The 111,458-nt window shown below is 35.0% G+C and overlaps 7 protein-coding genes and 1 non-coding gene across 8 annotated transcripts; 4 read left to right on the top strand and 4 right to left on the bottom strand.

Annotated features, from left to right (window-relative positions):
* Positions 1-3,057: 3,057 nt before the first annotated feature.
* LOC132560603 (chitin synthase chs-2-like) lies at positions 3,058-18,800 on the bottom strand. Its single transcript, XM_060225266.1, has 17 exons — positions 18,768-18,800; positions 17,616-17,704; positions 16,768-16,942; positions 16,110-16,292; positions 15,067-15,923; positions 13,000-13,098; positions 12,488-12,637; positions 11,927-11,994; positions 11,573-11,675; positions 9,922-10,075; positions 9,499-9,600; positions 9,033-9,168; positions 7,966-8,166; positions 7,514-7,741; positions 6,535-7,432; positions 5,324-5,498; positions 3,058-3,597 (listed from the first exon to the last, which is right to left on the bottom strand). The coding sequence occupies exons 1-17, from the start codon at positions 18,798-18,800 to the stop codon at positions 3,058-3,060; spliced, it is 4,191 nt and encodes a 1,396-aa protein (XP_060081249.1).
* A 12,450-nt stretch (positions 18,801-31,250) lies between these two features.
* On the top strand, positions 31,251-49,615 carry LOC132560602 (zinc transporter ZIP10-like). Its single transcript, XM_060225265.1, has 14 exons — positions 31,251-31,487; positions 39,340-39,897; positions 40,317-40,428; positions 40,736-40,843; positions 42,236-42,363; positions 42,604-42,793; positions 43,237-43,409; positions 43,954-44,053; positions 44,970-45,031; positions 46,956-47,006; positions 47,430-47,526; positions 48,766-48,918; positions 49,157-49,344; positions 49,481-49,615. Exons 1-14 carry the CDS (start codon positions 31,251-31,253, stop codon positions 49,613-49,615), a joined length of 2,292 nt encoding a protein of 763 aa, XP_060081248.1.
* Positions 49,616-56,484: 6,869 nt separating this feature from the next.
* On the top strand, positions 56,485-63,528 carry LOC132560601 (myeloid differentiation primary response protein MyD88-like). The gene is made up of 6 exons (XM_060225264.1): positions 56,485-56,833; positions 58,986-59,048; positions 59,998-60,051; positions 60,356-60,545; positions 62,642-62,733; positions 63,239-63,528. Exons 1-6 carry the CDS (start codon positions 56,485-56,487, stop codon positions 63,526-63,528), a joined length of 1,038 nt encoding a protein of 345 aa, XP_060081247.1.
* A 3,955-nt stretch (positions 63,529-67,483) lies between these two features.
* Positions 67,484-72,412, bottom strand: LOC132560611 (NADH dehydrogenase [ubiquinone] 1 alpha subcomplex subunit 8-like). The gene is made up of 3 exons (XM_060225275.1): positions 72,259-72,412; positions 70,060-70,238; positions 67,484-67,854 (listed from the first exon to the last, which is right to left on the bottom strand). Exons 1-3 carry the CDS (start codon positions 72,391-72,393, stop codon positions 67,641-67,643), a joined length of 528 nt encoding a protein of 175 aa, XP_060081258.1. The 5' UTR covers positions 72,394-72,412; the 3' UTR covers positions 67,484-67,640.
* Positions 72,413-74,506: 2,094 nt separating this feature from the next.
* On the bottom strand, positions 74,507-88,920 carry LOC132560606 (uncharacterized). Its single transcript, XM_060225270.1, has 7 exons — positions 88,877-88,920; positions 84,710-86,013; positions 82,814-82,908; positions 80,471-80,615; positions 79,356-79,452; positions 78,013-78,127; positions 74,507-76,801 (listed from the first exon to the last, which is right to left on the bottom strand). Exons 2-7 carry the CDS (start codon positions 86,001-86,003, stop codon positions 76,676-76,678), a joined length of 1,872 nt encoding a protein of 623 aa, XP_060081253.1. The 5' UTR covers positions 86,004-86,013; positions 88,877-88,920; the 3' UTR covers positions 74,507-76,675.
* A 421-nt stretch (positions 88,921-89,341) lies between these two features.
* Trnar-ccg (transfer RNA arginine (anticodon CCG)) lies at positions 89,342-89,414 on the top strand. The gene has a single exon. It is a non-coding gene; the product is annotated as a tRNA-Arg (tRNA).
* A 3,316-nt stretch (positions 89,415-92,730) lies between these two features.
* LOC132560597 (myosin-2 essential light chain-like) lies at positions 92,731-98,377 on the bottom strand. The gene is made up of 6 exons (XM_060225259.1): positions 98,356-98,377; positions 98,206-98,233; positions 97,142-97,282; positions 95,877-96,041; positions 95,274-95,351; positions 92,731-93,851 (listed from the first exon to the last, which is right to left on the bottom strand). Exons 1-6 carry the CDS (start codon positions 98,356-98,358, stop codon positions 93,823-93,825), a joined length of 444 nt encoding a protein of 147 aa, XP_060081242.1. The 5' UTR covers positions 98,359-98,377; the 3' UTR covers positions 92,731-93,822.
* Positions 98,378-100,975: 2,598 nt separating this feature from the next.
* On the top strand, positions 100,976-111,164 carry LOC132560614 (uncharacterized). The gene is made up of 8 exons (XM_060225277.1): positions 100,976-101,090; positions 101,921-102,195; positions 102,962-103,105; positions 104,027-104,227; positions 105,650-105,807; positions 107,342-107,619; positions 109,110-109,175; positions 109,683-111,164. Exons 1-8 carry the CDS (start codon positions 100,976-100,978, stop codon positions 110,021-110,023), a joined length of 1,578 nt encoding a protein of 525 aa, XP_060081260.1. The 3' UTR covers positions 110,024-111,164.
* Positions 111,165-111,458: the final 294 nt, after the last annotated feature.

Genomic DNA, 111,458 nt, shown 5'->3' with positions numbered 1-111,458 from the left:
TAATATTAACAACAAGGTTATATATGAGATGTATCTATCTATGTGCTATAACACTAAGCATTCATTTAGATATTTGTTAAATATACTTTGGGCAGTTCGTATTATTGTTGTAGACACTATTTAGCAATAAAGTTGTGTTACACATATGTCTTCACAGTCTTTCACACCTTCTTTGTATAAGTTAAAAGACCTACTAAAGAAGAATATCTTTTAAAAGAAATTTGGAACTACATTGAAACTAAACGATATGTTAAACTACATCGTACAGTAGTTTCATCCTTCTAGGGTTCGTCTGTGATGAAAAGGGTCATTTTTTAAGCCTTGTAAGAAATGGAGAAACTCAATTTTTGCAAAAAAAGCCAAAATTTGGCATATGTGACATTTTGTGATTGAATTCCTATGGTAAATACAATACAATACGTCTACGCAGCTGTATACGTAAGTGTGCTTATTTAGTGATTTTATTGTCAATTGCACGTTTTAGTGAGAACTTCGTCCTGGCACTTAAAGGGTTGTTTTATGAATTTCTTGAATATTTTTAAAGGATTTTATAAAAGACTCATATTACTATTAACATCTAACGATAAATAAAAAGATAATTAAAACAAATAACTTAAAGAATTTAAACTGATTGCATACACATGTACAAGCAGTATAATTATCCTAATAAGAACACGCCACAGCTTTTTTTTTTTTATCTATGATGTGACATATAAGAAAATATCAAAATGTCAGCCCAATCAAATCCAAACTAAAACATAAGACCAGGTGTTCCAAAAAAATATGCTTCTTATGCTACATCAGCGACACCCGCCATGTAAATCTTGACCAATCCAGGTAAGTAGTTCACGTTCTCAGAAGAGAATACGTTAAAACAACACCAGAACCAACAGGTATACTAACGAGCATCAAACACATCCTTTATGATACAATATATTCCTATGAGGTCCTTATGACGACCGCAGATTTTCTCCCATGATATTAAACCAGAAGCTTTCGAATTCCCGTGATTTGAGTTTGTAATTCGTCGATATCTTTTCAGAAAATTTTGACACTGAGTCAAACCTTTGAATATAGAATCAACTGAGGTATGTTAACATCATATGTAACCAGCAGAAAAAAACACAACAGAGTTGGTCGACGCAGTTATTTTTATTCCGTGAATAAACTTTAAATATTTTATCTAAAGTATGTACTCGTTGGTAATATATTCTGAGCCTATCAGTAGGATATGATACGATTATACCAAATAATAAATAATTAATATCATTGATATACATGTAGTGTTAACATACATTGTACATTTGGATCACGTGGCAGCCATGTGAAATAGACAATATCGATATCGCATTATATTAATAAAACCTTAGGGAACAAATATTAACAATGAATTACAAATGATGTGCAATGCACCATGTTACACATAGTTTTGGGATGCAGGGATATTGCACGATTAACGATTATGTAGAATATATACCGGCTATCTGGAAACATGCATACATTGTGTGTTTTCATGTTCACACACTTGAAATGACAGCGAGGTACACTTTGGACAGTAATTGCATTGTCTTTACAACAAGACCATGTCACTGAGATAATCTGAGGTATCTTTTGATTCACCGCAGCAAATTTAGTTTTGGTGGAGTCGCGTAGCAGATATTTGCGACAGTACAATCACGATATACAACCACAAATGTTAAAGCTCATGGTGGTCATTTTGCAGACATAAGAAACGAAATTATATGGGGTAACAGACACATACAATTCAAACGGAAAGCGCTGATCAGTAAGGATTTTTAAAAAAAAAACCAATGCACTATGATGAAATAGAAAGTAAGATAAGCTAATATGGAAAATGTGGCATAGAACATCAGAAAGTACAATACAATGTATATAACAAAAATCATGAACAATAACAATAAATAATCTTAGCCAACATTAAATACATTCCCAAAGCCATTGCATGAAGTTTGCTTCTACGATGTGAATGTTCGTCTTTTGAATGAAAGAGCGTGTTTGTCAAATTTGAATATGAAAGTTGAATACCTGTGAAGTATGATTGAAAAGGGTGGTCGGGTGGCGCAGTGGTAAAGCACTCGCCTTTCACCTAGCCGACCGGGGTTCGATTCCCGGAACGGACGTGAAAAGGTTTGGGGTCACCTGCCCGACCCCGTGGGTTTTCCCCGGGTACTCCGGTTTCTTCCCACAATAAGACCGTTGATAAGTTGCAATAATTCCTTGTCTATCTTTTGACAATAAACATGTTTTGTTATAAAGCAAAATGTTTGATTAAGTCACATTGTAAATGTTATAGACTTATAACTATCAGTTATAAAAACCTATAACGTTTGACGATATAAGCGTCAGAATATCATGCGAGTACATTAAAGTAATAATGATCATGTTTGTATTTACCGCCTTATTATAGCAAACACATTTGTTTACAAATGTTGTCTTTTATAGTGATAGAGAAATGTCAATACACAAATTAGCTGCTCATTGATCACACTAGTTAACTTAGATTTAAATCACTAAATCAACCAGCCAGTTTATATGTCCGTTTATCTTGGCTTTTTCTAACTCTTAACTTAGTGAAAATGCTTGTTACAGTTATGTCAATCTATCATTCTTATGTAAATCGACATTCAATAAAGTATAACATTTGTGTTCACAAAATATCAATAAGGTTTCATCCCACATCGTTTATTGTTCTTTTATGCTTACGAGCTCCTTAATATTCCTAAGGAAAACTATGGTAGTACATTAACAGCGTCGTTAGTCTCAATATTCTCAAGGATTATGAACGAAAATATGTATTAGCCGAAATAATAGTAAGTAAGATATGAAGCCTAGCGTCTATAAATTTGTTTTCTGTATAATCAAGGATACTTGATTATTTTCTAACAACGTGAAAACATGTCCGTGTATTCGGAACTCTTATCTAGTATATATGTTGATGATTCTAAGCTATGGGACAAAAATGCTTTTCATATATGATTTCCTTTGTTTATTTCACATGAGCCAAACCAGGATAATGCTGAATGTATAAAAACAGACTTAATCGTAATCTGGAATGGGATCATATGGGTCATTTTGGAGTCCTGACTTACCTAATCGTTTTCGGACTTGACTGATGGTCATCCGTAAGTTATAATCAGCTGTTCCTACTTCTGGCTGATTGAATGTGTTTTTTCTAGCACGTAGTGTTTGGTTAAGGATCTTGGTCCTTTCAGCTATACTTTTGTTTGGTGTTGTTTCTACGGGCTTTGTACCGTTATTCTGAATATGCTTAATAATCTCTTTTAATTTTTCTCGTTTCTCGGATTTACTAAGGTCTCGAATGGATTCATACTGGTGCTGTAGCTTATTCCCTTCACTTAATTCGGTTAAAAACTGTTCTCTTTTCTCTTCCAATGCTGGTTTTGACCATGGCCAAATCAGTTCGGTAAATGCTAACAAATGTAGCATGGTGCCCCATCTGTGCATCACCATCCCGCAGAACTGTATAAGCATCAGTATCATGAAGAATAAGACGAATGAAATTCCTATTACGTCCACTTGGAGGTATTCTTGTCTCTGATCCTCTCCGCCCCACAGCTGCAATTGCAAATTAGAGTGATACTAGAATTGTTGATGTCATGTTGTTCTTTTATGTACACCTCAAAATGAGGGACAGAAATGACACTTTAATTCGTAATTATATGAAGCTCGCTGTTTTGTAGCTTACCATATTTTAGAAATGTTTGTCACAAAAAAAAAAAAAAAAAAAAAATGAACCAGCATTAAAACATTAGGATATGTGTATGAATTGAATGCTTTTAGACAGCGTTATCCCATTCCATCATTACAACGTTGATTTCGGTGTTTTTTTCAGAATTTTCAATGAAGATAAAACATTAAATCTTGGTATTTGTGATAGGTTATGGGAACGATTATTGCGTTATCTACTGGGTCTGATTCATCCAGTTCAATCACATTAGAAGTAAGGTACCGCAAACATATATTTAAAAATTAAGATGCACCCCTTAATCCATTTGGTATGTATGTATATATTAATATATATCACAGACACGAATGCATGTGTAAATCATATATGCACCGCGGAAAAAGAAACCAATTCAAATTAACGATTTAATCAAATAATACTGATGAGTAATATGCCTTAAATGTGAAATGGAATCGTTAACTTCGAATATTGTACCGTCTTTAAATATTTTTGACTTTTTAAAAACTTTTTAAAATGTTTTGGTCACCATGAGTGAGGGTACCTTAATGTACAAAGTATTGAAATAACGGCAATTGTTGTATCTATTCCTAATATCATATGTGACCTCCCCCAAACATATATAGGAGAGTTCATAATGACATTGACTCTCGATCATTGGCCAGTTGGAGGTTACTTGAGATTTCGCTCTATTCCGAACTCTTTTGTCTAATTCATCCCATAAGTGTTTGATTGGAGACAAATCGAGGCTATATGGAGGCCAATCAATTGAGTCGATGTTCTGGGTTGCAAGAAAGTCGTTAAAAGTTCTTGCAACTTGTGGCCTAGCGTTATCAAACTGAAAAGTCATATGGCACTTTTTGATGAAAACACAACATGAGGACTCTGAATCTCGATAGCGTACAGCCGTTGAATTCCCGTTAATGATCACTAAAGGTATCATTAAACCATGGGAACTTCCTCCCAAAATCACAACCGATCCTCCCCAGAATCTGCCGTGCTCCATAACACATAGGTCTGCAAGACGCTCTCCTCGTCGCCGGTACACATGTTGACGATGATCTGATCGAAATAGTGCGAATCGCGATTCCTCCGTTAAGACATGGACCTCCAACGTCTCATAGGAAAACGTCCTGGCATATGTGCCGTCAACCATCGCATACGACGTGCTCGACGTTGAGGTGACAGTGGCAAACCAACGCATTGGCGACGTGGGCGTAACTTTGTGTCTCGCAGTCTTTTTGTTTGATTCGGCGGTTTTTATGTCGTGCTTTAAACTTGACTTTAACATCTACACAAATTTCCCGAATGTGAGGAACAACGCCATTACAGATAATGTGAAGTGACTATTTCTTCGATCCTTCATTGGAATTTGTAATATTTCACATTCCACTTTTTTCGTGAATGATACGAAGTATGTTTCCTGATAATCTCTGACGTTACCATGTCAAAAGTATAATTTCTACTAAAAGGATAACAGAATGACTGAGATGAAAATTAAATGAAATTAACGACAAATATATAATGATGGACCATTCTTACAGGTTTTAACAACTGTGTATAAGTGAATCCTTTGTGAGGTTCTATATTTATACTCACAGACGGGATTGGAATAGAAACAAGTCCTGGTCCACGGAGTTGAAACATGAAGTTTACTGCAATCCAAATAACATTGATAACGGAAATCCCACCACAGACTCCATTACGCAAGTCAAGCAATTTGTCCTGGTTTTCTTTCTGTATCTTCGAGTTGGCATCTAAAGGCGCAAGATACCTAAGGATTATAAGTGGATAAAAAAGTACTGCAGAATATTGATACAAATATTTCATTATATTATATTACACTAAATGTAACTTATATACACCAATCACATAAAAAATAAGAATACTTCAAGTTTTCAAATAAAACAATACGGAACTAGAGGTAGCCATTTACAAGTAACCTTGTCGTATGTACATACATATGCAAGCACACACACACACACACACACACACACACACACACTCCCTCACACACACACACACACACACACACACACACACACACACACACACACACCAATCGTTTTTAATCTTTGTTAAATTTGGGGATTTTTTTTCTTATTCTTAATCGTTAATTTAATGGCATTGTTGACGTCATGAAATATTAACGTTTTGGTCTGACTTATAAACGACATTTTGCAAACTGTTTGTATTTTCAATTCTAAATATATTTTTCCCTAACACTACAATCCTTGTTATCTGCAAATTTAACGAAATTTTGCAAACTGTTTGTTTTTTTTCAATTCCAAAATGCAGAATTTCTTCCTAACACTACAATCCTTTTGATCAAGAACACATATTTTTGGTGTTTTAATACTGCCAGAAGGATCATGGGTGGGGTGATATTTAGTACTAGGTGTGAAATTTAAGCTAATGTCCTATATAACTTCTTTACGCTTTGGCATTTAATCAATATATCGATGGCTGTTGAAATCCAAAATTTGTCCACCGTGGACAAAAGCATTTTGTATTATTCAACACCCGAAAAAAATTTGCGTGAGTATATGATAATTTTTTTAATCGCGTATATACGTTTTAGCTCTATGCATTAAGATACCTTAAACTTCCTAGACGAATGACATCAGCCATTATTTGATGTTTTAACACTCACACGAAATCTATGTAACAATAATGTGAGTCCTTCCTCACCACACACCGTAGTTAATTACAGATAAAAGTTCCTAACCAGAATATAAGTAAATCCTTTATTCTTATGTATATCATGTATCATGTATTTACTTATATTTGGAAAAAGATTACATCCTTACTTTTCGATGAACTCCTCCCAAAACTTTTTTTCTGGTGCCTGTAACTCCATACCCTGATCACTACCTAACCATTTAAGTGTTGTCCAATGCGGGGTATTCCTTGGATGTCGGGCAGCATGGTTGATTGTTCTGGTATTGTTCTTAAAATCTGATTCCTCGGTGTTTGTGGAATTCTGCGAATTGTTGGTGCTCGGTGACATCACTCCAGTATGACTTTTCTTAGTCCCCAACGCATTTACCAAATTATCAATTTTCAAGCTCAACTCCTTGATAATGGTTGCTGTTTCGTCATCTTTTTTCTTTTTCTGGCGCCATTCTTCAAGTAATGTTAAGACTTGAACATCCGGAAAGAACCTCGCGAAAAACCCACGGCTCCTGTTTAGCTCATTTTGTCTTGCCTGCTCCGCTTCTTCCTCCAATTCCTTTTTAGACTTGTTAACACTGCTGACCTCCCTTGTTCCCCAGGATACCACATGTAGATTGCACAGTGAGTATATGACCAAAAGCAGGAAACCCATTGGTAATCCGATAAAATACAGTGTTCCCAACATAAGACAGCCTAGATCCATTGGATGAAGGATACCAGCGAAAATGAAAATCAACATCAATCCTGCGAGGAATATGACACTTGGATGGAAAGGGTTTTCCTCCACTGCCGTTACTATACATCCCACCAGTACTACAGTCATAATAAGCATATAAAATGCACTGAGAAGCTTTGCAAGAAATAACTGTAATTTCTGTGGGACCCAGAAGCAAAGAAAGAAAAATGCTGCCGCTGGTAGACACGATATCAGATAAGATTGCATCAACTCAACTTGGAACACAGTAAGTATAGCGCCAGCAATCATCATCAGCACAGTTGCGGGTCCGATCATTGTTGAAAGCATAAGTGTTCCTGTGAAATAAAGAAAAAAAACCTTAACAGATAAACACATTGTGGTAAGGTATCATCGATATTATTACTGACAATACTTACCCTGGTATAAGATATAAAGCCTACTAATGTTGTCATTCCGTTTCACAGTGTCGTTTGAATCCTGTAACAGATCTATGATGTTGGCCATGGTAGATGGCATCCATCTTCTTCTCTGATTGAAGAACTCGTCAAAACCTTCAGGAGCAAACGTGTAGGCATCTGCGGCTGCCGCATAATCCACTCGGTAGCCCCCTTTCAGCAGTAACGTGCATAACCAGCGGTCTTCCCCTGTATAATGAAGATTATCTAGTTACATTTCTGTATTCCAAATAAAAAATATATCAATTAAATTGTAGTATATGTTATCATGTTTTTGTCCATACCATTTTCAATGTGCATTACTGACATGAAGTGTGTTTATCCTCACGATATAGAGGAGATGAAACTTTACCACTTAAGTCTAGCTTCATTCAGAATTTATTTCACCGCGTCTCTTTAGAGTGTGTACCTACCTTGATCGTACATGAGATGATGTACAGCCTCTGAGGGAAGAATGGTATATTTCCGCATGATATTCTTGTCCGTGAGAGCAGATCCTCTGAACAAGCTGAAACAACCTGGACTACACAGAACACATCCCAAGACGTGTTCAGTAGATTTTTGAAGCCAGTGAGCCACAGCATACTCAAATTTTTGATACCAAACCATAGGTCCTTCAAGTAAAAGAAGTAGTGGATATTGTGATACAATCAACTGGTACATTACGTAATTACCTACAATTCTCCATATTTGCTGAATTCAAAACAGATGTTATAATACTTTTTCCCTTAATGAACAAAGATTATTTTGTTATAATGATGGTGATGTATTGCATTTTTGGTTGGACAATTCGCATAATCATTTTCAATCTACTCGATCAACAACAATTTGTAGATTGTTTTATGTGATACTAAATAAAGTCAATTGTCGCATGGTATTGTTTCCAACCTTTGCTGAAAGCTTCTATAAAGATTGAGAAATGAATCAGAATTTTCTATTTGAAACAATCGTGCTTCCTTCTTAAACGATCTTCCTGTTGATTATATCACACACAATGTCCGCTGTTTATCTGTACCACCGTAGAAAGACGGTATAAGTTAATCTATATAACCAGGTTCGACAATCATTAATTATTGAAAGGAAGAAAAGGATTGACTACGAATTTAGGAACGATTTCGAACGAAAATTTTTCAGAAAGAATTTATTTTGTAATTCCCACATTTGCATTACTTTTAAATATAAATTTCTGTTAGAATGGGAATTATATGCTTGCTTTGTCCATATAATAGAGACTAGATAATGTCCTCTGTCGTTTTGATATTCGATATATGATATTAAAATGAAAATTCGTTCCAGTGTTTGGATAATAGAAGCATGGCATTCTCTATTTAATATATATTACATATGTTTCTTCAGCACGAGTCATGTACTATTTCGTATATATTTGTATCACGTAGCATACATTTTTTCAACAATTACATATTTCATGATATAGACCGACTATTCAAAGGGTTATCAGAATCTTTAAACTGCTTGCTACCATTTCCTATGGGGTAAATTCTTCCACACGAGGCGCCCACTTGGTGATTTTTCCTCATCTTGTCCAGTAGCATGCGAACGGCGTCGGGAGTAAAATCTACATCACCATCCAAGGCCAAGATAAATGTGTTGAAGGTCTGTCAATAACAGGGAACTCAATGTGATTAGAATGAAGGAAAAACAAGCCACCAGTGACTTAAGTCCCAAGGTGAAATTTACGCTTATTTCGCGAACGTCGTTAGATCGCGAAATTTCCCCAGTGCGTAATTTTTTGTAACGTTCTTAAATCTTATAGAAGAAATAAAATAAAAATTGATCGCGAAAATAACCCCCACGTGTATATTTTACCCATAAAAATCGCAAAATTAATCCCCGCGAAAATTTCCACGTTTACAGTACAACGAATCAAAATTAATCTGTTCATCAGCATTTCAAATAAAGTAGTGTATAAAGATGACAACATATACCTTTTGGAATACAAGTCTAGATATGTCTGTGATAGACTTATCTTTTTTGGAGTCAATGTTCTGTCCTATACGAAAACCAAGCAGGTAGTACATGTACATCACCTATATAAACAATCAATACATCACATATATGACAGCTTAATGTGTACATCTATATACAATCTTTATCTGCGGAAACTGACGATTTTTTCTACCTGAATTTCAGCTTTTCACTGATGTGGAATAAGATCAAAATGCATGGGATCATTGAGCATTCTGTTTTCTGGTTTTAGATCGAACTGTGATGATCTTGGTTCCCTGAGCTATTTGTTATCAAAGCATTCGCCTCTGTCAATATTGATTTTCGCCGTTTCATTAACCTTCATATAGATCGATACTAAGGGTCATAACTGTACGATACGTTTAACTGTTTGCACAGCTTACCTGTGACCATCTCTTCCTGTGACGAATTAAATTCTTGTCCTTGAGATGGACGTACAGGAGACTACCACCGGGCAGACCATATACCAGCTGGCCGCCGTATGGAGTCTCAATCTTAACGGGGTCGTCAATTTCAATTTTAGTTCCATGAGCGGCACTGCAGTTTTAAGCGGAAAAATAGAAGAAATTATATTACACTCCTGGTCTTGGCAACTACACCATTTGCTTGCTCTGTTGTCATTACTCCGCCGGGTAATATAAAATAATTTCGTTTCAAAGATACAAGTTTTCAAATAATTCAACATATGTAAGTAAAGGTACGAAAGTAATAATCTACGTATTTAGTAAAGATACAGTTAACCTTGGATAAGTCGAAGTCGATGGGACCAAGTAAAATATTCGACTTATCCGATGGTTCGACTCAAACGTGTTTTTGTCTATCGCCTGTAATCGAGACATCGTATATTTAAACTGACCCTATTTTCGCCGATCGTTAGAATAACGACCAAACAGTAATGTTTCCACCTATCTGTAGGGCTTTTTTCATAATCTCTACCTTTACGGGTACCGAAATACACTGTCGAGGAAATATTTTCAATACTACCACACTGATATGGTCAAAAGTTATCTTATTTTTCCCTCGATATTTTCACTTGTATTTCTTCGCAAAAAATGTTATAAATGCTTGGTAGTAGGAACGGTAAATACCAAAAGATTCAATAGAAAAGTGAGTTTCAACAAATAGTCATTTGATTGAGTAGTTTCATACTGGTTTTTTATTTTCATTATCAAATGCGTCGTCGACACCGTAAAGAAATCTTCATTAACCAACAATTTGTGCACAACGTATTTTCTAACTATCATTCTAGGTCTTTTAATGTTATCAAAGTACTAAAGAAACAAAACAAAAACAAACCAAAATGAAAGTCTGGTGTAAATTAGTCTCGGGCAAAGAAGAACAACGATGATGAACAAGAGTAAAGTGTTATGCAAACATATTAAATACTGGATGCAGAAACGCCGCATTTGCCAACTGGTTTATTTAATTCTTGCAATTTTCCACCCTATTTTGGCCACAGTCGTAAAGTCACTTAAGATATGATAATAATTCGGAGGTGTTTATATCATCACCACACAAATGTAACATTTAAAAATTTAGTTTTACAAAAAGATAGAAAAAAACTCATAAAGACTTCACAACAAAATCAAAACATCCTTTTTGAAATTACAATTATTATTATTATGCATACAACCGAATTTGTGAGGTATGTGTCTTTTATTAACTGTTACGATGTGATAAAAAACAATTCGAGAAGATAGATTTATACTAGGTCGACAGGCCTCTTGTCAAATTTCATAAATTCTCTGGTATCAAATACAGCCTAAAAGCAAGCACAAATGAAATGAACATTATATAATTCATTTTTAACTGTTGTAATGCTCCAATCAAGAAGTTTTACATGTTTTTGTTAAAGAAACGTTTGAACATTTTAATAACCATTCAATTGTAATTCAATGCAAAAGATCTTATTTCATTAAGTTTTATATGTATATAAGGGGAAAGTATTAAAGGGAAAGAAATATTGAATGAATATGTTTAAATTTGAGTTGAGAGAAGTGAAGTTGAATAAAGTGTTACTTAGCGGGGATTCACCTAGCTGCGTCTGTTAACAATCCTACAAACTGTTTAACGAACTTGTTTGGCACCCTCCTGTCTCCCTCATCGTATTCAAACGAGTCATCGAATAAAATATGACCTGACGCAAAATAAAGAATAAAAATGTTGCCTTCTTGAATCTTTTCTTTTGTAAAATGACCTTTACTTGTTCAATTAGTAAATTACACAACATCGAAACACACAATGTTCAGAGATGGTTTACTAAATAACACAGCATAGAAACATAGTTATACGATACAATCATGGTATTTAAGTTGTTTTTTCTGGTCGTTTTTTGTTTTATGTGTTACTCTTTTAAACAGAACATATGGGATATTTTATATAACTTACTTTCGAACTCATACGTTTCTACAGAGGAATCGTCTGCTGCTTGTCTAGTGGAAAAATCCAAGTCCATCCTAAAAATCGTCAAAACAATACCGCATTTTAATCAGGTCTGACTTAATTCAAGTGAAGGTGGTGGTCATTTTCATTAGTTTAAGACTTGATTTGGTCCAACAAAATGTAAATCTTTTACAACAGTGAAGCCAAACCTGCTCTTTATCGATCATGTCCATTGTGACCTTATCATGTTTTCTGCGAATGTGTGACGTTATTCCATTGTATAAGTATGGTTTTTGTCGTTAAAAATGCTCGGCAATTATGTGATAAAACTACGTAAATAGTAATACTTCTGTCTCCATTAGATTCTTCTGTCAGCATAGCAGAACACACCTATGTTTTCTACGTTTTTCTCATCAATGAGAGAATATTCTCTACTTTAGTCTTGCACAAGATACACGTCCCCTAATTAGTCGGCAGCATAAGAAGCAAACAATATAATTTACATTAATTTGCTATCAATTATCACACTTGTAGATACACGACTAAAGGGTATATAAACATATTTACACAAAGAGAGATTTCATAAGTTGTGTCATTTCCCTTGGAGTTTCATGCCATAATGTCGCGCATGCGTAAATAACAGGTTTTGTTATACTCTGCTCTTTGGAAGATTTTTCAGTTTGGCCCTCCTCTAAATGTATATTATTCATGTATAAACTGCAAAACATAAACAAAATAGGGATATTTATATGATACAAGACATAAATTATCATATACTTCAAAGGTATCCAAGGTAGAGACATTTTGATTACTTAAAATCACCACCACAAGCCTTTATCTTTTTTTAAAATTTCAATAGCAAGACTATCGCGTTATAGATCTTTAAAACTACTGAACAAACATTGATTTATTTCATTGATTGTCCTATTGTCATGTGGACATATATGGTCCTTTAGCATCTGGATTTACTATTATTATTATTATTATTCTGCATTAGCAATCCATTGTAAACCAGAAATACCACGTGATCAAAACTCAACAGAAATAAGTATGAACAATGCCTGCGAGATTTCACATACCTTTCAGGACTTTTTCCCATTTTCTGATCGTGACGCCGTCTATTCAGTACTAAATGTTGCTCGAACAGCACACCGCAGTATGTTGGTGCCACGAACAATCTGCAATATATAGTATACTACAGTGGATTGGGAAACAAAATTGAGAATTACCATTACCATTAATAATTCTTTGATATGTTCTCTGAATACGAAACATTTTGTCATAGCACTTTAGAATGTTCTGTGCGATCACCAGTGAAATATCCCTTTTAAAAAAACGAAAACAAACGAATATTAAAAAAAGAAAGAAAAAAAAAATGAATTTTACAGCAGTTGTGGAACAAGTTATTCAACATATTGTATTTCATTCTTGTTAACCCGGATGGGCCTGCATGATGGGGCAAGCCCTTATGGTCGGGTCACACTTCGCCTTCTCCATTCGGGTAATCTACCTCGGACTTATAGGTGAAAGGTGAACGCGCCACCCGACAACCCATATCATGATTTAAAGACAGCTAGATACATCAATTACCATCATAGATGTCTAGTTGTGAGTCTAGGCATGTGGACAGTGTATCACCTGTCTCTGTCTCTCTGTCTCTCTGTCCCTCTCTGTCTCTCTCTCTCTCTCTGTCTCTCTCTCTCTCTCTGTCTCTCTCTCTCTCTCTCTCTCTCTCTCTCTCTCTCTCTCTCTCTCTCCCATCCCCCCTCTCTCTCTCCTCGTTAAAACTTGTTCCATTGTTATCAAATCCTATTGCCACCTTGTAAACATAAGGTGTATATGGTGTACTAATATGTTTGGAAAGTGCTTGATATAAGTCGTAAAACTTGCGCCCAATCCTGTTGCTACTTATGTGCAATAAAATATGTTTAAATCAAATCACCATAAAGATATATGCTATTCGCGGGCTAAAAGTTTCACCCCTGTAACCATTATATGACAAAATATGATGATAATATGTTTACAGAGTTTGTATCCGAAGTCGAAAAAAACAGGGAAAAAAACTAAATAAATACAAAGATAAGTTCCCCATATTCATGTACATGAGGGATATTAGCTGAGTTCTTTACTAATGAATATACATTTTTGAATCGGTATAAATATGAGTATGTTTAGTGACACATGAAGTGACAAGCACACAAGTAAAATCTGTCATTAACTCCATGTAATTGTGTGTTTAGATATACATGAAATGTGTGGTGAGCACACTATGATTTAACTTCCTACATTTATTTGTACATCCTCGTTATTTTGTATGTTTTGTTTTATTTCAGAATTGCCTTAACCAGTTTGTACAAACTTATTTTCCCCTTTAAACACTACACCGAAAGAACTATACAGGTATTGTATGTCTTTTAACCTGCACTTCCTATTTCATCCTCTTAGTCATACATTTGGAAATGAAAAGATCCTAAATTGACAAAAAATATTTCAATGAAAAATGTTGTTTTACTTGTATATTGAAAAAGATCCATACCTCACCATGTACAAAATACAAGAAAGGCTTCTACTGGCAAAGTGGAATTGTTACGTTTGGAGTCTATTACATTGAAAACAAGTTTTATATTCAAATCAAACGCATTCGATGATTGGATATGAAATACATTACCAGACAGCTCTCACACACATATTTATATTATTTTGAGTACATAATAGAATTCATATGAAGCTAGAGATGTATATTTATTTATCATGAATTCCGTTAAATCTTGTTTCTCAGAGTTAATATTGCTCATGAAATATTTGGATTTACCATCATGTTTGTGACAATAACTTAAGAAGTCACTAAAATCGGTAGAATCGATGGATGATCTCTGAATAAACGCTTATTCCAAAAGGGCTAGTTTTTACAAAATTTATCAATGAAAAATAACAAAGGGCAATAACTCCTAAGTTATGGAAAACAGAGTTATGGAACTTGTACACTACACTTCTCGTTATCGAGGTCTATCCACCTATGTAGTTTCATGTTGACATCTTTTATAGTTTTGTTTTTTTTTTTTTTGTGATATGTTCTGAACAAAATTAAGACAGACTGACGGACAGACATGAAGGAAAGGCATAAAGATCACTAAGAGGAAACTTACGCTTCAATCTTTGCCATTCGTTCCATGTGTGGAGTCCAAACATGTCTCCCAATCCAGTAAAGTGACAGGATCAAAAGATACGGCATATAGTCTTGCCAGTGCGTTGAAAACTCGCAAACGGTGTTTAGGCGTTGTAGGTCAAATACTGGGATTTTAGTTTCGGCGTTTAAGTAGTGAAAGAGTAGCGAGGTAGGGGTTGTTATCAATAATGGTATCGAGAAAGAAAATATCTGCATATTTAATTTGCATGCAGTATAGGCTACATGGTATCCGATAAATGACGAAAATATAAAACCAAGGAAATATGAATCGAAAAACATGCGTTCCGCCCAAAGGTTCCTGAATGCATTTGGCAGTATATCCTTGTAGTTTCCTAAATCCTTAGACGTCGCTGTAACACTGATCACAAACGTTACACTGATTTTGATCACTGAAGATACCATCATTAAAAATGGTCTGTTTTTATCCGTAATTTTTATTCTTTTATTTAAACATTCGAAATCTTCAAAAAAATTCTCCCAGCACATGAAGGAACATGCCGCAATAGTTAGCATTAAACCTATCATGTCTGCAGCATGATCGGACAGATACACGTCGGTTAGATACATATATGGTATAAACCCAAGTTGTAAGAGTAATGCTACTCCGTCAAGTAATCGTGGCATCCACGTCCGTAACGATGTGACCTGCATCGGTTCTGTATTTATACAATTGAACCGAGATACCATATTCAATACTCCGGGTAACAGACAGCACGCGTTAAGTACAGCCGTTCCAGTAATCATATTAAAGTTAGGTAGCATTATGTAGACGAAAAACGCTATCCCGGCTGTGGGTATTGTCTCCAAAACCAAAACCTGAAACGAAAACCATTTGATAAAAATGTCATCCCAACTGACAGTTAAAACGACTAGCATAAACTGTAAACTGATTGTTAACGACGAGACAGTTTCCTAAATTTTAAATTACATTACATTAAATTAAATTATTTAAAAATAAAAAACAGCACTAATTATGATAGCATGGGTGGTATTGCTTTTTACCTTTAAGGTGAGAAGAACAGAAGGTTGTTCCGTTTTCCCAAACAGGTATTTCCAGAGTCCAGTTAAGAATACCAACATATATGGTAAACATATTCCGAGACATAGCAGCAGATTGTTGCTTAATCGCTCAGTCAAACTTGCAGAGAAAGTCCCGTTTAGATGGCACTGGTATTTGTCAAGACTCTTTTAAGGAGAAAACATATATGTATATATATATATCATAACGTTCTCCTGCTGGGCTTGGATTCAGTGTTAATTCTTACATTTATAATTTTACTAGTGTTGGCTCTAGTCTCAAGCTGGCCTTCTCATACAACAAAATACTTGTCAACAGTTTTCAAGAACTCTGAACTTACCTGAAGCACGCATTTGCCTTAAATAACATTTATGGTTCTCTTTACAAATATTCGAACTAAGTACTGTTCGGAAGACCTCAGTTTTCTTTCCTGATCATAAGGTAATTTGTATGATCATAGGCTCAACACATATCGTGAACGAAAGAACTGGGTACTGATTGAAAGCATATATGCATTAAAAAGGAGCATTATTCCTAGTAAGAAAACATTTTTCTAAAATGGAAAATTAATTTCGCATGTTAAAACTGCATCATCTTTATGGGTTTTTTTATAAAGACGAAAGAAGACGGTAATAAGCCTACCTTTCCCTGCGGTATCAGCGTTAAGAGCGTAAGTCTCTGACCAACCGTACACAGTACTAAGGAGAGGTTCAACAAAATGTAAACCACTACCTTCAGAACACGGATACACCATATGTATGTTCTCATTCCTCTTCGTACATCTGAAGGTCCGTCCATCTCAAACACATCCCAAAATCTGAGGATTTGCATAGATGTTATCAACTTTGAAATCCAAGTTTTGACGAGTGCGGAAACGAGACATTGCGCTGTTATTCCAATGACATTCCTAATCTTGTAATGTTCTAGTTTTAGTATGATAATTTTCAAACGGTAAGCATTGTCTTATTTTATCATCATTACTTTAAATTAGTATGAACAATGACGATTGATTTGCTTACGGATTGTCCATTACAGAAACTATTATCACCCAACATACAGGTAAGCAAAAAAGGTAAATATACAGTTGAGAATTATGTTTCAAAGCAGTATGTTATAAATAGTATTTCTTTCCTGCAAAAATGAAATAGTATTAATCACGAGGTCAGTCAACAAACAATCTGTAGTTATAACTCATTGACGAATTTCACCTCTGTTTAAGCTGGTGATAAAACAATTGTCTTCTACAGTGAGGTCAAACACTGGACATGATTCTCTAGCTTGTAACTCCAATTTAAGGTAGAGTCATGCCGGTACAGATTTTATGCTGGCTGACCAAATAGGCAATTTGTTGCCAAAATACCAGTGTAAAATCCGAATAATTTTCAATGAGTAAGTGATGGTCTGTTACATATTTCAATCATTTCAAACTGTTCAAATATCGATATTTGTGTTTAGGACGTTATTACCTGAAAAAAACATAGTTTCATTACCTGTCATCCTTTGCAGGTACATCTGACTGTGAATTAATATTGATTGGCACAGAGTGGTATCCGCTAGAAGCTACACTGCTCCTGTAACCCTACAATATACAAGAACAATAGTTGGCTGGGATACTAATCATATATTTTACCATCCATCTTGATATAATTACGGAGGTCTTTTTAAATAAAAAAGAACTCATATTTATGAAATGCAGTATTTCATCATCGTTGATAGAAAATTCATAATTCATACAATTGAAATTAGAACAGTATAGTGTGTTTGTCTTTAAGGAATATATTTTTGATATTTGATAATCACCAACTTTCATACAACAAGCTAAGATGGTTTTTTTGCCCCTTATAAAGGGCCTTCGGCGTCCATCGACCAAAGGGATTATCGATGTTAGTTTATAACTTTGTATTTGTTTTGTGTTCTATGTATGTTATATAATTTATGTAGTATTTGTATCTTGCAGATCGCCTTGGAAAATTTGACAATTCGTTTGTTCGTACTCTCCTTATTACTTCATTGATAAATATGAAACTTCTTTTTTATTACCGTGCTAAAGGAGTTCATGTACTAAATTAGTTATCTTCAGTGAATGTAGATTTATACATATTCAAAGCCTGATATAGCAACTCTTGTATCTGACAGTGATTATAAATATGTTGAATCACGTGGAACCTGTATGAGGGTAATATAATTTATTTTGATTTATATTGTTTTACGACTGCCTGCGTAAATTGAAAATTGAAATTCGTAGGTCTCGAACATGCGATCCAGAGGTGCAGGGCTAGTGATAAGGACGGTCAAACGCCTAAGGCACACGACCACTGTGAGTCCCGTGTGAATTTAAACCGCTCTCGGTATTAGAAATTTTATTTAATGTGTATTTTAAAACATGTGCCTACTCTCGAGATTTTAACTCATTGCAATCGCTCAATTTCTGACAACGATTCATTCCACGATGCTTACATATGACATATTTAACGACTGTTTTCTGAACAATGAACCATATTAGCAATATATCTGTTCTATAAGAATAAAACCACAAAACCAAACTAAAAGTTCCCTTTCTATTCATGAATGAGCGTAAAGATATATCAAAGGGTATTTACAGTGTTATTGAGATACAGTACAAGTGTGCTTGTTAAACATACAACTGCCCTAGCAGATCTGTGCATTCCGGTCATATTTTTCTTCTATATACGTTTAGGTAAATTGATAGGTAAACCAGGAAGTTGCATATTTTTGTTTAAGGTAGTCTGTGATTGGTTAAATCGTCTAATATCTTTTAGCAGGCACACATATGTGTTTCCATGAAATTCCAGTAACGTGTAGTCTATCTTTAGACAAGACATGTCCACACACCTTGTAACTTCATTCAATACATAGCATGATAGTTAATATCTATCCAAATTTTATCATCATTAAGTGGTAAACCTACCTTTATATCCTATACTTACATTTATATCCTATACATACCCCTATATCCTATACCTACCCTTATATCCTATACCTACCTTTATATCGTACACCTACCCTTATATCCTATACCTACCCCTATATCCTATACCTACCTTTATATCTTATACCTACCTTTATATCCTTTACCTACATTTATATCATATACCTACCTTTATATCCTATACCTACCTTTACAGCCTATCCTTATATCCTCAACCTAACCTTATATCCTATACCTACCTTTATATCCTATACCTACCTTTATATCGTACACCTACCCTTACATCCTATACCTACCTTTATATCCTATACCTACCTCTTTTCATCCTATACCAACCTTTTTTTTATCCTATACCTACCTTTATATCCTATACCTAACCTTATATCCTATACCTACCCTTATATCCTATACCTACCTTTATATCGTACACCTACCCTTATATCCTATACCTACCCCTATATCCTATACCTACCTTTATATCTTATACCTACCTTTATATCCTTTACCTACATTTATATCATATACCTACCTTTATATCCTATACCTACCTTTACAGCCTATCCTTATATCCTCAACCTAACCTTATATCCTATACCTACCTTTATATCCTATACCTACCTTTATATCGTACACCTACCCTTACATCCTATACCTACCTTTATATCCTATACCTACCTCTTTTCATCCTATACCAACCTTTTTTTTATCCTATACCTACCTTTATATCCTATACCTAACCTTATATCCTATACCTAACCTTATATCCTATACCAACCTTTTTTTTATCCTATACCTACCTTTATATCCTATACCTAACCTTATATCCTATACCTACCCCTATATCCTATACCTACCCTTATATACTATACCTATCCTTATATCCTATACCTACCTATATATCATATACCTACTCTTATATCCTTTACCTACCCTTAGATCCTATACCTACCCCTATATCCTATACCTACCTTTATATCCTATATCTACCTTTATATCCTATACCTACCCTTATATCCTATACATACCTTTATATCCTATACCTACCTTGATATCCTATACCTACCTTTATATCATATACCTACCTTGATATCCTATACCTACCTTTATAGCCTACCCTTATATCCTATACCTACCTTATATCCTATACCTACCTTAATATCCTTTACCTACCTTTATATCATATACCTACCATTATATCCTATACCTACCTTGATATCCTATACCTACCTCTTTTCATCCTATACCTACCTTTATATCCTATACCTAACCTTATATCCTATACCTACCTTTATATCCTATACCTACCTTTATATCCTATACCTACCCCTATATCCTATACCTACCCTTATATCCTTTACCTACATTTATATCATATACCTACCTTTATATCCTATACCTACCTTTATAGCCTACCCTTATATCCTCAACCTAACCTTATATCCTATACCTACCTTTATATCCTATACCTACCTTTATATCGTACACCTACCCTTACATCCTATACCTACCTTTATATCCTATACCTACCTCTTTTCATCCTATACCAACCTTTTTTTTATCCTATACCAACCTTTATATCCTATACTTAACCTTATATCCTATACCTACCCCTATATCCTATACCTACCCCTATATCCTATACCTACCTTTATATCCTATATCTACCTTTATATCCTATACCTACCCTTATATCCTATACCTACCTTTATATCCTATACCTACCTTGATATCCTATACCTACCTTTATATCATATACCTACCTTGATATCCTATACCTACCTTTATAGCCTACCCTTATATCCTATACCTACCTTATATCCTATACCTACCTTTATATCCTTTACCTACCTTTATATCATATACCTACCTTTATATCCTATACTTTCCTTTATAGCCTACCTTTATATCCTATACCTACCCTTATATCCTATAACTAACCTTATATCCTATACCTACCCTTATATCCTATACCTACCCTTATATCCTATAACTAACCTTATATCCTATACCTACCCTTATATCCTATACCTACCCTTATATCCTATACCTACCCTTATATCCTATACCTACCCTTATATCCTATAACTAACCTTATATCCTATACCTACTCTTATATCCTATACCTACCCTTATATCCTATACCTACTCTTATATCCTATACCTACCCTTATATCCAATGCCTACCCTTATATCCTCAACCTAACCTTATATCCTATACCTACCTTTATATCCTATACCTACCCCTATATCCTATACCTACCCTTATATCCTATACCTACCCTTACATCCTATACCTACCTTTATATCCTATACCTACCTTTTTTCATCCTATACCTACCTTTTTTTATCCTATACCTACCTTTATATCCTATACCTAACCTTATATCCTATACCTACCTTTATACCCTACACCTACCCTTATATCCTACACCTACCCTTATATCCTTTACCTACCCCTATATCCTATATCTACCCTTATATCCTATTATGTAAAGATTATCTATACACAACCAGGACTTTTAATATGTGACGTTTCGGTGACCAGTACGATCCGTACGCTGTCACCTTCTTCAGACAAATGACCAGTAAAGCCCTTCCTAGACACACTTATAGCCAGAAGAGAAGACGGAACAGTGAAGTTATTGGTCTACAGGAAAAAGACCCACACAGACCAATACCTCAACTTTAAATCCACCACCCTTTACATCAGAAGTTAGGGGTCGTACGCACGTTGCTCAATCGATGTGAGACCATAGTCACAGAACAACAGGACAAAATTCAAGAGCAGAGCCACATCATGAAAGCAATGAAAAATTGTGAATATCCGGAATGGGCCCTTAAACGGGTACAAAAACAGTGTCAAAATAAAGGAAAAAACAGAAAAAGACCTATGAAAGATCAAAACAAAACAAAAATCCAGGTGGTCATCCCATATATAAAGGGTATATCTGAAACCATCCAAAGGATATACCGCAACCATGGCATAGCAACAGCCATGAAGCCCCACAAGACGCTTCGAAATATCCTAGTCCACCCTAAGGATAAGATAACCAAAGAGAATGTCGCAGAATGCATATACAAGATCGGGTGCAAAAACTGTGACGCGTCATATATTGGAGAGACTGGAAGGCGATTCGGGGTTCGCCTTGGGGAGCACCGGAAAGACACCGAAAGACAAGAGGAAAAGAAGTTCACCCGATCAGAGAGGAAGCAGTCGGAGTCCCAGATAAACAAATCGGCAATCACTGACCATGCCATGCAGGAAAACCATGTGATTGACTGGGAAAACTCAAAGGTGCTCGATAGGGAGAACCATCCTCTGAAGCGACAGATCAAAGAAGCCATCTGGATACGCCGCAGCGGGGCAGTTCTGATCCGAGATGAGGGGGATCATAGACTCTCGCACATCTATGACCAAGTAATAAAATAAGCGTAGCCGAATGGTTTTACTATTCGCTAACAGTCATTTCGGCACTTGTCAGCATATCACACCTTTGTGTACATGCTTTACTGGTCATTTGTCTGAAGAAGGTGACAGCGTACGGATCGTACTGGTCACCGAAACGTCATATATTAAAAGTCCTGGTTGTGTATAGAGAATCTTTACATAATCCTTACTTCCCAACCTGACGAAAATGTTCAGCCTTATATCCTATACCTACCTTTATATCCTATACCTACCTTTATATCCATACCTACCTTTATATCCTATACCTACTCTTATATCCTATACATACCCTTTTATCCTACACCTACCCCTATATCATATACCTATCTATTCATACAATACCTTACTACCGTCCATTTTGGGTTATTTTCTCCGTCGTAAGCAGCCTACAGGGCAACCAGGATGTCTTTCTTAAACAGGACTGATTCCATTTACACATTTTCCATATGTGCAATAACACAGTTCTCAAAACAGTGCAAATAACCCGTGTCATTTTCATGCCAGTGCCTATCTACCGATAATTACGTCTTCATATTGGCGAATAGATATGTTTCAATTAACGGAACAAAGCACTGCAATGCGTGAGTGGGATTTAAAGCATTTTTTGAATAAAAAAAAACCCCGATTACACACAAAAAAACGGTATTTGCATTCCGACACAATCGACACTGAATATATTTCTTAGTAAAGAGCTTAGGAGTTTTAAAATTTTTTTCCCAACCATTGAGTTAAATAGCAGGTTACACGTTAACAGATATGCACTATCCTACAATACCCAGACCAGAAGTCATGAATACAATCTAACGACGTTTTTTACTTTCCCTTAATAGATCATATGTTTGAACTGTGATCCTATTACAGGGCATTTCTACCATACTGGAGAGGAAATTCGATGACTTACTCACTTTTTCATATTTCATGGGTTTTTTTTTTAATATTTGTTTGATGATTTTTCTGATGCATTGTTGAAACTCTTTGCTGTATATAAACTTCCGTTATTGATACGAGAAAGTTTTGTACCTTTGTAGTATCTGAATTGGTAGCTGTCAAGACTTGTCTATTAACTTTATTTTCATTTCAACGAATTTTATTGACAGAAGGTATGGCCAAATGGATTGAATAACAGGCAAATCCGATAGAAAAAAGAAAATTATATATATATATATATATATACAAAACATGATCAAGGGAGATAACTCATAACTTACAACGTATAACAGATAAACACGCACCCTCATTCACACAGACACAGGTATGGAATTCATCTACACTATCATTAATGATAAGATTTATGATATAGTGTATATAGAATGGGAAGAGTTAATGGTAGACTGACTGTTCCTACTCTGTGCTCTATATTCTATTTATTAAATTCCTATCGGGTTAAATATTCCCAGCTCAAAACGAAGCATTTTTCATTCATTATTAGATGTTGTAAGTGACATATTTTTAAATGCATTTAGGACCTGTCTGTCAGAAAAGTTGCACATCAAATGATAAACAAGGGAATCTATTGCATGTCTATAAGATTCACATCACTGGTACAGAAGAGTCATACTCATAATTTACATTCTCAATGTAATATTAGAACTCAACAATTAGAAGGCCCGGAAGAAATAGGACACTTACCCAAAAAAATAACAAAAGCCGTGGTGTGATAGTTATCTAGGCCGTGTATGACAACATCCCATAACAGTGTGAATTATAAAAAGGACACGCAGATGTATTGTAGATTCATATATGTTTAATACAAAAGAAAAAAAATACAAAAGACACACAAGTTATACAAAATACACATAAATTAAACACAAGACACACAAATTATTCAAAAGACACAAATTATTCAAAAGACACATGAATTATACAAAAGACACACAAATGAATTGTACCAACCAGTATATTTATTATTCAAAACGGACACATTTTTTTTCCAAAAGACCCGGAAAGACACTTAATTATACAAAAGACATTCATATCCACAGAAATTATACAAGACACATAAATGAGTTATTCCTTATAATACACGCTGCTTTGTCACTCTATGACTTATTATAATGCAGTGTAATACTTGAAGTCTGATTTTTAAACCCGGAAGAAAATCTCCGATACGCTCCGACATGTTAACAGATTTGTAATTCTTCATCGAGTTCAATTCAAATAGAAAAGTATATGAAGAAAAGAAAGATTTACAAGAAGATGCCTGAAAAAGTACAACAATACATCTTCATCGACGAAAACGTCAAGTAAATATTTGTCAATGCCATGTTCTCTTATGAGAACAAGGTATACAACAACTGAACCAACAGGTTGTTGTCACAAGGAGAGTGTGGAATATCGACAAAAATAGGACAGGTCACAGGAAGAGAGTGGGATATTGACAAAAATAGGACAGGTCACAAGGAGAGAGTGCGAAATATTGACGGAAATAGGACAGGTCACAGGGAGAGAGTGGAATATCGACAAAAATAGGACAGGTCACAGGGAGAGAGTGGGATATCGACAAAAATAGGACAGGTCACAGGGAGAGAGTGGAATATCGACAAAAATAGGACAGGTCACAAGGAGAGAGTATTGACAAAAATAGGACAGGCCACAGGTATTGACAAAAATAGGAGAGAGAGAGTGGAATTTTGACAAAAATAGAAATATTGACGGAAAAAATAGGACAGGTCACAAGGAGAGAGTGGAATATTGACAAAAATAGGACAGGTCACAAGGAGAGAGTGCGAAATATTGACAAAAATAGGACAGGTTCAAAAATAGGACATTCCATAAGGAGAGTGGGATATTGACAAAAATAGGACAGGTCACAAGGAGAGAGTGGAATATTGACAAAAATAGGACATTCCATAAGGAGAGTGGAATATTGACAAAAATAGGACAGGTCACAAGGAGAGTGGAATATTGACAAAAATAGAATTCCATATGGAATATTGACAAAAATAGGACAGGTCACAAGGAGAGGGAGACAAAAATAGGACAGGTCACAAGGAGATAGTGGAATATTGACAAAAATAGGACAGGTCACAAGGGGAGAGTGGAATATTTACAAAAATAGGACAGGTCACAAGGAGAGAGTAGAATATTGACAAAAATAGGACAGGCCATAAGGAGAGTGGAATTATGACAAAAATAGGACAGGTCACAAGGAGAGAGTAGAATATTGACAAAAATAGTGAGAATATTGACAGGTCAAATAGGACAGGTCACAAGGAGAGAGTGGAATATTGACAAAAATAGGACATTCCATAAGGAGAGTGGAATATTGACAAAAATAGGACAGGTCACAAGGAGAGTGGAATATTGACAAAAATAGGACAGGTCACAAGGAGAGAGTGGAATATTGACAAAAATAGGACAGGTCACAAGGAGAGAGTGGAATATTGACAAAAATAGGACATTCCATAAGGAGAGAGTGGAATTTTGACAAAAATAGGACAGGCCATAAGGAGAGAGTAGAATATTGACAAAAATAGGACAGGCCACAAGGAGAGAGTGGAATATTGACAAAAATAGGACATTCCATAAGGAGAGAGTGGAATTTTGACAAAAATAGGACAGGCCATAAGGAGAGAGTAGAATATTGACAAAAATAGGACAGGCCACAAGGAGAGAGTGGAATATTGACAAAAATAGGACAGGTCACAGGGAGAGAGTGCGAAATATTGACAAAAATAGGACAGGCCATAAGGAGAGAGTAGAATATTGACAAAAATAGGACAGGCCACAAGGAGAGAGTGGAGAGAGAGTGGAATATTGACAAAAATAGGACAGGCCATAAGGAGAGAGTAGAATATTGACAAAAATAGGACAGGCCACAAGGAGAGAGTGGAATATTGACAAAAATAGGACAGGTCACAGGGAGAGAGTGCGAAATATTGACAAAAATAGGACAGGTCACAAGGAGAGTGGAATATTGACAAAAATAGGACAGGTCACAAGGAGAGTGGAATATTGACAAAAATAGGACATTCCATAAGGAGAGTGGAATATTGACAAAAATAGGACAGGTCACAAGGAGAGAGTGGAATATTGACAAAAATAGTGGGATATTGACAAAAATAGGACAGGTCACAAGGAGAGAGTGGAATATTGACAAAAATAGGACAGGTCATAAGGAGAGTGGAATATTGACAAAAATAGGACAGGTCACAAGGAGAGTGGAATATTGACAAAAATAGGACAGGTCACAAGGAGAGTAGAATATTGACAAAAATAGGACAGGTCACAGGGAATATTGACAAAAATAGGACAGGCCATAAGGAGAGTGGAATTATGACAAAAATAGGACAGGTCACAAGGAGAGAGTAGAATATTGACAAAAATAGGACAGGTCACAGGGAGAGAGTAGAATATTGACAAAAATAGGACAGGCCATAAGGAGAGTGGAATATTGACAAAAATAGGACAGGTCACAAGGAGAGTGGAATATTGACAAAAATAGGACAGGTCACAAGGAGAGAGTGGAATATTGACAAAAATAGGACATTCCATAAGGAGAGTGGAATATTGACAAAAATAGGACAGGTCACAAGGAGAGTGGAATATTGACAAAAATAGGACAGGTCACAAGGAGATTGGAATATTGACAAAAATAGGACAGGTCACAAGGAGAGAGTGGAATATTGACAAAAATAGGAAATAAGGAGAGAGTCAAAAATAGGACAGGCCATAAGGAGAGAGTAGAATATTGACAAAAATAGGACAGGTCACAAGGAGAGAGTGGAATATTGACAAAAATAGGACAGGTCACAAGGAGAGAGTGGAATATTGACAAAAATAGGACAGGCCACAAGGAGAGAGTGGACTATTGACAAAAATAGGACAGGTCACAAGGAGAGAGTGGAATATTGACAAAAATAGGACAGGTCACAAGGAGAGAGTGGAATATTGACAAAAATAGGACAGGTCACAAGGAGAGAGTGGAGAGTGGAATATTGACAAAAATAGGACAGGTCACAAGGAGAGAGACAAAAATAGGACAGGTCACAAGGAGAGTGGAATATTGACAAAAATAGGACAGGTCACAAGGAGAGAGTGGAATATTGACAAAAATAGGACATTCCATAAGGAGAGTGGAATATTGACAAAAATAGGACAGGTCACAAGGAGAGTGGAATATTGACAAAAATAGGACAGGTCACAAGGAGAGAGTAGAATATTGACAAAAATAGGACAGGTCACAAGGAGAGTGGAATATTAACAAAAATAGGACAGGTCACAAGGAGAGAGTGGAATATTGACAAAAATAGGACAGGCCACAAGGAGAGAGAAGAATATTTACAAAAATAGGACAGGTCACAAGGAGAGAGTAGAATATTGACAAAAATAGGACAGGTCACAGGGAGAGAGTGCGAAATATTGACGGAAATAGGACAGGTCACAAGGAGAGAGTAGAATATTGACAAAAATAGGACAGGTCACAGGGAGAGAGTGGAATATTGACAAAAATAGGACAGGTCACAAGGAGAGTGGAATATTGACAAAAATAGGACAGGTCACAAGGAGAGAGTGGAATATTGACAAAAATAGGACAGGTCACAAGGAGAGTGGAATATTGACAAAAATAGGACAGGTCACAAGGAGAGAGTGGAATATTGACAAAAATAGGACATTCCATAAGGAGAGTGGAATATTGACAAAAATAGGACAGGTCACAAGGAGAGTGGAATATTGACAAAAATAGGACAGGTCACAAGGAGAGTGGAATATTGACAAAAATAGGACAGGTCACAAGGGGAGAGTGGAATATTTACAAAAATAGGACAGGTCACAAGGAGAGAGTGCGAAATATTGACGGAAATAGGACAGGTCACAAGGAGAGAGTAGAATATTGACAAAAATAGGACAGGCCACAAGGAGAGAGTGGAATATTGACAAAAATAGGACAGGCCACAAGGAGAGAGTGGAATATTGACAAAAATAGGACAGGCCATAAGGAGAGAGTGGAATTTTGACAAAAATAGGACAGGTCACAAGGAGAGAGTAGAATATTGACAAAAATAGGACAGGTCACAAGGAGAGAGTGCGAAATATTGACGGAAATAGGACAGGTCACAAGGAGAGAGTAGAATATTGACAAAAATAGGACAGGTCACAAGGAGAGAGTGCGAAATATTGACGGAAATAGGACAGGTCACAAGGAGAGAGTAGAATATTGACAAAAATAGGACAGGTCACAAGGAGAGAGTGCGAAATATTGACGGAAATAGAACAGGCCACAAGGAGAGTGCGGAATATTGACGGAAATAGGACCGGTCACAAGGAGAGTGGAATGTTGACAAAAATAGGACAGGTCACAAGGAGAGTGCGGAATATTGACGGAAATAGGACCGGTCACAAGGAGAGTGGAATATTGACAAAAATAGGACAGGCCATAAGGAGAGAGTAGAATATTGACAAAAATAGGACAGGCCACAAGGAGAGAGTGGAATATTGACAAAAATAGGACAGGCCATAAGGAGAGAGTAGAATATTGACAAAAATAGGACAGGCCACAAGAAGAGAGTGGAATATTGACTGAAACGGGACAGATCACCAGAAAAGTACTGAATATTGACGGAAAGGAGACAGATCACAGGAACAATATGAATTGAACGAACTATTTACGGGAACAAGAGAGATAACAAGGACAAGATCTTAACATTCCCATTCTTCTGTTCAAAACTATCAGAAATAAACACTTTGATATTAGTTCTTCTATCGTGATTCCATTATAACGATGAGAAACGAGAAAACAGCGTGACATCAAATGTCAGACTGTGTATCATGATTGCCCTTTCTCGCACCTGATACAGGGATATCCCACGTAATACCAAATCCTAGATTTTTCTGTTGGGGTATCTCGGTCTCGAGCTAAGATCCTGTAACATCCTAACCTCGGCTAACGCCTCGATTGGGATGATGTTACAGGATCTTAGCCCGAGACTTAGATACTCCGATCTCGCTCAGTTACAGGTAACAGATTTTATCATTGTCATTTAAAATATTTCTGTCGACATTGCCAAATTTCAATACCTTACACTAGTAGTCAACTAATTACTAACGTACTCGTGGTTTGGCCGGTCCGTGACTTATAGTAACGCAGTGTACTCCTTTGAATGTAATGGAAAAAGCGCGATCGAAATACATTAACATTTTGATAGGAAAGAAAATTAAAACTCTCAGATATGAAATTTAAGAAATATATAGATTGGAAAGATAGCGGAAATTTCTTTTTTAAATAGACAAGTTACTAATCGATACATAAACATATCTGACTTTAAAGACATTAGTGAACTTTTATGGGCTTTAAGTAAGTGGCATTTAAACATTAAGTGACAGTCGGTTCGTCCTGTTAAATTATGACTGTATACATTAATTTATATATACCACGTTTGTTTCTACTGCATTCGGCAGTGACGGAAAAACAGCTATGTTTCAGCGCGTGCATTAATTCTACAGAATTATTTTTTTCTGATTTATGGAGATATTTCATTTAAAATATGAATAACTGTATAAATAAGCGATTTTATTTGTTATAACAAACCAGTTTATTTTCGATATTCAGAAAAATATGTTTTATATCCAATGAAGCACAATTCAGCGTGACGTCGACGTCAGGTAAACAAACATTGAATAACCCTAACAAAATGTTGAAATTTTGGTAGTCTGAATTTTCTATAATTGTTGCAGAATAAATCAAATACCTGGTAAATGTCTTAGAATATAAGCTACATTTTGGCAACAGAGGCCCACTAAAGGCTCGCCACTTTTTACCCTTTTTTCACCATATATTCCCTATATATGCATTATGTGCCTCAAGAGTATCCTTGGGTCAGCCTTAGTTTTTATCAGTAGATGTCGGCAGTTTACCTTGCTATTTCATCACCAGACACAAAATTTAAAAGAGAAAAATCATAAAAGACGAAAAGAAATGGATGAATGGTGTTCAAGTGAAACGTTAAAGTTGATGATGTCCAGTCGCTTGTTTTTTATCATTTCTGTTATAATGCACTCTTGTACAATTGTGCTTTAATCATTAAATTTAACAAATATCATAATTTTGAAAACTGAATTATATCAACAGAACGTGAAGTTCCGGTGTATATTTCTATACGTGTCACTGTTCATTCAAACATGACGGAGCACGGGTACAACAATTTAGGTCAGTTGAAATAAATAAACATACGTTATTCAGGCAGGAAGTCTGATGATTAAAATCTGAAATCTTTACTACGTAAATCAGATGAAGTCGTCAATATAAACTTTATGTTAAGTATTTAAGATCATATCAAACACACCATATACAGAGCGTGCATACGTTTAACATGGCTATGTGTACAACTTCCTCTATAGCTAGTTTCAGGACCTGTATAATACGTCCGTGGCTACATACATATTGCTTTTCAGGATACGTAAATTTTATCGTCTTATAGTAAAGCATTACTGCAAGAGCGAATTATACAGCTATAATCTCATCGCGTCTCCGCCACCCCTTATTTAGCTAGACCAGGTTTAAACGGTTACCTTTAACCTAGCTATCCAAGCGCAGCGAACAACTATGATCACGTGGTCATAGCGAGTTTCACATTTTATTCAGACGGGCCTTTGCACACGGCCACACCTGTACGAGAATCACACGGCCTTACTTCGTGAGGCAAATGTGAATCACCTCTATAGACGTCATATAGAACGTCTGACATATTGTCAAACATAAGCAGTGTAGTGGACAGTGAAGGTAACAAAATGAAGGGCGTTCTTCTAGCATGTGTCGTTGTCTCCATATTCGGTTGTATTGTGTCTGACGAAGCTGATCATGGACTTGATCCATTTGAAAAAGTTTTGGGGATTTTACATGTACGAAACACGAGCTCTATTTCGCTGACCAGTCTTGATGCTTTGATAGTGCAACTTTTCGGGAGATTTAAATGTCCAACACCGACTGTAGCACCAACAGCCAGCGGTCAGTGTCTTCACCCATTGGTAAGTACCATTTACCGATAAAAATAGACTGAAAACTAGTTTATGCTTTTGTGCCCCTAGTATTTCACGGTAGATTTGTTTTCGTGTTGTTTACATGCTTGAAATCTCTTGTGTTTAGCTATTTATTCATACCAATCCGATGATTTCAATTGTAGATAATTCTCTTTTATTGGTATATAATATATGGACTCCGTGTTTCCTGTAAAGGTGAATTACATTCTTTTGTCCCCTCATATACATCTAATATTTGTACATTTCTAACAAACATATATATATGTATATATATATAACCGCCTATCACGTCTTTACTTGATTGATTGCATACATGTAGAGGTCGTGACGTATGTCTCACCTGGATTTATAATTACCGGCCTAATTTTCATCACGGTATGTGTGAAACTAGAGCAACAGTTTTCACTTCTAATGAAGTCGACCTTCAAATGAGACACAATAGCAGTAATTAAGACTCGAGAGCTTGTATAAGGTAAAAAACACACAAGCCATATAGCGCCATTTTACATAAGTGTAGGGTTAGATCTAGTACAGCCAAACCATTCATTAGATTGCATCATGCAGCTGTTTCGGCCTTACAAGACATGTCAGTAATGTAAAGGGCCTAATTTTTTAAGCCTAGGAGGCGCCTGAGAAAAATCCAAAGTAAACGAAAGGAATGTCAAAATATATACTGGAGAAGTTCACAATAATTTATAAAGTTCTATAATTTTCACAAGTCTGAAAATTTCAGGATAAACACGTTCGTTATGTTTCTATCAGTATCGCTACCTAAGTATTTACATGAATATATTAACTGTCCATGTACGGTTGTGGTGTGTCTGTGTGTGAGTCGGATTATTTATTTATTTTTTCAATTACCTTTTTACAATAGCTATTGCTTCAACTTTTAAAAAGAAATTTTGAAATAAATCTAAAATATATTTGCAATTTATTTGTTATCTTCTTTAATAATTGTTATTTTTCTGAAGTTCTTAAAGCCGTTTATCAGTGGAAAATTAAAACTTGTCAAGAAACAGGAATGACAGGTCTTAGGAAAATTAGATTACAAATGTTTAATGTATGACATCACTAGAAACAAACAACGTACTTATATATGTGGAGTATCAATGATATTAGAATAGATATTGACAAAATGATATTAGAATATATATTGACAAATGATATTAGAATAGATATTGATAAATGCTATTATAATAGATATTGAAAAATGATATTAGAATAGATATTGACAAATGATATTATAATAGATATTGACAAATGATATTAGAATAGATATTGACAAAATGATATTAGAATAGATATTGACAAATGATATTAGAATAGATATTGATAAATGCTATTAGAATAGATATTGACAAATGATATTAGAATAGATATTGACAAATGCTATTAGAATAGATATTGATAAATTATATGACAATAGATATTGACAAATGATATTGGAATAGATATTGACAAATGCTATTAGAATAGATATTGATAAATGATATTGGAATAGATATTGATAAATTATATGACAATAGATATTGACAAAATGATGAAGTTCGTGATTTAAAAACAAGTTATGCGAAGTAGATTTCATTGAATCGTCATTGATGTCTATCAGTTGTCCTGCACAAAAAATTCACAGATTTTGTCTAGGAATTGCAGGTGTTTAGAACCCTGTATTGTCTTGCGGGTGACGTGGGAGTCAGTTACTTCAGACAAATCGATGTCTGGGTTAAGTTATATAACTTCTGTCGTTCTCCTTGCACTTGTCACCCATAAACCCTTTGACAAATCGGCTACACCCTACAATCAATCAAGGATGTAAACTCGGTTTGTTGTAGGTAATTCTCAGAAAATTGATATTAAGTCTAACTAATATTAATTCTATCATAGAGTATAAAGTTTTACACAGCCCTGTGTGACATTCTTAGTTATAATATCAAGCTGTCCTGAACAACTTTGAACAGTGACATAAATTTGAGAACAAGTGGCTTTGTGTAGAGCAGTAGTCACACCAGCTTTCAGAATTCTTTCACCAAAGTTGATATTTTTTCGCCTAATGATAAATTCAAAAGCCAAATTTAATTGGGTCAAAATCATGTTTAAATAATAGAACTGTTTTAAATATAATTATAAATGTATATAATTTGCTTTAAAAGAAATTATCATCAATTTTGATATAATATTAAACGTACTAGGTAACTTTAGGAAAAAAATACCTAGTATTGTCAACTTTAGGAAAAAATACCTGGTATTGTCATGTACATTTAATTCAGTTTTTGTGAAACGAAAACAAAAACAAGATAGAAAATAACAAGAGATTGGGTAACGGATGAAAACAGATACAAGAGATTGGGTAACGGATGAAAACAGATACAAGAGATTGGGTAACGGATGAAAACAGATACAAGAGATTGGGTAACGGATGAAAACAGATACAAGAGATTGGGTAACAGATGAAATATATCTTGTTACCTGAGATAGGATTTTTCATGTGAAGAAATGGAATATTAACAACCATCTGTATGGTGCATTTTAATTCTTTATTTTGGCCTTTCAGTATCTTATTCCAAATTTTAAAATTAAATGGCCATATCCACTTGAGTGTCTTCTGTACAATCTGTACTGACTCTTCATGTGATCAGTTTTTCAAATTGTCGTGAAATGGACTTTCTCTATTTTTGAAGCAATATGGAGTCCATTGTTTATCATACATTCCTGGTGTTATTTTTTGTGACATTGTCAATGACCGATTACATGTCATGTCAACAGAGTGCTCCCTTTGTTACAGAAAATTAAGTTGCATGTCCTCCAGATACAAGTGACGGGGCGACATTGTTTGTTACGCGGTGACGTCAATCACGTGACTCATGCTGTTTGAACAAGTTTAGGGCCGTGGAAACAAATATTATTCAGTGTATATATTATGACGCCAAGTTTTTATACCAGAAATTAGAATAAGACGAAAACTGTTATATGACAGTGTGAATAAAACAGACCTAACGTTAACTTAAACATGGTTTATGTAAATATAAGATTGCTTTCGTTCTGTATTATAGGAATACAGCATTTGTAGTTAGAAAACGCCACAACAAACCTTGTACAGAAAACATAAAAAGAAAACAATGAAGTCAGGTATTATCGTTCTTTACAAAAATAGTATCCTGGACACGTGGGTTGTTAACATAAGTTTATGACATATTTGTCACGGTTTCCCAAACAGGATAATAAGTTATGTATGGACGTCCTTTCCAAATAAAATACAGTTTATATATATATTTTTTAAATATTCCCTGGAAGTGGAAATAGAAAGCTGGAGCATATAGACTAAGAATTTGAAGAACCTCTTCTAAAAAGCGTTTCTTCTGTAAGAACATGTGATTTTTGCACTCTGTCTTTTACCGCACCAGACTGATCGTATTCCTTCAATCTGTCTTTATAGGAATTTTGTTTTCAAAGAAAGGTGAAGTTTAACGGAGCGTACCTTGTGAAAAAAATACATCCAAATCAAAGATATGGAGGTTTATATCGTAAAAATGATCAACTTATTGGTTGGCAGCGTTTTTACGGAGTTAGGTGTTAAGATCTTCCAACAGACTGTTGACAGACCTAAGAGAACTAACTATGGCCCTCTATTCGCTGACTTGTTCCTGCTTGGTGTTAAGATCTTCCAACAGACTGGCTGACCTTTTGGTGGTAAGATCCTTTTATGACCGTTAGACGGTATTATGTCATCCATTATTACCGGTGTATAAATCTCCGAACACCTTATACATGTATAGCCTAGATATATTTAACCACAGGTACACATATACCCGGAAGCACATTACAGCTCTACATAGATCCACCCTGTCTTGTTTACAACAGTTGTAGACATATTGTTTTGGGGTAAGGTCAGTATTCGAAGAAATGACACCCCTCTATGGAGCATATTCAGTAAGAAGGGGATCATTTTTATTTTATTGAATATTGGCTCCAAAAGCATAAAACTAGCCAAAGTACTGGAGTGTGACGTTGGTTTTGTGACATAACATTATTGTTGTCTTAACTTCGTCCCCGGAGTGCTAAACGATATATTTAGGACAATTAAGTAAGATGGACATTTGTATTATTGGACATCAGCATTTGTTTCAAATTTACAAATCACAATAGGATGACAGTTTGGAGTGTGATGATAATAAAGGTCGTATATATTGGTATTCCGAAAAATGTATGAAATTTATAGATGGAAGTCCAACCCTGTAAAATTCAGAAGTCCAATGAAATGGCAGAGTTCTAATCACACTCGGTAATCCGTCGTGGTGTCCCTTTGCTGGTTGGTAATACACCTTCCAGATACGGGTCTCCAAAACGAAAATGTATAACGAAGCTGCCCATTGTCTATACTGACATGTAGACAGGTGTTACCTTAGGTAAAGAAAACTGGAAATATATATGTAAACTACTTACGGTCAAAAACAACACGCAGACTAAACCATTAACAGTAGATGACGTAATTGCCTCGAGCACAGTACATAATCAGATAACAAAACATTGACAAGAGAGAACTCGATTGTCACCCTGAAAACATGCTCGAGAACAATGATAATTGATTTGTTACACTTCAAAGCAATTCTACCAGATTTTGTCTCGTTTGTCTCGATATCGAAACCGATAAACGTAAATTAACGATTAAGTACAAAGATATGTAAACTATTGAGAAGTTTCTAACCTATCCTACATACTCGCCATCCGTACCAATTGCACTTCAAATAGTTCTTCATAGTATTGATATTGTACTTCTCATTACCATGTTTTAATTGGCGGTTAAAAGCAATCAGAAAAAAATCTCTTATATATACAACATCCATGTTCCATCCTTTTTAAAAGTTGCCTTGCAGGTATAATTGTACATCCTTTTGTATTATGTGTTTGTCATGTTTCTACAATCTGTCGTCAATCGATTGATGTAGATCTTCACCATGACTTCAACATCAAGTTCGCTGGTATGTGTTCATAGGTGGCAGATATTTCTATAAATAGCTGTCTTATTCCCGATTGTTTCAGCACTGAGAAACCTTACTGACACTTGGAGAAAAGATATTAAATCTGTTTGTCGATCAAGCTTAAGGCTATTGGCGTTCGTCCATGTATAGGTATTTGTTAACCAAAGGTCAATATATTCCGATATTTTGCCAGACCGGTTTGTGTTCTAAACATTAGCAATTGTAGCCAAGGTTATACTATAAGACATTTTGCTAATTTGCCTTAAATAAAGGTATATTTATTATTGTAAACAAGTCCATGTAGAACGACAAAATCCGTAAAATATTTCATTTAATGTGAATGAAAACAAACGAAAATTGATTCAGTCGTTATTCAAGAGTGGGCATCGTTATTTCCAAAACACTAGAAAGTCAATGTAGCCAGAATACGGAAAAATGTATAGAGACCAATCTGTAGACTTTGTGATAATTGTCTTTATTAAAGGAAATAAAAAAATGGGTAATATATGACACCGAACGTATTGCCAGCACATTTCCGTGTTTTCTACATGAACTGAACAGGAGTGTATTTAAAAAACGTAAGTGAAAGTTTGACAGTGAGTATAAGTGTTGTCGACAGTTCTATTCCAATTATTCTGAAAACGAACAACTGATGTGTACATGTATAAAATGCTCAATTTGACAAGTCAAATATGAATGCGATGTCGATCTATTCCCTAAAACGTCAATCTCATAATAAGTGGAGTTTGACGCATGTACATGTAAATTTACGTGGAGTGTGACGGAAACTCACCTTTAAGTAGAAAATTTCAGATTTAATGGTAGTTTAGGCGACAGTCAATTTACGTATGAATTTATGTAAAAGCATTTTTCAGAATTTGACAATCCATAATTTCTGCAGTGGGTAAAATTATTCTTTTACCTGTCATGAACACACGCCTCATCCTGGTCATCTCTTCTGTGGTCATCGCCATGGTGACATGTGCGTTGGTGTAAATAGTCTAAGGTCACGTTTATGGCCACACATAACATTTATCATAGAATCTTTCTGTCATATATAAACATGTTTTTAAGAAGTAAGTTACATCCGTTTAATGTCTCACAGAGTAAAATGTCACGACATCGAGGTGACTAATAATGATAAATTAAAGAACCAACACAGAATTCTGATGTTCTGTGTCGGAAAGCTTCTCCGTACACGGGTGACTTATCTTAAACAGGAAAATCCGGATCTCATTAATTTTCTTTTAAAATCCAAACATTAAATGGCGTGTTATGGTGTGTTATTATATAAGAATCAGGTAGTATTTACTTTTGACATGTAGGTGAGTGTTTTGTTGTAAGTGAGGAAATGCGAAGATTGCGGTTGGGGTTTACATTACAAACAAACCGGTCCATTCTACACTAAACATAATGGGTAAGGATACATCAAATGCGCTTTGAATCAAGTTTGCAGAGGTAACAAAAACATTGTCATAGGCTCGTTATACTTACATTTACAGTGTATATCATTAGACGTTCTATATAATAAAAATCTTGCAGAATTCTGATCAACAACAGAATATTGAAATATATCACCACAAGGAAAAAATTGGGACAAACGTTTCTATAAGATATACCAATATACTGGGACTTTTTTATCACCAGTATTTAGACTACACAGAGTCTACCGTTATATCGGTACTTTTGATAACCGATTCTTCCTCTACATTGTATCTACCAATATACCGGTTGTTTCATTCGACTATGATTGCCATGTCGTGTTGTCAGAAAGCACACCTGTTCCGGACTATTTGTCACAGCTGTTAGGTACGTGCGCTATAGTGTATTACATTAGTGTGGAAGCTGATGACGTATGTTGTAGTGTTTCCTACTGTTACCATAAATAACAATATGAATGGCTCATGATAAAATTAACAACAGCCTTCTGACCTCGCAGGAGAAAATGTCATGATCCACCGTTTACATATGTCACAGATTAACACGACATACATAGCTAACATAGACCCCACCATTTTGATAAATCGAGTGAATTTTCTCATGAAATGCGTTTTGCAAATGTCACTAGTGTCATATACATCAGAGAGTTTTTCATTGTCTGCAAGTCAGAAATCGATTTTGGTGTATGAATATGGGAAAAGACTTTCTGAGTTTAACTTTCAGAAAAATAGCAAAAAAAAACTGTATTAATTTGATTTTCTCCTCCCCAGATTTGCTTTAAAGCCTGCCAAAATGTATATTTTCTGATTTATTTGCAAAAAAAAAAAAAAAAAAGATATGTTGATTCTATTTTCATAACGTATTAGACTTGTTTCTAATAAGACGTCCATAGATTACGAAGGTGAGGAAGGATCGCCACAATGATGGGTAGTATTACTCTTCTATAATATCTTACAAATAGTGCAAACTCATTATAGATTATGACATCATAAAGTATACTCCCTCGTTACATCAAATGATAGGCTCTAACTATATAAACTAATACCGATCTTTACGTATTGTTGGCTAGACCCTCTGTCTGATCCACACTTCTCCTAAATAGTCACACTTTGTGCTTAGTTGTAATTGTACACAATATGCCAGAATTATTTTGAGAATTATGACGACATAGGACTACATAGACAATTTGACATTCATTATGTTCGCCTTGTTTTTATAAATATGATTCTTCTCTCTCTCTCTCTCCTCCCAATCCCTCCCTCTCCCCCTCTCTCCCCCCCTTTCTCTCGCTCTCTCTCACTCTCTATTCCCCATCCCTCCTTCCCCCCTCTCTCTCCCCCCACTGCCTCTCTTTTTCTCTCTCTGTTCTTAAGCAACCCTTTTAAGTTTTTACCGTTGTCTGTTATATCCTCTTTGTTTTGTAGTGTCTTAATAGCAGTGAGTTATTCCTGGCCCTTGGAATCGCTGATGGACAAGACCTACTAGAGGACGATTTCGGTAAACTGTCGACAATGCTACTGTTCCACGTGCTGACCTTACAGGATTACTGCTATCAGTCCGTTACAGTCGCTGATAATCATACACTCTACAAGACAAGGCTGCTGCAGATTCTAGACACGAATAAAGGCGACAACATTCAATTTGGTGAACTGTCTTTTGTACTGAATGATTTAAAAGAGGTATACGATGATGATGACCACGATGACGACCACAATGATGATCATGACGACGACCACGATGACGCCCACGATGATGATCACGATGACGCCCACGACGATGATCACGACGATGATCACGATCATGATCACGACGATGATCACGATGATGATCACGATGACGACCACGATGACGACCACGATGATGATCACGATCATGATCACGATGACGCCCACGATGACGACCACGATGACGACCACGATGATGATCATGATGACGATGACGACCACGAAAACGAAATTAAGTCAATGGCAACACAATCACAGGTAGGTGATAAAACTTATTGGCATTTCACGCAAAACATTCAAATTTCGTATGATCCAGACGACAAAATATCATACTTTAATACATGTTCTCAATATTCATCTTCTGTTTGCTCCAGAGGACTTAATATCATACTTTCATATATGTACTCAACATTCATTCTCTGTTTGCTCCAGAGGATATGATGTCATACTTTCATATATGTACTCAACATTCATCTTCTGTTTGCTCCAGAGGACTTAATATCATACTTTCATATATGTACTCAACGTTCATTCTCTGTTTGCTCCAGAAGATATAATACTTTCATACATGTTGTTATCTTTCCTTTGTGTGATAAATTACACACGAAGGCTGTTTATTTTCATCCAGATAGCATGCTTCATCCACTTACAAAAAGAGTTTTCTTGATTAATTTCAGTGTTTCAGTACCGGTCAGATATTTGATGAACTTCATTTAAACATTAAAGACGGTCTGGATTTGGATTTTGTTGACGATATGTCTGCTTTGCTGATATACCATTTCTTGGCCAGTAAGTATGACCACATCCTTACAAAAATGACAGAAGAAAATCAACAGGTTTATGATATTGCTACTTAAACTCAAATCTGATAAAAACAAAGCAAAATATATACAATACATTTACAAAATTCAGATCAGAAATACCAGGTGTTCCAGAAGGATAAGCGTCTTATCGAAGATATACATAGAAATCGTAGTCAAACGACATCATCAAGATCAGAAATGCAGCTTATCTATATATAAGTTCATGGCGTTCCTTTTTTTTCATTTGCTCCCGAAAACAAAGCATTTGGACACATTTTACGATTAATTTCCAGAGGACCAACTGAACCTAAGCGGATGTAGGTTATTACCTAGACCAGATTTCTTAAATCGTAAGGTTGAACAATTCATTGATGTTACAAACAAGACTTTCAAGCTTAAAGGTACGTATTGTGTTTTATATCTAATATCAAGTAACCTTACAACTTGAATAATAGCGATTAACTAACTTGCCTTATTTGAGTGTTCTGTTTACATTTAGAAGTGGAGCGTCAATATACGTCTAATGGTAAATGCATTTACCTATTTCAACAGCATAATCAGTGTAATTATGATATACGAGGGCTGATTGATAAGTTGTGAGCCTTGTATTGAAGAAGTTAAAAAAGGGATGTCCTTTTTCAGTTCTACTATTCCCTGACTATTGAAGGCTGTGTTCATGAAGACTGGTGTCATTTGATCAGTTTATGTCGAAGAGGTCACACTATGAGTGACTTTTGTGAAACGGAAAATATTGCTGAAAGAGCAGTGATTCAATATATGTATAATAAAGGTTTAGTGCATAAGGATATCCAAACAACAGTCTAAACAATGGAAACACTCTGGGTTTCCCCCGTCAAAGAAGGCAAAGACTGTTCCATCAGCAAGAAAGGTTATGGCCTCGGTTTTATTGGATGTTGATGGTATTTTGAAGGTAGATTATCTGTAAAAGGGACAAACAATCACTGGCACATGTTATGCATCACTTCTTAGGCAATTAGGAGAAAATATTCAACTCCAGCGACACGGAAAACTCAGTAAAGGTATGTTGTTCCACCAGGACAATCCCCCTGATTACAAGTCTGTCATTGCCTTATTTACTTGATCTCGCTCCATCATACTTTTTTCTGAACGGTCAAGAAAAGGACATCTTTAAAAGTGGCATTGAGGCCCTTAAACACCACTGGCAAAAGTGTATGGATACTGAAGAGGATTGTGTTGAAAACTTGTGCAATATGTCCGGTAAAAGTCAAACCCTTAGATATGAGGCTCACAGCTTATCAATCAGTCCTCGGATAATGTCATCCGTCAAACCAATTCCTCTCTTCCGTTGACATTATTCCATGCGAAGTCAGTGGATTACAGCACGATTATGTCTAATTTCCCAAACTATCATTGTGATAAAGCTTCCTCATAATCGTTATCAGCTTGCTTTTCTTCTATTAGAGAAGGAACGCTGTATACAATCTATTATTTTATGTTAGAATGAAGAGTTTGAAAAGTGTCCATTACGAGATACAAGATATACTTTAATTGAACAATTTTCTAGCACTTTTAAAAAAGATATATTTCAATCTTAATGAATCACCTCACGACTACATTGACATTGAAAGGTTACTCCTTTTCTGCAAGTATTGAAATGCATATGTTAAATGCGTCTATACTAAGATGCTAGTACTGGGTCGCAGGGTAGCTTTGGGTTGTGTTATTCTATTAACGAAGTAAATTTGCTTTTTTTAACTGGTTTGACTAGTTTCTGTTATTGTTATTAGTTTTTCTTTTCAATTTATTATCAGCGTTGAAGAAACTTATGTTAACGCTTGATCTGGAAGGAACTAGCAGTATGCCGACTGATGATGCTCATGATGGCCACGACCATCGACGCCGTAAGCGGGCTGCTACAACAGAAACAGACATGCAAGCTGTAAGTTTCACAAAATCTAGTTTTATACCACCAGAAGATGTAAAAGGTGTTGATTGTGTTTACATTTCTGCATGCTGATATAGTGACTCTCATTGTTATGCTAACGCGCTGTATATACCGAGTTAGGAATTAGATGTCCAGTATATAATACACTTGTTAAAACTAATGCATCGTAAAGGATATACTAACCTCTATTATATAGTTCATCGGGTTATGAAACCATGTTATTTTTTACAACAGTTCGAGTCCACCCGCTGCTATGGTGCTGGTGATGTACTAGCCATGCATGGAGTAACCGACGGCAGCGCCATCCCTGTCCAAACCCTGTATGACCTTTGTCCGTCCTTGCTCTATCTTAAGACGTACGACGCATGCGTGCCTCCAATTGCCAACAAATCATCAGAAGTATCCAGCTTGTCTGAAGCCGAAAGTAAGAAACTGATTTTCACATCACATACTGATTCATTTCAGTATTCTATGGACTTAACACAAGATGTAGCAATTAGCACGTTGTATATATGTATAAGGGGGTTTATAACTGTTTCTTGACATTGTTTCTGTCCAAGCCTAGGAATATAGACTTCGGATTTCATTCTTTTCAGTTTTTTGACAATAACATGTTTTCAAACATTTTGACGTTAACGGTTTTTCTTTTTCAAACTTTTTGGATGTTATTTTTTAAATAAACTTTCTTTACAATTAACTTGACAATAATAACTACTTTCAATTTGATGTTTAACAATTCATGTTTTATACATTTCCACAGTGACATGTTTTAAAACTGATTACGGATAATTGTCAAACATGTCTTTTGTCGTAAATGTAATCCCGACAGCACTTATGCAATAAATAATTCTGTCTGTCTCTTTCTAGAGTATGGCTACAGTACCTTAGCTGTTCTCATCATCTGCCTGTGCTCACTTGGTGGAATCGTCCTTATCGGATGCACAGAAAGGTCTTCGCTATACCACGGTGTCATGGCGTCCTTTATTGGCTTGGCTGTTGGTACCCTACTGAGTGACGCACTTCTTCATCTGCTGCCTGCGGTCAGTACAAATACACTAGATACATTCGTTATTACACGTTTAAAACTGTGACATCGCTTTCTCTTTTTATCAGACAATGACACCGTCCATAGAGGCTTTGTATCGATTCATTTCCATGTTAAATATTTTGAACCAATGTGCCTTAGCTCTAAATCTCACACGATAAACTGCCCATATATATATTATTTTTGTCGTTCATCAAAAACGTAGTGTAACAGTTTTAATTAAAAAATGAATTAGACCGATAGAACGTTGTCACATGAATCGGTCTACAGAAATATTGGTTGTATCTTGTTACTGATTGTTTTATTTGTTTGTTACATTACTACTTCTGTATCACCGAATTTACCAAACCGAATTGTGATACTGATGTCAAACTTCTGTCCATATTTTCACATCCTTATACTTTAACCCACAAATACTTTGTTCGTGAATGAGCGATTCCTTTTTAAATCTGTAGTTATAATTCTTGTAAGTGAAATGAAATGCTAAAAATGTGGATTTTTTGAAAATGAGATAATCTAGAACTTTGTTCCCTGTTCAGGCTTTTGGGATTCACATTGATAATCCCGGGGATGAACATGACCACGGAGAAGGGATCTTCGTAGAGCCGTATGTTTGGTATGCTTTGGCGACAATTGCAGGTCAGTAGCGAACAAAATAGTTTTATTTGTGTGTTGTTATATTCAATATATCATGAATCACAATGAATGCCCTCTGTGATCCTGATTCGTTGAGTTGGTTGTTCTTTGCGGTACATTTCCTTTCCAAGTTGGCAATACAATGTAATAAACTACACATAAATTTATTGACAGCATCTTGACTTCAGTTGTTGATCAAGACATTTCTAATCTTGTCTAAACTAGAGAAGAGGAGACGAGCTTCCCTTTGGGAATATTTTTGCGATATACTTGTATATAAAGTTATGTGTTGTATTGTTATATGATTTTTTTAATCTTCCCAAGTTTATAACCAACATTCTTAAAGTCTTTTTTATTATTAATGTATATAGTAGAGTATCATTACTTTTAAATTCTATATAGCGAATAAAATATCTTAAAAAAATTAATTTCCTGCGTAAAAATAGAAAATATGCTTAATCTAGCCTTAGCTTTATCTTGCATCTCAATTTGTCACATTCAATAAAATCGATAAATTACAACGAAAACATCAAGAAAGAATTGTGTCAAGGTTATTGTCATTATCAAAATATCTTCAGTGGGATTTTTTTCAGTTATTTAACATTTAATTTTACAAAGACGTAAGAAAACAAATGAAACATCTAATCATATATATATAAAGAGAGCAACTGTGTTTATTTACATCGAGAAATAAATCAGCGTCTACAGTATTTGTTATTTTCCATTTGTACCAGTATAAGGTCATACGTAGCAAGGCCTGCATGCTTCAATTATGTATATTAGTGAGATATGCATGCCAGCTTCCTTTGTGTCGACTATTCAAATAGTTTATAGAAATGTATTTCGAATTCGTCCTTTGAGTCATTACGACCTTGTTGAAAGGCCTTGCAATATTGAAATCCTGGTTAAATATTCACAGGTCTCTACGCCTTCTATTGGTTGGAGATGATAATGTCTCTCTTCAGAGGAGGGTCAAATTACGTAAGTATTCTCTCATGCGTGAGACCTGATCTCGTATCTATATGTCACATTCTGCACCACTCAAACGGTCTCCTGATCTTTTTTATTTGCATTCACACACTTGCTATTAACAATACAGCTGGTTCACAACTCGGATGTGTTTTCGCTATTAAGGTGTAGCCAGACTAACCTTTTAGACTGCACTCTGATTGACATCCAAATTATCTGACTTCGGCTGCCTGCCTTTTAACAAAATATATCTGTTGAAAACGAGTTGAAAAAAACATAATATAACAGTATGCTTTGACGCGGATCTTTTTACATTACAATGTACTTCAGTTTTCCATCTTACCCCACACGTTTCACAAGAGAAATACATTTGTATGCAAGATGTCTATGCTTTTTCAACTTATTAGACTGTAATTGTGAATTCGCATTAAACCATGTGGTTTTGCTACACTACCTCCAAATCCATGTTTTTCATATTACTGATGATGAATGATGAAAGGATATTATTTGGCAGCAACCCTATTTATATTAATTACGTAAGTGCTCTCTCATGCGTGAGAACTGATCGCGTATCTACATGTGACATACCTGTAATGTAAACATACACGTTACACTTACCTTTAACAGAAACAAATCTATTAGCATTCACAGCCTGATCTAAAATTGGGGTCTACTGGTTTAATAGAAGATATTAGGGTCGGACTATTTACAGATTGACGTAATAACCAAACCCTGATCAGGTGCATTACTTACCTGTTATTTTCCTTTCACTGAAATAAAAAAAATATTCCGAATAATACAGAGTTTTTGCATGAGACACACACTTGAATCGCGCTTTTCTATACAAATTTTGTTTAAAACACAAAAACCAAATAATGAACTAAACTGCGACATAGAGCTGTGTTAGTGATGAAACAGGCCTACTTTATTTTTCAAAGGAAAATCACAATAGATCGCATGGAATATGAACAATTAGAAGGAGGTGTGCTAGCCCAATAATTTTATTAGCTTTGAATATGTGAAATTATTTCTCTATTTGTTTGAATGTTTCATTGATTCATTTCGTTTTTCAATATCAAATGAGATCCCAAAAATTGTAGCAACTGTCTGTATCAGCTTGGTAACATTTACGCATGCATACTTTGGTTACAGAAATGAAATTGGTTGGATTGTTTCCGTTATTTCTAAACGATTAAATTAGTTGTTTTATGAAAACATAATACTGAAAAATTACTAGATCATTCTTTGATACAAGATAACAAGATCCCGGCAACAATCCATTACATCTTTATCCCGCAACTGGCACCGTCGTTGTCGGAATACACCCGTCACACATGTTTTTGCTGTATTCGGGAGTGACGGTAAATAGCTGTATTTTTAGCACGTACGGTAATTCGGCAGATTGAGTATTTGCATTGTTAAGAATATAAATAATTGTTTAAACAGGCTATTTCACATATAGTAATGACCATGTTGATGTATGAAAACTGAAAATCACTGTTATATCCTTTGAAGTTGGAACAATATTTCCGTGCGGAGCAATAACTTTGGCGTCCGTCATTAGACATAATTGAGCATAACGTCAACATCGGGTAAACACAGACTGAACAACAAAACTGTATAAGTTTCAATAGTCTGATTTTCAATCAATGGTTCAGGATATATATTGTCAATGTCTGAAGTGGTTCTTTCTTCACCATCGCCAAAATACGGCTTATATTATAACCCATTTACCATGTATTCTGTATGTTTTACTATTTATGCTAAAAGTGTTGATTATTGTGCATTAGTACAATATCAATATCGTAGGGCGGCGGGGTGGAAATTAGTTACATTAGGAATACTTAGTTTCTATGAGGAAAAAACAAGTGCTAGAAAATATGGCATACAAAATTGATCTATTGCTAGACATTTAATTTGATGCTTATATTCACAGGCCCACAATCATTCCCATATGACAGCTGATATGGAGATGGGACAGGGAAAGGTATGGTCTGATTTAGGAATGATGATTCAAAGACCAATATTGAATGATGAAATATTTGAATAGTGAACAGAAGAGGACATTGTACACTGAATACGATTATATTATAAATCAAAGGCAAACAGTATTGACTACTAATACCTATTTTAAGATATTACAAGAGAAGAAGAGTCCAAACGCTGCAACAAGTTACGTAAAGTTTGAATAGAACATTCAATAAAATCAATAGCATGAGAGAACAATTAAATAGGTAACAAGGTCAATAACCCAAACAAGTTATTGATCGGATATCGATTGGTTGATATTAGTTAAGATCAGTTGAGATTGGTTAATATCAGGGTCATGAGACTAATAGAATTATACACCTTGTATGTTTTGCTGACTCTGATAAAACTGGTGCGCTAAAACAAAAATAGTTTGTTACAGATAAATCATGGTTTTGATTCTTCGTCAAAATCCACTCTCTACTCTGTTAGTGAGAGCAACGGTACTTATCAACCAGAGGAAGTGACGGGGAAAAAAGGTGGGTGGTCAGCTTTAAGGTATATCGTTAATTTCGTTTCACCAGATAAACAGCATTTAAGATCATTTAGAAAACTCAATATAATATCAAAGGTAATGTTAAAGCGTTATACCACACTAGTCTTGTTTTTCTGTGTCAATATATCATGATTTATACTAATAATATATGACGATGTGAAGAATATTATTACTATTTCTATCATACTTTAACATTTATAAACGGAAAATATTTCTGTCACAAACTTCAAAGCATTTACCGAGTATTTAGAATTGTTTTCAAAAAAGAAAGATATTCAGTTATGATATACGATGTTTATTTGTATACAGGGAGATCTCTGTTGCTAATGGGTATAATTCCTCTTTCACCTGTGGTGATTGGTGGATTTATGTTAAACTCCATTAGGCAGTAAATTATTGACGGTCGATGAACGGGAGTTCCAATTTACAAAGTTTAACTTGATTGTATGCCTAAACGAACGGCAATTGCAGGTGTCTGCAGCTATCGACAGAATTATCTCCCTCTAGTTATCGGGCGTCTGTATGAATCATATTTAATACACCAAGTCATTGACATTTTCATGCCGGTTTCAAGTAAAAGGTCAGAGTTGATGAGCATTAATGTAAGTGCTACCATCTATGCTATAACATATCAGGCTGTGAAATGTATTAGAGAAATCAGTAATACATTTAGTGTTCGCTTCCGAGTACATATATTGTATATCACTGTGTTGGAATGCAGAGCAACGCCGAAGGAAAATGATAGAAAAATGATTAACTAAGATTATATGGAAGAATATTGTAGTAAAATAATTTATGAAATTGTGAAGTTGAAATCAGTTTGTTTGTAAATAGAAATCACTTTGTTTGTAAATAGAAATCACTTTGTAAATAGAACAAATCATCTCCCATTATCTGAACGTCACAATATCAGAGATCAATTTTGTAAGGACATCATCATTAGTGTAAACATGCAATAATTATAAGATAGATAAATATTACATTGGAAGAATTGGGTAAGAATACAGTTTTCCAGTGCTTTAGCCTACTTTGTAGTGGATGAATGTCGATTTCTTAAACAATACATTTAACATTAAACCCACAACACAGAAAAATGAAATGTTGCCTTGTATATTATTCCTGTCTAAGTATTTTTGTAAAGTCCTGTTATACATTAATATCATAAGTTTAACTTCTGAATGGACTGAGTTCTATCTCTCATGAATGTTCTGTATATATCTAGGGTGGTCAACAGTTGTCATCATGGTGTTATTCGGAGACTCAATCCACAACTTTGCCGATGGTCTTGCCATTGGTGCGGCCTTCACTCAGTCCGGCCCTGTGGGCTTGGCCACTTCCATTGCCGTCTTCTGTCACGAGCTACCTCATGAATTAGGCAAGTTGTTTTAGTTTGCACTGTTTTTTACTTTTTACAAATTATATAGTTGCACATAAACATTCCATTTATCATTTTAGAGTTTCTGATGTTGTAAATACGGTTCTTCTTTTAGTTTGTACAAGGCGAATTACCCTGCACACATTGGGTTTACATGTAGAGGTAATTTCAGATAAGTTTAAACCTACAAAAACCCGTGGTTTCTGGTGATGTGCTGATGGTTGTGCTTTATGTTTAGGAGACTTTGCCATCTTGATGAATGGAGGCGTGTCTAGGATGAAAGCGCTCTGCCTGAATTTCCTGTCTTCTCTCACAGCATTTATTGGCCTATATGTGGGCGTGTCAGTCGCCACAGACAACGTTGTCCGACAGTGGATATTCGCCGTCACCGCTGGACTCTTCCTCTACATTTCCTTGGTCGACATGGTAAGTGGGATTGCTTTCTACGTCATAGAAAGAATTATACGTTCCGTTGAATGTAATTTTTTACATGTATGTATCTAAACTGACAGCATTCATTTGGCAAAATATGAAATTAAAATTTCAATGTTACTTGTTTCAGATTCCAGAAATGATATCAGGAGTTGTCAATGCCAAGAGGAAACTAATGTTTCTGTTCCTTACAAACTGTGGCTTCTTGACCGGTGTTTTCATCCTGGTGCTTCTGTCGATCTTTGAACATCAGATAAAGATCTGATAAATTGCTTTTGAATCCATTTTTCCCTTTGTTTATATGGAAATATAGTATTTAGTCTAATTCAGTCGGATAACTGTTCGCTATAACGCTAACGACAATTGCCCAAAAGACATTTCATTTTCAAAAAATGTTTTAGCAATGACTACTGTTATTTTATGTTTTCGTATGATACTAATTTGAAAGATACGTAATATTTTCAAATGAATTGTATCCCTCGCGACACATAAACAGATGATTTTCAATCAAAACACACATATATATATATCATTTTTAAACATTACCCTACACATGTATATATTTGGATCAGTTAATCTTACTAATGCCAATAGAAAAGTGATGATAGTCTTTCAATATTTAGTTTATGTCGTCAGACTCGGAGAATGGTTGAATATTGATCAGTGCAATTTAATCTCAGTTTCATATTAAGCTTTATATATTTGAGACCGTGATACAATTAACAAGCATGTTCAAGAAAAGAACAAAACACCAAAGAGAAAATAACGAAGAATTTATAACAAAACTTGAATTCCATTTACTAATATATCCACCTATATATTCATTATCAGAAATGTATTTTAACTCATTTGAACACACTTTTAATGATATTAAGACATTGCGGCCACCGAAGTAGATTGTATGACACAACACAGCAATGAATGGAACAGTTTTCGTATATTTATCATAAAACATTACACTCTTAATCAAATGATCAGGAATGTTGAATTAACCACATGTAAAGGTGTCATGTCATCTCGGTAAGAATAGATTATTGTTTTTGAGATTATGACGATCAGAGCAGTATTTAGTTCAGAAGGTATTTTACTGTAAATAACGGTGATTTTTTTTAAAATTGTTCAACTAACTTCTTAAAAATATTTGTATACGAAGCCAAAAAATTGTTTGTTTTAATATGTTGTTGTGTGATTTATTGATGAGTGAATGTTTCGCTCTTGAGAATTTTAATGGTATCGTTTCAGTTGTATTAAAAAACTATTAAGAATTACTATTTTTCCACACAATACTGGTACTGCACATGTGATATAAGACTGCTAGCAGTTCTAACAAATCGTGCAGGGGAATTTTAGAATTGTTTAAGTGCAGAATTGTAAATCCACCCCATACGAAGAATATTCGCATATATTCCATATGCATGAACAGCATTAAATGTACATATTTTCCCATGGCATTCCCCTGTTTCACGAGAGGGTATAGAACATTCAACATCAGGAAATGATGACATGAGTAAAATTAATTTTTCGGTAGTTTTAAAACACGTAACTAAAGGTTGCTAAAGGGTCATATATACATTTTGTAGATCCTAGCGGAAACTACTTATATATAACCATGTAAAGGTCAAACCTTTAAGTTTAGTGTATAGAGTTTCAAATAGGGGCAGTGATGTGGCACTCCAATAAAAATCTATGCTTTTGCTAATCCAGTAGATGCTTACTCTCAATATCATCGTGGTTCGGTAAGATTGGGAGTTCACGTTTAGGAGTTGACATAAGTGTTTCTGTCTGTGCATTTTATCATTCTCAGTTGTGTTCAGTTATGCGTTACACCATGGTATCTGTGTTTATTTATCATTTTAGTTGTCAGTATTTTTTCTACAATAAGATTAATTGGGTTTATCCAAGATGGTTCAGGGAGCTGGTCTCCTGCAGGCAAAAGTATCACATCGTTTGAATCATAAAACCTTTTTAACGTTATACATTTTTTACTTGAAACGATTGATGCAATATATGATACACAATATAGCTCCATAATACCTTGAAAATTTATCGTGATAATTCTGGATATAAAAATTCAATCTAAATTTTTAACTTTTTTAAATTGTGTATTTTAGTGTTTGTGACATTTAAAACACAAATATTTGTAATTTATGATTAGTTTATATAACAGACCATTAAAATAAAAGCTGTACAATTTAAGCAGTATATGTGAGGCTTTGTTATTTGTAACTTGAACAAAAAAAATGATGGCAAGTGCTATTAAAGGGAACTGATGACTGCAGCTAAAGTCATAATAACTTGCAGCATAAGGTATCAATCAACTATTTGAAATAGATTAAAATGCATTTATCTACAGTGGTATTTTGTTTAAGGTTACAGACGTTTATAATAATGTCCTACCATGGTCATTGGATGAAGTCACAGAAACAACTTGTACAAAACTGTATTTGAAACTTTTGTGAAAAGAAAATATCAGAAAAATCAGAATGGTAATGGCGAAATTTTGACCAATTAGACCCCATTATTCTAGTTATTATGACATCAAATTTCCGTAAAGTATATTCCATAAAACCTTACTTAGTTATTTGGTTAATCAAACATTGTCGATGGATGTTATGGACCTCATTGTTAGCAGTGATTATAGAACCGATATTTGTCAGCATTTCCAAAATCATTTAAATGGAAAAAAGTACAATCGTTTGCATTGAAAATTAATCATGGAGGAGCTGCTGTTCTAAAAAAAATACGATTAATTAAATACAAATGTGACGGTAAGTTTTATAGCAATATATGATGACCAATATGATGGCAAGCATCAACATGGTGCACGATGAATTTTGATAGTGAAAATCAAGTAGTTGTGGAGATATAATCCGGGAAATTCGACCGCTTTGAGGTCTCAGTTTCGGTTATCATGGCAACAGGTTGTAACCACCATGTGTTTGGAAGTTTATTTAAACTAATCCGGAAGTTTCATTAAAGTTATCACGCCAATCTTTCGCAGACAGTTGACAGAGGCAATTGCAGAGGGACAGGGAAAAAAGGTCAAATTCAAGCATAATCCCTAATTTCTTGGAAAGGCGGCTTTTGAAAATAGAGAATACTGTAGTTAGTATATAATAAGATCTAAAAATACATTTGTTCATGCTTAGTCAAAGTGCCAGTCTACAGTTAATGGCAACATGGGAGTTTACTGCAAAACAACAATCCTGTCTAACATACTCAAATGATTATTTGCATCATATACCTAATGTGTTAGTCTGTTGCAGTTAATTCGATATTTAAGGGATCGTTCCCATTATCACGATTTGCATACAAGAAGTTGTCAACTGAGGAACAAACTAGTTAAACTTGGTTTCAAATGATGCAGGTGATGAGAATTATGGGCACGGTTGTCATAGTGATCTCATTAAGAAAAGCCTGTTCCTTTGTGCGATATGAAGCTTTTTCTGGAGTCTCCGTGTAATAATTTCCTTTGCTTTTATTTAGTCCTTGTTTTATTGAATTTGAGTTTCGATTATGATGACGTTTAAATGCTGATATTTTCTTGTTATTTGTTAATTGCTAAAATCTTATTCCACCGTCTCTACCAAGAATTGTCTTTCCTTACACAGATGTCTGATGATCTGAGAACTTGTAAATATGCGCATTTTCTTCTCAGTATAGAATTTTGTTAGAGAGGTATCCTTTATGATGTATAAAATCTAACACAGATGTTAAACACGATATATCTCTCATAGGGTAGAGCATTTCCTTAAATCATATTTTGCCCGAGATTTTTCATGATATCAACTTGCGTTAATTATCCCTTATCATAGCTTCTTAATATTGTACATTATAATTATGTTATATATAAAAGCGATTTAATTTATTTTCCAAAGACAATGAAAACTAAGGGAGCACGCACTGAAATTAAATGATTTCTTTAAACGTTTTCGTTGTTGCGAAAACAAATAAACTATTCTGTCATATTCTATCACTCAGATACTTTCATGCACATTGCCAGAGTTCACTTTGATCTCATGTGCAATTAACATAACACTGATACATACTATTCTTACTGGTAACTGGTATAATGATTACATATAATAAGTATTTAATTGTCTGGACAGAAGACATTTTGTCACATTTTCTCCTAACTATAAATTCCTCAAAATTTATACAAAACAAGTTTGATGAAGTTATACAGGATTTGTGATCTTTTGTTTCACTGGAGAAGAAGCAACAACTCAAATTGAAGCAAAATATGAACAAAAGAAAAGTTGACACATTTGAATAAGAACAAGATAAAATAGATCCAGATGTTCCGGAAGAGTAAGCGTCACCTGCTTCATGTACGACAACCTCCATGTAAATTTTCGTTAATAAAAGTAATTAATGTCCGGTTCTCAAATGAGAACAAAGTATAAAACAATGAAACCAACTAGCAAACCGACGAGCATCAAACACGTCTGGCTTCATATAGCACAAAGAAATAGACTAATTTTCCATGAGATCACTATGATGACCGTAACACTTCACCATAACTTTCATCAACCAACATCTTTTGAAAGCCTGTTACGTGTTCTTGCACGATAATCGTTAAAATAGGAATAAGCCCTTGATTATCGAATCAACTGCGACATCTAAACACCATAGCTTGAGGATGCAGAAATGTTGCCATCCAGAAATTGATAATTCACAATAGGGAACTCGAAATCATCACACTTATCATACAGTTTGGTGGAAAAATGCTCATGGCTGTTTCATTGTAGGAATAGATCGAGATAAGCGACGAATATCAGTCAAAAAGCTCTTTAAAATCAACATACTATGAATTTCACTTCTTGAGTGAACAGAATCTTAATAATACTGAAACCCAGAATTTATAATACTAAAGATAGTAGTGAATGGTTTTGACAAAGGTTTTATTGAACTGTTAGACGAGCCAGTCACAAAACGTTGTTTATATGGATTCTTGTGAAGTTCAGGAATTCATTATAAACCGGTCCTTATCATTTATAGACAATGATAATTAATTATTCATAATTAGCCAGTTTTTAAATCACCGATTCAGTTTAATAAGTGGCTTAGTTTTCCTCCCATGTGCTGACTTGTCTTTAATACTTGTTTAGGAAGATTTCGATTTTCTTTGTTCCCTGGTGGAATTCAGTAAATTGTACCCTCTACATCACCGTAGAGCGTGAGCAGAGTGCCAACAAGTGCGAGACGAAATTTCATTGATCATTAGGTATATCTAATAAATATTATTGAATCATCATTAAAGTTGTTACGTATATTCAATCATTATTTGCGTGTGGTAAAACTGAATCTGGAAAGAGAAGTATAAAATTAGTCAATCAGAGAAGACGAGATAAACTGAGAGTGTGAGGGGATATTTTGTCTATTTTAGGTGATTATCACAAACTATATACATGTAAAGGACATGTGTCAATACGTATATCAATTTATCCTTTCCGCACTACCAGACATGTTTTGTAATAAATCCTGTTACGTGTCTGTGTTTGTTCCTTATCGGTAACAGTATAAGTAAACTGAGTCGTAGATCTATAACTGAAGTAATGTGATCGGTTTAAATGTTTGAAAGATTAAGCTGTTCACATACGGAGACATACGGGACATCCCGGGTGTGTTTACAGGTCACGGGTAACCATTACACACAATACACTGAAGAGCTCGCTATAGGTTTTTAGCGTGTGCTGTTTTTAGAAACAGGAAGTAATGATTATTTCCAGTTAAACCGTGGTACCAGGAAGTGGGGAAGTATTCTTCTATGGTATTACTTAATGAAAGATTTGTTCTCCTGCTGCATCGGAAGGGTCTCCTCAGTTGATGGATGACACGGTAAGTATTCGTGTGGAATTCATACTCTACTAATATATATATGGAAACTCTTGATCTGTTTACTGAAACTTCGAAAAAATGTTGTTTTTTTTTTTAATCTATAGTTTAAATTTGAGGACAGAAGTTTTGTACTTAGTAGGATTATTGTTTACATAAGAGTTTTAATAGCAGGAGATGTGTATATAAAACATTGCCTGCCTTATGCATGTATTCGTATACCTGGTTTGTACTTGTTCAATATTTGATATTTTACGACTTCGTTATCGGCTACTTCTTGTAATGGTTAAAGGGGTACGTGTATGTGTGCCTAAACACGTTTGGACTGGTAGCGTAGAGACGACATGGATAATTCTTTAAACGGACCCCCTGTCATCAATTTACCCTTTATAAATTAAACTAGTTAAATTTACAAACAATGTATGATCCAGATTTCATTTGATTTGGTAATATAGAAATGTCTTTTAACACAAACTCTGAAGTTTTTCCTTCTGTTCAAAAATTCATATTGGCCACCAAAAGATTATAAAAAGATAGTCGATGTCCTTCATAGATCGGAATCCGATGTGTGACTGTATCCTTATCAAGTCGTTTAAATGAACAATTCTAAAGAAGAAATTCTACAGAAAAGAAGAGGATTTTTATGAATACCAATATGACCGATTTTTAGGATTCAGATGGACTAAGAGCAGAAGGCATCGATTGAGTGTATATACTAACTAGGTCACTATTTTTATATGCTTCATTCATGTTCATGTAGTACAATTTTACTTCTCTACATACGTAAAAATACACCTATCCTTTTGTTACATCTTGCAATAAAAAAAACTTTTACTTTAAACTTAAACATTAGTGAATACTAGTCGTATGTTCATTGATGACATCCAGCATTTGTACATATCTTACCTTAGTTTTTGAAAGTAGTATGAAATCTATTATTGTGATCCAACTATCAATAGCTGAAATAAACATCAGTCTTCTATGAAACCAGTATTTACAGTCTGCAAATGTATACCACATCAAGCCAATAAAGGCTTAAGAAATCAGAATTATAATTATGTTTCACAACATTCCAGGACGTTTTGAGACAAGACGGAGAGTAGAAAGTAACATCCGATCCATTGACAACAAGGAGCTGAATTTTGTTGGGCCGAATGTATTGATAAAAACAAGGCAAGCTTGCAAAGAATGATGTTTTAACATATGTTTTGGCACAGTAATTGAAGACACAGAAAAAGTTCGTCAAAATAAGTGCAGCCGTTGATTGTGCGAAATACTGACTTCGTCTGTGTGACAATGGCGACTCTACCTGATGTAGTTTCTGGCAAACTTGCGTTACGAAGTGATGGTTATAACCTGCCAATATCTATACTTAACATTGCATCTCGACGTAAACTTGCCGACATGTTAAATCAAGAACGAGAGCTTGATGATAACATAGAATTAATACCAAATTATACTGGTCTGGCAGAACTTTTAAACTTTACATTCCTGGAAATCATGGAATTTGAGAGGACAGACAACTGTACTAATGCACTTCTCAGCGAATGGGAGAAACGTAGCAATCCATGTATAGGAGAACTATGGAGACATTTAGAAAAACTACAACGCTTAGACGTCATGGAAGAGAGCAGAAAGTATATTAGTAAGTATCAATTCTAACCTCCAATTTTCCCTCTAACGGTTCCAATTGGTCATGCCCATTGGATCTATGAACTCATTCTACATTTATTTAAATAACAAGTCTATAAGTCTTCACTTGTGAAGGAAATACAGTCCATCTTGTCTGTTTCCCACAATGACATCTACGCTTAAGATTTTTGTCATAACCAGTCACTGATGCACATCACTAGTGCACTGGTATTTTAAAATATTTTTAAACATTATAGAAACATAAAGGTAAACATGATTCTATGGCATGAAAGAAACTGTTCTAGTAATCTTAAATGAATTCCAATTTATTTAATTATCACCTAGTCAATAGCAACGCTTGTAAGCGTCGTCATTCTGTAGAGAATTGTATTGGCTTTCTCCACTGTCCTCTGTTCACAAGTCATAGACAACTCTTCTTCAACTTCCTTCCTGCTCTAAATGATTCTATACCTCTAGATATTTCAGATTTCTTATACAATGAATACAGACAGGAATAAAACAGTTCTTGTGTGAATTCAGAGATTCATTACCGGTACAGGCATTCATACAGTCTACCAGCATTGTATTAGGTTGTAGTCTTGTTTGGACCCGGCACAGAATTGTGAGTGTGTATGGCCTGTCTGACTATTCCCTGCCTCCATTTAAAGTAGCATTTAAACTGGGCCCTGACACAAATATGAATAAATTAAAATTCTTTGTATTTCCTGTTTCTTCTTATTTATCTAGTTATTTAAATTCATATTAAGATGTTTAGGTCTCATGTTATTTAAGATCATTATCATCTAAAGACCATTTGATCGGTGTGTCTGTAAACATGTTTTTTTCGTAATGTATGGAGAGTGGTTTTTATAGGTTATGCCAGTTGCCTATTTCCTTTTGTCATCAAGATCTTGGCAATAGAAAATTCTGAAATGAAAACTTTTGATAGGACGAATGTGCTGCCGTTGTATAAGGCCCTTCAGAACTCTTAGTGGTAAATACTTGCGTGTTATTGCTCACCAGCTGCTTTGTGACAATGTAAAGAAGGCCCGCTTTGCCGTATCAAATTGTCAATAAGAACACTCATATAAAACAGTGACAATGCTACCTGTGTCAGCAGTAATTGAACCACGAACGTGAGTTTCATAAGTTACCCAATATACATACTGATATCGTATGGATGGCAAGTATTTTACCTACTAGGAATTGGGAGTGTTTCTTATGAGTTATATATCTTGTATCAATGATAAATATATCCTACAGCCACGTCATCAATAAATCCTTAAAACATTGACTTGTGTGATAACATCAACAGGGAATGTTATCAAAATAACTCCGATATACACAATGTCATGATAGTGAGGCTGACACTGATGTTATTTTGTGTATAAGATGACTTAGATATATACAAGGTTATACTGAGGAGGTTGAACATGTGTTATTAACGCATAACAAGGATTTATATACATATACAAGGTTATGATGATGTAGCTGACTTTGATGATATATAACCTACAATGTTCGATGTTTTTTATGCTAAGGGCTAATTTGTACCGCTTTCTTAGGACAGTTATAGCATTATATCAGAATTTTTAGGTTCGGTGCAGCATATAAAATGGGTTTAATCGGTGTCTTTATACGTTGTAATTGTGTTTCTTCCTATTTAGTTTTAAAGCCCACCATTATCAGATATGTGCTATTGAAATCGCCCTAGGTCGTTGATCTGACGTCCGTCCGTACGTAAGTGCGTAAACATTTATTATAGCTATTTCTTGAGAACTGCTCGTTGGATCTTTCTCGAATTTGCTATTTAAATTCCCCCGATGGTGTCCATCTTGGATTTATAGGTATTTCTCAGGATTCGTATTTCAATTTCAGTTGATCCCTAAATGTGCCCTTTTTGATTTTGGGACTGATTGAAAAAAAAAATAAAAATGTTTGACAGGCGGCCATCTTGGTTTTGACAATTAAAAATTATTACTGCTTATGTTATGAGGAATTAATTTTTTTATGATTAGAAGGAAATGGAATACAAAAGAAGAGAAAGCTTTTATAAAACAAATAAATGGTGAACTCTACGATTCCTTTGGGATCTCTTGATGTTTGTATATACGGTATGTATACTTAAACAGAAATTTATCAGATTTATCAATACCACTGTTTAGATGGAGACATTGAAAGCGAATTACGACGACGTGAAAAACCGCTACCCTCATGCGCCAATATAGGTAAGTGTATAAACAGGCATGTTACATGAGGTATGTATGGATGGCTCCTGGCATGTTATCGTTATGTGATATTTACACATCTATAGCCCTAACTTCCGGTGTTAGATCTTATCGCTGCATGCTGCATTATGGACGATAATTAAAAGTAGATAATAGACCTTTTCACTGATGTAAAATGCTAATGCTAATAGACTTAGGCAAGGAGTTTTCCTAGCCATTGACAGAAGAGACCAGTAACTAAACCTGACGGTAATCCTAACCCATGACAGAACGTTTCATTTATAATATCTTAGATAACCTTAGCCTATAACATGCAGGCCGTTTTTGTACATTACTATTTTGAAAATTATGAATTCTAGGATTATTACATAACAAAATCCCTGGCTGCAAATCTCGAGGAAATTATCTCTTACACAGCTCAGTTTTGCTTCTGTCACGTGAACTGAAAACTTAAGAGTTCATTCATACCACTACAGAACCGGTCGGCTAAACTGTTCAACTAACTCTGTCAATTTTGCTTCCCTTTACAAATACTTTTTCTTGAATATTCCACTATTTATTGTCAAAATTTTCACATTAAAAAATTCCATTCTAGTAACTTTTATACATTTCCTTAACCCTAGCAAGTAAATTAAGCACGTTTGGAGACATTGTAACACAAACTGCTAACTTGAATAGCATTATTGTATGAGCAAAAGAATACAAAAGGTGTTTAATCGAAAGCTTTTCATTTATTGTGCTAAAACGACATACCTTTACGTCAAAGTTTTTAAACAACGTTACGGATTCTTTTGTATTCTTATTAATTATTGTTTGGTTTATGTTACTGTTATGTAACTGGCAGTTGCATTCTAAATGCCATTGTATGCAATGCTTTCAGAAGAAGTAACCCTTCGGTTGATGGATACTTTTCTTCTTTCATCAGATATATATTTCTCTTTTATTTCAGTGGAGTCTGAAGGTGCCCTCCCGGACGACCAGCTGGTGTTGACAAGAGCGGACGGTAGGTCTCACGTATCTGTACTGTCGTCGTGCTAGTTGACAATTTGTGCATGAATAATGATTTAATTATCTTAATTACTTGAGAAAGCCAGGAGTCCAGATAAATATGTTTGAGCCATTCTATGAGCTACATGTAATTACAAAACTTTCATTTTAAAGAATATCAAACGCCACCAATTTTTCTCCTCAGTGAAATACCCGATGTTTGGTATTATCTGATTTTACACCAATGAAACTTTTTTCCCCTAATTTTGTAGATATGCGAATGTTTAGTAACCAAACTTTATCATTTATATTTTGTGTAGCGGAATATGGACGTCCTCAGTTCTATGACGCCTTTGTGTGTTGGAACTCAGAAAGTGTGGCTGATGCTGATTTCGTCAAAGATATGGCTAGGAAGCTAGAAGATGTCGGTTTTCGGCTGTGTATTCCGAAAAGGGACGATCTGCCAGGACAAGCTCAGTACCATGCTTACGCAAGTCTCATCAAAATACGGTAAAGAAATGTCATGCTCAAATCGTAGTTATTTAAAGCACTAGTTTCCAAATGTAGTATTTTGTATTGACCAATTTTATCAGCACAAAAAAACATAGATTAAACAGTGTAATTGACTTTTATAGTGTGAACACTTGGTCCTATTCTTCGGGAGTTTCCATGTAACTTTTTCTTCATTTTTTCTTATTTGTTCATATTTTGTCATAGTTTTATTGATTGTAACTTTATTTTGACATCATGCTTTTTTTTATTTGATTGCAAAGTATATTTCACAGAGTTGCAAAATTTAACCAAATTGTGTTAACTTATGATATAAGGCCGAAGATTTGGCTTCCGTTACAAATATACTTTATGGCCTGTAGCTGACCAGTCAGTAGTTACCCTGGACATAAGGTTTGGCATGTAGTACTGTGATTAGCATAAGAAACCATGATAAGTATGAATTGTTGACACTTACATCATCATTAATCCAAATTAAATACGAGGGTCACCTAATGAAAACTGAAACCATCCCCCCTCTCTCTCTCTTTCTCTCTCTCTCTCTCTCCCTCTCTCTCTCTCTCCCTCCCCCCTCTCACTCTCTCTCTCTGTCTCTCCCTCCCCCCCTCTCTCTCTCCTCCCCCCTCTCACTCTCTCTCTCTCTCTCTCCCTCCCCCCTCTCTCTCTCTCTCTTTTAATTCTATATTAATTATATTGAATTTATAATTGTCCAATTGTGGAAGATCTTCTAAGACCATTACCGTTATTTATATATGGTGCCGGCCAACGATTTGATTCTGATTCAAGAAGATTCCATGGTGTTTCAATGTGCAATATTTTTACATGATCCCGGCCAAAGAAAAGTCCTTAGAGTTTAAATGTTTATAGAAGGGTCCTTGATGTTTCAATTTGTATAGAGAAGTCCTTTGAGTTTCCGTGTATATAGAAACTTTTGTGGTGTTTCAATGTGTATACAGAACTCCTTTGTGTTTTCGGGTGTATAGAAAGGTCTGTGGTGCTTTAATGTGTATAGAAAGGTATGTGGTGTTTCAGTATGTATACAGAAGTCCTTTAGGTTTCCGGGTGTATAGAAGATCCGTGATGTTTCAATGTGTATACAGAAGTACTTTATGTTTCCGGGTGTATAGAAAGGTCTGTGATGTTTCAATGTGTATACAGAAGTCCTTTGTGTTTCCGGGTGTATAGAAAGGTCTGTGGTGTTTCAATGTGTATACAGAAGTCATTTGTGTTTCCGGGTGTATAGAAGATTCCTGATGTTTCAATGTGTATACAGAACTCATTTGTGTTTCCGGGTGTATAGAAGATCCGTGATGTTTCAATGTGTATAGAAAGGTATGTGGTGTTTCAGTATGTATACAGAAGTCCTTTAGATTTCCAGGTGTATAGAAAGGTCTGTGATGTTTCAATGTGTATACAGAAGTCCTTTGTGTTTCCGGGTGTATAGAAAGGTCTGTGGTGTTTCAATGTGTATACAGAAATCCTTTGTGTTTCCGGGTGTATAGAAAGGCCTGTGGTGTTTCAATGTGTATACAGAAATCCTTTAGGTTTCCGGGTGTATAGAAAGGTCTGTGGTGGTTTAATGTGTATACAGAAATCCTTTAGGTTTCCGGGTGTATAGAAGATTCGTGATGTTTCAATGTGTATACAGACGTCCTTTGTGTTTCCGGGTATATAGAAATGTCTATGATGTTTCAATGTGGAATATTTCTATATGATACCAGCGAAAGAAATGTCTTTCTAACTTGGTCACAATACTAATTCTCTACTTAAAGGATTGTTCGTAGTTCGGAGTTAGTCGTTAATTTATATAAAACATTGATATGAGTTTTACCAGTAGATGTATTATACCAATGTAATACTTTGAAGTATACACTGATATATCCTGCCCTTCTGTACTCAGTAATTGTGCGATGGTACCGATTTAATTAACCTCATATTGACTTCCGAAATTCGCTGTACTAGAACACCTCACGGCCAAATCATGATATCATTGTGTTCTATATTCTGCTACAACAAAAAAGATAGCAATCCTTGGTCGTTAATGAATAACTGCTATGTTTCACTTTTCAAAGTGTGATTTACTTGTCATTTTTCAGATGTCGACTTATGATCATCGTCCTATCAATAGAGTACCACCAAAGTGTCGCGTGCGACTTCATGACGAAGTTTGCGCATGCTCTTTGTCCAGGTACGTTCTTCCTGACCACGTTATAATGGGCTGCGAAATGTGTACAGTGGAGATGAGTTATGAGCACACAATCCCATGAAAAATCCATATAAAACCAATTATATTTTTTTTCTAATAATCGTTAACAGAGCAAGGATATGCATATATTCGTGGTAGGAAACACTGGGCAGCAGTGTGTTATTTACAAATATATGTCTAAGATTTGGACAGTACGTTATTATCTATATTGTACTAAGCAATATTAAATGCTATTATTTTTGAAAGGTGTACATAACAGCTCAATATTTTTCAATAAACCTAGCAGTGATGTTTGTCATGTTTAACATACTTGAGTCTTCAACGGTTGAATCAAAGCTTGAATTATGCTGAGTATGCTTATTGCGACTGAAAGACTGGCCCAAATTCTGTTATCACTTTCTGAGGTTTTGAACCAAAGAACTTGACGAGAGATAGAAGTTTCTAAATCTTTTAATTTCAAATGCTTCTCTCTGTTCTTCATTCACAGCAACAAAGGAAAAGAGGTTAGTCCCGATTCTTATCAGTAAAATGGATATTCCTGACCTACTTCGTCACGTGACACTCTGTGATTTCACTAAGGAAGACATGATAGACTGGAACTGGAAACGCCTTCTGAAAGCGGTCAAGGAAGCTAGTCCCGATTGGAACGAAAATGGGTTCGAGAGAACACCACGTTGTCTGAATACGCAAATTGAGGCCAATAATAAGAAGAAGAAAATGAATTTCTTAAAACTTTTCACTCGAAAACCCAAAAGAGACACGTCAGACGATCAATAATGTGAACACACCACTGTAAAACACGCAGGTTAATATATACATACATTTGCATAGTGACTTCATAATGAGTGATTCAGCGATTTTGTAATGACAAATAATGTAATTGTCACTTTCTGCTTATTTATTGAAAAACAATCATGATAACGGTCACATTAATCAATGCATACAGATAAAAAGGCCATAAATAAAATAGGTTATCGGAAAAATGAGTTTTACACAGTGAAACAGTTCTGAACGGATGATGAATTCGATGTAATGGAGTCTGTTTTTATCCCGATAGTCCTAAGTTAAGAGCTCTCGTTTTGTTTCCTTTAAATCTAACATATATACTCTTTCTGAAACAGAAACATTTCATTTGTTTTGTTTGAGTCTTCAGAGGAGCAAAACAGCTGTAACGATTTGAAGTTTATAACATATCTAATTAATATGTTATAAAGAAAAATACAATTGGTAAATTCATTGTAGTGAATTTGACATTACGTCAGTGTACATATAAGTATCATTATTTCTGACATAAACGTTTTTGAATTAGTAAATCTAATGACATCGCAGAGATCAATATACACAGGTCAAACTCAGACTGTATCAACGATTGCTCTTAACCACTTTTATCTAACAACTGCCTTTAGTAAACAAAAAAAGCAACATTTTTGATAACCAGTCATAGAATCTCCGCGTTGATTTTTTTCATGGGATGTAGTTTGTTTGCTGCGAATCGTCAGAAGTACCGGTACCCTGAGCAAATTCACTTAGACGCTTGACATGTAAATACAGACCGATGTCGAACCTTCCCTCGACAACTTTTGTAGTTCCAGTTAATTCCATAGTTAAACCTTAAACTAATTTCAACAGGATGTATGTTCGTTTTTTCATAAAGTGGTATATGCATTCTAACAAAAACAAAAACAAAAAACAAAACAAAAAAAAAAAAAACAAAAAAAAAAAAAAAAAAAAAAAAAAAAAAAAAAAAAAAAACAAGCAAAATTCCAAAATCTACATTTCTGAAAAACAAAAGTAATTTGCTTACCGGATCAAAGAAGTGCAATACCAATCTCTTGCGTAAAACTGCAAAAAGAGGAATTAGCTTTATCTATGTACTATACAGATTAGCCAATAGAGTCAATAAGAAGAAATATCGTAACATGATTATTGCCAAAAAGTATTTTAATGTCGAACATATTAGCTTTTGTTGAATTAGTAAGACGGAGTATTGAATTTATCAACCTCAATATCGATACTGGTCTTACGGAAATACATTGTACATTGAAATACGTGTATCAAATGTGTATTTAAGTGAAAATGAGACATTTTCCTTTAAACATAAAATAAATTGTTCTTTTTTTGCTAACATTAAAAAAAAATTCCATCGATAGTTAGATACAACATATAATGTACCTTACTTCCCAGGCTGAATAGAGTTTTACTGTAAATGAACAAGTGGTTCTACTGATCTGTTATATAATACGTTATATAGAAAATGCATTATTCAGCAGGACCTCACAGAATTATCAGTTCGGTATTTGACATTTATACATACTGATTAACTATACAGATTATTAGTCTAGATGTCTATTGCTAAATTGGATATAAATCTCAATTTTTGTTTGAGTGTTACAAGTTAACCATGACACGTAGATAGATATTTTTTCAGTATTATAGAATTTTTAATATACCTTTCTGTATATAGCATGTCACATTTCATTCGCTGGTTGCAAATGTAATGATTTACTGTTAACACAGGTTTTGCGCTCGATATTGTTTACTATGTTTACAAGAAAATCTTCTTTCGTAAAGTTAATAAACACAGCTGTTTTTGAAAATATCCAGTTCTAAAGTAAGTTCCATGACCTTTCAGCTTGTTTGCATTCATTGAAGATATTTATAATAGCTTCCACTGCTTGTTTACAAAATGTACACAGGTATTTATCGAAAATGTTGTTGTTTTAACTATTGGAGGCTAGTATACTATGTGTAATATTGAAATGAAGCCACTTTAGCTTAATATCTTTTGCAATGTAAAACACAACGATTTGTAACTTTTTCAAGTCTATGATGTATATATTTAACATGTTTTACATTTTTTTCAATATTTTTTGTTGTAAAACTAATATTTGAAAGAATATTATCATTAATATCACCACAGCCTTTTTTGTTTTTATTTCAATTCAGGTAAATATATATAAAAGGTTGAAAAAAAATTGTTCTGTAATATCGTGAATATAGGAATGTCATATAGGCATCACAGCAGTTCTCAAATCTTAATATAATGTACGTGGTGGTGAAAAACCCTGCAAAAATCTTCATGTGAGTAGAGAATCTTGATCCTTATCAACTGTATTACACAAGACTCCCGATCAACATCACTGCGGTCACATTTTGTGCACAGCCTGTTCATACTATCCGAGGAATGTCCCTTACAAGGTAAGGTGAAAAACAACCGCAGCAGCGTGAGAGAATCCCAAGAGCATTTTCACAGGGGCTGTTTCCAAGTCAGCAGAAGTTGAAATCAAAATGGCTGACAAAGGCAACACAGGACAAAGCACCCGTAATTCATCTAGAATGAGGAAAACTGGTAAAAATTATAGAAAAGAACTTGTTAGACAAGATAGCTACCGTTGAGAAAAAGGTTGACGAACTTTGCAAAGACATGCACAAACTGTCAAACAGAATTTTTAAAAAGTGGAAGAGAAATAAGAAACGTTTGGTGAAAATAGCAAAATGAAGACAAATTGCGACTACTGTTCTGATAAGGTTGATGAAATTTACGTCATGAAGAAAACCTAAAGAGGGCAGACGTTCGTGCTCGTGCACAGAATTCAGATTCTGGAAAGACAAGCAAAGTTACAGGAGGACAGAAGAAGAAATTTCATGTCTTAACTTAAGGTCTCAGTGACGATGGGCTGTCAACCGAACAACAAGTTCGTGATTTTACGTGCCAATGACGTAATATTTATTCGAAAGCAGATGATTTGATATGATCGTTCAGAACACTCAGAGATTACTCTGCTTAAGGATATTGATGGAAGGGAGATAACACACTACAGACCCGATCATCGTGAAATTGGCCTGCATCACACTTAGATACTTTGTCCTTAGACAAACCGTAGATACAGACAGGACTATGGATCTCAGCATTTGATCTGAGCTGATCTGACTCCAGACCCGAGGAAGAAAAGGGAGTTCTTCAAGACAGCCTTAAAAGTTCGCATTGGAAAAAGAAGACTTCAGTTTTTCATATTATAAATATTGAATCTGAAGACACAGACATATTTTTTCTGACTTCTCCAATATGGCCTACAGTTTTAATAGTCTCAGGGTAAAGCCTTCTTAATTCCATAAGATATGTAATATCATAAGTAATTTTGTTGTAATTGTTCCTGAAGACCTCAAAGATCGGTGATAAGAATTGTGTAGGAAGGGATGAGGGACAGACAAGGAACCACCGATGTAAGACAATTCCAACAGCCCTGTATCTGATGATATTGACTTTTTTCCAGATCCAATATGCTGCAATAATTCTTTTCATATGCTGGTATATATGTCCATTCATTGCCATAAATTGAAAACAGCTACAATTGAAGAAACTGTACCATGTACTCAGTATGTTTGCACCTGCAAGTATCAAACTGTTGAATCTTGATTTCATCTTTTGCAATAAAAATTTCCCCCCGGAAAATTTACCTCTTTATAACCTGTTATTGAACCCTTGTTTTATGTCCAAAGTGCAAGCTCTGTTATTTCGGGTATTAGTATTGTTTCAATACGTTAACTATGATTTATATCTGTCACTCTCACTGGCTTGGATTAAAACATGCCTGAAGTCTTATGCAGAAGGACACCTGGAGAAAACCTACGCAGTAGAAGGTCGGTGTTTGTCCCCTGTTCACCGATATCACTTCAGCTGTCGTACAAAGTGAGTACGAAGAAATTTATCATAAAAATAAGTAGAAGTAAATGAGTTTCATTTTTATTTACAAACAAGTTTACACATAACAAACTCCTCTGAAAAACATTCACTATAAGTCAATGAATATTTTCTTAAGAATCTGGTTCCCAAGAGTCTGGCTGTTCCAGCCCATCCAAATCTATATTGTATGGCATAGACGTCAAAGTTATTCCGTCATTCCAGGCAATCTTTGCTGATCTTTAGGCATGTTGGCTGGATCAGCTAAGTCTGGCAGTTTCTCATACTGCCTTCTCCTGTCTGGAGGTGGGGGGCGGGTGGAGGAGTGAAACCTACGTTCGATAAAGTAGCCCGGATCTGGACGTTCTAAGTTCATTGTCCTCATCAAGCAGTCATCTAAAGGCTGCTGACTGCTCCTACATCTGTGAAAAGAACAAACCCAATTAATGCAAGCGATGACGACATCATGTTTCAAGTGGATAATGTAACATAAGGTTATTTTCATAGGTCAAGTGGGTATGTGTTATCGCAACGTAATATGCATGTACATGTCTCTATGGGAAATCACATCACTCTGGTGTGTTTAATGTTATTATTTAACAAATGTATCTTCATGTATTACAAGAGACACAAAATCCACACCATCATGACCTGGTTGTCATTTTTCAGAGGGATACATTGTCGCAGACATTTCAAAAAACAAAACTCATGCCTGATGCATACAAAGTACACAATACATATTGGATTGGTTTATCAGCACATTGAATGGAAGTTACTAAATGCCAGTTATATAATTAGGAGCCACCAGTAGTGTTCACCAACCACCTTGTTTGATAGACTGATAGGCTGTTGTTAAGCTTAATTCTCTCCATTGGTGATCATTTGTTCTGATAAATTTGTTGTTTGCCAGCTAATTATACCCATCCCCAAGGATAACCTCTAGGGGTAAACTCTTGGTAGGTAGAATTGCCACCCCTACCCTCCTACCCTCCCTACTCACAAGTACTTGTACATGAAAAAGAGCTGACAGCAATCCATGGAGCCAAGGACAAAGAAGTATAGTTAGAAATAAATAATGTGTTTTTAGTATTAGCTAGCATCTATACAGTCACTTCCTCATTCACAGTTTTAATGATATATCCATTACACCCAAGATCTCTGTTTTATATAATTCACAATACACATGGAGATTCTGAGAATGGAAACCTGCCGTGAATTTCTATTAAAAATTTAGAGAAAACAATGTTGAAGTACCAACACATTATATATATACAGGGTTTTCCATAATTTTGTTAGTAGTAGGCTGTGTAGTGAAAGTAGAAGGCTGGCGAAGCAAGCCGACCCGAGCCGCAACACGGCGAGGTGGGGGTGGCCTGCCGTGTACGTGTAGTCATGTACGGAACATTATTACGGAATTGGATTGGTGTAGGCGGCCAAATGATCAAAGTAGCCGATCAAACTGTCCGGCGACTGGCTCTTATGGAAAACCCTGTGTATATGTATATATATATATATATATATACATATATATAAAATCTCAGATTGCGGCTAGCTGAGACATATAATAATGTGTTGGTTCTTCAACATTGTTTTCTCTTAATTTGAGTTGATGGAGAACCCCCGCACCCTGTAAGGGATCCACTCCAACCCGCTGGCGTTATAAATCATGGCCGAAGGGAACTTCTCAATGAAATAACGGAGCGATATCACTGAGGATATTGAAGATACAAATCCACTAAAACGAATAAGGATGGAAACTGAAACTACTAACACACCGCCGACGGACACTTCAGGGGAAGATCAACCGACACTCCATGGTATCAATACTCAATCCAACAAAATATCTGGAACTTTTTCTATAAACTTTTTCACAATAAAAGTATGTCAGTATAAAAATTGTTATGTCTGTCCATTATTACGTCATAATTATCTTTATTACCACAAAGCTATACTTTATGCTTCTTTATATTCTGTAAATTTGTTCTGATGATGCCGCATAGCGGTCGCAACATGTCGACGAATTAGCCTATAATAAAACTACGAGTGTTCCTGGATGTTGAGAATCCTTTATTTTCGCTTTATATTAAAAACATATAAAAACATGTAAAAGGTCGGTCAATTGATCATGAATATCCAGTTTCATAAACTACCAAAGTAATGTTTACAACCAAACCATATCAACTAATAGTATTGTTTAATTCTGCCAATAGTCCAAGATTACAGAGGTGAGGTAAAGATTCACTGCAAGATTCTTGAGGTCAACTGGAGGTCAACTACATACTACCAAAAAAAAATTAAGGGTAGTGTCTTTCCTAAAAACACAATAACCACATTATCTGTGAGCTGAACCTCCTGAGAAACACAAACAGTCCCAGATATGGATCGAACCACACACCCAATATCTTCAACTTTTAAGATACTAAAGCACTGAATCATAATGAACAAAGAGTCATAGCAATAGTGCGTTTTAGGATCAGATGAACTGAAGATACATTAGCAGAGTGGACAAACACCAAGCTGTTGCATACATGTTCACTGTAATATCTAGTTCAGAGCTAAATATAAACTTAACAATGTAATGATGACATGAGCTAAAGATATCTCATCAAAAATAAAATTTAACTTACTTGCTGAAATCCATATCCCTTCCAGCACGTAAATCTATACAAGAGTGATAGTTATTGAATTCTTCTCTACAGTTCAATCGCAATTTTTTCAAGAACTCGTATCCACATCGGGTCACTTCTTTGCCCTCATTCATACAACGAACTGGGTCCTTCAACTCTTCATTACACAACATAAATTCCTGAAATAAGAAATAATCAATATTAAGATTAACAAAGACTCTGGACACTCATGATGTACATACATTTAGAAGTATGGTAGCAATAACAATATTTTTAAGATGATGCCAATAGCAACCATCTTGAATGTGGTAAAGGTCTGACTTTCAGAAACGAAAATATCGATGAACTATAACTAACTCTAAAGTGGAAGAAGTGACGAAAATATTTTCTAAGATCTTGAAAGGACAGTCATACTGAATGTCACACGGCCATGGTTTTGAATTTCATTTAGGACTGCACAAGTCCCATCATCATCCCTTTGTGACAGCAGTAATAATTTGAAATTGAAGATAATGGACAGACGCTGTGATATATAAAATCTCATCTGGTCTTTAGGTTTATGCAACACATGTACAAAATATAAAATTTCTTTGAAAATGTGACATTTTATTGTCAGAATCAGCTGTTTAATTGGCCTGGCGTTTATTTCATTTTTGTACAGTATGATGATGTACATGTAGTTCCAAAATCATTCTGTCCTAAACATTGTTTCAAATTAATGCCAGATTTGGCTTCCTGGGGTCAGGATAAGAATGAACAGATTGAAATAAGTGGTCATCAAATTTAATTTATGGTGATTATCCAAAAGGATCAGGCTATCTTCATTTTGTCTTTAATTCATCGAGACATTATATCATGGACAAATTCATAAATAAAACTCTTTAGAGCATTAGAGTCTGTTTGTATTGTAATTGTGTGTCTGCATGCTTAAATATAAGGATCTGTAGGTGATAAGATCCATAAACAATTACAAGAATGGAGCACAAAATCACACCTCGTGTTTAACTGAGGAAAGCCTGCACAGATAAACAGAGTTGTCTTCCTTTACCGTATCCACAACAATAGCAGTGTTCTTACATGAACATTTACCCTTGAACGAAAGGCAAAATGATGACTTGTCACTAACACAAAACACTTTACAGAATGACGTCAACGCTTGTTTACCCTAATTTTTAGGTAATCTATTAAGAATTCATTAAGAGTTCAGAACTGTACTTAATTCCTTCATGACAACATCAATAAATATAAAGACATCACAACATATATAAAGCACACACATCGCTGCAAAGATAGGAATTCTGATCACGATATCTAATGTTAAAAATCAACTGCACATAAAAATATTTTCTCTCAGATGTCTGTTGGATTTGTATTCAATCCTCGCTGTTAAATTTGCACCCTTAATTCGTGCAGAAGGATAACCAGCTGACGCGTCACAGCAGAAGGGGACACTCAATGCATGTGTTTCTGCTTTGTAAGACATACATACAACACATAACTCCTGTATGTCCATCTCAATACTACCAGAATAATTTGTGTATACCAGTTTTGTAATATGAACAATCAATAGTTACATCATCAGAGTTTGCAATGCAGTGCCAGTCTTTGTAGCCGTTTGAAGTGAAGAAATTAAAAAGGACTGAAGTAATTCTCATGAATTCCATTCAAACTAAACAGAATGACCTCATTGAATATGAAAAGGACCTCATTTATACAATATCCATCATAGTGCGAACAGCTGATAATCTATAGTTTATATAGATAATAGTTGTATGTGCATAATGGCTCAAGCAGTTTGTTAGGCTAGACAGCTGTTTAGGTATTCATTATTTGACAAATAGGAGCGAAAGAAGATGTCATGAGCCAAATTGTTCTGTCATGTACAGTAGACCAAGTGAAAACGAATTACATGCATAAACCTGACGGGCAGGTGTCAGTAATTTGCCTTAAATTAATGACCAGCATTTCAATTTCAAATGTTATACTCTTCCCATGGTTTCTGTTTATAATATGATTATGTAATACTCTAGCTGGTAAGGGACAGTATGACAGCCTTTTTTAAACCTTAATATCAATCCCAAAACTTGGATGTTCCCAATCTGTATACGTATATTTTGATGAGAGAAGCAGTGTCGTTGCGTTCTAAAGCTATAGATGCAACTGCACTGATTCTGTATCAGTTTTGACTGAAAAAAATACCTTGCATTGTTCATCGCAGTATTTGCCCATATACAAACTAGCTGCACGAAGAGCAGAAGACGAGATCGGTAGCTCTGGCACTTTCAACTCTTCAAAACTAGGTAGATAGTCCTGGTTTGTGTAGGCCCCCGACATTTTGCAACCCGTTCAAGGTTACCGCTGTTAATTGGGCGCTTGAGTAGTATCTCCGTTCAATGTAAGCGTCAACCTGATCATGACTATTAGCACTAACTAACTGCAAATCGTCAGCCCGGGTGGAAAAGGAATTGTTTAGAGGTTCTTTGGCCTATCCATATATAATTCACATAAAATGACTATCTGATGATTTCTTCATAAACTGCCGTCGAAGTAATAAACTGTTTAATGGAAAGCGGTCTTTTACAAATACGAGAAGGACACGTTATATTTTGAGTTAGTTGATCCCAGAACTCCGCTACATTCGATGTAGTAGGAATTGCATCTAGTATCAAAAAGTGCAATGTTATCATCGTGCGCATGTTAAAATGACCAATGTGATTAAACAGCGGTCAAAGCGCCGTCGAATGGGTCTATACTTTCTATTTCCGGGAACGGTGTTTATCTTCCATATGCATTTTTAACTTACCCCCCCCCCCCCCCCCCCCCTTTTTTTTTTTTTTGTTGTTGTTTCTTTTTTCGTTTGTTTGGTTTTTTTCAAACAGTATTCATATTGTAATATATTGCGATATTCAAAGGCATATGGTGATATACTTACTTAATGATACTTCATGATTTTTTTTGGAACATGCCTTAATTGGACTCTCTTCCAGTCTCCTCTGATTTTGCAAAGTTTATTGGTATGCCGACAGTTCCAATGGTTGCCTTTACAATTGTCATACGAGACGTCCTGATTTGTCCAATATCTCTCCAGTCGGTTGATAAAACAGTTTACAATTTCTTCAGGTAAAGAGTTCCAGATATTTATATTTCAGTAGGTAAACTTATGTCTCCTGATTCACGTAGTGTTACGTTCCTGAAAAAAAAGAGTCCAGTTGTTGGTTTTCTTAATGTTGTATCCCTCAGTTTGTATATTATCATGTTTCTTGCCGCTCTGTCATAATGTTCCTGATTTTTAGCATATTTCTATTAAGTCTCTTCTGTACTAGTTTCCTCAACCTCACAGTATAGGTCAATTTTTCTAAACTTGCTATTTGCTTTGTTGTCCTCCTCTGCACTCTCTCATCTCAATATATTTGACTCTGCTTGGGTTACAGACTGGACTGGCAAAATCTATTGGGTTCTAACAATTATCACAATACTCACAACATATCATGATTTATCTTAGTGTATCAAAATGATTTTCTTTGTAGAACAAACCCGTAAATAAGAGAACTAAAGCTTAAATTTCAAGATTGATAATGATATAAACCGCTGTAGGCGGTAGCACGGGGAAATCACTTGTCGGGGAGGGCGGAGAGAGGGATCTTTCCAGAGTATAGTGCGGAGTGTGTTGGAAAGTTTAGATATTTTTGTAGGCTTTACCTTGTAATTTAACGAAAATGTGTACACCACGGAACATCCGGCTTATCTATGTATCAATCCTGCGAATTCCCTAACTGAAGTCCTGTAGTTGTTCACTGAAGTCTGGAAATGCTTTTGTCGCTGGAATGTCGTAGATTGAAGTGTTCTTGCAATAAAGTCAATAACATTTTCAACTATTGTGAATTGATTTGTACTTTCATATTCACTTTTACTTCTAGTAATCAAGGCAGCAGTCTCAAACAACTTATTATTTAATTGTCTGCAAAAAAGAAAGAACATGCCCGAAACGTCATTCTGATTCAATAAAATGCATTAATTATGGGGAAGCTTTACGGTCGTCAAACTACCCCTACATCCCCAACAATTGGTGTTTACAAATCACAGTAGATTCAATATTAATGGGCATATTCCCATCATCAAGATTTTTGTGCAAGAAGTCGTTAACTAACGGAGATGCAGGTTTTTGCGGAAGTTTTATGGTCGCCATACTGATCTCATAGAGAAATATTCTATTTCTTTTTGTGATATGAAGCTGGATGTGATTGATGCTCGTTATTGCCCGTTGGTTCTGTTGTTGTATACTTGGTTCTCATTTGAGAATGTGACATTTCTTATTTGGATTTACCAAGATTTACATGGCGGTGTCGTCAATGAAGCAGAAGACGCTTACATTGGTGATGTCAATTATGTGTATAATGAACATGGCGAGTAAAAAATTATATTTTAAAATAAAAACATGAACAACAAAAAATTTCAACATTCTATTATTTTGATATTGTAAAAAATGTTAACTGATATGACAAACAAAAACATGTACTATGAAGTATCGTAGCTTTACTTCTATAAAAGAAAGTAAGTTTATGGTTAGTCAGGCAACCGACACTGGTCCTCTCACAATTCAACAACAGAAGAAAATGGGCAAGAATGTGAAGTTTGACCAAAATCTCTCATGGATAGCACGTCGCAACGAGAATGCCAATAAAAAAATCTGAAAGTAGTTATAATCTTGAACTTTGAACCTGAAATTTGAACTTGTCTAAAGGTCTTTCATAATCCTCAAAGGAATGCAGTTGCTAAAGCCTGTGATGAGGAACTTCAAAACCTGAAGCATACAAGCTTTAACATTCATCTGACCAATATACACAGAGAATGTAGCTGCGCTTCACAAAATATCAAATGATATACAAAACTAAAGGTAAAAAATTCAGCACTCATTGGAAAATCATTTCCCTCCCCCAATGATGTTTCAGGACAGACATGTAATTGGTTGAAGTCTGTCTAGGCATATCAGAGGGGAAGCATTTTAAAGGCATATTCCCTAATTTCCCATGATGGTCTCATCCCCAAGCCCCTAGGTCCACAATACCTTTCATTATAAAATTATGATTTTTCTACTCCAGTACGTTTCAGACCTAATTTGGTTGAATTCCACTGAGGCATTAAGGAGAAATAACATTTGAAGCAAAATTGAAGAGTTTCCCATTTGGAAACCTTCCCCCATGTCCTCTGGGGTCAAATCAACATCATCTATAAATCATGACTGCCCTCTCCTAGTGATTTTCAAACCAAATTTGGTAGAATTTCACTTAGACATCTATCAAGGAAAAGTATTTTAAGCAAAATTGAAGAGTTTCTCATTACAGGCCCTGCTCTCCAAGTCAACAGTGGTTGAATCAGTGTCATTTATAAGATTGTAATTGTCCTCCCCAAATGATGGTTGGTGCCAAATTTGGTGGCAATTTGTTCAAGCGTATGGGAGGAGATCCAATTTGAAGTAAAATTTTACTTATGCTAGAAAAAAAAAGCATTATGCAAAAATAGGTCATCTATACCTCTATCCTCAATACTCCTGGGGTTTCAATCACTTTCATTCTCTGCACCCAAGGAACAATTCAAAACATAAAGAAAAATCAGCACCCTATAACTGTTATTGACTAAGAAATGAAACACAGATATTAAAAATAAATTAAGATTTTTTGTAAAATACTCTTAAATATCACGACAGAAGCATAGAAATACGTATAATTCTGCACCATAAAACTCCAAATAGTTGTGAAGTTAAAATGAGCTTATTGTGACATGTTGTAGTAGTTCTTGATGAGTAGTGGGAAGAAAAAGAAATATATTTATCACTGTATCTCCAAGAACAGTGATTTAAATGATGAAGTTACCTCCCTTGCCCCAATGGTATCGTCTACAAAACCCATATGACACATGCAATTACAAAGAGAGAGTTTTGTGTTTAAGAAGCGACATAACGACAACCCTTTATCTAAGATGCTACAGATAAGATCATAGTCTGTCTGATGTCCAGAATCTAATGTCTTACGTCCACATGTAGGACATAAGCCTGTCTGATGTCAACTACATAATTTAGGACAAGTAGCCGTCTGTCTGATGTCCACCACACAATAAAACAGGACAAGGGGCCATTGTCTGTCTGATGTCCACTACATGATAATGTAGGACAAGTAGCCGTCTGTCTGATGTCCACCACACAATAAAACAGGACATGGGGCCATTGTCTGTCTGATGTCCACCACACAATAAGCATGACAAAGGGGCCATTTTCTGTCTGATTTCAACTACCTAATATATAAACTTTATTTAACAACAATTGCGAAGCAAGTTTTTCCACCTTATATTAATCACGTGTTCGGGCAGGTGACCCCATACCTTTTCACATCCATTTCAGGAATCGAACCCCGGACCGTTAGGTAAAAGGGGAGAGCGTTACCACTGCAACACCCGACCAGCCATTTGACTGATGTCTGCTACACCTACTGAATCAAGGTCCCAATACAACGATTACAAATGGTTATCCACCAACAACATCAGAGAAATGGCATTAAGGACAGACACCCATAAACTGGGCTGTCGATCTCTTTTTTCGACACTGATAGATGTTCAGACATTGTTATGTGGGTGCGGTTGTCCCATCAAGGACAACATTACAGTCCAGCTCTAATTTCTTCCTCAACATCTCAGTCATATTCTGCACAGCATTCTCACTATGAGCATCCTTGTAAGGAAGAGTCTGCACCTGTGACAACAAATGAAAGAATAACTAATTCATATACCTTAAAGTGGAAAAATGAAATATAAAATTTCATGGCAATAAAACATTTTAAGAATTTTCAATTATCAATCTAGTATGGAGACAAACAGCACACAGGAAAAGCAAAAAACAGACTCTGAATCACAGAACATCTACATACCATCAAAAAACACAGACCGCCCATACAGTAGCAGTCTATTTTAATCTAAAATCACCATACAAGATACTTAATACCAAAACATTAATATTTTACTAACAGTCTCCTTATAATCTCATGGGTCCTCCACCAATAGATGATTGGAACACTCCTAGATACATAAACTCTATACTTTGACATCACTAAGATTCAATGCCCAGGGTATAACCATGGAAAAATCTCCATCTCTCTATATAAATAGTAGGTTTATAGACTCACTTCATTCCATCACAGTTATGTCTCTCACTTCATTCCATCACAGATATGCCTCTCACTAGTTCATCTCTGTGATGTCTCCCACTTCATTTCATCACAGTTATGTCTCTCACTTCATTCCATCACAGATATGCCTCTCACTAGTTCATCTCTGTGATGTCTCTCACTTCATTTCATCACAGTTATGTCTCTCACTTCATTCCATCACAGATATGCCTCTCACTAGTTTATCTCTGTGATGTCTCACACTTCATTCCATCAGAGTTATGTCTCTCACTTGTCATCTCTGTGGTGTCTCTCACTTCATTCCATCTGTGTGATGTCTCTCACTTAATTCCATCACAGATTTGCCTGTCACTAATCCATCTCTGTGATGTCTCTCACTTCATTCCATCTCTGTGATGTCTCTCACTTCATTCCATATCTGTGATGTCTCTCACTTCATTTCATCACAGTTATGTCTCTCACTTCATTCCATCACAGATATGCCTCTCACTAGTCCTCTGTGATGTCTCACACTTCATTCCATCAAAGATATGCCTCTCACTAGTCTATCTCTGTTTTTGGGTGGCAATCACTTGGTAAGCCATATTTACCACCAATGAATCTTTCCCCTCTAGATAAGACCAATGTTATTCTCATTCTGCAGGGAGTGAAAAACTTCAGTCATTGTGTAATATTTTATTCTGGCAAGATTTCATAAATCATTTTATCTTTTTAAAGCTTTGTCATGTAAGACTATTATGCAGCAGTGCTTTACTTTGATGTAAAAATCAATACCTACCTCAATCACCTGATATCCTAGCTTTTTACAGTGTCGTATCTGGAGTTTCAGCATGCCTAATGGAGAGCCCCCATTGGAAGTAGTTTGCCTCATGTTGTGTGGTATGATGACAATCCTGATGAAACAGAACATTGTAAAGGATATCCTGCATTCAGGTTCATATGTCATGGTAAGTATTGATCTGCTGTCTGTAGTGTCAGAACAAAGGAGTTGTCACATGCATATATATATATATATATATATATATATATATATATATATATATATACCTATGGCATCAATGCAATCACCTGAAGATGTCGCAAGGATTGAAAATGAGATTTTGAGTTGGAATGTTATTTATCATGGTAATATTTTGCTTTTATATATATATATAGATATATATATATATCATGTCATGTTAAGTGATTAATTTTCTCTATATAAATATATAGATATATATAGATATATAGAGAGAGACAGAGAGACAGACAAACAGACAGACTTTTATATACCCAGTAATTATATCATTAGATCTCACTTGAAAAGAAAATTATTGAACAATTCAAGCAACAAAAAATAAGTTCTGAAAAAGTTCATTATTGCTTTCGGCAAAGTGAACGGCTTTTGCAGTCGCAAGATTTTTACAAATGTGTTTAGAAATAGTCCATGTGGTTGGGTTTTGTGGATGAACTCATGTCCCCATGATATAAACTATGTCACAACAAGTAGTATTTACTTTTGGAGGTTCAAAGTACTATGGTCAGGGAAAAGCCGAAAATGAGATTCATTCGTGATGTTCCGACTATGTTTCAATTATAACAGATGTCCTGACAATGAATGAGACTGTCCCGATTATGTTTCAAGTGAAATTTATTAACTCTACAACAGACGTCCAGAGAAAAAAGGAGATTAACAGATTATACAAAATTGATTCCCCTTAACTCAAGACCGACCAAATCGGGGCAACATCCAGTTTTATTCCTTAGGAAGATGCAGAATTTTATAGAATTTGATCTTTTTCCACTATTGGGCCCTGTCCCTCCCATCCTAAGGGGCCCCCAAACTCACCATTTATACAATTTGATTCCCCTTCACCAAAGAATGCCTCAGACCATATTTAGACAAAATCCTATCATTCCTGCAAGAGGAGTAGGGTTTTAAATAACTTCCCCCTTTTGGTCATTGCCCCTTTTCACCAAATATGGGCAAAATCCACTCAATCATTCATGACTAGTTGCGATTTTTAGGAAAAGTTTATGGACAGACGACAGATGTCGCAATAAACCTATAGATCACTTGGCACTTCGGGCAGATCAGCTAATAAAATTGGACAGAAGGTAATATCTCAGTTATGAACATACCCAGTGTTTTCATTCTTGAAAGTGCTAGGGAGATCACTATAAGGGACTGGATCAAACTGTGTGGGCCTCCTCTCCTCATCAAGTCTTATTTCCAAAACTATAGAATAAGAAAGGACTTGTACTGAATGACTTTACTGCAGCAAATATATAATGCACTTGATATATGTCCATGTGAAATTTCTTACATATCAGACAAGTCTTATTCTACAATGCAAATGATTTTTACTTAAATATCAAAATGATTGAGACATCTTTCACCAATTCTGACGATACTTCTCTATTATTTATTAAATTCATGCCCTTAGCTGTGACCTACTCTCCATTCTAACCATGTATCATTATGCATATCTGCGTTAAAGTCGAACACAAGTAGAACTCAGTAAGGCCTACATGGTAGTTAAACCCATTAAAAGAATATTCCAACCTGATATGTTATATTTCATAGCATTTTTGTACGTATTTAAATAAGCAATTTACATATAATTTTGATTAACTTTTTTATTAACATCATCTGCCTCAATAATACATTTCAATACAAGACTAATAGGTCAATACATTCATAGCCTTCACATAAAGACGTTTTCTATTCATTAAGAGTAATCGATTCTACCTCACCCTCTTGAGTTTTTTCTTTTCGTAATTTCAGCCCCCTTTTCACCCTGCCCATCAGGTGCCTGCGGATCAGCCAGTGCAAATATGTGCATAAAATCATACTCACATACCATATAAATATTTTGAACCATGGAAATTAAAGAAACCATGCTTGAAAATAACTTTCCTACATATGAATTAACTACATCCATATAATAGTAAAAATTACCAAACTCATTAGCAGGAATGTTGAGATCCTGGGTCTCACTGAAATTCAGAATTTTGATAAAGCACCAAAATGCCTTTCCATCCCTGAGGAATATTTGATTCTACTGTATCTGGGTCTTGTGAAGACCAACATCTCTTTTGATAACTTTTCACTAAACTAAGGCCATAGAGAATTTGTGAAAGTTTTTAACTTATCCTTTACTAGAACTGCCATCCCAAAGATAACTGATCAGTTCATGTTTTTCTCCTAACAAACATTTCCAGAGTTACATCCCTTTGGTGTTTTTGTAACATACCTTTATTTCCGTAAGGCAGAAGATGGTGAAAATGGAAGACGTTTTCATCCACAATATTACTTATTGATTCCTTGAGCAACTTTAACAGAATTTGTTTTTGAGGTCCAGCTCTCTGGGGTTCAAAGCCCTCATAATTACGCATTAACTGAAAATAAATAACATCACAGGCATGTTAGATATAATTTGTATCATTGTTTTGATTATTGTTTCTGATGAGGAAAAGGATACTGTATCATTCTGATGCTTTTAAGTAACCTGGTTTGCAGTGTGTAACTGATTACCAATCAAGATAGGAATTCTGTCTTCTGTCTGTGTTAGCAGAAAACAAGGGGTCGCAAAGGCCTGCACTGCTGGCCTGGCTAATTTAGCTATTCAGTCATTTAGCAATAAATTTGAAATGTGACAAATGATTTCTGAAATTATTTGTCTATTGGGTCACAGCTTTGAGGTCAAACAGAAGTCAGATTTACCTTTCATTAATTAAGAATTGTCCGACAATATCCTTGTACAGAAAACGGATTTTTATGAACTTACATTTCCCCTATTATGATCAACATTTCTGATGTCAGATTCCTGCTTGATACAAAATAAGGTTCCTTCCAACTATGTATGCTGGGAACAGAATCAAGGTATTTCCACGAAAGAAAGATTTTAGAGAATTTCCTCCATGTCTACAATTCGGCCCCATTCTACAGGGTGAAGACACACAATTTACACATATACAAAACTCATTTCCCTTCACCGAAGTATGGTTCAGACCAAGGAAGGACAGAATCCTGATATTTCTATAGAAAAAGAAGGACTTTAAAGAATGTATTATATTCCCCTCCTTGGCCTTGCCCTTTCCACCCAAGGGTGCACAGACTCACCATTTCTACAAATTCCCTTTCACCCAAACATGCTTCAGACCTAACTGGGACAATCAGGCACTCTTAAAGAAGGATTTTAAAGATTTTTCTCTACCTCCTTTCCCATGGGGCCAAGACCCACTATTTATACAGAATTAATTTGATTTAATTTGATTCCCTTTCACAATAATTTGCACAGACTAAACTTGCACAAAATCCAATCATTCCTAAACGCACAGGAGGAGTAGAATTTTAAAGAACTTGCAAAATTTCCTCTTTTGGCCTGCTCAGGTCAGGCCCTGGGGGCCACGACCCATCATCTACATGAAATATGTTCCCATCCCCTAAGGATGCTTCTAACCAAATTTGGTCGATTCCCTGCAGTAGTTCATGACTAGCAGCGATTTGTAGGAAAAGTTGACAGATGAAGAGACAGATGATGGATGACTTGCCAATAAATGGCATAAGCTCACTGTTCCTTCAACCAAGTGAAATAAAATTATCAAAAATCCTTTGAGAAATAAACACAATAATTGTCACAGAATGAGTGGTTATCTTTCTGTTAAATATCAATGGTGACCTTGACCTTTGCCTTAGAACTCTGAAATACAAACTGATATGGGGTATTGTCACAGTTGACTCTTGTTTAAAATTGGAAAAAAATTGTGAAAATCTGTAAAAATAAAAACATTTGGGACATGGCAGACATGCATTTTGGTAACATTATTTTCTCCCCTGCCCTGTGAAATGGAGTGGACATAAACAGTTGAAAATCAACCAATTCACCAAGTATAAATTCCTGTAACTAGCAACGTGTGAGATGGAGCCGTGACAACCTTTTCCTTTGATGATGTTCAAAAATCAAAATATAGGTCAGAGTTACCTACTTTTGATACAGAACACATTATCTCATCAAAGTGAAACCATACTCTTAGCATGAAGTTTCTTTGACTAATTCTCTAGGAGATGGAGCCTTGATAAAATATTTCTCTGATGTTGGTCAAAAATCAAAATGTAGGTCAAAGTGACCTACTTTTGATCATTAACACATCACCTCACCATATACCAGGTTCCAGTGGCTGGTAGTGGAGGAGAAAGGGCCTGGACAAGCCTTTTCTTTGATGAAGGTCACAGTCAAAATGAAAGTGACCTACTTTTGATACAAGACACATCTTCTCACTAGAGTGAACGTATGTCCCAAGTATTAAGCTCTTGTGTTTAGAGGTATAGAGGACAAGATAACCAATAGATGAAGGACAGATAGACACATCACAAATCTTAAATCCCCTCCATTTCCGATGGGGGACTAACAAGATATTTTAGACTTAAGAGTCAAGACTTAATTCTGAATTGACATTGATACATATACAAAGGTACAATGTGTGTCATTCAGTTTAAAATCAGTCACTTGACACTAGTTTGTCACAAAACTAATGCTGGATATTGATAGAACAGCTAGCTGTTTACTTTGCTCCTCTTGATCAGTGTTTCTCACCTTGGGCAGTCGGTTACCTTTGTAGCTGGGGCACTCAATGTCAATACTGGTCTGGAGTAACTCTAGGTTGCTAGGAAATATTCCACGCTTGCTCCCTTCAAAAGATTAGAAGATAAATAGTATCACTCTCCTTTTCAAGCCAGGTGTCCTGAAAACTCAAAATCATTCTTATAAAGGCAGAGTGGTATATAGATATACAAAAAACACTGAAAATTCATACACAATGAATAAAGGTCAAGGACATTCATCTTTTTATTTTATTTTATTCTTTGGGGGACTAACTTTGTAAGGCTTCATCCTAAGAACCTCTCAGGCAAATATCATGCTTTTGCACCTTGTTGGTTTGTCAGAAGGAATTCTTTAAAAGGTTTTATCTAATTCGACCCCTGGGACTTTGAATAAGGGTCAGGGTCTTTTCTTTATGGGAACTTTGTCATGCTTCATCCCAGCAACCCAATAGCCAAATACCATGACATTTGGTCAGTTGGTTATTGTGAAGAAATTGTTCAACTGAAAAATTGACGCCAAGCAGACAGACACAAGACAAAAGGACACCGCAACATGGAAAAACTCAGTTTCCCCTTTGGGCCATGTAAGCTAAAAATCTCCTAAATTTCCATAACCGGGCCATACCCGTTCCGTCCTAGGAGGTCAAGACGCATAATGTATGCAAAATGGAGTCCTTTAACCCAATAATGCTTCAGACCAAATTTGTATGTAGCAGTAGGATTTTAAATTATTTGCTCTATTTCTCCTACTGGGCTCTGTCCCTTCTGTCCCTTCTGTCCCAGGGAGGCAATACCCATCGTTCATACAAAACTGAATCATCTTCAATCAAGAATGCTTCAACAAAGTTAGACAATATCCAGATGTTCTTACAGGAGAAGTAGGCTTCTAAAGAGTATGTTCTATTGTCCCTACTGGGCCCCATCCCTCTCACTCCAGGAGACCCACAAATTGTACACAAATTGTTACACATATGATTCAGACCACATTTGATGAAAATCTGCTTAGTTGTTGATGACTAGTAAAGATCTGTAGAAAAAGCTGAATTAGCTAAAATGATGTTTATTTTCAATACCTGCATAATCATGCACCAGAAGAATATATTTTTGTGATACAAGGATCTGCACATACTTTGACAGGGGTTCAAATCCCATGCTGCAAAATGCAAGTAGGTTGAATTGCTAGTTCTGCCTCAAATGTACTTTTCCTATAAGAATTAATAGCATTACACCCCACCCCAGGGGAAAACGTGAGACCCTTGCCATTCACAACTTATGTAAAGCACCGTAAGACTCCTCTTTCCATGAAGAACATTTAATTCTACCATATCTGGGTGTTGAAAAGAAGATTTTTTAAATTTTGAGATAATTCAATCTCTTTCAGCCCTGCCAATCAGCCGAAGGTGCTTATAATTCTAGCCAAGATTGTAATATACCTAACAGAAGTTAAACAAACTATGCTCAAAAATGTAATATTAACTATAGTAAACTTTATCTCATTCCCGGGGGAAATTTGATATCCTTGGGCCATAAAATTCACAATTTGGTAAAGCATCTAAAAGACCTTTCCATCTATGAAGAGCATTTCATTTTACCACATCTGAGTGCTGAAAAGAAATATTTTTGAAATTTGAGTCAATATGATCACTTTTGGCCCCGCTCCTCAGGCCCCATTGGATGGAGACTATATAATGCAGTATTTTGGCTCCTCAGGTCAAAACCTTTTGCTACTTGATGCTGGTGGTCTTTATACAAGCACCTCAAACATTTTTTACAATAGCATGGAAAGGTGTACGAAATCCGGCTGACGGACCGCAGACATAGTGTGAGTTAATACACCATATAAAGATCAGGATATCATAACAGCGAACAGCTGAATTTGTGTCCTTACCTGGTTCACCAAGGAGTTGACTGAGGAGAGTTTCATGGAACTTGCCAGCAAACACCATAGCTATGGCAAATCTCATGAGAGAATCATTTGAGCTCCTTACCACAATCCTATTAGATTGTCTTTGTCCATCTTCAGAACCTTTGAACAGAGGATAGTATTTTGCTGACATTGCAGATTCATCTGTACTTAATACAAGTAACGTCGACAAATTGTGAAAACACCGTGTCCTAGTGGCCAACTCCTGTGTTCCATAATTAGCAACAAATTCACATAGTAATGCCAATGTCTTTACTCGAATATCAGCACCTCTTTTGGCTAATTTTTCAATTTCTTCTGTAAGATGATGCATGAATTTTGCATGATGAAACCTAGCTGAAGTGAGGCATTTTATTACTGTTATGATATCTTCAATACGATGTAGGCTGCATCCATAATTTCCCAATGCCTCAACTTTTGCAATTGAGTGTAAGTGACCTGTATATCGGCTCATTTGTCGTAACAAACTACCCAATTGCCTCTGATCCATTAATGTTTCTGAATGGCTGAAGAAGAGAGACCACAATTTGTTGATGACAAAATCAGAGTTGAGCTTCTTTCCACACCTGTTGAATGTACACATCAATACTGTTGCCTCCACCACAGAAAAGTCTTCAAACTGCTTTTCAAACATTTTTTCCACCTCAAAAAATATTTTGTCTTTGTTGTATCCATACAAATATACACAAAACATCAGTTTAGAAACAGATTGCGGATTCCACACATCAGACTCTCTGTTGAAGTCATGGTCAACAGTTTCCAAGAAAACTTTTAAAAGATCATGACATATAAATCCATAACATTTTATACATAAGCCAATCGTATCCATCACTTGATTATAGGATAAGTGCTTGAAATTCCTCAACGCATTGCTTTGTACTTCCAGTTCATCCCGTCCTTGTATCAGCTCTCTATTCTGTTCATAAATGGACATCTGGCCCCAGAGTTGCAGATTCAAGTACCTCACACCGCCATTCACATCAGCATATGGCCTAATTTTACAGTTCGCTAGTTTTTTTGATGTTAAACCTTTTGCAAGGTTGTTTTCTTTACTTTGTTTTTGCTGTGAATAACATTGCCAGTGTGCAGTGTAACCAACACTGGTGCGAGGCTTTTGGCTTCTAGGAAAACATTTAAATAGCCCTTCATTTCTCCTACACATCTGTAACTTATGTAAGTGCCTTCTGAAACAGCACAGATTATTCAGCTTCATTCCTTTGTTCATAATTCTCCAAAAGCTGCTCATCCAAGCCGCCATGATTACTCACCTACAACAAAAGAATATAATAGAAAGTTTTAAGAGTGGCATAACAAACTATGACAAAGTCTTTAAGATCTCAGGCCAGAAAACAGCGTAAATGTCAAACAAGACACAAATTTGTTGATGATGGTTGTTAAACTAATTGAAAAACACAGAAACATGTTGGTCATGGCTACAATTAAGCACTACTAGAGGAAAAAAATCATAGTTTCTTTGAAGGTTTTTAATCTGGAAATGTTTGAAGGTTTCAAAAAAATTGACTCCCAAGATATTGAATATGAATCAAGGTTGTTTCTTTTCTAACTTTATTGGGTTTAATTCCAGAAACCATCCTTGATACTCCAGGGTTTTAATCACTTTCGCTCTCTCTTCCCCTGGTATATGTCATGGCAAAATTCAAGGTTCCGTGTGCAACACCTTGTGGACATGATGAAAAAAATCATTTAATCCTTTGATGTACAGCAAATGCATCTTGAGGTCACACCAATTAAATTATTTTGAATGTACAGAGAGAGAAAAGTTCAATTTGTTGATGATTTTAAAGATTTATGACTATGTGAAAAACTCATAAATCAGTTTTTTCTCCTAGAACCAATTAAATCATTTTGAATGTGCATTCAATTTTTGATGATTTTAAAGATTTCAGTTTTTGTTATAACATCAAAAATCCTCTCTGTCTTCTGATTAATCTTTATAAACAAAATAATTTAACCTTTATAAACAAAATCATTACACTAAGAACAATTCAATGCCCAAATTCTACACATAACCCGCCCGATTCTGAAAATCTTCTTTAAGTCTTTTGAAGAAACACTGCATGGCACAGTACATTATATGAAAAAAAGTTTTTTGCAGTTTTTTTGTCAATATATGAAACCATAATATTTTAACTATGGTCATCCAAAATCAAAATAATTACACAAAGAACATTTCAATGTCCAAATTCTACACATTACCCAAACAATTCTGCCCGATCCTATAAATTTTCTTTTGGTCTTGCTTGTCCAAAATAGATAAAAACATTATTTAATGCTTAATTTTTGTAAATTCTGTAAATTGTTGCCCAATTCAGTCCGGTCCTGTAAAAAATTCTTAAAAAAAGTCTTAAACATCTTGACAGCGCAGAAGTAGAGAGTCAGGTTGCCTTACTAGCCTCAGGTAGTGGAAATTTCCTTATAGGCGAGATGTCCAGCTAGAGAGCGAAGGAGATATTGAACCTTGGTCGTTGTCTTCAGGGTCGAAGCCTTTGTGAAGGAGAGAGAATGAAGAAGTTTAGAGTACAGGTTGCCTTACAAGCCTCAGTCTGGATGCTAGTTCGAATCCCAGAAGGTGTTTTTCATTATTGTCCCACCTAAGAGATTAGTTAGAAAACTGAAAGCACATGGCATAGGAGAAGAACTCACAAACTGCATAGAACACTACTTGAGTGAGAGGAAACCGCAATTGTTGGTAAATGGATCTGGATCTAAATGGTATGAAGTACTTTCAGGAATTCCACTGAGGTCTGTTCCGGGGTTGAATCTTTTCCTGATATTCATCAGTGATCTACCAGAAATAGTGAACTCAAATGTATTCCTGTTTTCGGATGACACAAAGAGATATAGAGTTATAAGAGACGGGATGATAACATCATACTACAGAATGACATACGCAAACTAACCAAGTGGAGTGAAACATGGTTACTGAAATTCCACCCTGAAAAGTGCAACTTAATGCACATTGGGAAAAATGGTGGAGAAGATGAATACCAGTATTCACTACAGGGCATAAATCTGGAGAAGGTGGATCATGAAAAGGACATCGGAGTCAGAATCGACAGCCAGTTAACTTTTGAGCACCACATTGTTGAAAAGGTTGAAGGAAAACTCTATGTCGGCCATGATATGAAGAATTTTCTAGCATTTAGACGAGTCATTCTTCATCCCCTTTATAAAACATTTGTGAGAACACACCTTGATTACGCTATCGCAGTGTGGTTTCCGTACAAATCATACCACGTGGACCTCATAGAGGGAATTCAAAGAAGGGCAACCAAGCAGTTACCAGGATACAATAACTTAACATAGGAGAACCGATTATGGAAAAAGTTGAGCTGATATGATTGAAGTGTACATGATCTTGAGTGGAAAATATGATATGGAATCTGAAAACTTCATAAATTGCAAAATGATAATGTTCAGAGAGCGCTAGATCGTGGGAACTCAAAAAAGACATATGTGCAAAGATCCAGGCTTAACATCGGGAAACACAGCTTCAGTGTGAGGACCGCAAAACTATGGAACAGCCGACCAGAAAGAGTTGTGAATGCCAGTAGCATCAATGCCTTTAAGAATAGACTGGACCACTTTTGGAAGGATCAAGAAGTATTATATGACTTAAAGGCGGATTTTGTATTAGACACAACCGGTCTTAAATATGATTACACTAATGAGTCCGACGAAGAGGACCTTTAAGGACCTGTGTTGGGGAAAATGCCATAAGAAACCATAAGAAATTACTTCTTCCCATTACAATTGTAAAGTCAAATCCTAACAGCCGGATTTGCCGGTGCTCGAGTACTTGTCTGAGAGCTTTGAGAGAAGTACCTAACATCCCATAGTTATCATGGGTGGATAAATTGGTAATTTATAACAGAGACATATATGTCTCTGTTTATATGCCTAAATATTATAGGCTTGTGTCCCCACCACCGGCTGATACCGTGTATATATCTCAGACCAGGAGAAACCTATTCTATATGTCCATTTCTTAGCTGATAACAACCCCATTTCGACAGCTCAATTAAGGACTTTCAGATACTAAACAAAACTCACTTGTCAATCCGTACTTCGGGATGTATCAGGCATTTAGGATGCAAAGTCACTACATACCTAAGTTCGTTTTGAGTGAACTGCGTCTGCAGGCGACGACCATGTTACACATGCGGTATATAGGCTTAGAGCGTAGCCAGAGTTTCGAACTTTAAAAAGATTTGTTTTGGAATTTGACGGGCAAAGTTGAGGTCGGACGAAACAATGACCGAGTGTTTTTTCTCATTTTATAAGCACGTGACAATGATTTTATGTTTGGAGAAACACTGCATAATGCAACCTAGGCTAGAAACGTATAGCAAGTGTTAGCGTTAGGTACGTCTCTGCTTAGGCCTATGCTAGTTTGCTTAGAAATGGTCCTTTGATTTCTTCGGTTGCATTTTGTGGAAGGGACGGTTCATCTTACACAGGATATCGCATCAAATTTCCTTTCTAACATGAACATTAATTCGTTTTGACGGCGTATTAATCGTTGGTTTGGTGACACAGTTTTATAAAGTCTTTTAACTCGCAGCTTTTGCTGGAGACCCTGTGGCCTAATGGATAAGGCGTCGGCCTCCGGAGCCGAAGATTGAGGGTTCGAGTCCCTTCAGGGTCGGATAACGATTGGGTGTGTTTTTCTTACATTTTACGATTTCACTTTTCCTTATAAGAACTACACATGTATATCACGCGCACATTCATGGAATTTCTTGCACACAGAGATGCGTTATGCAAACATAGAATAAAATATAACTAAGTGCAAGTAGTAGAATTAAATATCAAATGAATTAAATGTGATGAACTCCATCACATTTTAAATCATTTGCATGTGTTGTGTACGGTACATGGTAAACTTACAAGCTCAAATCCATGTTTTGTAGAATTTCTGCTCCTGGACTATGTTTTGCACTTGCATAATTATTAATACAAATGTTCTTTACAAGTATGATCACTCATATTTCAAGTTTAATATTATAGGAGTATACAGACCTGCACAGGAGTGATGGATAAATCTGTAGGATTGTGTCACAGGGATTTGACAAGAATTCCCGACCCACCATCCATAAAAATGTATCATAGTAATTTTAATACATATATATATGGAATGTGGGTTGAGTGCCAAATCCCTGCGCATTGTGTCAGATGAATAGTATACCAAGCACTAGATTATGATGTTTGTTGGGAATGACAGACCTTGGAAACATAATGTGTGTGAATACTAGTAATTCATACCAAATATCAAATCTTCATTCTTTTTCATCTGTTTTAATGGTTAAGTTGAATTTAATAAGCGTTTGCTATTTTGTTAACAGTATAAACATCATGTGTGCTAATATGTATCTTACCCTCGAAAAAAGAAATTTTCATTTTCAAAATATTTTCATGTTATATCATATTTGGCATTGAATTCTTTGTAACTACTGTTTCAATGGTATGGTATTTTTGAAATTCATACTTCATTGTCTAATACAAATTATTTTCATCTTTGTGACTTTATCTTGCGACGACTTTTTCAGTGTTACATGTAAATGTGAATGGTAGTGTTACTTCAACTTTTGTCTATTTTTTCAGGTTTTGCTAAATTATACCATTGTTAGCCCTTTTAATTTAAAATAATGATTTACGCTACTGCTACAAGTGTGTGCTTTATATTAGATAATGTGTAACTGCTTTACGCATCAAAGAATAGCAATCAACATCTTTCATTAAAAGTTCTTCAAAGGTTGTCGTTTAAAGTTGTTCATATATCTATGTTAGAGAGTGGTATTTTGCTTGGATTTGTCTTTTTTTCTCCTTGTTTTAGAAATTTTGTCATTTCAATAGACCTTTTATTACTGTACGATCATCAAATAGATGGTCTTGTTGAGCTCTCCATATTTCATTTAAACATTAGCTGAGTTAGATATAACATGGATTACTCGGAAGATAATGTTAGTAATGACAATCGCTGAACTGAGACCTGTCTAGATGAAAATCTATATAAAGTTTGAAGGTTTTCGCTCTCCTTTTCAGCTTTTGCAGGCAGTGGTTTTCTACTTTGTGTAATCGATGTTAGAATTTCCAGGTGATGGAATAATTTGGATTAAAATTAGTCTCCCACACTCAGTTTAGGCCGTTTTCTCTTTTGAAGCAATCTGGGAAATTCTCTGGTCCTCTGTCAGTAATCTTATATATTTCACCTAATGTAACAATGCCAGGAGATTTGAATGTGGACCGTTTTACCCAATCATGTTCTCACTGACGTAGCCAAATCTTTTTCATTATTCAATGTTATTAGTGACCCTACATGCTTAGGAACCACTAGATACAAAACTGGCATGTCCTTAAATGACCCTCACAGTTGACAGGATGTACCATTACAGTAGACAGACCCACCAGATCTACTGTACTATTTTATATATCAATTCCTTGTTGGGTAATACAGTCAGATGTGTTAGTGATCATGATGGTTGTACTGCTAGTATTAATATATCTTTCCATTTAAAACACAACTTTAAACGTAAAACTAAGCAGTGCATGAAAGTTGACATTGTGAAATTTAACTACTTGATTTCAAGACATAATTTGATTGTTCTTTTTAGGAATTGTGATTCTGTAAACTCATCAAGATATTTTAATTCTGCATATCAATGTATTTTCTTCAAAGAAGTTTGTATTAACTCCAGACATTGTTTACTGTCTACATAATGTACTGTCATCATTGTTTACTGTCTACATAATGTACTGACATCATTGTTTACTTTCTACATAATGTACTGTCATCATTGTTTACTGTCTACATAATGTACTGACATCATTGTTTTCTGTCTACATAATTAACTGTCATCATTGTTTACTGTCTACATAATGTACTGACATCATTGTTTTCTGTCTACATAATGTACTGTCATCATTGTATTCTGTTTACATAATGTACTGTCATCATTGTTTACTGTCTACATAATGTACTGTCATCATTGTTTACTGTCTACATAATGTACTGTCATCATTGTTTACAGTCTACATAATGTACTGTCATCATTGTTTACTGTCTACATAATGTACTGTCATCATTGTTTACTGTCTACATAATGTACTGTCATCATTGTTTACTGTCTACATAATGTACTGTCATCATTGTTTACTGTCTACATAATGTACTGTCATCATTGTTTACAGTCTACATAATGTACTGTCATCATTGTTTACTGTCTACATAATGTACTGTCATCATTGTTTACAGTCTACATAATGTACTGTCATCATTGTTTACTGTCTATATTATGTTTGTGATATAGAATTTACTAAACAAATTACATCTAAACATATAAAATTGTTTCACAAATTTCATCAAATTCATAATAAACGGACATAAGGGTAAGATTCTGTTTAGCATACACCGGTAACTTCACTGTCACCTTCATCAGACAGTAGACTAAAGTGAAGTGCACTAGCACTGATGTATGAAGTGTACAAGATCTGACCGGGTTGACCAGCTTTTTTCGGCTGTACTATATTGCTTTGTACACTAATACAGAAAATAGTGTGATGAGATGGTGAAAAGGTTATTGACATATCCTGCTGCAGTACATCCTGATGACCTCTAAGACCATCTGCTTGGAAAGGTACTTTTCCCTGCTATTACAGCAATTAATGTGAATAGGGCAATGTATTGCTGTCCTCATTTCCTTAAAATTGATGATGTGTTAAATATCAACCATGGCTAAAGTACAGTTATCATACTTTAATTCTGTATTGGCTCTTGAAATAACACATACTGAATGCCACAACCTGGCATTTATACAATGTTGATAATCTTTAAACTTGACTTTCATAGCCCAGCTTGAATGACAGCCTGGAGGTCAACAGAATGTCTCCGATGGCCTGAAGAATTCACACCAAGATCTGATGTCGATTTAACTTTTCAGTTACACAGAAATAAAATCAAAACATTTTTAAAGCTTATATTTTTATTAAATGATATTAAATATTTGTTTATTAATAGTGTTGTTCACCCATCCTGTATAAATACATCTGTTATATATGTTTCATTACAACAAATGTACATTTTGTTTAGAACTCTTTCACCAGAACTTATCAGATTCTCTACAGGAATTCTGATCATTAATTTCTGAAATCATCACAAGATTTTAAAACATATCTCAAAAAAAGAGAATACATATTAGTTATGATAACAAAGCATGTAATACAGAGGCTATGGGCGACAATGTAGCACATCTCATTTCAACACTTAAAAAATTGTGGTCATGTAATATTTACACCTTGTTGTAACGAGTAAAAAAACTAAAAGTTTGGGTGAATATGAGAAGCAAATCTAAGATGTTGGCGTGGCCTAACGGAATGAAAAAAAAATTATAATAACAAGCTTCTAATATATCTTAACATAATGGTCAAGTATGTAACGTATGGGCTGACAGGCTTCAAATTTAACTGGATATCAGTGACTTTGAGTAGCTTTAAGGGCATTCACATGAATGAAGTGGCAGCTTTCTACCAACGTATCCCAGAATCAACCTTTTTTAATGTCGTGTTACCAGATAATGTTAATAGAATTGTACTATAAAATTGATTAGAATATTGGGAAAATTTTGATGGAGAAAAAAAGTCTTGTGTTCCACTAACAAAGGATCCTGGACATAGTAAATATATAACTACACAGTGTTAACCTTCAACAAAATAAAAGTTGGGTGTTTTTTCTCAATAAAGGTTTCTCTTTTTCTGACATTACTAATCATAGAGATTCCGAAATTCAATTCATTCCTAAAAATTCTTCAACCAAATTGTATTCACTATTGTCAGATCTTCAAACTGGAAATGCAAGTCAGATATGATGTTATATATGTTGGTAGGCATGCCCTCGCTTCCTGTCATTTCCTATTTTGTGTAGTCCATTCCTACTAATAAGCATCTTTAAAAACATTCTGCCAACCCTGCTGCTCCTCTGGCTTGTCAGACAGTTCTACACCAGGAATTCAGATGGGTCATCTCTGGAATGACTTGTCAGGGAAAACATATTGTTATCTTCAGCAGTTCATCACCATCTTGATGAAATCTAAAATAACAACAAAAAGATACCAAGTCTTTATCAAATCTCTCGTCTGTGACACAAATTTAGTCTGCTTTAGCGGAATATCGTTTTCTTATTATGTTTGATGCAATATCAATGACATTACTGTAGAGCTATAACATAACAAGTGATCCGAGGGGAAAATTTGGCACCCACCATGGAGACAGATATGATTATTGTACAGTGAAGCTTTTAATATTGGCCACCTGACCCCCTCGATTCAAAATGAGCACAGCCCATTTGACATTATTATGTTCCTAAACACTCCTCATGCTGAAGATGTTCCTCGATATTAAATTCGGTAATCATGTTTGAAACTACGAATTATATGCTGAGAAAAAAGTTTGACATGTGACTAGATCAAAGGTCATATCACGATTCTCATTGACCTTGGTATGTGGTACAGCACTCCATCTGCATAAGACATTCCTCGATAAAAAGTTTATTGATCCAGTAAGAAACAGGATAGGAGATCTGCTAAAGACTTGTTTTTTCTTTGAATAGAATTTGGAGTGAAAATATAGGTCACAATGACCTTGTTTATGCACAGAACAGCCCCTCTTACAAGGATGCTCCTATATATCACATCTGATGACCCTACATGAATAGGAATGGAAATAAGTGCACAACAACCTTTTCATTTAAACAGGGTCAAAGAATCAAATATCGGTCACAGTGACCTTAAATGTCATAGAATCATGATAGGAGCAAAAAAAAAGAAAACTTTTTCTATAAACAAGGTCAAAATTCAAAATATAGGTCAGAATGACCTACTTTTCAATTGAAAAAACTCCAACCTCCCAGGATGTACTCACTGACCAAGTTTGCTGATCCAAACAGATAGGATACTACATATGGTCTCAAATAATTTACACTTCTAATACATAGCAAACACAAAATGGATGCCAGGGTAACCATTTTTGAAAAACGAATTAAGCTAAATATTTAATTAAAATTAACTAATGACTCTTTAAATGGGAAAACACCACCTTGAGCTATAAGAATTTTTGAGAAATAGCAATAACAAACTTTTCCCTACAACACTCATTATGGCCACGGGCATCCATATTTTTTTTTTTTTTTTTTAAATAAAACCAATATGAAAATCAGTTTGGTACTGAGAGTTTTGAGAAAATTCCATAGTAACCATCATTATCCTATGTTGGTTTTAGAGTGTTTAAGTGTCCTGAGTAGGATGTTATAACAAGCCAGTGTCCTCTGTTTAAAAATTTTTAAAAATTTTTACAGTTTGAAAATATCTTGTATTGCTTATACAGTGTTTCAGTGTCCAGTGTAGGCTTTTATAATGAGTGTGTCTAAAGTTTTTTTTAACAATGATTCAGAGTCCATTTTTTAACTGTTTTAACATGGTAGAGGTTATTTCAATAAAATAATCACTGGTCTTACCTTCATAGTTGACATTGCCCTGAGCATCCTCCTGCCCTTGAAACAGTTGATCACAATCATCATCCGTCATCCTGTCACCTGTACACCATAACATTGAAAAAAATTATCACCTGTACACCATGACATACCTGACATACACCCAAAAAATTGAAGCAAATTCTAAATGTTTTTCCTTTTTTTCATTTTTAAACATCTCTTTCAAGTCTGAATCAATTCAGTTTTATAGGAGGTATGGTCAATACTTGAAATTACACACACACGTTTACTCATAAATTTCCCATGAATATTTTTCTTATTACAGTCTTTTTTCTAGAGCCGACGGTTTTGCATTTTGCAATTCTTTACAAGCTTCATTTTTCCCTTTCTAATCTTGACATGTCCTAATACAATCTCTATCTTTTTTTTTCAAGCAACTTGTACCTACAGGACCATACAGAAATCTGCAAATACTGTAAATTTAATACGAGTTGTAACTGTGTCCATATCTGTATACAGATAGTCAGGACTGGGATACTACTCCATCTTCAAATCATTGATCAGATGGGCGTTAACAAGTGGATATACAATTGTTAGGTTATTGATCTGCTTTTCTATATGTCTTACCAAGGGAGGTAAGTATATGACGCAACTCTGCAGATGAGATAAATCCATTCTGGTCCTTATCAAACATTTTCAGGCCCTCAATGTAATCTTCTAGCGTAGCTTGGTCTCTGTTCTTACTGATGGTCTGCAGGATAGGGATGAAAACCTCAAATGAAACCCTGGCATCTGAAATAAAACAGTCATTTGTGTTTGAATATTTACAGTTACCATGGTATCTAACTCTGTAACCTTTATAAATTTTCATCATACACTGATAATGTTATAGTCTCTGGCATGCACAGTGATAGGAACAAATTTCAAACTGGGCTTGAATTTCGTGCGTTTTTAAATACTACCAAGAAAAGTATGTTTGAAATGTGATCTTAATGCTAATCTTTGTCATACTTGTGGTTTTCTTTTATGAAATCATTAAAAATTTTTATTTAGCAAAGGATAAATGAATACTGTGTATATAATTATATAGTTGGTTTTGATTCCGTGTTATCAGAAAGATTGGTACAAAAGGCTGTTCAAAGATAGTTCTTTTAGGTCAACAAACTGAATGTTGTCTGTAAACTTTGAAATCAATGAAAACAAAAGGCGTATTTTGATACACAAAATGTAAACATAAGCATTAAATTAGCAATAGACATCCCCGAATAACCTAAACAAACTACACTGATATGTTTCCATGCAGTGTCATTGTGGGATTAAATTAAAAAGTGGACAAAATTATTGGTGACTTTGAATGTTTGATTCTCAAGTAAGTACAAACTAGTTTAATGTTTTCTCACAGATGACTTTTTGTATGAATTTTTACCAAAATCTGTAAAGAATCTAACATTCTGTAGAATGACGTGGTGTGAATTTTCCTTCAATTCTCCTAAACAACTAACTCAAAAAGCACAAAAAAGAATCAGAAATGAAAAAAAAAAATATTTGAATATTAAGTAAAAATATATGTTTAACATGTTAAAATACATTGTTTATTGAATATGTGCATAAATTGTAAAAGACAGTTTGAAAAATAGTTAAGGACTTAAAGCCACAATATAAGCAACTTTAAATAAAAACTTGAAAAATAAATAAAGATAAAAATGAGACCTGTTAATTTCTTAGCAGTTCAACATGCGAGTATTTCAAAACATAATCATATTATAATCGACAGTCAAAAATCACAGCCTCACAAAACCTTGGATTTTTCCACGGGAAAAATAATAAAATTTTGGACCTTTCATTTTCTCCAAAAAGAAAAATTGTGCACATTACATGGATTATTGTGGTACCTGGATTACTGCTGTAGCCACACTTCTTGACTTCATGCTCTGTTGGATTTTGACCGAGTGCCCTCAAAACATCCCCTAGTTGTGAGGCAGCAATCTTTCCATCTCCCTTCTGATCAAAGATGTTGAATGTTTCTTGAATTTCTGTATCAAAGAAACACACATATTTCATCTTAACTGAACGTTGTCTAGATACTTCAAAGTAATAAACAAAATATATATGTTCATTATGGTAATAAGACCAGTTTTCTATATTATTGGATATCATACCACCAGAGTTTTGTTCCCATTTTATATATCTTGTCTGCACTATATAAAATGCCACAAGTCATCAAAAGATATAATTGGTTCATGGCATATGTATATATGTATTAAAGACAAACACACTTGTATCAATCATGAAAGTATTTCAGTTTTCTTTATTTCAATGCCTCTCATAGGATTCAAACTGGGGGCTTCCTGCTTACTAACCCTAACCAATTGAGTTAAAAGATTTGCTTTCCTTTTCCAAGCTGTATATTGCAGCTGGAATTTTACCATGGTTAAATACCCCTTTGAGATATGACTCATCATCAAGTTTCCTGGGGTTACAGGGATGCTAAGCATTACTCCCATGTCTTTGGGCGCCAATGCAACAGATCTAGTGATCATTATTTACTTCAGTGCATCCGCAAAGATTCGAACCTTGGACCTCTGGCTTTGTAGTATGATGCTCGACTGCTCGAGCTAAACAGAATTTTAACTAGCCGAGCGGTATACTGTACTTAGTATTGACATGTGTTACACATATAATCGATTTGTACATGTAAGTGAAGCCTGAGCTGAAGGTAGCTAACTGTAGGTTTCCATATCAAAATTCTGAGTATGAAGACGAGCTCTTATGGTCCGAGGGAAAACTCTCATAAAAATCGTCTCATTATTAATTAAGAAATAGCGGAAAACTTGCTTCAAATCTATAGCATCACGACTTCATATCTTTAAAAAAAGATAAGCCTTTGATGAATAAGCTTCGCACTATTTTCGGACACACCCGTCTAGGGATGAGCCAAGGTCTTTGTTGAACTTACCCGACAACTGATCTTCTGTCATCTGAGACTGAAAAGAGAAAACAATGCAGACATTACATAAAATTAATATTCATACAATAAAAGAAAAGCAAAATTGATAAATCATAGAACTGATAAATAACGAAAGAGTATCTCTTCTTTTCCCCTTACCATCTTGAATCCTTCACTTCCTGTAAACTCTACTTCCGTCAAAAGGTGTATTATGGGTATTTACGAATTCTGTTTACAAAATATAAACTAGTCGATAGATAAATGATATGATACACATCGTCTTAAACACAGTAACTGGTAAGAATATAAAATTTCTTACAGTCAAGCTTCATAACTTATATCATAGATGTGACAAACCAACTAATTATAAACAAAGATATCCTTTATTGTTAATACATCAAACCCTAATCGACTATTTTAGTCTACTTTCTTAAGTTGGTAATGCCCATATATGGAAATGGAATTTAAGTTATATTGACTCACTTCAAACAAGTTTTCCGCATAGTTTGAATTACTGTCAACTAGATGAGACCAGCGACTGCATGTGCAGGTCAATCTAACAACACTTAATAAATCGAAATTGGACAAATAGCGTGATTGCATGAGTTTCAAGGACGTGTTTTACATCCCTGGTGTAATAGAGAGATAAGAGAATGTTTATATCTGACTTCGTAAAGCAACAGCAAGCAAATTCTACTTACGGTTCTTACTATTACATAACATTTAAATTAAGATTTTTTTTTACAGTAACACGCATGTTTGAGCTATTTATAGCTTAATCATCACCCTAAGTTCAATACTACAAAAACTCGATATTTGAAGAAAATCGTTTTAAAATCAATTTTCCTCTTGACACAAACTTGTGTAACGGACTTAGCACGTTCCACTTTTTAACAGCGATTAGGAATATAGGGAGAAAGAGAACACTGCCTTTGAGGGCTTTGTTCATGTGACAACCCAGGCTTGCCAGGAAAATCACACTTGGCTTCGTTTTGAAACCATTCCTTTCAAAATACGCCACTTTGAGAACATTAACGGAATCAGACAGCAAAGTAATGTCGAGTATTCCATTTTGTAAATTGTGACAATTAAATTCGGTTTCCACACTCGTTCAACTAATTGTTTTTAACTATGTTTAGATGATATCATTGTGTATCATGAGAAAGGTAACGTATATTGAACGCATGTAAAACAGATTCACTACACCAGAACCCATTAGCTTCAAAATCTCCCCATATTTTAGCTTGATTTTTCCTTTTAATTTTTTGCGAAAATGTTGCTTCGTAGCCGGTTATTTTAAATGTGAATACCTTTTGATAGGTTGCTTTTATAGGTTGCATTGAATTTTAAGTCAATCAGAACCGTGTATGCTAATAACGCTATACCCACATAGCCGATTTCATGAGACCAATATGAGAAAAATACTTAAGAGAGGACGGTGGGAGAGAGTCTGTCACAAAAGAGGACATTTAGAACGTCTATATGTCCAAATTGTACAACATATTTAAATGAGTTATTTGAATATGAAAATTGGATTTTACTCCATCTTTCCGGTCTTCGCTTGATCAAAAACTATATATTATAGAAAATGTTATACACAAGGACTAGAAAGGTTAGTTTTTAATTTGCGAGTGAAAAGAGCATTAGATGTATGTGTTACCTTTTCTTTTTCATCGTGTATCATGAGAAAGGTAACGTATATTGAACGTATGTAAAACAGATTCACTACACCAGAACCCATTAGATTAAAATTTTCCCCATGTTTCAATTTTATTTTTCCTTTTATTTTTTGCGAAAATATTGCTACGTAGTTGTTTTTTAAACTTGAACACCTCTAAATAGGTTGCATTTATTTGTTGCATTGAATTTTAAGTGGAACAGCATCATGTATACTAATTACTCTACATCAACATATACGACTTCAGAAAAAACAATATGAGAAATACACCTAAGGGAGGAAGGTGGGAGTGTCTTTGTCTCAAAATGGAACATTTGAACGTCACTATGTCCAAATTGTACAACATATTTAAATGAGTTATTTAAATATGCAAATTGGATTTTCTTGATTTTTCCGGTCTACGGTAGATCAGATACTACATGTTATAAAAAGGTAATTGCCAAGGACTAGAAAGGTTAGTTTTTAATTTGCGAGTGATTGGAACATAAATAACTGCAAATTTACTTAATACCTTTTCATTTTCTATTAAATCTGTCTTTCATTATTACTGAAACGCAGTAAATGATAAAATTAACGTGTTTATATTTTATTTGATAAGATATCACCAGCCAGTAACAAAGAGGGTACACTTTAAAGCAAGGATGTGCTTTTGTAAGGATTATACATACTGAAAGAGTCTTTTATACTGTAAAACAGATAAGGAATTTATACTCTGTTTCCTCAATAAGAGATCGCACTTGTGTAATGTATACTATGTGTGTGTGTGTGTGTGTGTGTGTGTGTGTGTGTGTGTGTGTGTGTGTGTGTGTGTGTGTGTGTGTGTGATTTTTTTTTTCAAATTTATTGATACATTTTGCACGGGCTTAGTTATATAAATATCTTAATAATAAAGAGAATGTATGAAATATATTGTGTTTTTTTCTTTTTTTACTAATTCTATTTTGTCCAAAAATATTATTGACTGGAATCAGCTACTAGAAAGCTCTGTGTACGCCCCAGAGCTTCAAGACAGCTCTTGCAACAGAGCGACTTGATGAAACATTTCCGGAAAGTTGGAATCCGATTTCAGATTTCTATATTAGAAATTTAGTACGATTCAAAATGGCAGCGACCATGTGTAGTGGTCTTGTCAATTTGAACAAACTGTTTATAAGGAAAAGATCATCTATGAAGGCACTGTTGATTAAAAGTTCTAGTGCATATGATTTGAAAACAGGTTGGTGTCTTACATAGCAAGTGTTGTATCACTTACAAAGCCTTACTTGACCTTACCCTTATACCGGTTCTATACTGTATGCAAGCTTCTAGACCTCTTCGATTTGAACGGGTGTCATTTGTAATTCTCGGGTTGTGCATTCCGATAAATATACTACTTGTTTCTGCCAGCCCTTTAGGGGACAGGGGACTCCTGTTAGAGATATCTTAGTCGGACTGATTTCATTAGCGATAATGTCAATAGTGTCTCGCCGTAGTTAACCTATAATATTGCTGTTAGTGACGGGAGTTACCTTGTCCGGAGTACAATACCCAACATCGCGATTTTTTTAAATATTAAAAAACAATTCTTCTGATTATTGATATTTCAATAAAATCGTTATTACTCTATATATATTCAAATTTTAAATTTTAAATATGCATGTTAATGTTTCACGATAACAGAAAACAATCATTGTTTTTAACGATTAAATAGTATTTACGTAACAATCTTAATTTTAATGACTAGCGACTAAACAACGAAAGATCAGTTTAGGTTTAGTTCAGTGTGGTTTGAATAAAAATAAAAATTTTTGGTGTTATTTCGTTATGGTTGGAGCTATTTAGTGGTAAGTAATGTGTCCTGAAGCCATCTTGTGTCATATATTTTAGGGTGAGCACTATTATTGTATGTTATAGAACAACTGTATGTGGAAATAAATGAGTACATGTATATATGTGTGCTTTGTGGGATTGATTTTACATTTTCTAGAAAGAGTATATAAATAGAACAATATACCTCCGCTAATTAACATGACATATTATGTACATCATTCTTCATTTCATTCACAGCTAATCACCAAAATGATGTGTGGAAAAAAAGACAGGATGTTGTTAAAGATGAAGTGGACATACAAGGAAAACAAAAGACAAACACTGCTATATCAAACAAAATTCAACAACCATGTCGGGAAAAGGAAATATCGAAAGAAATGCATGGAAATGAAATGTCATATAGGGAAATGATTAAAAACAGAATAATGACTGCAGAGGAACGATATGCAATATCACATAGTGAACTCCGTAAGGTGGACAAAAAATTACTGAGAAATGTGGACAGAGTTTTTGTGAGTATAAGTTGTTGTGCATATAAAGAAACTAAGTGAAAACTATTTGTATCTGTTGTTAAATATTGAGTCCATAAAAATGAGTTTGATACTGTGGCCATGCTTCAGGTTATGGATAGTAAGGAATCTTTTGTCATTAGCTTACTGTGATGGATTGCTGTTGAATGCATTAATAAAACCTTGTCTGTAAATTCAACTTCCAGTGCTCGATAGGGGTCAAATTTGAAAATTGCTATTATAGGAAACAAACTTTGAAAAACTCAAGATCCACAAGGTCTGGAGCCTTTATATTTTGTATTTAGTAAGCTCTGGTCATTGGCTATCAAGGTTGTCAATATAAAAGACCTTGACTCCTTTTTCAAGGTCACAGTATTCAATTATGTCAAAGTCTTTAAATTGGATTTTTTCAATAACCAAGAGGCACATATCTTGAATACAGTATATGCTATGGATTTTATTTTTCAAATAAGTAGAAACCTTCATAATGTTAATAAAAACCACCAAATTCTTGAAAGTTTGTAGAGAGAATCTTAATATTTTCTACAGACATCATATTAAAAGTATAATTTTTACAATACTTACTCTTCTACCTTTCAAGAAGATTTCAAAAAAGGTAACCAGTATTACAAAATGACAACATCACACATGACAATGAGCTATGAGATGGAGCCCACACATCTACACACTCACTGTAGATTACATAATTAATTGGTATTACATACTGTTATGTGAACTTTCATTGTATCACATTCTTTTTTACTGGCAGGAAAATAACTCATATGTGATACTGAAAGGTAGAAACGAAATGGGATGCCAATGGCTTTCTAAGAAAGGCAGATTTACTGGTTTGCTAAAGGTTGGAAATTTGCCTCATTATAGAGTGTTCACGCGTCTGAGGCAAATGAAAAATGTAAGTACCCTACTTCTAAAAATAAAGTTTATCCTTCAATGAATTAATACATGAACTTTGTATCTGTTTGAACCATATTCAGATTTGTCCATGCTGTATCTTGAAGACTTTATGTTAGAGCAACAGAGATTATATTGCATGACTAATGAAGTGAGCTGAAGTTTGTTGTCCTATATTTATGTTACAAAGACAGAATTTGACCTACATTTCATTATTGACTTAATGCAAAATGCAATTAAAGAATAACTCATATTTAGGAATGTACTTTGGGACATAACTTGTGTAACTGATGAAGCAAGGCTCATTCTCCAGAATTTATGATGCTGATGTCGAATGAGACCCACAAAGTCTAGTTAAAGATTTTTTAATGTCCATCACTGGGAAATTATTAGTACAGCAAGTATGCTTACATACGATTAAAATACTTGGTTGTGGCAGTGGTGATGCATGTAACCAATGATTAGATTGAATATTTATAATCATTTATACCAGTGGAATGTGAATGATTTGGAACATTATAGGAATTAAATAGACTGAAATGATTCTTCAACTTAAGTGAATTCACTCCTTTTCAGCACAGTGGTGGAAGCACATTCATTTTATGTTATGCTTAAGGTGTTTCAATTTTAATATTTGCATACATGTATTACCAGGTTTAGCAATGCGCTCAACAGAGATTATTGATATTAAAGGGTTTTAGCCATGACTTTTCATCATGCCGTATTTCAGCCTACAGTGATGCAATAATTTAGGAAGTCAGTGGTATCTCTACTCTTTCGGCACACAGACCACTGTGAATGCTTGCATAGTCTGAAGAATATGCATATTTTGAATGTGAAATAATGTGAAATAAAACCACATGATGTCAAAGTCTTACTTTATCATTGGTCAATATGAATAATACAGAGCTTGTCCTTTCAGGTAAATCTACAACTGGAAATTCTAGACAGTTCACTGAAACAAGAAGTTGGTGATCATATCCTCTACTTTATGGTTTTCAATGAGGTCCATAAGACATTGAAGAAGAATTACCCTCAGCTTTTAGTAGATATACATGGATCGTCCGTCACTAACCTCGGACTTAAGGGTGCTGATTTGGATATCACTTTGTTAACTGACCAGGTATGTCAATTTTGAATTAGTTGTGAAATTAGATTTCAAATTTCATCAATTTATTAAAAGTCTTAATCCTTACAAACCTTGTAGTAGGAATAACTAAGGATCTTTGCATTAGGAATTTTTAAACGACAGTATGACAAATCTGGACCATGTCAGTCAGTATTTAGTTGAAGTCATGCTGAATTGTACTGATTCAGAGTGGTGAATTTTACAAGAGTTTGGTTGCTTGACTGAAAATATCAACCCAAAATGGGAAGATTAAAGATGATTTCAACGTGTTTGTTGATGATAACATCTACTTACACCTCGACAAAAGACAAAAACTTCTTTGTAATATTAATATTAAATTTCATGGTAGAGGATTATGCGTGGAGTTTTCAAACCAAAATAAAAATCCAAGAGAATGATAACGTAGTTTAAGGATAATACTATCTCTGCTTTAGTTGGTATACCCAGGAACTTGATTTATGTTAATTTTTTTAAGTGTACTGAAATATGTTTTTCTCGAACAATTATGTTTCACTGTATAAAAAACATTCAGAACAGCAAAACATGAAATTAATTCCTTTCTTTCTCAAAATATTGAAGAGTAACATCTTTATGAACTGTATGATAATAGAAAATTGTTTGTGAAGTACAGACAGAAGCGTAATGTCATTTAAAGTGGACAAAACAAATGTAAAAGTGACAAGTATTCTTCTGCCGCAAAATGTTAAGTTTGTGGAACAGATTGCCCCAATATTTCTTAAATGATACTACAGTCAGAAAGTTTGAAGTTTTACTAGATTGACATTGGAAAATTAAACAAGATGTTGAGGTTAATTTAATTCAAGGAATTAGCACTGGAGGTATTGATGAACAATATCTTGTTTCATGTATAGTTAAGTATTGATATGGACATAGAAGCTTATAGCCTACTTTCATTATGTCTCCTAAAAATTCTGATAAAGTTTGTAAAATTTCATTTTAATGCTAATCTTGTTTTGGTGCTTTTTGTGCTGAAGTTGATAGCTTAAATATTAATTATTGCAAATTTGAAAATTCATTGTGGAGTTGATATGTTCAAAATTGATATTGCTTAAAAATTTGGTTGTTCTAAAATGAATAAGTTTACAGTATATCAATGACTCCGAACATAGTGAAGTGTAAAGAAAAGTTATTAAATAACCTGTGGAATATTTTCATGGTGTACAACAAAGTGTTAAGTATTGTAAAACTATAATAATTATGATAAGAAATATTTCATTACTTCCATTTCTAGATAGTTACGACCTGTTTCCCTAACTCTATGGTTTTTACTTTACAAAAATTAAATTAATTGATTAAATACCATTACTGCTGTTATGTAGGTCATTATAGTCAGATGATAATTTAGGCCCATTAGTCTCTTGTTATGGTTCAGCATTTCATGTTTTTCTTTTCTAGACAAATATGTGTTACAAGCTCGCAACACAACTGAGGAATGTCAGATCACTCCACGTGGAACTTTATCTACCCCATGCTAGAATGCCAATCCTCAAGGTTCTACACCTTGCCTCAAACATCAGTTGTGACATTTCCATCCATGAAACTTTTAGACAAGAGTGAGTTTACAAGTTTACTTTACATGTAATGTTAATAGAACAATATTTCTTTAGTGATAGAATAATAAAATGTGTGAATTTAATTTCACATAACAGAAAAAATACAAGTCAATTCTTTTGAGCTCATCATTATCAGATGGAAGGCTGCTTGAATTGCTCTCTGTCTGCTGTCTGTTATCCATCTTTCCTTTAACAATTCTTTTTTTTTTACTTATTCTGGAGAGGAAAATGGATGGATAGTTCTTGAATTTCATATTGGCTTGCAACTTGCTGGTCTTTTGCATATTTCAACCAGATTTGAACCGAAACATCATTAGGGGTCAAGAATCATTTCTAAAATTCAGAAAGTTGATTCAAACTCTAGTGACCTTTGGGTGGGGCCCACAATATTTTGCTTCAAAACACTACTTCCCCTTAATGCTTGAATGTATTTCATTCAAGTTTTGTCTGAAATATCAGTTGGAATGGGGAATCATTTCATACATTCAGAAAGTTGATGCAACATCTAAGGACCTGGGGTTGGGGCCCTGAAATTGGAAGTTAGATAACTTTTTAATCAAAGCACTGCTCCTTCTTCATGTCAAGGTTAATTTCAACAAAATTTGGTCCCAAACATCATTGCTGGTGGGTAATTATTTCTTAAATTAAGAAACTTGATTCAACCCCTAGGGACCTAGGTGCAGGTCCCCAGAATTGGAAGTTAGACAATATATTACTTCAAACACTACTCCTTTTTAATGCTAGGGTAGATTTCACCTAAATTTGATTTGAAATTTTATGAGGGAGTTGTAATAATACCAAATGTGCTTTAAGTGATGGCTGTTAGGGGCCATGGGCCTTTAGTTCAAGGGATTGATCTTGATCCTAATTCAACTTCACAGTGATCAAATATGTGGAATTCTTCTCAATAACCAAATGGCCCAGGGTGCTGATATAGGGCATGTAGCCTGATTGGATGAAGGGCTACATGAATAACCTTGACCCACTTTCCATGTCACAGGGGTCAAATGTGTCAAAATCTTTTAAAAAACTTCTTCTCAATAGCCAAAAGGCCCAAGTTGCTGAAAATGGGTCTGTAGCTAGCTGGGAAGAAGGGCTACCAATTTTTGTTCATATTATTGACCTTGACATACTTTCTAGGTCGCAGGTGTCAAATATGTAAAAAAAATCTTTAACCGACTTCTTTTAAGTGACCAAAAGGCCCAGGGTGCTGATAAACAGCTCATGACATGCTGGATTGAAGGGTTACCAATTATGTTCATGTGATTGACATTTTAACTTATCAAAAATAAGTCTTTATTGATACATTTTGTTTGAATCTTTATTTCTCTGTTTAGAGGTTTCCTTTGTGAATGCTAGCACTTTTTTTGGAAGAGACTGCAAAGGTGTAAAATTTTGAAATTAACCATTGTATGTGGTCTTCATATACATTGTATGTTCATTACTTAAATTGTTGTCAGTCTTTTCACTACCCGAACATCAGTTTGGTTTTCAAAGTGTGATAAAGTGTTATAATAGATTCCTTTATTTCTAGGAACAATGATCCTACAGCCAACTCCGAGATGTTATATTCTATGAGTTTATTGGATGATCGATTCTGCTCCCTCGTGCGAATCATCAAATTTTGGGCATCTTCTAATGATCTGTGTAGAGAAGGACTTAACCCCTTACCTCATGGTACCACCTGGACATTATTGACACTGTTTTATTTACAACAAAGGAAAACGCTTCCTGCAGCGAAACATCTGTATCATAAGTGGTATCTTGATGAACCAGTCTCTCCTACTCCAGACAATATCAACTCTTTTCCAGGTATTCACTTGTTGTATTTGTAATCTGATTGCCAAAAGCAATTAGCAGATCAGATGGTATTAGTATAATATTTTGCTTAATTGAAATTCACTGACAATTTCACTCATATGACTAATGGTGTCTGACAATTTTAGAAGACTGAACTCATGTGTCTGACAGTGTCTGACTATTACAGAAGACTTACCTGATGTGTCTGATAGTGTCTGGCTATTACAGAAGACTGAACTAACGTGTCTGATAGTGTCTGACTATTACAGAAGACTTACCTCATGTGTCTGATAATGTCTGACTATTACAGAAGACTGAACCCATGTGTCTGATAGTGTCTGACTACTACAGAAGACTGAACTCATGTGTCTTATAGTGTCTGACTACTACAGAAGACTGAACTCATGTGTCTGATAGTGTCTGACTATTACAGAAGACTTACCTCATGTGTCTGATAGAAGACTTACCTCATGTGTCTGATAGTGTCTGACTATTACAGAAGACTTACCTCATGTGTCTGATAGTGTCTGACTATTACAGAAGACTTACGTCATGTGTCTGATAGTGTCTGACTATTACAGAAGACTTACCTCATGTGTCTGATAGTGTCTGACTATTACAGAAGACTTACCTCATGTGTCTGATAGTGTCTGACTATTACAGAATACTGAACTCATGTGTCTGGTAGTGTCTGACTATTACAGAAGACTGAACTCATGTGTCTGATAGTGTCTGACTATTACAGAAGACTTACCTCATGTGTCTGATAGTGTCTGATTATTACAGAAGACTTATCTCATGTGTCTGATAGTGTCTGACTATTACAGAAGACTTACCTCATGTGTCTGATAGTGTCTGACTATTACAGAAGACTGAACTCATGTATCTGATACTGTCTGACTATTACAGAAGACTTACCTCATGTGTCTGGTAGTGTCTGACTATTACAGAAGACTTACCTGATGTGTCTGATAGTGGTGTCTGACTATTACAGAAGACTTACCTCATGTGTTTGATAGTGTCTGACTATTACAGAAGACTTACCTCATGTGTCTGATAGTGTCTGACTATTACAGAAGACTTACCTCATGTGTCTGATAGTGTCTGACTATTACAGAAGACTTACCTCATGTGTCTGATATTGTCTGACTTTTACAGTAGACTTGCCTCACATTTTTGATAGTGTCTGATTATTACAGAAGACTTACCTCATGTGTCTGATAGTGTCTGACTATTACAGAAGACTTACCTCATGTGTCTGATAGTGTCTGATTATTACAGAAGACTTACCTTATGTGTCTGTTAGTGTCTGATTATTACAGAAGACTTACCTCATGTGTCTGATAGTGTCTGACTATTACAGTAGACTTGCCTCACATTTCTGATAGTGTCAGACAATTACAGAAGACTGAACTCGAAGTGTCTAATGATGTCTAATTACTAAGTGTTGAAGAATACTTAGTTCCTTTGCTGTTGGTTACCAGCTGTGCTTTATTTTTTAGGAAGAGACAAAATAAGGAAATTACCTGACATTTCCAAAGAGTTGGTGGTAAATGATTCATCACTAGGTAAGTGTACAGATATATGATTGTTGGTTATCTCATCTATATGTTCTATACAGTTGAAACTCGTAGTCTCAAAATCACTTGAGTCAAAATAATTTCAAGTCCCGACTTTTTTCCTTATATATCTTCATGTCAATTAATCAATTTCAGCAAATTAAACCAGGTCCTATTGGCCTCTTGTTTGTATAAATCTTTTCTTCTATTTTCTACCTTAGTGTACATAGAATTATAGTACAGCTGAAAAAGTTGATTGATTTCGTAACATCTCCTCTGCTCTACATACATCAATGCTAGTATTCTTCACACTGGTCATTCATCTGATGAAGATGACTGTAGTAATCAAAATGTCATATTTAATCATCCACTGTTTGTGTAATAAGAACTAATGTTCTACTGCTGACAGGTGGATTTGACCTTGTTCATGTCGTAGAAAACATTTCTTCTTTGAAATCACTCTAATTCTTTGGCCATTGTATACATATCTATAATACTATTGTGCTTTATTTGCAGTCGAGCTACTGAAAGGGTTCTGTGATTACTACATAAATTTTAAGTTCCATGAACAATGGATTTCTGTGTATGATGGCAGATGCTACTGGCGAGTACCGGGAAGTGAGCATAACAGTTCAGCAATGGTGATTCCACTAGAATTAAAACATTGTTGTCACCAGAATGTAGCGAAAAATGTGAAGCCTTTAGTGATACAAAAAATGAAGAGAGAACTGCTGAAATTACGTGAGGCATTAAATAGCAATGATTTGATGCTGGCAATGGATTCACCAAAACAGCAAAATAAGAGAAAACGTGACTGGAAACAGGAAAAAGTAGCTCTACAAAAGTGGATTGTTTAGTATCTTGTGACAGATTTCTTTTTATGTAAGAAATAATCCTTATCTTTGTGCCCAGGGAAATTTTTTATCACAGATTTGAAATAATTCGAACACTATTGATGTGGGACCTGCAGCTTTGGACACAACTAAATACATTTGTCAGTGTGAAATATTCTGCCCAAATGAACCTGAATGAATCTTAACAACACACTTACTATTGTACATGTTAAACTTTGAGAGATTAAAAGATCCTCATGAATTTTGATTACCTAAGGTAGATCATGTCAATTTGTATTTTTTAACCAATCAGAGCAGTACTTTTTAGTCACTGCATTGAAATTTTCCCATTCAAAGGTAAATGGGTCAATGATTGAATAAGTTGGTTTTCCTTCCAGTTTTTTTTGTGTATCTCCAATGGTGTCTTTTATTTGGTATTGTTATAGGTGACTTACTCTAGGGAACAGCTGACAATTTTGAAAACCATGCAAAGTGGCCAAACCAAAACGGTGTCATCTTGCCAAATAGTCCAGTATGCAAGATCAATTCACTCATATGACAGTTTTCTTTTTACTGTCATATTTGTGAAATATATACATTAAACTGGAAACAATCAAATGTCCTCTTTATGTATTTTCACAGCAGAGGTGTTAAACAATGTAACAAGTCTTGCATCATCACAAATGATTTGAGTTTGAATCTTGACCAATCAGAAATGTTCCCTTTATTTGCTGCATTTGAAATCTGCAAAAATCTTCCATTCAGAAGGAGAAACAAGATTGAGGTATACTGAGCCTTTTTTTTTTTTATTTCTGACTTTCTTACTGTACTTTAAGCAGACTTTATTAGATAAAAGCATAACGTAACAGCTCTTTCAAAATGGTACTGTCTTGTTATCAAGAGTATGTGACGTTGAAGAGTACACTATATATTCACTGTGAATGGATTATTTCTTTAGGTTTCTGGCTTTACCAGAAGTTTGGTAGACTCTTGTAAGAACCTGTCTGTTACATATGATCATGATCGTATCAGATGAAATTCTCGATCTTTTTGTGGTATGTTTAAACAATAGTTTTCAACCAATTTCTTGGTAGACTTGAAAACCACAACATGAAATTGTGTTTTCATGGATAGTATTTTGATTCAGCAATATTTTAATAAGTTACTGTCCTTTATTATTTTTTTTCCAATATTTTAATCTTTGCTAGATTTTTTTGTTTTCCTCAAATCTCTTGCAAACCATTTTAATATATGTATTTTTATTCAAGAAACTCTGAAAATTTCTTCGACATGGGAGGGCTGTATATTGTTCTGCCCTGCAGTCCTTTTGTTCTGGCAGTGGCACCTGACAATTTATAATAACAATTCATATGGCAACAAAGTATTTAACTTAGTTGAACATTGCAAAATTCAAAGACGAATACATGTAGATTATGCATGGTGCAGAAGCTGCTACATG

The sequence above is a fragment of the Ylistrum balloti genome, unplaced genomic scaffold (genome assembly GCF_031769215.1).
Source record: "Ylistrum balloti isolate Yb309-2 unplaced genomic scaffold, AGI_CSIRO_Ybal_v1 Utg371086, whole genome shotgun sequence".
NCBI lineage: Eukaryota > Metazoa > Mollusca > Bivalvia > Pectinida > Pectinidae > Ylistrum > Ylistrum balloti.
The sequence above is the reverse complement of the archived record's forward strand: the minus strand, read 5'-3'. Positions and strand labels throughout refer to the sequence as shown.

Excerpts from the sequence above, each read along its gene's own strand:
- LOC132560603 (XM_060225266.1), bottom strand. The coding sequence starts at position 18,800 with ATGACCGGAATGCACAGATCTGCTAGGGCAGTT. Across the intron at positions 16,293-16,767 it reads CGCTGATACCGCAGGGAAAG|AGTCTTGACAAATACCAGTG; the intron begins GTAGGCTTATTA and ends TCTCCTTAAAAG. Across the intron at positions 15,924-16,109 it reads CTGTTCTTCTCACCTTAAAG|GTTTTGGTTTTGGAGACAAT; the intron begins GTAAAAAGCAAT and ends TTTTCGTTTCAG.
- LOC132560602 (XM_060225265.1), top strand. The coding sequence starts at position 31,251 with ATGAAGGGCGTTCTTCTAGCATGTGTCGTTGTCTCCATATTCGGTTGT. Across the intron at positions 47,007-47,429 it reads TGGAGATGGGACAGGGAAAG|ATAAATCATGGTTTTGATTC; the intron begins GTATGGTCTGAT and ends AGTTTGTTACAG. Across the intron at positions 48,919-49,156 it reads CGAGCTACCTCATGAATTAG|GAGACTTTGCCATCTTGATG; the intron begins GCAAGTTGTTTT and ends CTTTATGTTTAG.
- LOC132560601 (XM_060225264.1), top strand. The coding sequence starts at position 56,485 with ATGGCGACTCTACCTGATGTAGTTTCTGGCAAACTTGCGTTACGAAGT. Across the intron at positions 59,049-59,997 it reads ACCCTCATGCGCCAATATAG|TGGAGTCTGAAGGTGCCCTC; the intron begins GTAAGTGTATAA and ends CTTTTATTTCAG. Across the intron at positions 60,546-62,641 it reads GCAAGTCTCATCAAAATACG|ATGTCGACTTATGATCATCG; the intron begins GTAAAGAAATGT and ends GTCATTTTTCAG.
- LOC132560611 (XM_060225275.1), bottom strand. The coding sequence starts at position 72,393 with ATGTCGGGGGCCTACACAAACCAGGACTATCTACCTAGTTTTGAAGAG. Across the intron at positions 70,239-72,258 it reads ACTGCGATGAACAATGCAAG|GAATTTATGTTGTGTAATGA; the intron begins GTATTTTTTTCA and ends TTCTTATTTCAG. Across the intron at positions 67,855-70,059 it reads AGGGATATGGATTTCAGCAA|ATGTAGGAGCAGTCAGCAGC; the intron begins GTAAGTTAAATT and ends TTCTTTTCACAG.
- LOC132560606 (XM_060225270.1), bottom strand. The coding sequence starts at position 86,003 with ATGGCGGCTTGGATGAGCAGCTTTTGGAGAATTATGAACAAAGGAATG. Across the intron at positions 82,909-84,709 it reads TCAACTCCTTGGTGAACCAG|GGAGCAAGCGTGGAATATTT; the intron begins GTAAGGACACAA and ends AATCTTTTGAAG. Across the intron at positions 76,802-78,012 it reads TAGGATATCAGGTGATTGAG|GTGCAGACTCTTCCTTACAA; the intron begins GTAGGTATTGAT and ends TTGTTGTCACAG.
- LOC132560597 (XM_060225259.1), bottom strand. Across the intron at positions 96,042-97,141 it reads TGGCTACAGCAGTAATCCAG|ATGCCAGGGTTTCATTTGAG; the intron begins GTACCACAATAA and ends GTTTTATTTCAG. Across the intron at positions 95,352-95,876 it reads TCATATACTTACCTCCCTTG|GTGACAGGATGACGGATGAT; the intron begins GTAAGACATATA and ends TATGGTGTACAG.
- LOC132560614 (XM_060225277.1), top strand. The coding sequence starts at position 100,976 with ATGGCAGCGACCATGTGTAGTGGTCTTGTCAATTTGAACAAACTGTTT. Across the intron at positions 104,228-105,649 it reads TCACTTTGTTAACTGACCAG|ACAAATATGTGTTACAAGCT; the intron begins GTATGTCAATTT and ends TTTCTTTTCTAG. Across the intron at positions 105,808-107,341 it reads CATGAAACTTTTAGACAAGA|GAACAATGATCCTACAGCCA; the intron begins GTGAGTTTACAA and ends CTTTATTTCTAG.